This window comes from Xyrauchen texanus, chromosome 15 (genome assembly GCF_025860055.1).
Source record: "Xyrauchen texanus isolate HMW12.3.18 chromosome 15, RBS_HiC_50CHRs, whole genome shotgun sequence".
Taxonomy (NCBI): Eukaryota; Metazoa; Chordata; class Actinopteri; order Cypriniformes; family Catostomidae; genus Xyrauchen; species Xyrauchen texanus.
The window spans coordinates 16,933,607-17,077,785 of NC_068290.1; the positions used below are offsets into that span (position 1 = coordinate 16,933,607).

Consider the following 144,179-nt stretch of genomic DNA (forward strand, 5'->3'; position numbering starts at 1 on the left):
ATGAGTAATGGGGGGCCTGTGCCCCAGTAGACCTTTATGTCTAGCAACTCCCATGCTTGTACCTTAACTTGTTTTAGGACTAGGAAGGTAGCTGTAACCGGTCTATACAGCTGCAAACTTGAGTCAGAAGCATTATCTCAAATATTTTCAGTCTCTCTCCTCTGTCTCAATGCATTGGAAGCCAAACATATTTATCATTACTCTTTTTTTCTTTCTTTCTTTCTTTTTTGAGCTAGTGGTAACAGGAATTGGGTTGCTCTTGGTAATCCAGTCATTTCAGTGAGTAGAAGTGGAAACATTCCACCTCACCCATGTGGCGTGCAGACATCAGTGAGCTCATAATGTCTATGGTCCATGGAAGTGAAGAAGTAAAGACTAATGCCATCTTTCATGACTCAACACCAATTTTGAACAGACTGTGCTGGAGAATCAACAAACATTGGTTTTCATAAGGTCCTTCGTTTAAGGCTGGTTTATGCTTACAAAAACTCTCTGTGTAACTTGTATGCAATGACGTTCTGTCATTTGACATCTGCTTGCTGCTATTGCCAAAAAAGTGTTAATATTTTTGGATAGCTCACCCAAAAATGTAAATTCCCTCATCATTTACTCACCCTCATGTCATCCCAAATGTGTATGACTTTCTTTCATCTGTTGAACACAAAGATTTTAAGAAAAAATATATCAGTTCTGTAGGTCCATGCAATGCAAGTGAATGGTGGCCAGAACTTTTACAATCCAAAAAGCATATAAAGGCAGCATAAAAGTAATCCAGATGACTCTAGTGGTTAAATCCATATCTTCAGAAGTGATATGATAAGTGCGGGGGTGATATTTAAGTCATTTTTTACCATAAATTTCCGCTTTCACTTAAACATTTTCTTCTTTTGTTTTTGGTGATTTGCATTCTTTGTGCATATCACTGCATATGACTTAATGATATTGAACTGTTTCTCACCCACTCCTACCATATAGCTTCTGAAGACAATTTTTTAACTACTGGAGTAATTTGTGTTCTGTAGAAGTAAGAAAGCCATACACATCTGTGATGGCCTGAGGGTGAGTAAATGATGAAAGAACTATCCCTTTAAGTGTTAAATCTATGGCACTGTCCAGTACTAGAAATGTGAAAATACAAAAGTGAGTTCTGAGAGAAGAGTTCTCAATTATTTTTGATTGATAATCCTCTAGTGGTGCAGTGGTAGCTCAGCGGTTAAGGCTCTGGGTTACTGACCAGAAGGACAGGAGTTCAAGCCCCAAACACCGCCAAAACACCACTGTTGGGCCCTTGAGCAAGGCCCTTGACCCTATCTGCTCCAGGGGTGCTGTATCATGGCTGACCCTGCACTCTGACCCCAGATTAGCTGGAATATGTGAAAAAAAGTATTTCACTGTATATATGCAAAAATGTATGTATAATGTGTGTAATAATAATAAATAAATAAATACAATTAATAAATAATAGCAATAATAAAGGCTTTCTAATGCAGAGATGTGGTCGATACACTTCTCTTCCTCAGTACTTATTTTCCAGTACAAATATTGAAACATTCTTAAAACAAGATACATTTACTTGAAAAGCAAAATGTCATAAGATATTTTGTCTTGTTTGCAGGGAAATCTAACAAAATGTAGTAATGTTCATGCTTATAATAAGAAAAAATATTTTTGCCAATAAGATAACAAAAATCTGTATATTTTTTTCTTAATCCATTGGCAAACACTCTTTTCTTGTTATAAGCATAGACCCCAATACATTTCATTTGATTTCTCTGATTATTTCTCTGTTATGCCATGCTGCTTCTCAAGTCATTTGTTTTAAGAATGTTTTGAAATTTTTCCTTGAAAATAAGACAAAATACCCAGTAAGAAAATTATTTTTGGCACATGGAGCTGTCGGATTTATCCAATCATTGTAGGGGTTTTTCAATGGAGTTTGACTTAATTTCACCATCTGCTCTAATCTTTTTTTGACCATCTCCACCATTCCCCATTAGGAATGTTCCTCTTTGTGTCAGAATTAGTTGTCTGGTAATCAAAGTAAAATTCCCCTTGAAAGAAATGCAAATAACAAAGAGCCTCCACTTAGTAATGATTTACACATGATGTTTATAGTTATCCTGCGATTTAGATTTTCTATTAAAGTTCGTGAAAAGAAGAAATGGAAAATAACTGTTACATAAGTCTAGGTTTAGTGCGTGGCCACACAGTAAAGTAGTTATTCTCGATGTCTAAACTGCTTTATAGCTCCAGGATTAAAACTCTGTCCACACTTTAGTTACTTAGTATTTTAATGCTTATTGCTCAACCCTGATTTCCTTTTAAAAGTCATGGACTGTTTAGGAATATACATGGAGACTTGCAATTTTAGTCTGATTTAGTTTGACACTGGCCTCTGTCTGTGTTTTGAGTGGTGTCTCTATGGATATTTAATTAAATAACTTTTCTATGCATAGCTGAAGAACAACAAATGTCTTTTTATTGTAGATGTTCCTGGAACAAAAATGTAGCTTTGTTAGTCGTTATAGGGGTTCACAAAGGGAATTGAGTGTTTCATGGCCTATAAAGTAATCCACAACAAAAACGAGGTGATCATAAACTCTTAACACATGTTCCATCTGCTGCAGACATTGAAGGGTGGAAAATAATGCTGTCTTGGTGGGCATCTGCCATAAGGGGTTCTCTTAGTGCTTTATAAAGTGTTTTTTTTTTTTTTTTTTTTGAGGGAATCTTTGCCATATTTGCCTTTGAGAGTATCAAAGAGCCTCTCATAGTTTGATTTTGCCCATTAAACATGACTTGGCAGTTTCCATCTGTCAAAAAAGTCAGGTGTAAAATTTAATTTTTTCCCCCAGCTGATGGACTTCATCTTTTGCTCAAATGGTAGTTTAATGTTCTACACAATGTTTTAACATCAAGAGTAGGTTGTCATTTAATTGTATTTTTCATTCTTTTTTAATATATATGTTTTGTTTTTGTTGTTAATACTTGTTTTATTTAATATGTCATTGTATCTTGCTTGTTGTTATTTTTAGTAGATTTTTGGTGTTTGTTCATTTGTATTGGTTGTTGAAAACCAATAAACAGTTATTTAAAAAAAAAAAAAGTGATATTATTAGAATATACAATAACTGATTAATAAAGTTCATCTGAATTTTTGCCATTTTACAAAACAAAACTTTTGCAATTTACAATACAATAACCAATCTCTGTTTGGCTTTACTTTAAGCAGCAAAGTCAGTCCTTTTCATTGTCATAATGTGTTCATCACTATGTTTTTCTTGGACAGGGTCTCTGACGGGCACTGTGAAGAGCTACAGTCATATTCCATTTACAAAGATGGTTTCCTACTCTGTATGCAGCAGAGTCAGTGTGCCCAGCAAATCCATTACTGAAGGGTGTGTCTCAAAAAATGGACTCTGTCTCAGTTTATTTGTTTACTTTATGCAAAATTGTGTTCGAATCTCTTGAGTAGGTTCTTTGAGTGTAAGAGATGGTGTGACGAAGACCCGTGCTGTCGTGGCATAGGATATGTCCGAGATTCAGGTGTAACTGGTACGAGACAAATTTAACGCTCAACTTATGCACAGAGTCAGTATTTACCTTATTCTGTTTCAAACTTATTACCATATCTTATGGTTCACTCGAGACATGTGATCTATTCAGAATTAACAAATATAATCCCAGGAATGGAAGTACATAAAAGCTTTTTGCGTTCCTACAGTTTCAAATGTGTCTGACTTTAAATAGTCTGAGTATCCAGGCTTGTGGTGAGAATGACAGTACTAACTGGAGGACACAGGACTGCTCTCCATCCAAAGTGCAGACTGAAGTTTACCCATTTGGCTGGTAAGAAAAGCTGTGTTTGTGCATGTAATCTGAAATTAATGTTAGCGTGTGTGCATATTATGCATTTTCAAACAAAGAAATTCAAACTTTCTCATTTAATTATTTTATCATTCCTATTATGTGAATTGTTAGGGAATGACTTGCAATAATCATAGATTCATTTCTTAAGGATTTTAATGAATCAGGTTTGCATCTGTATCTGTAGTGAACCAATGGACAAAGACTCCCAGTGTGTGTCCACAATTCAGTCTTCGCTCTCCCACAAGGAATGGTAAGAGACATTTAAACATGCTTAAACATGTTCAGTTACCACATAAGAGATTTTGCATAGTTTTACATATACAGTTTTTCATTAAACACAGTGTTAATTACTTCTATAAGAGTGAAGGATAATCACAGTTAGGATTTATAAGCCAATATAGAATATCACATGAAAGGTTATAAGTGTATAATATTTATAATTAGCATTCACAGAAAAAAAAAAAATACATTTTCATGCTCACATTTTTGATCTCATATTGCTTGTTGCCAGACAGCTGACATGAAGAACTGGAAGCAGCTGGATGCCTCCACTGTTCTGGTGGATTTGACTGTGGCTGCTTTTAACATTGTCCACATAAGCATAAGCTTTTATCCAAAGCGACTTACAAAAGAAGAAAACATAAGCAAATCATCTTAAGCAGACAGTGATACCAAAAGTGCCATACTACAAAGTTTCACTAGCATAAGAATAGTATTCAAAACAGATTAAAGTGCAACAAGTTTTAGTGACTGGCTAAGTGCTCTTGGAAAAGATGTGTTTTAAGTTGTTTTATGAAGACAAAGAGTGAGTCAGCTTCACCGATGGAGCTGGGAAGGTTATTCCACCAATGTGGTATGATGAAACTGAAAGTCCGGAAAAGTGTTTTGGTGCTTTTTGTGTTGGTACAACAAGGCGACATTTCATATACAGGCTTCTGATGGGCGTGTAGCTCTGCAGAAATTATTTTAGGTATGCTGGAGCAGACCCAGTGTCTGTTCTGTATGCCAGCATCAGAGCCTTGAATTTGAAACCTGTATCAACCGGCAGCCAGTGGAGAGAGACAAGGAGTGGTGTAACATGCTCTCTCTTTGGTTCATTAAAGACCAGACATGCTGCTGCATTCTGGATCATTTGCAGAGGTCTAATTGCACATGCAGGGAGGCCTGCAATGAGAGAGTTACAGTAGTCCAGTCTAGTTATGACAAGTGACTGAACAAGCAGTTGTGTGGCATGCACAAACTATTGTGTGCACATAGTTTGAGGAGATTTTCAAAATGTTCCCATTTTAGAGAATACGTGCCTTGCTAACGGTAAATGTAGCTATTTGTATACAAATTTGGTCCCCCTTTTTGAATACACTATCAGATTCACTTAAAGAAACTTTAGAGTGTGGTCAAATAAACCCCAATTAAAATTTATATTAATTATTTGGCATGTCAAACACTGATGTGTTATGTAGTATGTGTCCTTTTTTAATATATCTTTTGTTGTTGTTAATACTTGTTGTATTTAATATGTCATTGTATCTTGCTTGGTGTTATTTTTATTAGATTTTTGGTGTATTCATTTGTATTGGTTGTTGAAAACCAATTAACGGTTATTATATAAAAAATAGATATTATTAGAATATACAACAACTGATTAATACATTTGTCAGATTTTTTTTTTTTACAGTACAATAGCTTTAATTAACTTACACTATTTATTTTCATAAGAACATGTATTGTTGTGTAAATGCAGATGTATGTGGTTACTTGTTATCCATGTGTGTTCTTATAACTCTTGTCTCTTGTCTATTGATAACAGAGACAGCCAAGAAATGTGTATCCAGATGCACATACCTGCTTTCCTACAACCAGTGGCCAGTGCTGCTTGCTAATCTAGCTGGCTCAATCAGTGTACATCAGGACTGGTGAGCGTTTCAAACTCCTACTTCAACAAGCATTATTTTTGTGTTTACTCAAACAGGGCAGGATGTTTCTGATCTCGTCTGAAATCTAAGTTGAACTAACTCTGATTCTTACTGCAGGACTTTAACAAATTAGAATGGTCCAGATGGCCATGTTTATTATGAGTTTAGAAACACTTATTTTTGAAGAGAGCATTTCTTTTGTTTCTATTCTAGGCCTACCATGTATATTAATCTTCATTAACATTCTTACCCTTCAAGGACAAGAAAAACACGCATAAAGGCATGTCAGAATTCATCTGAAGATATCTATTGTTGTGTTTTAGGTTTAATGACAACTCTGTCCTCTGTTTATTATCCCTGATCATAGAACTGTCCTCGGAGAGAGTAAAATGAAATCAATAACTGGCTCAGATAGTAAGCGAGTGACCTACTTCCTAGGTGTCCTGTATGCTCGTCCACCAATTGGAGAGCTGCATTTCAGCCCTCCACAGCTAGTTGACTGGACTGGTTCCTGGAATGCCACGTTTTCCTGGTGTGTATATGCCTGTCTGTGTGACTTTGACTGAACGCTTGTGAGGGTAGACATTTTGTTTTATTAAAAAACTTCAGTCTCAAATTGTTTGGTCACCTCACTACAGAGTTAATAAGGTCACTTTTTTTGAAGGCGTATAAGAGTTCTAATTCATTTGATCAAAATTGTTTCAGATCCAGTTGTCTTCAGCCTGGTGACACCACTGAGTCCACCTCTAGTGAAGATTGTCCGTTTCTCAATGTATTTGTTCCTAGTAGTATGGTAAGACCTCATGAAATACCCAAAAGCTCCAAAATATGTAAACACACAGATATTTTCCATAATTCCACACAATACATTTTTTTCTCTCTCACACTTGCCATCTCATGTACTCTTGTCAATATTGCATTCATACACCTGCTGACTGTAGTTTTAATGTAATTATTAACATTAATAATGCCATTTTTTATTGTTTTCTCACAGGGGAAGGATGCATCGGTTCTTGTTTTCTTCCATAACTCTGGATCAGGTCTCTTAGATGGATCTTACCTCACTGCTGTTGGCAACATAATTGTAGTCACAGCCAGTTTCAGAGTGGCTGCGTTCGGATTCCTCAGTACAGATACACACACACACATGCATGCACACTTTTATGCATACATTAACCTCCTAATGTTACTAAATGTTTCTAAATATTCCTGGTCTCAGTTCTCATTACTAAGCCTGGCCAGCCCTAAGAAACAAAAAGCACTATATTTGTATCCTCTATGTTAAATAACATTTAAACCATATTTGAAACTTGCCCTGATCTGACATTTATGAAAAGCACCATTTTTGTGAGAACACACTCCAACTTTTCGGTAAAATATACCTTTATTATATTCAGTAGTTGGCCTATGACTATCTCCATGATTTGTTTTTAATCAGGTGGCTTTAAGAAATGAATTATTCTTTTTTAATGGGGCCTGGATAACTCAGCGAGTATTGACACTGTCTACCACCCCTGGAGTCATGAGTTTGAATCCAGAGTGTGCTGAGTGACTCCAGCCAGGTCTCCTAAGCAACCAAATTGACCCGGTTGCTAGGGAGGGTCGAGTCACTTGGGGTAACCTCCTCGTGGTTGTGATTAGCGGTTCTCGCTCTCAATGTGGCGTGTGGTAAGTTATACTGGGAGTCTATGCGGTGTCATGCACATCGAGCCACGTGATAAGATGAGCGGATTGGCTGTCTCAGAAGCGGAGACAACTGAGACTTGTCTGTGTCTGCCAAATACATAAATGTAAATCAATAATATTTATACAAATCTGAATCAGCTGGCCTTTTTAGTTGGCCTTCAAAGGGCAAATTACATTCCACACATTCTTTTTTGAATTTTGTTCCCTGAAGTGCATTAAATACTTGGTTCTTTTTCTGAATTATATTATTAAGTGTCAGTAGCTCTTAATGTAGTTCAGAAATAGAGTGAGTTGAGCTTACCACATAATCACTAGTGTCAGATATAGTACAGTTCAGACCTGACCGTCACACATGACACACCCCTCTGACCGGCTACTACATACACAGCAGCACAGCAACTCAAACAGACATGGGACACAAAGAGAATTAAGGGAAACTCAATCCTATTTATTACATGTAAATGGTTGAAGACGTGGCTCAGTGGTTAGTGCAAGGCAGATGTTTCGATACATTGAGCCATGGTGCTTATGTAGCCGACAAATGTTTGAGTCCAGCATAATTTCCCAATCCTGTTTTTCCCTCTTACCCCAATCATTAATTTCCTCTCATCTCTACACTGTTTCTATCTATAAAATCATCAAAAAGTAACTCAAAATATGAGTTAACACTCACTGAACACTTTGGAACACCTGTACACCTACTTGCTCATGTGATTATCCAATAAGCCTATCATGTGGCATCATTGCAATGCATAAAATCATGCATATACGGGTCAAGAGCTTCAGTTAATGTTCAAAGTGATGTTCTCAGTGATTTTGACCGTGGCATGAATGTTGGTGGAAGATGTGCTGATCTTGTTGGATTTTCATGCACATCAGTCTCTAGAGTTTACTTAAAATGGTGCCAAAAACAAAAAAAATCCAGTGAGTGGATGTTTTGTGGACAGAAAGTCCTTGTTGATGAGAGAGGTCAACAGAGAATGGGCAGACTGGTTTGAGCAGACAGAAAGGCTACGGTAACTCCGATAACCACTCTGTACAATTGTAGTGCACATAATAGTATCTCAGAATGCACAACACGTCAATCCTTTAAGCGGATGGGCTACAACAGCAGAAGACCACGTTGGGAATCTTATTAGGACCATAGTGTTCCTAATAAAGTGCTCAGTCAGTGTAGGTGACTAAGGAATATGTAAGGAATATTTCGTTCAAGATTTCCTCTCATATTCTTAGTGAAAGAATAAAAAACAAAAATCTCCATATGGAAATTATATATATTTTTTTCGTTATATGGGTAACCAATGCATTGCTATTGATAGTTATTATCAAAATCCAAGGAAAATAATCTTTGTCACACATGCATTTATTACAAGGCCCTTTATTTCTGCAGAGACTTTTCATCATCTGTCCAACAGCACCCAGTTCAATGTTTACCTGTACCACCTCCCTCAGGAAACTGCTCACAACAGGTGCCCTTTTCTACACATAAATTCATACAGCCACAACAATTATAAACCATTATTTATTTGTTACACACCAGTGCTGGACTATAACCATTCATAAGAACACCTATCCAACAAGCACCAATGTACACAATGTTTTTCTTGTCAGAGTTGTTGCCTAGCAGTTAACACATGTGCTCCAACACAATGAGCTGTAGTGCTCATGCAGGCTTGTAAATGTAAAAGTGGCAATAGGCCAGAGAAAATAAAATTGACTGCCTGGGGCCTGACAACTTTCAAAGACGTCAATGTGTTATGATAAGCATCTTATGTTATTTTGAAATGACAAAATCGAAATGTTCTATGAGCATTGCATTAAGAGTTTGAGAGTTGCTTAATGGCTGTTTTCCATGTGACTTTGAAACAGTGTGAATGTTTAAAGAGTGATTTATGTGTAAGGAATGTCTGTGAACAGCAACAGAAGCCTAATTTCTAAACAACATGCATCGTTTTCTTTCAAACACAGTTGCAAAATTGTACAAGGACAAGCTTGATCTATGGCTTGTTTCAACCTTTCCTGGTATTTTTGATGAAGTAGTGCTTTTCATTCTGATGAATAGAGCAGCAGACCATCATAATGCCCTAATCCTACTGCTTGCAGCACAGCAAAAAGTTCAGTTAATCTCTTTCTGTCTATCCCTTCCTCACAGTGTTGATCTGTCAACTCCCATGGATGTGCAATACCTATTTGGAATTCCTCTTGCCCCAGAAATGCGTGACCTCTTCAGCTCCAAAGAAAGAATACTGACCCTGCAGATCATGAATTACATGGCAAACTTCATAAAGTCAGGTTATTGACCTTGAACTGTTTGAGTGCACTGTTGCTTTTGTTTTTTACAGTTTTGTACAGGTACATTTAATTATTTATATTCTCTTCTCATATATTCTCTCCTCGCCAGAGCCGTGTGTAGCAGCGAATGACTCATGGGAAAGGGTTTGGTTTGAAAGTTGGTAGGTACATTGCAAAGAGGATAATGTTCAAAATGTTGATATTAAGGAAACGTGAGAACATTAGTCCTGTAATATAGGCAAAAAAGCATTATTTTCTCACACAACACGTATAAACAAGTTTAGAACTGACCACTTTAGGGCTGAAAAATCTTAATTGTAAACTTGTTGGATTATGTTTCAATGATATGTTATGCACAGTGTTGGGGTAACACGATAAAAGTAACGTGTGTTACGTAATCGGATGATTTTTTCGAGTAACGAGTAATCTAACATAATATTTTTAGTTTTTTAACTATAATATCGGGAGTCACTTTTTAAATAAAGTAACATGTTGCTTTTGTCTCTACTGTCCCTGTATTGCAAGAAATCAGGCATAAAAGTGTGCAAACTTCATGGAGGAGACTTAGTGCATGATTGGCATTGTATTTCTATAGAGTGTGAGGCCAGAGGCTATGTATCAGAAAGAGATAAGTCACTTCTATTTAAATGAATGGGAGGAATTGGAACACCCAACCAAGAAGATCTAGCATCCAACAGTCTATGGATGTAGAAAGAAAGTCTCGCCTTGCAGGTAAAAGAGCCAATCACCTTTTAGATACAGACATCGGCTGTCAATCATCTCACTAACGTGCATGCGCATTCCATGTTTTTAGCGTGATGAGAGGTCAGCAACATTTGGTTGAGTGAAATGCGATTGATTCATGTGTTTAGACACGCTGCGTTAAAAAAAAATCAATAAACTCGTTTAGGCAGAGGGATTATAAAACTAGTCTTCCACTGGTCACAACATGATATACAGGGTGAAATACTCGCTCAATTCACAGCCAAGAATTTGATGAGAAAAACTGAATCTGGATCAGTGACTCCAAGCAACATTCTACATGGTTTGTGTATGCAGAGAAAATGTCTTAGTTTCAAAAAAATTATACATTTTAGTTTTATAATAAACAAGTAGTTTGATTAATTAAACAAACCGTTTTTATGACATTTTGGTAGCATTGTATCAACATGCGCCTTTGAAGTTGTGGGGTCTGTACGCACCGTGGATCAACTCTAAACAAGCGAGCACCGAGATGACTTAAGTGAAAAATATTCATTTATTCATCAGACTTATACCTCTAACATTTTAGTCTGGCATTCCCCACTGAATTTTATCCTGACTTTTGAAAAACATCTTAAGTTGACTCTGACATTGTCAATGATTGTCAATCACATGATGACATGATGCAGATTCAAGTGTTGGACTTTGCTGCTTTAGGTAAGACAGTGGCTATTCTTTATTATTCATATTGCCTGCAATGTTGATGGAAAAAACTAATTATGCATTTTCGTGTTATTGATTCTTTATTATGAATATGACATGAAGACCAACTTTCTAAATATCGGTTTGTTTACTATGTTGTTGTGATATGAGTGTTGTACAGTAGCTAGCATGAACTGTAATGTCTCTTGTATGCAATGTATGGCTTATTTGTATGGAATGCCTAGCAGAAGAGAAAGTGGCTGTGAGAAAAAAGTTATGCAAAAGTAACGTAATGCTTTACTTTCCATAAAAAAATACTTTTTATTGAATTAATTAACTTTTTTAAGGAGTAACGTAATATTCTAACGAGTTACTTTTAAAAGTAACATTACCCATCACTGGTTATGCAATTAACCTGTATCAAAATCAAGGCTATTTAAGCCTTAAATTGTCTTCAAGTAGATCTACATCAAGAAAAATTTGATTTCCAAGGGACGTAATGTGATATTCTGCAAAACACACCCGGACCGTATTAGGCTAATTATGCCTCCGTGAGGTTTAAAGGCTGACTGCAGAGGGCCGTGCGGGAGAGAGAGATCGTTAGCGGACATGTCCGTCATGTGTGTGTTTGTGCTGTCTTAAGTTTATCATTAAACCTATTATTTATATTGAAAAGCCGGTTCTCGCCTCCTCCTTTCCATTGATCCCTTCACACTACATTTTCAAAATTACTTCTCAAGTGAGACAAATTATGGGAAGAATGGAGCATTGACACCACTTTACATTTTGCCCACTTTCTGCTTTCCAATACCCCTCACTCTCATAAATATTTTATCATATTGCCACCCATATCAGTTATATTTGCAGTAATACTAGCATCATAAAATCCTGCACCTCTAATCCTCCCCATTACCTATATAGTCATTCAAATTCAAAGATGTCTTCCTAAAGATGGCGCTTGCTGGCCGTAAAAGCAGAATCCATTGTACCATATGCAAAACTCAGGACGTAAATCTATTATTTTTAATTGTTAGACCTAAGATACAAATGGAAATACACCCTTGCAATCTCCAGAATATTATTTTGTGATTGGTGCATTCTGACAATTATCTTTGAAACATTTTTTTTACATGTGAATAATGAAACTGAGAAACTTTAGTAGTCATTAAAATGAAAATAAAACACCCGTCTGTCGCTCACTTCGACGTTGTGTCAAAGAAGCCACACTAGGGGTCTCTCTTGAGCGCCGAATATGCCTCTGATCTATGAAAAATGTAAAAAAGGCGTTGGCGAACAGAATTTGCATGTCCCGCCCCCGGACATACGGGTATAAAGGTGGGAAAATGCGTCTGTTTCATTCAGAAATTTTCTTCGGAGCCGATGGTCGTGTATGCAGGGAGCTGCGAGTCACAAACCTGTTCCTCTACCTCTGGTCGAATCTGCTGTTGGATCTACGGCGCACATCAGCGGCTTTCTCCTTCTCTGCATGGAAGTGCAGTTTTCCCCTGGGTGCTTCAACAGCGCAAACTTAAAAGTGTAATAAAAGAGTGATTTTCTCGAAAAGAGTATTTTCCTCTTAAAAGAGCAATACACAGCGTCGTTGAACGTCCTTTTCAGGACGCGTCTTTGTAATGATGCCTTTCCACCCCTGTGTAGTTCCTGGATGCGGTAGAGTGCTCTCCGCTTCAGACAGCCACAGGCACTGTCTCGTGTGTCTGGGCTGCAATCACACCAAGGCAGCGTTTGTGGATGGTTCATGTTCTCACTGCAAGAACATGACCATGGCAACGTTGTGGTCGCGGCTTTCCTTTAACTGAAGGAACGGCACTCCAGCCACCCCCGTGTTGCTCCTTCTTCCCACGGGATTGAGGACGACGCGGCTGGCGATGGAGGCGATCCGGGGATGGCAGCGGGTGCGGTTTCGCCGGGTACGTCCCCGCGAACCTTCCACCCCTGGCACGCTCGTTGACTTCCATCCGGGCTCGAGGCATCAGTGGCTCGCCTCACAGCCAGCCTGCCTATACTCTTGAGCCCCCCGAGCTGGATGAGCTCACCGCTGCATCGGAGAGTGGTCCGGCTGGACTCGTCTGGGCTGCTGCCTTCGGGCCAGCATGCCCAGACTGAGGCTGATGCCCAGATGTCCGACATGCTTGCCGGGCTGCAGCCAGTGTGGGGTTGGACTGGAACCCTCCGTCCTCTCCACAGCCGTCACAGCTGGATGATTGGTTCCCTGGGGTCTGCGCTGCGCTCACAGACAAGGCCCTTCATTGCTGTGTCCGGTACATGCTTTGCATACCTACTTGGACTGCACGCAGAGCTTTAGATGCTCTGAGCAGCTCTTTGTCTTCTTCGGTGGACAGCGGAAAGGGAACGCTGTCTCAAAACAGAGGCTATCCCAGGCCATGCCACCCCCGGTCCGAGCACACTAAACAAGGAGTGTTGCGTCCTCATGGGCACTGGCCAGAGGCATCTCCCTGGCAGACATATGCAGAGCAGCGGGTTGCGCAACATCTAGTACCTTTGTGAGATTCTACAATCTCAGGGTAGAGTCAGTCTCGTCCCGTGTTTTCTCAGGTCCGAGCCGGTAGAACTAGGTAACATGCTGACGGATTGACTGGGTGAATTGCTTGCCCCCCGGTCGCCGTGTCTGTAGCAACTCCTCCCTCCGAAGAGGCAGGATCTACCACCGCGCCACTTCCCACAGGTGACCTAAAAGACCATGTGGTGTATTTCGCCACATTACCTCCCCCTCTCTGGGTGGGTGTGGTCTCCGCAGGGTCTTTTCCCGACCACGTCGCTGAGCAGAGCCACTGTTGTGGCCAGACCATTTCCGGCTCCTCAGAATAATCCTGAATGAAACATTTCCCTGCCTTTATACCCTTATATCCGGGGGCTGGACATGCTAATTCTGTTCACCAACTTCTCATTGGCATTTTCTCATAGATCAGAGGTATATTCGGCGCTCAAGAGACCCCTAGTGTCGCTTCTTTGACACAACGTCTCGTTCCCTCATCCGTAACCTAGACGATTTTCTGAAAGTTGGTAGGGACATGTCCCTATCATCCCTACCTAAATCTATGCCAATGCTAACAGTGACGAATGTTCTTGTCTGCTTGGGTTATGTCCCGATTTAACCTCTCCTCTCTCTCATAGCTTCCTGTTCCTCTTAAATGGCATATTAAAAATATTTTTTTCACGAATCTTCTCTTCGGAAAAACCCCAACCGGCCTCTTGCTGTGTCTAGGACATTTTTCAGTTATTTTTTGCAAATGTGGACTCAGTTTATGCCTCATCCTGGAGGATGGGACTTTTAGGAGCTGTCCCTCATCTCAGTAACTGCAAGAATCTCCAGAGCCCTCTGCGTTCATTCTGGTCTCAATACATGCCTGCTCTAATCACTTCCACTGGTTAGTATTACTCAACGCATCCAGACACATTTCTGATGATCTTTGCAGTTGATAGATCAGAGTGATGATTTTATTAAAGCTCAAGCAGGCCCCAAATCTTTATACAAAAATGAAGACGAGAAGAGAACAGATCTGCTAAACAACAGCTTATAATCCCCTAACTAGGGCATGACCAAGGTCACAGAAAACTTGAGAGATGTGCCTGCTAATCTTCAGGCACACACACATATACAGAAACAGTCAAGACATGGTCAGTAAATGAAAATCACATGAAGAAGCTAAAATCTCTCTTTTATACAATTAACAATGATTGAATTAAAATGGAATCGAATGGTTATAGAATAGTTTTAATAGTTTAGTCTTTGACTCAACAATGGTATGAAATTAACCAAAAGGTGGGTACTTTCTGAACAGTGGCAGGTAATTTAGTGCAATCTACGCACAACTCACCACGCGCCCCACCGAGAGCGAACCACATTATAGCGATCATGAGGAGGCTACCCCATGTGACTCTACCCTCCCTAGCAACCGGGCCAATTTGGTTGCTTAGGAGACCTGGCTGGAGTAACTCAGCACACCCTGGGATTTGAACTTGCGAACTACAGGAGTGGTAGCCAGCATCTTTGATTCATCACTGAGCTCACTGAGCTACCCAGGACCCCATATTGTTTTGTTTTTAAAAAAATAATCAATCGTTTGGGTTCAGAAGAACTTTATTTGTCGACTGGAGTCCAGTGGATTATTTTGATGCACCCTAAATATGCATTTTGCATTCACTTGCATTGTTTAAAGGAGGAGGCCTGAAATTAAATCGTAAAAATCTTAAATTCTGTTTTAAGAAAGAAATAAATTTTTGGGTGAACTATTCCTTTAACTATATAACTAATCACAGTTGGTTTTTTGGCCAATACCCACTGTATATGCTTAAAAACATGTACAAAATATTTTGTAAACTTTTGTAACTGTTGTTGCTTACTGTATCAAAACTTGTAAATCTGCAAACCTGAATTTTTGTCTATCTGACTTTACAGCCAAACTTTCTTGAGGGACTTCAGTGGGAGATGCTGGAGATATTCAAACTCCAACACAAGGGCCGATATCACTCCAAGATAACAGATTTCTCACTCCAAGCAAACCTAAATCTGAGAAAGATGCTTACCGTTAGGATCTCATTTCCTTCTGATTTCTATTGCAGAGCCAATATGATATCAATGAACGGCAGTTTGACGTCATTTCTGTAGTTCTGACCGATGTTAATATATTGTAATTATGAATCAGTGTACACTCATAGTAGGATTCAATAACTAAACTGCACTGAAAACACTTTCTGTTTATTCTTCACTGTGCTAAATATTATTTCTTACATGTTAATTAACTTAGCCAAGTATCTTTAGAGCATTGAAATGTATTTCTTAATAATTAAGGTGGTGCTTGAATGCTAAAATGATGGCATCAGAAATGCATGTGTAATAAAGACTAACCAAAATGAAGGGAGAACTTTAGTAATACTAACCATTTCGCTTTTTCTAGTTTCCAGACATTGTTACTGGATTTTGTGCCACTGACTGAGGGCTACTCTGAGATGCTAATTATCACTTTATTCCTGGAGATTATAAGTGTCCTCCTTGTCTAGAGTAGACTATTCTGTTCCAGCTGTCTGGACACTTTCTTAGAATGTGTATTTTGACATTTTTTAATTATTACCATATGAACTATAAAACAAAGTTGCACATTCTGGAATAATGGCTGAAATACTACTGGTTTTCCACTGAAAGTTATTTTAGGTTTTGGCATAGAAGATTAGTAGTTTCTGTTTGGTGCATCAGTTGCAAGCTGCCCTGCTGTCGGTTTCCATTTGTAAACAGTGGAAGCCACGACAGCAACCTAGTACTTACTTCAAGGTTTTAGCAAAACAATAACATCTCATAAAAAAACTTGCAAAATTATGTACATTTACACTTCTAAAAAAATATTGATATTGACACTGATATATAGAGTGATTATATTTCAGTTGGTAGTTCTTTGTATTTTATCAGTGAAATATAATTTCAAAGTAGAAAACAGCAGCAACTTTTTTGTTTACAGCAGTATCTTTTTGTTTAAACACATGTTCATATTCTGGCAGATCTGCAAGAGGAAATGGTCTTATTGGACACAAAATTCTCTGTTCTTGTCCAACTGCTCTTCCCTTGAATTCTTGCCACTCCTTGTTATGGTTTCTGATTACATGTCCAGGGGCGTAGCTATGAGATTGATTGAAGCTTGGCCACCCCTCTGGCCACCCCTGTTGAGCAAAGCACTTTTGACAATACTGACAGACAGACGCCACTCTATGACACAAGCTGTCTGCGCCATTCAGGCTGAACAGCAGCAAACCGCCCACACGGCACATGGCACAAACCACTGTGTGAAGAGGTGTGACGCCATATAGCAATCGTTGCAGTGTATGGGATCAAAATCCAGCCAAATGTATTGAGGTGCCGGATACAAAAATAATAAGTGTAAATCAAAATAATAAGCGTGAATCAAAAAATAACAAGCATGAATCAAAAATATATAAACACATTTCAAATATGCTGCAATTTGTTTTTTAAATAAATCTGGAGACAAGTAAAATGTTAAGTTCCTTGAGTAAACTGATACTGTTTAGAAATGCAATGATTTGTCTCTTGCACAACGCACTTTGACTCCACATATAGTCTTGCAAAGAATCGTGGATTTTGCTTTTTCTTGGTAAATAAAGAGCATTTCCACCTGCCAATGTCCAGAGATGTAATACTAACATTTAGATTTTTCTTTACAAGGAGACATAATATGAAAATAATATGAGTTGAGAATTAATTTAGCATTTGGACACAGAAAATGGCTATTGTTTCTTTTTTTACACACTTCTCTCGATCTTGTTTCAGATAACTTTCCTTATGCTCCTTTAATTTGTAATATTTCTCTTTTTGTAAAGTTAGTCGATAGCTATTTTCTGTTTTTACGGCAAAAATGTGATTAGCCAAACTCTTTGATCATGAAATATGAAAGGTTTGAGAATAATATAGACAGAGTAAGAATAGGGAGACAGTCTACACTATTCATGTATGAAAAACTTGTCCGTTTTGTTTACTGAGAGTCTCATAAGATTTTTTTGTTTGATGACTTTAAGCTTTTTGTCACTTTATGCTGAAATTATCATCCTACTTTTTTCTTATTTTGTATGACATTGGGAATAAATGGATAACTTTAAATTCCTTGTGTACATTAGTGATCTATAAATTCTGTAGAATATTTGGCTGTAAAATTGGCTTTTGGTACAGTATGTCACAGTAGTGAAATGTTTCTGCCACCAATAAAATCACTGGGTCTTACCTGGCCACCCCTGAAAAAGAGTTTTGTCTATGCCCGTGTACACGTCCAAATGTCAAGCACTTATGACAATATGAGTAACGGGGAAAAATGTTTGAATTGAAATAATACATTTCAGGTCTTGACAAATTGCTTTATAAATCGTTTTATCTTCTCAAGGAATACATGACATTTCAGCATGAATGTCTTGGGTCACACATCACTTAAAGTGACACTTGACAGGTCATGCAATAATTATGTCATTGTCAAGACATGTCAATTTCTTACCCATTCAGATGTTTCATCCGAATCATCTCTCCTTTGAAAAGTAAACTGGAATTGGAACTGGAGAGAAACCTCCAGCAAAATAAATAAATAAATAAAACACTGACGTAAGGCAAGAAACAAGTAACACAGACAGAAACATCTGCGAGTGTGGCACTGAACTCATTTGTCTGTGGGGGAAACGAAATTCTGCTGTGGATTGTTACTGTAACAAACAACGTTTCTTGTTTCAATGTATTTCTCTCAGGAATATAGTGATGTGGAGTCTCCTGTCGTGGATTTTTGTGACAGCCAGTTTGCATCAGGTGAGCGGTCTTATATTGTTATGGCGTAATTACGTGTTACTAATTGATCCAGTTGAGGAAGATTTTCACAATAAAACAAAGAGTATTTCTAGACATATAAAGTGGTCATTGTGGCTGCTTCAGTCATTTAAAAACTAAGCGATGACGTTTTTAATCACAGCACGAGACACCAGGAGGTGGTACGTTTTTATGAAATACCGTTTATCCATTGTTTGTCTATGTAAACAAGTGCTAAACTGACGAATTTGACAGTTGCGCCGCGTCCCACTGTTGTTGTTGTTTTTTCGGCGTCTCGTGCAGGAGCGCTGCGTTGATTTTTTTAATGATTTTTATAGAACGTCAACTTTTAAAGACGCGAGACACGTGTTGTGTTCTTTTAGTTGCGTTCAATTCGTTGCGTTGTCTAACATTATAACGCAGGTGCGTTCGGTCTGAACGGCCCCTCAAACTACTCGAAATGTCAATTTGTCATGTGCCAATTTGCCACGACACATACCAAGGCTGCATCCGAAAGCTTACTGCCTTGCTGCCTAATCAGTTAACATTAACACAAGTAATGTTGGCTTAAGTGACAGCTTGAAAGAATGGAAGTCTTAAGTAAACTGGTCTCCGAACAGTTTGAAAAGCTCCTTATTTTCATCCTACCTCCGAAGGCAGCATTTGCCTGTTTTCAGAAGCAGCCATTAACGTACCAAATCCATAACGCCCATTAAATCATTACCTGAAGGGGTTTGATCAATAATGAAATGTGCTTTACTTCAAGGAATATTCCTGGTTCAATAGAACGTAAGCACAATCCACAGGATTTGTAATAATATTGATTACCACAAAAATTTATATATATAAAAAAATGCACTTACAATGGAAGAAAATGGGGCCAAACCGTAAACGTTCAAATACGCACTGTTTCAAAAATATAGCCATAAAACATAAACAATATTCATGTAAACATGATTTTAATGTGATAAAATTGCTTACTAACCTGTATCTTTCTGTGTAAAGATATAGCCAATTTTAAAGCTTTATTGCCATGGCGATGTATTGTCAACAAACCCTATTATGTTTGTACAAATTACAATTTAAACAACTTTACAGCTCAAGTAATACATGTTTTAGCAGAATAATTAATGTAAGTGATTTAATGAAATTAAAAGCTTCACATTTTTGCCTTGAAACTCTCCAAAAATGTTACACTTCCATTGTAAGTGCCAGTAACATCGATATTTAATAATTTAGCACATAAATAACGTTTGTATATGCTGAATATCCCAGTACATGAGACACAAGGTTGTGTTTGCAAATGTTGTATCATACCATGCAATAATTACTATTTGAAATGAATATGAAGGTCATTTCTAATTAAATTTGCTATTAATATCAGCTATTTATTGTTGTATTTTTTTATCTTAATTTACAGTGTGATTGTTTGTTGACATTTTATTAATTATGATAGCATTGCTTTATGAAGCAAAATGCCACGTGTAATACAAATTGCATGGTTCTCTTTTTGTATCTGTCCAAATTAGCTAATGTATTGTATACTGGAGTCAAGTAATCCTGTTACGTTTTCAATGTATATTAAAAATTGATCCAATGCTTTATTTACAATTAAGTTCTTGGTAACCTATTAAAAAAATAAGGACCCAAATTTACTGTAGTTTCAAAGCAAAGCCTATGCTGCCACATTGTGGCTAAAGTTGACATGTATTCTTCATGTTTCTTCCTCTTCTCTCTCACACAGGCCAGTTCCCAAAACTCCACAAACTCTCCTCTTATGACCACAGATTTGGACACTTATAACCGGAATCGATACTGCAAATGGCCCTGTAAGTGCCACAAGAGTGCCCCTGTGTGTCCACCTGGGGTCAGCCTGCTGACAGATGGGTGTGACTGCTGCAAGGCCTGTGCCAAGCAGGTAGGGGAGACCTGTAATGAGAGAGATACCTGTGACTATCATAAAGGACTTTACTGTGACTACACCGCTGACAAGCCGAGATATGAAAAAGGATTGTGTGCTTGTAAGTGACCCCACGTATTCTTGTTCAGTCAGTCAGCCATTCATTAATTCAACTTATTCACCCAAATTAAATCATCAGTTTATTAATGCCTTGTTGTGAAGTCTGCTTTGAATGAAAATGCATTCCATGCAATCTGTTGTGATTAACCGGTCTGATTTAAAGGAGTATTCCAAGTTTAAGACAAGTTTAGCTAAATTGACAGCATTTGTGTCATACTGTTGATTACCACAAAAATGTATTTAGACTTGGCCCTTCTTTTCTTTAAAAAAAAAAAAAAATCAAGGTTACAACGTGTCATGTTCATTGTTGTCCTTTGTTCTTTTGTGTACTTTTATTTTGAAATTCCTGTTCTGTTCCTAGTCTTGTCACATCCTGTTTTCCCTCCATGTTTTGTATCTGGTTCTTATTGGTTCATTGTTTGATTACTTTGATTCAGTTCTTGTTTGTCATTGGTTTTAGTTAATTATCTTGTTATCCTGTTTCAGAGTTCTGTTTGTTGATTGGCCTTGTTACCCTTGTCCTTGTGTATTTAAACCTTGTTTATTCCTCCACTCCCTTGTTGGTCGTTGAATGTTGTTAAGCCTGGTATGTGTTCCCTGCCCGAGTTCTCAGTTTTGTCTCATCGTGTTTAAGTTTCCTGTTTTCCCATTGTGGGTTTTTCCTTTGTGTTTATTTGTTTGTTTGTTCAATAAACAACTTTATTGTTGCTCAACTTCGTCTGCCCGGAGGAGGAGGAGAAGACGGGCTTCCGCCTCCCGGCCCATGCCTGCCCCGGTCTGCGAGCCAGAGCCCACGCCTGCCCCAGTCCGCGAGCCAGAGCCCACGCCTGCCCGGTCCGCGAGCCAGAGCCCACGCCTGCCCCGGTCCACGAGCCAGAGCCCACGCCTGCCCCGGTCCACGAGCCAGAGCCCACGCCTGCCCCGGTCCACGAGCCACAGCCCACGCCTGCCCCGGTCCGCGAGCCACAGCCCACGCCTGCCCCTGTGAGCAAGCCACAGCCCACGCCTGCCCCTGTGAGCGAGCCTGAGCCCTCGTCAGCCACGGTCAGCGAGCCTGAGCCCTCGTCAGCCACGGTCAGCAAGCCTGAGCCCTCGTCAGTCCCGGTCAGCGAGCCAGAGCCAATCAGCCAGTGCCTGTCGCCCCAGAGGTCCCTGAGCCAGCGCCTGTAGCCTCGACCATCCCTGAGCCAGCGCCTGTAGCCTGTAGCCTCGACCGTCCCTGAGCCAGCACCTGTAGCCTCGACCGTCCCGTCCCTGAGCCAGCGCCTGTAGCCTCGACCGTCCCTGAGCCAGCGCCTGTAGCCTCGACCGTCCCTGAGCCAGCGCCTGTAGCCTCGTCCCGTCCCTGAGCCAGCGCCTGTAGCCTCGTCCGTCCCTGAGCCAGCGCCTGTAGCCTCGTCCCGTCCCTGAGCCAGCGCCTGTAGCCTCGACCGTCCCTGAGCCAGCGCCAGTAGCCATGACCGTCCAAGAGCCAGTGCCAGTAGCCATGACCGTCCAAGAGTCAGCGCCTCGCGAGCCTCCCCGGGCTCCTCCTCCCGAGCCTTCCAGAGCTCCGCCTTCCGAGCTTTCCAGAGCTCCGCCTTCCGAGCTTTCCAGAGCTCCGCCTTCCGAGCTTTCCAGAGCTCCGCCTTCCGAGCTTTCCAGAGCTCCGCCTTCCGAGCTTCCTAGAACTCCGCCTTCCGAGCCTTCCAGAGCTCCACCTCTCAAGCCTCTCGAGTCTTTCAGGGCTCCTCCTCTCGAGTCTTTCAGGGCTCCTCCTCTCGAGTCTTTCAGGGCTCCTCCTCTCGAGTCTTTCAGGGCTCCTCCTCTCGAGTCTTTCAGGGCTCCTCCTCTCGAGTCTTTCAGGGCTCCTCCTCTCCAGTTTTTCAGGGCTCCTCCTCTCGAGTCTTCCAGGGCTCCTCCTCCCGAGCCTCCTAGGGCTCCGCCTCTCGAGTCTTCCAGGGCTCCTCCTCCCGAGCCTCCTAGGGCTCCGCCTCTCAAGTCTCTCGAGTCTTCCAGGGCTGCTCCTCCCGAGCCTCCCAGGGCACCGCCTCTCAAGCCTCTCGAGCCCTCCAGGGCTCCGCCTCTCAATCCTCTCGAGCCTTCCAGGGCTCCGCCTCTCGAGCCTCTCGAGCCTTCCAGGGCTCTGCCTCTCGAGCCTCTTGAGCCTTCCAGGGCTCCGCCCCTCGAGCCTCTCGAACCTCCCAGGGCTCCGCCTCTCGAGCCTTCCAGGGCTGCGCCTCTCAAGCCTTCCAGGGCTCCGCCTCTCGAGCCTCCCAGGGCTCCGCCCCTCAAGCCTCTCGAGCCTTCCAGGGCTCCGCCCCTCGAGCCTCTCGAACCTCCCAGGGCTCCGCCCCCCGAGCCTTCCAGGGCTTCACCCCCGAGCCTTCCACGGCTCAGCCTCCCGAGCCTCCTACGGCTCCGCCTCCTGAGCCGCCTTTGGCTCCGCCTCCTGAGCCTCCTACGGCTCCGCCTCCCGAGCCTCCTACTAATTATTTTTTGTGGTAATCAACATTATGCCACAAATGCTATCGATTGAGCTTAACTTGTACTGAACCCAGAATTTTCATTTAAGACAGATCTTATTAACTTTGAATTTAATTAGTATATGTCTAATTTCCAGGCATATACAGTCTGAAACAGTCTAAATTTTGTTTATTTGCAGTTTTTAATAAGATTTAAAGTTCCAGATTTCCAATGTGATCTCTCAGACTTTTTGACCCCACTGTATATTCTGCAGTGTAGTGTAAATATACATTATCACTGTGCTTGGAATCAGAATATTGTGAATGACTTCAGATTGTGCTACTCTGTGTTGCTATAATATAAGGCTTGATTGCATATAAAAGGTTAAAGATTAAAAAGGTTAAGTGTCATTTCATCTATAGTTGAGCTTGGTCTATATAAAAATCACCCATTTCTATATAAAGAGAGTACAAGTGCTATCCGTTCTATGTTTCAGATGTTATGGGAACAGGCTGTGAATATAATGGTGTAATCTACCATAATGGCCAAAGGTTCCAACCCAATTGTAAGTACCGTTGTCTCTGTGTGAATGGAGCGATTGGGTGTGTGCACCTCTGTACTGAGTCTCAGCCACCCCGGGTATGGTGTCAGTCACCAAAGCGAGTGAAAATTCCCGGCCAGTGCTGCGAGAAATGGATCTGCGAAGAGTCCCGTAAACCGCGCAAGACCAACCCAAGACATGCCCCTGAAGAGGGTGAGCAGTGTTATGTAGTGATAAACATCTATACAAAGTCCATAAAAATGTTCTTATTGCACTTGCATTGTTTTCAGTTAGTCATCTTATATTGTTGCCACCATTGTTGTTTGTGTGTATGAACTGAATATTTTCAAACCCCTTTGTCTTTTCAGTGTCTCTTACCACCAATGATATTTCGGATAAAAATTGCATTACTCAGACTACCCCATGGAGTCCCTGTTCAAAGACTTGTGGGAGGGGCATATCCATGCGCATTTCTAATGACAATGATGAATGTGTGATGGAGAAAGAGAGTCGACTGTGTAATCTCCGACCCTGTGAGGTGGACATCACCAAGCACTTTAGAGTAAGAATTAATTCATGCACTCATTCATTTCACCTTCTCACATCATTCTTGCTGGTAGCACTCATCACTTTCTTATCTTACATTAACTTATTTTCACACAGATCAATATTGTATTTATTTGCTTGCTCACTTACTCATTGATTGACTGATTTATCAACCCAGTCTCATGAATATCCGTACATATTTTACAAGTTGTCAATTTTGTATGATTTCGTACAAGTTAGTTCATATAAATTTGTACGACTTTATCACGTGCAAATGCCCGGATGTCTAATGTGGATGTAAGCATGATTTTCGCACACAAAGTGTTAAGTACATGCTTATTAATATTATACCCTTACCCAAACCTAACCGATCAGTAGAGTGTGTAAACATAATAGGAAGCTGTTGTGTGTGACAGAAGCAAGTAATTGTCATGTATTAGATGGAAACAATGTCCAGTGATGTCATTGGCTGTAGTGAAAGTCCTAGGAATTCAAAGTGCAGTTGCACGACATCATGCAAATTAGCCAAATTTAGAATAGTTGAATGAATCTTTAAGATTGAGTGTGTAGGACTGATTGACTGATTAAGTATTGTTAGAAGTTTAAAGTTTAATCTCTAATTCATTGTCATAACTTTGGCTCAGCTGGGTAAAAAATGCCTGAACATCTATCGTGAGCCAAAGTTTCAGAAATTTAACATCTCAGGCTGCATCAGTAAGAAGTCGTATTGGCCAAAGTACTGTGGAGTCTGTACTGATGAGCGCTGCTGCATCCCCTACAAGTCCAAGACCATTGAGGTGGAGTTTGAGTGTCCTAATGGATCTGTCTTTACCTGGAAATACATGTGGATCAACGCCTGCTTCTGCAACCTCTCCTGCAGGAATCCAAATGATATCTTTGCAGATCTGGAGCAATACTATGAGTTCAATGAGATTATTAACTAATACATTAACAAAGAATAAGATAGAGTATCAAAGTGCATCCATGCTCATACTGTGACAGTATAAGTGATTCTTTGCTTTACTTAATTCATATGCTTTATGGTACAGAAAAGACACTGTTACACATAATGAGATCATTTGTAAGAGGAAATGTTTGTTCAAACTGAAGGACATTATGGTACAAGAGGATTTTTTTGGATGTATGAATGAATTCAAGGTATTCAATTTAAAATGTCCTGGGACTTTAAAAATGTCCTATGGCTTTTTTTGCAACAAATCTATGTACAGTAAAGACTATGCAAAGATTCTTTAATGATTCTTTAATCTTTAAAAATTATTTACAGTCTGTCCACATTAAACTACATTTTTGTTACATTATATATATTTTTTGCTTGGATATGCAAAATATGTTACAAATATTTTTATTCGAATGGTATTTATGGCTCTGTCATTTATATTTGTATAAAAAGTATGCTAGAGAAATGACATAGAACTTGTTATTCAGCTACATAATTGCCAAAAAGTTTCAATTGTTGCTGTTCATACATAATTGATGAAATATTGCAATAATTTTATCTTTTTGATAAAAGGCTTATGCTTATATTAATGCTTTTGTTTGCACTTATTTACTGTTAAATGTATTTGCAATTTCTGTGAAAGAGCAGTGGGAATTCATAACACCTCTGTTCAATTAAAAGTTTTCAGTTTGACTTGTTACCAGTATAGCATAGTATATCTACATTTGCACTGTTGCCTCACAGCTAGTTGAGCCGGGACCAGGTTCAAGTCCCGGCTCAACTGGGCCTTTTTTTGTGGAGTTGTTCTTGCCTGTGCTCGTGTGGGTTTCCTCCGGGTGCTTCGGTTTACCCCACAGTTCCAAAAAGACATGCAGGTTAAGTTAACTGGAGACCCTAAATTGCCCTTGTGAGTGAGTGAGTGAGTGAGTGAGTGAGTGAGTGAATGAATGTGTGAATGGTATATCTGTGTGTGTTGCCCTGTGATGGACTGGTAACCTGTCCACAATGTTTCCCTGCCTTCACCTGAGACAGCTGGGAAAGGCTCCAGCTCTACTCGCATAACCCTGCATAGGACAGTTGGCTATAGAAGATGGATGGATGTACTTACAAATGAGGAACATACTGTAGCAAGCAATTTGTCAAGCAAAAGGCAACAATATCTGCAATATCCCACTGCCAAGTACTCAGAGTAGCTGGAGAAATATAGAAACTTCCACAGAAGAAAGACTGAATGACCAGGAAAGATTTTTAATTATTAAACTGTGCAATAAGTTCAATTACTGTGGATTGGTTTAGTGCACATGGAATAGATGTGTTTTAGCTGGTTTTTAAATGTTGAGGTATCAGTAGATTATGTAGAGTTTGGAATCTCATTCTACCACAGAGGAACAGAGAAAATGAATGATCGAGAAATTGACTTTGTGCCTCTTTGCGATGGACCCACCAGGCAGTGCGAGTTGGGACATGGAGTAGGGAATTTAATAAGAGGGTGCTGTTCCATTGGCTGTCCAGAAGGCCAGAGTCAATGCCTTGAAAATGATGTGGGTAGCTACAGTAGGGTAGGGTAGCCAGTGTAGTGAAACCGAGAGGGGAGTGACATGAGCCCTCTTTGGTTGATTGAAGATCAGACCACTGCTGCATTCTGGACCATCTGCAGCAGCTAAATCATGCCAACTGAGAGGCCGGCCAACAGAGCATTACTGTAGTCCAGTCTTGAAATGACCATAGCTTGGCGCAGGAGCTGCACAGCATATTCAGACAGGAAAGGTCTGATTTTTCTGATGTTGTAAAGCCTGCAAGATAGGGCAGTTGATGATACATGGACGGTGAATTTCAGCTAGTCATCAACAACCACTCCCAGGTTCCAGGCTATCCTGGTTAGCTGTAGTGTAGTTGAGCCAAGATGAATAGTGAGAATGTAGTCAACAGATGGGTTGGCAGGGATCACTAGGAGTTGTTTTGGCATGGTTGAGCTGAAGGTAACGTTCATTAATTCAGGCAGGCAGAGATACGAGCTGAAATAGTGGGATCGTCAGGCTGGAATGACAGGTAAAGCTGCGTATCATCTGCATAGCAGTGGTAGGAAAAACCATATACCTTAATGATCAGTCCAAGAAATGTAGTGTAGATCGAGAAGAGGAGGGGTCCAATCACTGTTCCCTGAGGAACACCAATGGTTAGCTGGTGTGACTTGACACCTTTTCTCAAATCAAATCAAATCAAATCACTTTATTGTCACACTACCATGTACACAAGTGCAACAGTAGGTGAAATTCTTGTGTGCAGTTCCGAGCAACATAGCAGTCATGACAGTGACGAGACATATACCAATTACAATAAACAACATACTTACACAACACTATTTACATATCAAATGTACACATACTTACACAACACGATAATTATATACAGTACACACAATATGCAATACAATAAGTAAGGAGTATATGAAATATATATATATATATATATATATATATATATATATATATATATATATATATATATATATGAAGTAGTATATTGAGGAGAATATGTTGACAGTCCAGTGTGAGATTACAGTTGAATAAAGTGCAGTGCTAATTATTGATCCTGATAGATCAAGTGTTCAACAGTCTGATTGCTTGGGGGAAAAAGCTATCATGTAGTCGGCTGGTGCGGGTCCTGATGCTGCGATACCGCCTGCCTGATGGTAGCAGTGAGAACAGCCCATGACTCGGGTGACTGGAGTCTCTGATGATCCTCCGAGCTTTTTTCACACACCGCCTGGTATATATGTCCTGGAGGGAGGGAAGCTCACCTCCGATGATGTTCCTGGCAGTTCGCACCACCCTTTGCAGGGCTTTGCAGTTCTTTGCAGTTGTGCGCAGTGCTATTGCCATACCAGGCGGTGATGCAGCCAGTCAGGATGCTCTCTACAGTGCTGGTGTAGAATCGTGTGAGGATGTGTTGGTTCATTCCAAACTTCCTCAGCCGTCTCAGGAAGAAGAGGCGCTGGTGAGCCTTCTTCACAACGGCCTCAGTGTGGATGGACCATGTGAGTTCTTCAGTGATGTGGACACTGAGGAACTTGAAGCTGCTGACTCTCTCCACCGGTACTCCATTGATGGTGATGGGGCTGTGTTCTCCGTCTTTCTTCCTGAAGTCCACAACAAGCTCCTTGGTTTTACTGACGTTGAGGGAGAGGTTGTGCTCTTGACACCAGCGTGTCAGAGTGTGCACCTCCTCTCTGTAGCCTCTTTCATCATTGTCAGTGATCAGACCTACCACCGTCGTATCGTCAGCAAACTTAATGATGACATTGGAGCTATGTGTTGCCACACAGTCATGTGTGTACAGGGAATACAGGAGTGGGCTGAGAACACAGCCCTGTGGGGCTCCAGTGTTGAGGGTCAGTGATGACGAGGTGTTGCTGCCCATTCTAACCACCTGACGTCTGCCTGACAGGAAATCCAGGATCCAGCTGCACAGCGAGCTGTTTAAGCCCAGAGCCCGGAGTTTCTCATCAAGCTTGGAGGGCACTATGGTGTTGAATGCTGAGCTGTAGTCTACAAACAGCATTCTCACATATGTGTTCCTTTTTCCAGATGGGAGAGAGCAGTGTGTATTGTAGATGCAATGGCATCATCGGTGGAGCGGTTGTTGCGGTAGGCAAACTGCAAAGGGTTCAAAGAGGGGGGCAGAACAGAGCAGATGTGATCTCTGATTAACCTCTCGAAGCATTTGCTGATGATGGGGGTCAGAGCAACAGGATGCCAGTCATTTAAGCAAGTGATTGTGGCTTGCTTTGGTACAGGCACAATGGTTGATGTTTTAAAGCATGTGGGGACTACAGACAGGGAGAGGGACAGATTGAAAATGTCCGTAAAAACACCAGCCAGTTGATTCGCGCGACGCTCTGATGACGCGGCCCGGAATGCCGTCTGGACCCGCAGCTTTACGGATGTTCACCCGTCGGAAGGATCGGGTTACATCCACAACAGAGACGGAGAGTGAATCAGCCTCTGTAGCATCAGCCGCGAGTGCTCTCTCCGCGAGGGTGGTGGTGTAGTCCTCGAAACGAGCATAAAATGTATTAAGTTCGTCCGGGAGAGATGCAGCGGTGTTCATGGCGGAGACTTTATTCCGTTTGTAGTCCGTGATTGTGTTAATTCCCTGCCACATACTTCTGGAGTCAGTGGTGTTGAACTGACCTTCAAGTTTGTGCCTGTACTGGCGTTTGGCTTCACTGATGGTGTTACGGAGGGCATAACTGGCTTGTTTACGCTCCTCCGTGTTAGAAGAATTAAAAGTGGAGGTCCGCGCAGTGAGTGCCGCGCGAACCTCGCCGTTAACCCATGGTTTCTGGTTGGGGTATATCCATATAGTTTTGGTCGGAACAACGTCCTCTACGCACTACCTGATGAAACACGTTACGCTGTCAGCGTAAACCTCGATGTCGTCATCAGAGGCGGACCGGAACATCTCCCAGTCCGCGTGATCAAAACAGTCTTGTAGCGCAGAGTCTGATTGGTCCGACCAGCACTAGATCGTTCTGAGGGTGGGTGCTTCCCGTTTTAGTTTCTGCCTGTAAGCAGGTAGAAGTAGAACGGAAGAATGGTCCGATTTTCCAAATGGGGGGCGGGGGAGGGATTTGTAGCCATCCCGGAAAGGAGAGTAACAATGGTCTAAAACCCGGTCCCCTCATGTGTTGAACTTTATGTGTTGGTGGTATTTTGGAGCGATTGTTTTGAAGTTGGCTTTGTTAAAGTCCCCGGCAACAATGAATGCAGCCTCAGGGTGCGCGGTTTCCTGCTCACTTATACTCCCATACAGTTCCCTGAGTGCCCGGTCTGTGTCGGCTTGTGGGGGGATGTACACAGCTGTGATGATGACCGCTGTGAATTCCCTCGGCAGCCAGAATGGTCGACACAGAAGCATGAGATATTCCAGATCAGGAGAGCAGAAAGACTTGATGAAATGTATGTTCCTCTGATCACACCATGATTTGTTGATCATAAAACACACACCACTACCTCTGCTTTTACCGGAGAGGTCTTTCTCTCTGTCCACTTGGTGCACGGAAAAGCCCGTGATTTCGATGGCCGAGTCTGGAATCTCCGCAGTCAGCCAGGTTTCTGTAAGGCAGATAACACAGCAATCTCTCGTCTCTCGTTGGAAAGAGATCCGCGCTCTCAGCTCGCAGAGCTTGTTGTCCAGAGACTGAACATTTGCCAGTAGTATACTGGGTAGCGGGGGTCGATTTGCACGACGTCTTACTCTGATGAGAACGCCGGCTCGTTTTCCTCTTTTCCTTCTGCGTTTCCGCGGCCGAGCAGCCCAGACAAAGGGCTCCGCCAGCGTGTTTGTAAACAGCGGGTTGGCATTAAGGAATTTGAAGTCCGGTTTTCGATGTGTAATTGTAGAACCAATGTCCAAAAGCGTTTGTCTGTCGTAAACAATAAGGCAGACAACATCCAAGACAAAAAAACAAAGAACTGTAAACAAAACAAACAATAAACCGCAGTGTTGTAACGGAGCTCGCAACGCAGCAGCCATACTCGGCGCCATCTTGAGTCCTTTTGACAATGAAGACAATGAAGGATCTGTCCATGCTTCAAGGCCACCACCATCATCCCCATGCCAAAGAAGTCTTCAGTGTCCTGCCTCAACAACTACCGTCCCGTCGCACTTACACCCATCATCATGAAGTGCTTCGAGAGGCTCGTCATGAGGCAGATTAAGACCCAGCTGCCCCCCTCACTAGACCCACTGCAGTTTGCTTATCGTTCAAACCGTTCAACGGACGATGCCATCACCACAACCCTCCATCTGGCCCTCACCCACCTAGACAATAAGGACTCATACGTTCGAATGCTGTTCATAGATTTCAGCTCAGCATTCAACACAATCATTCCCCAGCACCTGATTGGAAAGCTGAACCTGCTGGGCCTGGACACCTCCCTCTGCAACTGGATCCTGGACTTCCTGACTGGGAGACCTCAGTCAGTCCGGATCGGGAACAGCATCTCCACCACCACCACACTGAGCACTGGGGCCCCCAGGGCTGTGTGCTCAGTCCACTGCTGTTCACTCTGCTGACTCACGACTGTGCAGCAATGCACAGCTGGAATCACATCATCAAGTTCGCCGATGACACGACCGTGGTGGGTCTCATCAGCAAGAACGACGAGTCAGCATACAGAGAGGAGGTGCAGCGGCTGACGAACTGGTGTAGAGCCAACAACCTGTCCCTGAATGTCGACAAAACAAAAGAGATGGTTGTTGACTTTAGGAGAGCACAAGGTGAACACACTCCGCTGAACATCGACGGCTCCTCTGTGGAGATCGTCAAAAGCACCAAATTCCTTGGTGTTCACGTGTCCTGATTTGCACTTTAATTACTGTCACTTTATAACTGTCTGCTACCTCAATAACTGCTATGTGCATAGAATACTATCTCATAGTATGTTATGTTTACATTTTTAGAAACTGTCATCTTTTTGCACTACTGAGTACTGGTCGGCGCTGCACTGTCTATTGTCCTGTTCATTGTCAGAAATTTGTTGTACTGTCCTGTACTTTTTGCACATGTTTGCACGTGCACTTTATATAGGTATATATAGGTTTTTATATAGGTATTTTATTTTGTTGTGTTGTCTCATGTGGTCCTGTGTTGGTCCTTTGTTGTTTTTATGTAGCACCATGGTCCTGGAGGAATGTTGTCTCGTTTTGCTGTGTACTGTACTAACTGTATATGGTTGAAACGACAATAAAAACCACTTGACTTGATAAGGTATGACACAAACAATCCAAGTGCAGTCCCTCTGATGGCCAGGTTCGAGAGAGTGGACAGGGGCATCTGGTTGTTCACTGAGTCGAAAGCAGCAGACAGGTCAAGAAGATTGAAGATAGATGATGTGGTGTTAGCTCTCGCCAGTCGCAGGTTTTCAGTTACTGTTTATTGCCATTTTTGTTCAATGTTGGATGTATTTGAACTATATTATGTTGTATTTTAATATAATGGAGAATTTTACAGCACCACACTCAAGTCGTGGGAGATTTTTCACTATTCAGCTAATAAATTATTTGTAAAAATACAGGCATTTCAAAATTTCAGAGTGATAAACATCATACAACGAGAAATAAAATTTACTCACAGTTTTATTTTATTTATACAATTGTTAGATACACATTCATCTCCAACATTCAAAGACAATTACAGTAGTCTTTTTTAGCGATAAAAGGTCATTAATTGAAACCAGACAGATATTACATCAAATGTTTAGTAGACAACCTCTGTATATTCTTAATAGGCAAATATAAGCAAACTGTCAGAAGTTTAATTGACATAACATGTATTGAAATGATATGCAAATAATTGTAATGTATAAAAAAATCCATGAAAAATTCAGTCATGCTTTCCAATCAACCCCCCTTTTAATATATGTACTTACATACATTCAGATAGCCAAGCTATACACATCATAAAGAACCTTCTATATACATATATAAATGTTTATGTATTTCATAAGCAGTTATTATTGCTAAGTATTGCACATTGTAAGAAATGAAATGTTACCTTAAACACTGGTTCATATATTTTAAACTAGCTCAATGCTTAGTCTATTGGGTATTGGTAACATGTTTACTCTGTAGGTCTGAACCTCTACCATCTCTACTCTAACCCTTGCGATGAACACCCATGATCTTTATAAAGAGACACTGCAGGCAGTGTGTGGTTAAACATTATAGAATTGCATGGGCACCAGCGTTCAGATGGTTCAAATGCTACAGTTTCATGTCCAATTTTAAAACGCCTTATGAGTTCCATTCTGAAATTTGCACAAGGCGTTCAGCAGGACAGCTCAAAGGAAAGTGTTGGACATGAGGAAATGTGCTCACCACTGTTGGATGTGCTCTCCATGGAGACATCTGTGTGGGAATGTCCACGCTGCTCATCTGCTGTGCCACTTCGGCTGCGGTTACGGTCCAGAGACGAGTAATTGGCTGTACGAGAACGAGCCAGACGGGTCATACTGGCAGAGGGCACTGAAAGGAAATAGATAGAAGAGAGATGCTCATTACAAGTTTATAAGGGTGAGACCATCACAAGCTCTCATGTATGCGTATTATGTATTACATGTCTATTGTTTATTATTCATATTTAGATATGAGTTTAAATGTGCATTCATTGTAGTACTATTGATCTACTTATCAAGTGATTTCAACATGTCTGCCCCCAAGCGGTGACCCTCTTCATGTAAAATAAAACAGCTTTTATTTGGCTACTGATATGGTTAGAGTTCTTATCTCATGTGAGTGTACATTATTTGAAAGATTTTTTTAAAAGTACTATTCATTTCTGTACATGTAAAACTGTTTAATTAAGGACTGAGTGCATCTTTAAATAGACACTAAAAAAAACATCATCCTTTATAATTTTATAATAATATTTGCTTAGTGTTGCCCATGCCCTGGATGAAATACTTGAAGGCTTCAATCAGTCTGCCAGGCTGTGAATGAGAGAGCATGTAATGTAAATATAATGCACACAGAAGCATTGTCAACTGAAATGTATGATCTAGACTTGCTTGTAAATTTGGATTTGAATGTGTATTCTAAGAATATACCTGATCAACCTGTGGAAGGCCACCACAGTCAGCCATCTAGAATAAAAGCAAAACATATAGTTAGTCCAATTTTAGAAATGACAACTTCAGTCCCAATTTATTCATGCATTCTCTGGTACATGTTACAGTTTGCCCTCTCTGTTCATGGGTAAAAATGTATTAAGAAATATAAAAGCAGAATGTCTCGTTTCAAGTGAGTTAGGATATTAATCAGAAAAGTAAATGCAATGTGCTTTTGAGTGAATGGAATAGCGATTAGAAGGTCACTTACCTTGAGAAGGGTGGTGATAGTTGGATTCATTCAGGAATTGCTGGCAACCTGCAAGGTAAAATATTCTCCATTATATAACCTAAATACTTTTCATACTGATGGGTATGAGTTCTTTCACACATTCAAAATATTAAATCTTTATTAAATAAATAGCAGTTCTCACCACAGAATCCACAGCTGGAGAACTGTCACCCACTATAAGCAAGGCTGGGCACCTGTCATTAAGATAAACTGTTTAGTGACAGGGACTCCACAGAGAGGCAAACCATTAAAAAGTCTGAGGAACACTCATTGCCCTCAGGTGGAACGTACCTGAGGGTTCGAACATTAACGCTTCCTCCTTGTACGGGTCTCTCGATCTCAAGATTCTGTCGGCTGAGAAATGGAAAACCAAAATCATTAAAAATGGGAATGATATTAAGAAGCCTACAGTAATATTGTGGTAACTTAGCTGGTCAGTTAAATTTAAGGATGTTACACAGTTCTGTTAACAATTCAAACACAGGAACTGAGCAAACTGAGCCAGAATCAAAGGAAAATGTCACCAAAAAAGTGAAAATTGTCTTATAATTTACTAACACTCATGCCATCCCAGATGTGTATGACTTTCTTTCTTCTGCAGGACACAAAAGAATAGAAAGAATATCTCAGCTCTGTAGGGCCACACAATGCAATTGAATGGTGACTACAACTTTGAAGCTCCAAAAAGCAAATTAAAGCAGCATAAAAGTAATCCAAAAGTCAATTGAATCAATGTCTTCTTAAGTGATCAGCGATGGATTACTTTTATGCTGCCTTTATATGCTTTTTGTTAAGTCAAAGTTTTGGTCACCATTTGCTTTAATTGTAAGGACCTACAGAGCTGCTATATTTTTGTAAATCTCTTCGTTTGTGTTCTGCAGAATAAAATCATAAACATCTGGAAAGGCATGAGGGTGAGTAAATGATGACAGAATTGTCATTTTTAGGTGAACCATCCCTTTAAGAAAGCAGATTGGATTGGTGATTACCTTTTGTAGGACTTCACGAATTGTTGCAGGTTGGACTGGTTGATGTTGTTTGTGATGAGATGACGGTAGGTTGTGATCAAGTCATGATTGTTCTGTATCTCCTGCTACAATGTTATGTTATACTTTAGCATCAACCAATCAGAACCTGAAATAACTGCATATGGTTATACATTTCCGATTCATCCTCTAATTCAAATGCACAGAGAAGATCCATAAAGTTCTAAAATACAAATTAACTATGATGGAAAGATTATATATAAAAAACATTGATGAAATCAAATTTTAATAGAAGTAATTAATTGTTACTTACCTTTCCAAATAGGTGTGAAATTACTGTATTAGGGACAGCATGAGTCCAGCTTTTAATCTGTTGAGAACGGTACTCTTTAGTGAGGATTTGTGCACATGGTATAACTTTGAACAAGTACTGTAGATAGCCTCCTAAAAATTAGTTTAATAATACAATGTCTAATCCCATACGAATGCAAATCTATCTGAATTAATTCAGTGCTGTTGTACCTTTTATGCTGCCCAGTCTATGAAGCCCTCTGCCTGTGCACTCATATTGATCAGAACAAGACCTTCAACCAAGTCTGAGTGGTTTAACTTTAAGAGACACATACAGTATATAATAAATTTAATTTTAAATCTGAATGTCAACTGAATTGATGCAATATAGGCTACTGCACATATGCAAGTAAACAATTTAAAAAATATTCAGTTTTTGAATGCAAATTTGTGTGCTACGGAAAACATTCCTATATTAACAAGCAAGCTGATGATAATAATGACACTCCCAGTATCAACATTGCTATGTGCCGAGAATAATCTAGCTGTAATCTACGATTAATAAGAGGCAATTCATAATGCAACAGTGTGGAAAAGGTTAAAAGCTCACTGCAAAGTGGGCAAGGATGCTGGCTCCAGCGCCAACATCCATTCCAATCACACTCTTCAGACTATGAGAGAAAAAAGGCAAGTAATCAAGTACGTATAGATCTACAACACATGTTAGACCAAATTGACTCTGGGTGGGAGTAGATCTCTTAACATTCCATTCTTAACCATAATAATGCTGCTTTAATAACAGTATCAATCATTCAGGAAATGCATTTACCCAAAATGTTTGAGGAGCATCGGGAGGGTCTCTGAGAGCTGTTCCATCGAAGGGTAGGTAAACCTATAATAAACAGATAAACTATGATTTTTGAATGTCTCATAGAACTTAATAACGTTATTAAGGGACATTTGTCTGCAACATGTCAGCCATTTTAATTTGTTTGCATCAGTCACATGTAGACAAACATGGAAGACAAATATTAAAAATGTCCAATCAGAACAGCATAACAAGTTAGGATTGGCTAATGTCCCTCCAGGCATTAGCGAAGTCATAATTTGTCTCAATGCTGCTCTGAAAGGTTGGATTATGGATTTAAGAATGTTGTTGCAGATGGCAGATAATAAATGTGCTCTGCTGCCTTCAAACCCTGCTACTGACATACTGACCTACATTCTGCCAGTCTGGTCACATATATGATGGTGATTAAAGCTGTCTGTAAATATTTCCTATAGCAGATCAGCTCTGATGGCAGAAAGATTTTGAATTTATATTGTGGCTTGAAAACAGGCTGAGGAAATTAAAAAAAAGTTCTTCTGGTGAAAGAAAATGTTGCTGCAACTTTGTAAGCTCAAAAAGTAGACGTCTTGACCACTGAGTAATGCTTAGCTCTTTAACTTTATAAACCTTATAGTTTTAGTTAATCTTACCCCTTTGCCAGCTTTGATTATCTAATTTGGTGGTACGATAACGGCCCTTAACTTACTCTGTGGAGAGAGTGCTGGCACCCTCCTGCTGTCCTGGGGCATCAACATGGCACACAGCAAAGTGTTGCATGATCTCATGCATGTCTTTGTGATTAAAGAGTGACTCAAAACAGGTCTTATCTGCAGAATTACGAACACAACTGTTACTCAGAATTCAGTCCAATAAGGCAGAAAAGTGAGTGTAAAAACTTTGGAACTTTAAAGACAATTGCACAAATACAACAGTTGCTTTAAAAATGGATTTAGTAGTCAGTAGTTAAGTAGTTATTCTCCTTTGTCAGAAAATGTTTACAGATATTTAAAAAAGTCTGCATAAGGGGATATTCTTACGGTTCAGCCCGATGTCGTGGAAAGTCAGGATGGTAGGGCAGTTGGCTTTTGTAACACCCTTCATGGTGCAGTGCACCTTACCAAATTGTGTCTCCACATCATCCTCCTGCAAGAGCATTCTCAGTGGAATAATTACATTTTAGGATATGTGATTAAGAAAATGAATTAAATGATAAATTCACTGTAAAAAGTGTATTTCATGTAACCTAAAAAGAGCTTCATGTGGTTTCCAGAAATCATTTTTGTTAAATGGAAACAAACAAACAAACAAACAAACAAACAAAAGGAGTCTCATAGTTTTATACACCCTACATATTTCTATAAATAAATAAATAAATAAAAACACCTGCTGCTGCAAAATAACAACCCAAATCCATCTATAAGGCCCACAAACAAACATCAGCCATCTCCTATGTCAAGTAAAGTGCCATAAAAAATACCTCTCCATGTAACATCAAAACACCCTTAACATTCAATACAAAAACCAAATGCAAAGATGTGATAAAACAATCATTTGGACACAACAACCTCAGAAGATCAATAAAAGTGTTTTAGTACTCACAGTGATATCAAGCTCAAAGGCAGTGTACTCAGACTCCTCCAGTACCATTGTTATGGTTAACGTGGAAGGTAGGTGTACAAAAAAGATTGTGAGTGTATTTGAAAAGAGTAGATCCTGCTATATCGCTGCCTCAAGCTCCTACTTACAGAAAGTGCACTGAGTTCTGGGTTTTAAATCCACTTGTTTACAGTGTGGTGTAAACATACCACTCCCAGCATGCCTTGCTTGTTGTACAGAAGGACCCTAATTCTTAAAGAATGCAGAGCTCTTCGAATTGGATCAGTAAGTTAATCTGGACCCTGGCATCACTTTTATGAATGAAACATGTGGGTTTTTGGAGTACTGAGACTGCACTTTTGTGGCCACTTTATATCAAATGATAGAGTGTTTTAATGTGTACTCTTCTGGTGGACCTGAGGAACACAAAATACTTTAGTGGTAGTGGGGGTTAGTGATGCCATATACGTAAATGTTACATATGTACATGCTACACTGCACTTTTGTGGCCACTTTACTTTATTTTAATTTTAAAAATGTTATATTGTAATAACAGCTAAATTTAGGTGAAAAATATGAATTATCATTGCAGAATCAAACTGAATACATGAAGTTATACCAACCAAAATATTTTTAGTGTTGGATCAATTAGAAATATCTCCTAAAATGCAAATATTGCAGGTTAAGATTTAGTTTTTTAAACTCATTTGCAAAAAAAATTTAAAATAATAATAATAATTGTTATAATAATAATACAAAAATCATCCAAGGCAAAATCAATCAATAACATCAACTACTAAAAACATTGAGTTCACAATAGGCACTTGTCCTGCTCGAGACATGTTTATCATAAGTAGAGTGGGAACCTTGACCTCATTGTAAATAACCCAAAGTCTGTTCTCAGGGACCATTTTCACAGTGACAGAACAAGCTTATTTAGCAGACTATGCGCTACGTGTTTGTGCAGGTGTAAAGTGGTTCGGGGCAGATGGCATTTCTGTGGTCCAGACGTCATTACTGCTGAGAGTCCTCATTAGTTTCCCTGCTGACCACACGCCAGTGGAATGGAAAGCAGAGAACTGAAATCTTCTTGGAGGATCAGCATGCATCAGCTTTGTGCCACTGTAACACCTGCTGTTATATCTACATATATATATGTTTACTATCACAGGACATCTATTTCTTTGTTGATTACAAAACAATTGATTACTATATTCATACAAATGACTTCTATGTCACATAAAATTTCTGCACAACAATGATGAATCATCAGGATCCCATATGTGTGTAAACATACATACTATACATGTTATTTGTTACTCCAGATGGCACTGTTGTTTCAGTGATTGACTTGATTTACATTTGACATTGCTATGTGATGAAGAAGCAACCAGGAAGTAAACTATAGCAAGCACAACACATGAACTGTATAATATGGCTATTGTCATTAGGGTGTACAACTGAAATTATGTAAGTGGAGCAACCATTTAGACTCAATAAATGCCTGAGAAAATACATATGTGTAGAAATATTTGTTTGACAAACAGTTGCATCTCATAAAATTTCAGTGTTGAAGTAATGAATCCTGTTCTGTGATTCATTGCATTAAATCTTTGATATACTGTATGAAAAATAAAAATAAAACAGAAATATATCAGAATATATTCTATTCATATAATTTCCATTTTGTCTAGAAAATGCTTTGGAAAATGTTACACTATCTGGGCATTTTGTAGATCTATTTGTGATAGATATACAGTACTGTATTACTGTAAGTAATAATGTTTGGTGAAACACCCATGCTTTTAAGGATTAAAGGGATAGTTCACTAAAAAATGAAAATTCTCTCATCATTTACTCATGCCATCCCAGATATGTGTGCCTTTCTGGAAATTAAATTTGTATGACTTTTTTATATCACAAAATAATGCTTTTTGGTATTTTGTTCATTTATTCAGAAAACTTGAATTGTATTTTAACACAAATCATTTCAACATGTGCTGCACATAGTCACTGTTTATGTAGACTTCCCATCTGTTGGTGGACATATGTTAACCAGATCTTTTATTGGGTAATGACCTGCATACATTTGAAACCAGACAGAGGATTTAACCTATATAGGCTGATGGAAAAATAAGTCAATAAACCTCATTACAAATTGTTAATGATGATGATGCATATAGAAATTAGGAAACTAATTTTATAGCCAATTGAAATTAAAAAATTATTAAGTTAATTTTGTACATTATAATGTTGCTACTAAAAAATGTAAACACGTTAATGTATCAGGTATGCTTTAGAACAAATAAATAATTTAAATTCCATTCTAATTCTTTTACACTTTCATTTTCCCTCTCGGTTGCTGTGGGTGACGCTGCGTCTCCATGGTTGCAGGAGAAGGGAATCGCCCACGTACACACTCGCACAGATACACACTAAATCACATGGAGCGAGTCTGACAAATCTGTGAGTATGTAAAAGGAATATTTAAAACTCATCTACTGGTCTAAAACTGTGTTTTAACTTATATTTGTGAAATCAGTGCTCTTGTAATACACGTGCGTATTACTTCTGAAGGCGGGAGCTTTTTTTGTGTAGTTTATGGGCAATTATAGTCAATAAATTGTTAAATAGTTATTGTATGTCATTGGTACTAGTTAAGGGCCGATGTTTTAGGCTATGGGTATGGTTTGCAAACGGCGTGGAAAGTGTATTTGTGTTACGAAATGTGGTCGTATTTTACCGGTGTTTTCAGAACAAAAGCGACTAGGGACTGCTAATGCGCTAGCGCGCTGCTAACATTCTCTGTGTATTTCTGGCATTTATATCACAACACTAGTTATAAAGGTTGTATCTTCATATTTACTTTAATAATTATAGAGTCGAGGAATAATAGGTGTAGCTTAATTGCCCTATTCAGTAACTCAACTCGCTTTGTGTATTGTTGGAAACAGCTGGACGCATAACAGCATCCACCCATAGCATATCGATGGAGAAAGTACAAGAAAAAAAACGTTACATTTGATGTACATCAGTGGTGTTTGGCTGGATTGGACCTTCGTTGATTTGGTCTGTTAAACTTAAACATAGTTGTACATAAAAGCAACAGGTCGTGATTAAGCTTGGTCCATGTGTCTGACCTGTCTGTGTGTGTGTGTGTGTGTGTCTGGTAGCGTGCCTATTTATGGGCGCTGAAGTCTTTAAACATTCGCTGTTGATGCACAGGTGTATTATTTGCATATAAGCAGCTATTCTCATGTCACGTGAACTGCCTGATGATTCAGTTTTGCTTAAGCTGCGGTTGGTGTTCTCAGGAAGAGATGTTCCTAGATAAAAGAGCTATCTTGAAGCTGAATATCTCATGTTCATGTTTCAGTTTTTCTTCACAACTGTACATGTGTTTTAGATTAATGCCTGTGTAAGAAGTAGATATGAAGCTATCTGTTTAGATATAATCGGTGTGAACCATTCGATGAAGTTTTCGAGCTCTGCTCTATTGTATGCGTTTGACTTTGTCATACAAGTAGAGTTTCAGCTGTTTTTGGCATCTGTTGGTTAGTCTGTGATGTTAAATTGCTGTGAAATCTTTTACTTCCAAATTATATTTTTTGCTTTGCAAGTGTTTTCAGTGTGGAAAATGTTTGATTTACGTTCTTCATTTTATGTTAGAACGTTCACTGGAATTCAGTTGCTTAGCAGAACATTTACATGTATTCATTTATCAGCTTTTGTCTATAGAATTTGTATTGATTACCACAAGATTAATTTAGACTCCTCCCTCCTTTTATTGACAAAATAATTATAAAAAGAAGCATAAATTGACATTAGCTGTAAGGATGTTAAATCATCATTTTTACTGTTGTTTTAACATTATGTCATTATGGCAGCAAAGTTGAAATCTTGGATAGAACTAACTTTACCCACTGAGAACCCTAATAATTTGACTACACATTTGATTTGAGTAAACACGTTCCTCAATGGAGTAACTGGCGTGTCCAAAACTTATGTAATTAAGTTCAATTAACTTGGTGTCCATAAAGAATAAACTTAAATATTTAGGTTCAGTTAATTTGATTCAAGTAAACTTAGATTTTCTATTTAAATATTGTTGTTCTACTGTTGGTAATACTTTTAATTGAATTTATTCCATTTTAGATCAAACAATAGTACTGCTTAAATAAAGATCATAACTGATTCTAGGTCAGTCATTAAATAAACTTAATTCTCCAAAGAAATGCCAATATACCTGCACTTTAACGGCACAGACAGAATTAGTCAACAGGGTCCAAGTTGACCAAATATGACACAGATCACCATAATTGTGATATCACAAAGAAAACTATTTGCAACAAAACAGCATAAATAACACTACAAAAGAGCTAAAACCTCTAGAAATTCTTAATTACATCTATTTATATGCCCCATTGACTTACCTTTGACCAAGGAAACATAATTTAATAATTCAAGTGCAACACATTATGGGAATAGCCTAAATTTTGTACTCAAATGTTTGAGTTATTAACACTTAAAAACTTATGTCTATTTTTAAGATACGTTCAATTAACTTAAATATTTAAGTTATGAGCGCTAACCTGATATTTCAAGAAATCCTTAATGAAGACAACTTGATATTTCCAGTAATGACAATTATAGTGTTTACAGTGGAAAAGGTTAGGAAGCGATTTGATCACAAATCATGTGAGCATGCATGTTGCTTACATGGAGAGTATTTCAACATTTATGGACTGGTCCTATTCACTTCAATTACCTCACTGGAACCTAGATTTTGCTTTATTCAAAGAAAAGGAGGGGCAAGTCTAAATGAATGTTTCTGTTAATCAACATTACAAATAACTTGTATTGAAACTGGAATATTCCTTTAAGCAATGTATCTCAAGTCAATACTCCTATCCTTTCCAGAGAACTGTGAAGTTAGTAGGGCTGGGTATCAACAACAATGTCACAATACACATTGCGGAACAGAAATCACAATATAATATGTATCGCAATACATGTTAATTTGGAACTAGGTTTGCAACGGTTTGAGATTTACACGGTATGATAATCATCTCAGAAAATATCATGGTTTCACAGTGTATGGTATTACACAATTATTATTATCAGTTACAATGACCCTTAAAGTTAGTTGAACAAACAATTTTATAATTGAAACTTGAAACCAATTTTTTTAAATTGAAGTATGTGTAAAAAAAAGTCTCCCTTTTGAAAATAAATTGAACAAATAAGAAAGCCAACAGAATTATAATAATAAACCAAAATATAAACATGATAACAAATATTTTTACTTTAACATTATATAACTAAAGCATGCTAGTTTACATGTTAGCATAGCATGTTAAATTAGCTACTAAATGAAAAATAACATCAGCTGTGTGAACTTTTAAAGTAATGTCCTATGATTATTCATAATTATACTGTAGGTACGCAACAGCGCAGCCAGACTGCTCCTGTCTGTACCTTTAACTCAATGGTTCTCAACTGGTTTTGCTTCAGGACAGATTTTACATTGGAAATCAAGTGGCAACCCACCATTGGAAAAAATGTAACCTGTATTTAATGTATCCTGGGTCGCATTTCCTTTGATGTTACATAGATTTGTTCATGTTTTTCCAGTACAAGGACATGCATCGTGACATTTTTGTTGTTGACGTCAAAAACAAAAGCAAAAAGTTTTCTCTCCCCCCTTTTATAAATTGAAGAGCATATTTACTTATATGAGCCCATTCTTATCTCGTTTGTTTCCTAATTTCAAACACAACTCAAACAGAACATAAATATTACACAGGAGGAAAGGCTCCTCGTTACCATGGTTAGGTCAGTGTAGCTATTCTTAAATAATACTAATAATAATAACAACAAATTATAGTATTTATGAAAAAATAAATACTAGCTGAAACACATCATTAAACTTTAACGACAACTGCCACTGTTGATATAAAATGAGGTCTAATAGATTCTACCTTTAGATTATGAAACTATAACATTTTGTCAAAATATGAAAGTTACTTTTACTCATGTAAAATCGTGAAACAATTTGTGAAGGTGATGATGTATAATGAAAAAATAATAATTTGCACAAAGCAGTGTTGCTCTTTTCCTCCTCTGTGCTGTTTGGCATGTCAGGACTGCCTACTGTTTGAGAGGTTCGACTTGACTTCCTCCGTAATGTTTAAACTAGAAAAGTCTTACGAGATGTGCAGAACATGATAGCGAGCTGGTTCCGTTACACTCGTGCAAAAGTGCAAATGAGAATTTTTTAGCTGATTGTGAGATTATCATTAAATCTGCCTCGGCAGTCCTAAGGCTGTCACTTGGGTGGCCGCCGAAATATCTTCAATGGGAGAACCATGGCATTGTTCTTTCCCTGCTGTCCACGACCCAGTCCAAACAGAACTGCAACCCACCAGTTGAGAAACACTGCTTTAACTCACACACACAAACTCACTCATGTCAGATCGCCTCGCTTCTCTCTGACATTTTCTCCGCTGCATGTGTGTGTGTGTGTGTGGCGCAAGTTGACGAGTCTGACAGACAGACGAGGAGGAAAGGAGATGAGCACGTGCAGGTGAGATTCTCCATCCGGTTGCATTTTTTCCTCAATACCGTAGATAAGCAAATGTACATGGTATGATAACCGTCTATTTTCATACCGTGGTATACTGTGAAACCAGTATAATGCTGCAACCCTATTCGGAACTAAATTTCACTTGAGCAAAATTAATAATTCTGTTACAAAAAAGAACATTTATTTTATTGACCCTTTCTTCCTGCTTTTAAAGTGTTTTGTGCTACCTTTACTGTAGTTTAAAATACTCTGGCTCAAAATTAGACCCTATTTTTTAAAGTGTTCAACAATTAAGGCAAAAGCCTCTAGAATTAAACAACTTAACATAAGTCAAACACAACTCACTTCTACACACTATTCTTGTATTATATAATATGAAACTGTAATTAGTAAATTTAGCCCATATTTTAGGCCACATTCATAAACAGTATATAGGGCTATTCACAATCAATGTACAGTAAAAATAGAATTTCTGGATTTATAGGTTCTGTAAGCAATTTCAGCCATTATACTTCAATGAGACTGAGCAGTTTGGATTAGCCATGCCCTCTCTTCCCAAAACTCTGAACTCCAAATATACCTAAATGAGCTATATTGAGAACATAACTAGTTGTAAAAAACAAAATAAAAACAACAACAGCTGCAAAATAGCACCCCCAACTGACAACTGTTTTGAACAACATGGACTAAAAATGCATAAGGACTCAATAATTTGCTGCAATTACAGTACAATACTTATACAATTATTTCATTAATCTCTTTCAGTGAGTAGGAAACATTTTTGCTTACCTTTCCATTAAAAAAATCGCTAAGAGCACCTTTTAAAGTGATTTAAACTCAAAGCACCTCATGAGATGACCTGAGAACATTTGTAGCACTCGCATAAAGGAAAAAAAGTGTTTGCAGGCCACTGACATAGAGAAGAATGAAAAGTCTGTATATGTGCGTTCTGTGAGAAGCACTCACGCTGAGCTCATGAATGACAGAGCACCATTAAACATCTTAACAAACAGTGAATCAGGGGCCTGGGTAGCTCAGTGGTAAAGATGCTAGCTACCACCCCTGGAGTTTGCGAGTGAATCCAGCCAGGTCTCCTAAGCAACCAAATTGTCCCGGTTGCTAGGGAGGCTAGAGTCACAAGGGGAAACCTCCTCGTGATTGCTATAATGTGGTTTGCTCTCGGTGGGGCGCATGGTGAGTTATGCGTAGATTGCACTAAATTACCTGCCACTGTTCAGAAAGTACCCACATTTTGGTTAATTTCATACCATCGTTGAGTCAAAGAATTACATATCGCCAGCTTTATCTTGACATATGTACTGGTATGGAGGTTTGTTATGTTACGTAGTAATTTAATTTAGCAGGATTTGGATATTGTTGAGTCATTGGATTTGTCTTACTCCCAACTGCTATGTTAAGGCAAAATACACATATATTTTAGATTAGGGTATGTTCACATATGTAGTTCAGTTTTCTTGGTTCTCTTGGTCCGAACCAAAAAAGAAAATTATACATTTAGTCCTGGTTCGCTTAGTGTTCACACTGGAATTTGTATCACTGAACCTAAAGCTACAAAACAAAAAGCATAAAAATAAGGTCACAAACTGATTGGACAACTTTTATGATGTATATTTTGTGACGGAACTTGCTGAACATCCATAACAATGCTGGCTGCTGGGCTAAATGCGCTTGTTGGATTTATGTATATATGGTGGTATTTTTACCAGCTGAGGACAAACGAAGGGCTACAAAGAGTCAAAACAGGGCCAGGAATTCCTCCGTTGCACACAAAAATGAAGATATGCTGCAAGGAGATGGCGGTTCCAATGGCTGTAATGAACTGTAATGGCAACATAGCTCCTATGATGAGAAGAACCAGGTATGTTTGAGGTCAGTATTAAAGGCAAATTACTTCCTGTTATTGGTCCATTTAGACGTCTTTGGTCCATGGTCCATATCAGTCAAACCGCACCAGAGTCATTTGGAAGCGGACCAAGACCCACTATTCAGGGGGTTTTGGCCCACTTGTTTGGTGCACACCAAGGTTCGGATGGCAGCATTCTCACTTGTTCAAATGAACCGCACTAACAGAGCAATCGCACAGTTCGTTTTAATCGAACCAAACCTGCCAAGTGTGAACACACCCTTAATTTTACGACCGGTAGCAAGAGTCCCATCCAATTTTTTACATGTTTTGCGTTCACTATCAAAATCCTTGTCTAAACTTTCACAGGACTGCAGACTGCACACATGCCACATACATCACAGCTAGCGTTTAATCTTCACACTGAGTGCTGCGAATGAGACATAAAACCTGCATTTTTCCACAGAAACCCTAACAATCACTTAAAATCCCCATTAGTTGTGTAGTAAAATGTGATTAGAATTTGAAGTGCTTAATTCAGTAGGCTATGAATCTGAAAATAGCTTTTTATGCTGAACACTTATGCTGAAAATAAATGTTTTTAATGATCTAAAAAGGTCACTTATACATTTTCATATATGTAGCATAGTTGTTTGAAGCACTTGTGGAATTTAAATTTGTACATAAATTCTCAAATATATGAACTCAAATTGTATTTGTTTGTATATGGCCATATACCACATTTCAATATTCAATATCAGATTGTAATTATAATTGCAACTGGCCTAATAAATAGTAACGTGGAGGAGACGAGGCAGAGACGTTTACACTGTTACTATGGAGATGATACAAATGGCAGCTGTGCATTTAAATACATGTTGTGACAGCTTCAAGCTTTTCAAGCATTTGTTTTGCCGGTGTCAGACATGAAGGAAAGCAATAAGATTCCCTCAGATTAAATTTTTTTGCGGAACATTTGTGGAAATTGTAAAAAATTGGAAACTACCACAAAAATGTGGAGACTGGTTGAATTTGCAAGAATTCTCATGATCACAAAATCCTGGAGGGACTGACTACTTCTCAGATGATTAAAGGCCAACTTGTGTCATGTGATAGCCTAAACTCAAACTTCCAATGTGCTGCATAATGTCAATACGGGCCCAGCTGCATCATTATTCGCATCTGCAAGAAGTACATGACGATGTAGTGCCGTATCGATATTTTGAACACAGCCCTAGAAATTAGTAGGAAAGGTCAACACATTTAGCTGGTCTGGTATTTAGCTGCAGGTGTTATAAGAATGCTGTTGCCTGTGCTCTCAGTTGAACTTTTTTAATAACCTATGTACACATGAAAACTAACTTTAAACATTTCCTTTGCTGCTGTTTGCCTTGACTCACAAATAAACACTTCTTCATTTCGAATTTTAATGTCAGATAATCTTAAAAGTATGTGACTGTGCCTTTTAGTTCAAAACTGAGCCATACAGCTCCCCTGTCATAGCTAACAGGCTTGTTTATTATGTTATTATGTTGATGATTTGCTTGCATTGCCTCTAACAGTTCATGTTTGGAAACAAGCGTTGCATTGTATTCATTACTCACATTGTGTTTGTCATATTTGTAACCACTGACACAACACAACCTCTGCTGCCGTGAAATGCCATAGGTGCAGGCCAGAAGGGTAAGCCCACCTCTAATCAGTAAGGCAGGAAGGGTTTAGGCAGGGATGGGTTTCCTCTTTCCTGCCGTGCACTCCACACTGCAGGTAACCAACCCACCCTGCAGTCCCCAAATCCACTGTTTGGAATGGAATGTTGGGAGAGATCCTCATGGCTCTGTACACTGAAGTTTAACCAATGACGTTAGCTGCCACCATGGGGCAAGGCGTGGCTTCACCACAGCAAGTGAGATACTCCCTCTTTATTAGGAAAAAGTGAGCAAAGCTGGAAGATCAGTAAGAAAAGTGTAGGGGTGTGAATGTGTTCTTTGATTTCATTATTTTTGTTTGGTTACATTTCCCTGTATTTTACCACCTCTGCCTCTCTAGTCTATTTTCCATTCCAATACAGATTTGTTTTTATTAGAGGGTTATCTCTCTGTTATTTGTTCAAAAACGCAGCGAGTCTAATCAAAGTAAGCGCCTTCATTCGAGGAAAATCAGCCCCAAGGGGATATGACATTTACCCAGCATGCAGTGATCTGAAGCCTGCTGCTGGGAATTCCTCCCTGAGAACAAAGTCATGCAGGGCCCAGAGTCTAAGAAACCTGTTGCTTACTGCTACATAATAGTCGTTTTTTCAAAGTAGAAATAAGCCTTAAGGCCCTCCCACTGCATTTCTCCTGTCAATCAGAGTGGCCTCATCTGACATTACCAATGCCTGGCAGTTCCTGGCTGCCGGCTAGCTACATACAGAGGCAAAAAAGGGGAAGAAAGTTGTGAAGGTTTCTAAAGTGCACTGTTGCCAAATAAAGGGTTATGCTGTTTTTCCCAGTGGAGCAGCTCTCCCAGATCCCTTAAACTGGCATTTAAGGTCACTAATTGAATGCAGAAAGCACAGTACAATCATGGTCTGTGGCATATGCATACACAGGCAGTAAGAACATTATTTTAAGAGAACCTTTTACTATAGTGTAAATAAGATTCTGGCCCATTTGAACTCTTGATCTCCTAGTTCTAAGAGCATGTCGGGCAGCGTCTGCACCATCCTCATTTCAGATGTAAAGGACTTTTTAAAAGATATTATTTCAGAAAGAAGAAATTTTAGAAGTAGGTCACACTCATGGGAAACAAAGCTTGTAATTGGACAGTTACATAGCTGCAAAGGAGGTCAGAGCAGATGCCAGCAGTTTGGTTTCTCGTGATTGCAGAGTTTTTAAGAGTTTGCTGAGAAACAATAGGACTGAGTCCCTCATGGATTGCTGACAGGGTAAGTATTTTATGTGTTTATATTTAAGAATGACATTGGGTTTAGCTGCCGATATATTTGTCATGCTTGATCTTTGCTCTTTTACAAGTAGTAGTAGAATGTGCTGTTGCCTCTGAAAGCAATTATCTTCCTTCTCGGTGTCATTGGTAAAAAAAACTAAATAATTTATGTTAAAAGAAGAATTATCTTTTGTTTTGTTAGATTTCCATGTGTAGTTTTTTGATTGCATGACACATGTTTTGTGTGTTATAAATGCATTTGTGATCTCTCTTGCTTGAACACTCTTTTTCATTTCTGCCCACAAATTTTCTTTCGGCTTGAGCTAAGGGATTTGTGATGGCAACTCCAAAACCTTGACTTTGTTGTCCTTAAGCCATTTTGCCACAACTTTGGAGGTATGCTTGGGGTAATTGACCCATTTGCGATGAGCTTTAACTTCCTGGTTGGTGTCTTGAGATGTTGCTTCAATATATCCACATAATTTTCCTTCCTCATGATGCCATGATGTGAAGTGCACCAGTCCCTCCTGCAGCAAAGCACCTCTAGAACATCATGCTGCCACCCCCACACTTCACGGCTGGGATGGTGCTCTTCGGCTTGCAAACCCCACCCTTTTTCCTCCAAACATAACGATGGTCATAATGGCCAAACAGTTACATTTTTGTTTTATCAGACAAGAGCAAATTTCTCCAAAAAGTAAGATCTTTGTCCCCAACTGTAGTCTGGCTTTTTTATGCCGGCTTTGGAGCAGTGTCTCCTTCCTTGCTGAGAAGCCTTTCAGGTTATTTTGATGTAGGACTTATTTTACTGTGGATATGGATACTTGTCCTGTTTATTCCAGTATCTTCACAAGGTCCTTTGCTGTTGTTCTGGGATTGAGTTGCACTTTTCACACCAAACTATGGTCATCTTTAGGAGACAGAATGCGTCTCCTTTCTGAGTGGTATGATTGCTGCATGGTTCCATGATGTTTATACTTGTGTTCTATTGTTTGCACAGATGAATGTGGTACCTTTAGGCATTTGGAAATTTCTCCCAAGGATGAACCAGTCTTGTGGAGGCCACAATTTTTTTTTCTGAGGTCTTGACTGATTTATTTAGATTTTCTCATTATGCCAAGCAAAGAGGCACTGAGTTTGAAGGTAGGCCTTAAAATACATCCACAGGTACACCTCCAATTGACTCCAATTAGCCTATCAGAATGTAATTGACTTATTGCCTAAAGGCTTGAAATAATTTTTATTAATTTTCCAAGCTGATTAAAGGCACAGTTAACCTAGTGTATGCTAACTTCTGACCCACTTGAATTGAGATATACATATGATAACATTGGCCGACCGATACATTTTTATTCTTATTTTATTATATAAAATGTTTTTATCATGTCCAGCATTTCAATAACAAAGCCAGTTGTAAGTGCAAACTCTGAAAGCGGTGTTCCACAGTGCTGTCATAGATGCTTCAATGAGGTGTGAGAGTCTGAAACTGAGCCTGTTTCTCTTGTGGATACTGTTCCAGTTGCTGCCGGCACGCTGTATGAGTCTGTTTGTAGCCTGCTTAGCATTGCTTATTCCCCTACACTCATCATTTTATCCTTTGCCATTTTACCACGTACTTTGTTTTTTTTCCACTTGTATGCATGTATATTACCGTGCGCACGATTTTCTTTTCTTTTTCCCCACTAGTCTAAATCTAAAATTTCGACTGCGTGCATTCATTTTTTCTGTGTTTTACGCAGAATATTGCATCAATCTCAAACATCTGATCAAGAACCAACACAACAACAGAAAACTATTGCGGATTCACATCGATCTCAAAACCTCACTGCTGAAAAACATCCATAACAACAACAAAAACAAACAATTACGGTAAGTCATTGTTGCTTCCTGCATTGCATGCCACATGTTTACTATAGCTTCTTCCATTAGCAGTGAGGGATTTACATGTGATAAATGTAAGGAATTAGTCAGGCTGATGGAGAAGGTTAATGAGTTAGAGGCATGCATCTGAACGCTAGTGGAGGCCAGTGAGAAAGACAAGCCTGTAGATACTGTTTAGGATGCAGGTGGAACAGCGAGCAACAAACACATTTTGGTTCCGGCTGTAGAGCCCCCGCAGCAGGGCATTTTGATGACATCTCGCTGGCATACTCGCTCAGCAAAGCGACACCACACTCCTGTTCCTATTAGGGTTTCCAGTCGATTCTCCCCACTCAGTGATGCATCCACTGAGAATCATGTTGAAAGATACCTGGTTATAGGAGATTCTATTGTAAGGAACGTGGAAGACTCCAGCCACTATTGTTAAATGCATTTTGGGGGCTTGGGTGTTTGACATCAGACCAAATTTACAAGTGCTGGCTAATGCTAAAGGTAGATTTTCTAAAAATTGGATTCATGTTATTCACTAATGATGTCCGGCTTCACCAGTTAGAGATCACTAGAGAAAATGTTAAAGAGGTGTGTGAACTTGGAAAAACAACACTGTAATATGCTCTAGCATCTTCTGTTCTCATTGTGGTGATGTGGTTTATAGTAGATTAGTGTCACTGAATGGCTGGATTTCTGAGTGGTGTCCGGAGAATAGCATAGGATTTATAGACAATTGGAAGAGTTTTTGGGGTAGACCTGATCTGCTAGAGAGAGACTGACTCATCCCATCAGGTAAGGTGCTGCTCTCCTCTCTAGTAATTTGGCCCATAGTCTTAATAGTGATAGTGTTTGACTACCTGGGGCCCAGGGGCCGGTTGCACCAGCTATACTTATGTTACAACTTAGCCTTGTTGTCGTGTAAATGGGCAGTAAGTCACAATTTACGCATGACTAAATATTTGAGCTTTGCACCATTAAACTTGGGTAGGACGTAACACTATGTATAAGCTAAATATTTATGGAAGCCTCTGTCCAGGAGTACTGGATGGAATAAAAAAGCAGACTGATAATTTATGACATCAATGAGCTCATGTTTTGCATGACAGGCTTCAGTCCTTTTGACATATATGATGGTGTTGGCATTTACACTCGTTTACATTTATGAGAGAGAGGGAAAAAAAAACATATGTTTAAGTGGCTCTTTAGCATGAAACGATTCTAACGGTGCAGTTTTTAGGGTGCGTCACTCAGTGTCAAGTTTCAAAACATTCAAAATATATAGGATATTAAAATGAATAAATTTATATTTTTTCAGCCTTTTGTATTAGTATTTATCACCCCTTATTTATTTTAGATACAGTTCCTATATATTGTTATTTACACTGGACAGATATACTATTTATTAAATCTACTTTTATTACATATCGTATTTTATATTTCTTACACTGAAATGTTCAATTGATCAAATTAAAGTCATGACATCTTATTGTGATTTATTAATCATGAAATTCTGCAGTCTTCGTTTGGAAGTGATGCGCACTTTGAATTAATGTATAAATCCGACCGTTCATCCATATTGAGAATCATTCACTACATATTGTATCAGATGACAGAGCAGAGCATTAATCTACTGTGAACCATGCAGCACATGTAAACTATATATTTATATAATTAAATCATAGCATGTGTGCTTTAATCTCAACTCAGCTTTATTTATATAGCAATTAAAACAACAGAGTTGACCAAAGTGCTTCACAGTAATAACATTTAAAAATGACCACACAAAATACAAACACTCCAAAACTGTGCCCTACATTTCATGTAGTAAAGTGATGAGATTTCAGATGTGATTTAAAGTCTCCGTGTTGCAAAATGTTTAATCGCAAAGTGAAGCTTCCGGCAAAAAATACACATCATAATAAAAGCACGTTTCAAAATATAAACTAGAGCACTATAATTTACATTTATGCATTTATGCTTTTATCCAAAACGACATACAGAGCCCTTATTACAGGGACAATCCCCCCGGAGCAACCTGGAGTTAAGTGCCTTGCTCAAGGTTTAGGATATTGTGACAGAAATATATAACAACTGTATAGTAAATTGTAATATTCACTGTAATGATAATAATAATTATAATAATAAAGAAATATATCACAAGCAAGATTGCTGTTGAATAAAACTTTGGCAAAAAAAATGCAATGACATGTTGAAAAGTTGTTTTCACTTGTTAAAAGTTTTAAGAATTAATTGATTAGACATCATTTACAACACCAAACTAAAACATGTAGTTCTGGATAATAATAATAATAATAATAATAATAATGACGAATAGGAAAACAGGATTTGGTAAAGAATAAAACAGATTTCAGCAGGACACTACTTAAAAACAATTCAGCAATGCATCCTTGATTGAGAAACACTTGTAGGAAAAGTGCATTGTTTTCATTTGTTATTTACATTGAAATGTAACTTTTTAAATAGGCTAAATGGGTGTGTTCGGTTTGCACATTTATGCTATGGTACTGAAATTGGTATTGAGAACTGTGAAATTTCACAGGTATCGGTACTGACTACTGAAATTTTGATGCCGTCACAACACTTAATTCAGACAAAACATTATTTAATTACATGAATGATTATTTAATTACAATTAATTATTGGACCAAAAACCTCTAAAAATAAGCCGCTAAAATATAATTTGACTCTCGTTTTGGGCTGCACGATTATAGCAAAAATCATAATTGTCGATTAGTGCCCTTGATATTGTAATTGCGATTATTAATGTTGATTAAATATTAAATGACTGTGACGTCAAAGTAAGCAATGGTGGATATGAGCTGCTTTCCAGTTTCTTATGAGCATTATATTGTATTTTATATTGTAATTATATTTGTTAATGTTAGGCCAAATAAAAATAATTTTAAATGGATATCTATGGTATAAAATAAATAAATTATTGCTAAATGACTTGTTAAACTATTAGTTCACATACAGCAAATAATATGGCATATTTAATATTCAAACTTATTAACAGCAGATTTAAATTGACCAAGTTACTGCGTTCAGTAAGAGACAGGTGAGCATTCATCCCGTTAGATCTTCAAAGGTGATCTTGTTCATGTAAGATCATCGTTAGATCATTTTTGGCCTCAGTTGTTGCACTTTGGAAATTAAAAACAGTAATTTGCGATCAGAGTTTGTGCGATACGTGAAAATGTGAAATCTACCAATACCAGCTGCGTGACAAATGGGTCTTATAAGAGCAGATGCAATAACAATGATGGTGACTCCTGAAATATGCTACTCATGCCATATTATTTATGTTGTCTACACCTCCAAAACACACTTAGAACAGTAAAGCTGAATTACTTTATTGCTATTTTGTACAAATCACATTCACATTAGCCTACTTATTAACATGACAAAACAAAACTGTAATTACATTTTTAATAAATTTCATATGTTTGTAGAACAGCATTTTTCCACCACAGAAATATTGCTAAGTTACGACACATGCTCTCTGTTGCTGATGCCGAAAAACAAATTAATGTGTTCATGACCTAAAGACTAGATTATTGTAATGCATTACTGGGAGGATGTCCTGCAAATTCAATAAATAAACTTCAATTGATTCAAAATGCAGCAGCCAGAGTGTTAACGAGAACCAAGAAATATGATCATATTAGCCCCATTTTATCATCGTTACATTGGCTACCTGTTAAATTTCGTATTAATTCAAAGATTCTGTTAACTACATACAAAGCTTTGAATGGTCTAGCTCCACAAGACTTAAGTGACCTTCTACCACGCTATATTCATCACGTTCATTATGATCGCAAAAGTCTGGCCTTTTAATAGTTCCTAGAATATCAGAATCCACAAAAGGAATTAGATCCTCTCCCTATTTGCTCCTAAACTATGGAATCGACTCCTTAACAATTTTTGAGAGGCAGACACACTCACTTAGTTTAAGTCTAGACTAAAGACTCATCTATTTAGCCAGGCATACACCTAATTTATCCTTCAACTCACAATTAGCCTGCTTTAGTTAGGTCTACCTGAACCAGAAACATTTATAATTTATCAAGATCTATAACTTTACAAAAACGTATGGCATCTACGCTAATATTATTCAATTTGTTTTCTGGGATTCATATCACGCGGTTACCAGAGCTGTAAAGATCCAGCTTCGTTCCTGCTTGGTGTTGGATTCCACTGCTATGTGCCTCTGAGTGATGATGACTAAATGCAGCCGGTGCCAGCCAGACATCACTTCAGACATATACCACTGCCTGATTCTTGGAGTTAGGATAAATCTCACAGAAATTACCTGCCGGTTAAACTGCGATGCACCTCTCTGATCTCTGCCTGCATCACTTCGGTCTATTGATGGACTACACTCTTAAAATGGAATACATAGACTATCAATTAATTGCCAGTAAAAGCCTTCATCAGCCAACTAACAGGACAATGAATCTATGTGAACTTCTTCAGTTAATCCAGGATAGACTTCAAAGACATTATTCATTAATCTTACAGTTCATACAAAATGTTTGTTTAAACACTGGCCCTTAACAGTTACTTAGTTTAATCATTTTAAACCATGACTTGCACTGCACTCAAATAACTAATACTGGCATTATTTTCATGCTGTCTAGCAAGAGGGCAACTGGGCCCCACAGTGAGTCTGGTTTCTCCCAAGGTCATTTTTCTCCATTAACCAACATCTTATGGAGTTTAGTGTTCCTTGCCACAGTTGCCTTCAGCTTGCTCACTGGGGTTAAAAATACAGTTATTATTTAATTATTTAATTTTATGCATAATTTATAATAATATTTAATCAAACTACACAATGATGACTCTTAAGACTTTATAGATATTACAGTTTCATTTTCTGTTAATGCATGATTTTCTGTAAAACTGCTTTGAAATGATGTGTGTTGTGAAATACAAATAAAAAAGGCTTGACTTAAAACTTCAACGTAACGCCTACTGTTATGATTGGCTAAATCGTACAGCCCCTCGAATAGCAACATTTTTGAAACGCAATCAGAAGAGAATGAACCAGCTCAATGACATTATAAAATTAAATCCCAGGGTTTACACATAATGCACATCCAACATATTGCATCCGAATATTAAACTCAAAGTCTCCAGCACAACTCTTAACACTCACTCCCTGTCTACACCAGACGTGAGAGTTGCGTCAAAAGCAATAGAACCCCCAACAACACAATTAAACAATTTTGAAAGTTTGTGTCGATGCGTCCAATGTAGAGAGCCTCTAGCCATTGCATTGTGTTGCATCAATGGATGCGCCTGGTTTAAACGGTGTCAGCACCATAAACTATCACACAGTCATGATATTTGAAATGTTCATGTGTTTTAACTGCCCCATCCTTCAATAAAAGTTCCTTTGCAAAGTTTGAATCGTATTATGACTGGTATGATATGAGCAGAACATATAATCCACTCTAAATTATGCTGAAGACACATCCACATCCATTATCATTCCATCTTGTTTTCATACACCAGCAACTAAATATAGCGCAGATGGGCGAACTTGTATTTTAAAAGAGTCCCGAGATATGTATCAAGCGGTCAAAGATGTCTGTCTGTGCATTTTTATGTAGAAAAACATTTAAATCCAGACAGGCACATGATGGTGCCCTGTGTAAGTCCACTTTGGATGAATCTCCCATGACAGGGCCCATCTCTCTCCTCTTCACCTGTGTGACTGACTGAGCATCAGTGTGCAATGATGGAAAATAGGCATTGCATATGCAGATGTATTTGGTCCTTGTGACATCACAAGTTTCACGAATTCCAAACTAGCCTTTTTTGCAGCTTGGTTTAAATAAATGCTCTTTCTATTAAGGAGGAAGTTTTCAGTTCTGAAACTTACAGTATGTTTTTATAGTACTATGTCATCTTATATGTCAAAAGCTCAAGGAAAATTTGATTCCTCATGTCATGACCCCTTTAATGAGATTTCATTATAATTCTCCTGCTGATTCTTAGCTGACTGATGATGTGCTGTAGGCCTCTTTGCAGTAAAAGTGCTCAGGGGGTCTGTGTGTGGCTGCATGTGTTGGGAAAGTAGAGGGCAGAAGGAGAGTGCCGAACAGGGTCATAGTGGCAAGACAACAAATTACTAAAACGAGAAAGCAGAAACTGTAGAGAGAGCAAGCTGGTTTCCATAATCTCTCTGCATGGGGATTCCCTGTGGCCAGAGTCAAAAGACACAATAAGGGGAAATGCTTCCTGTGGAGATCCCATGGAGTTCTGCTACTGCTGTGTCTTTCTGTTATGGGAATTTATCTATGCAAGCATCATTTGCATTCATCCTAGTGAAGGGCTTGCAACCCTGTCACAAAAACAAACAGTGGTCCTCAGGGCCATTGGAAAGCCCCTGAGCTCCTAAATAAATTATAGTTATGATATCTTTGGGGATTTTGAAATGATGCAATGTCATCAGCAACATACCCCAGAAGAGAATGCTCTTTGCTGTTCTATTTCTCATGCAGTTGAGTTGACACAGGGACATGCATGTAAGGCATTTTAGACATTTAATTGGAGTAAACACAAAGTGCAGAGTATTTCTGCATCCAAACTGTTTAGATACTGTATAAATCAGTTTGAAATCTAAACAAATATCTGACTACATACCAACAGCTGTGGCCAAAAATGGCTGACCTGGAATCATGTGTGACCGCTGCTATTGGCAGTGTTTATACTGGTCCATCCATAGTGTTTGTATGCACGTAGACCTGTCATGTGAATGAGTGTGTGAGTCTTGGGATGTTTTTAGATTTCAAAATGCTGTGATCTTTTCCATTGCTAGGTGAACAAGACATTGTTTAAATCCTATTCCTGTGGTTTAAGTGCAGCATGTCCTGATAACAACTTTGCCATATTCTAGTTCCTGACCTTTCGCTGTGTTATCTTGTTCCTCATCCATTGGCTGCAGACATGAGACTCTCTCAGGCGGGTCTGGTGATTTTCACACTGGTCTGGAGTAATGAATGATGGTGTGAAATGTTTCAGTGCAGCTGAGTGGCAGTAGACAGATGGGGCTGTCACAAGACTCTTGCTCTCTGAAGGAGATGGACCTGAAGAAGTAGGACATGTTCTTAAAGGCACACCCAAAGGGCCGCATTAAGACCCATCTGGAAGATAAAGTTATTTTCTATCAACCTTGGGAGAATGCATGAGAATGTCTATTGACTGTCCAGAGACATACAGTGATTGACAGGTCTCCGGGAATTGTTTTTTAGTGCTGTTCAGCTTGATAGGAGGCTGGAAGATTGTATCTTGATGGGAAATGGCTATTGCAACTTTCAATTTAAGTAGATGTGGGGAGATAATAACAGTTATTTGTTTGGTTTTCATATAAAGGGAGATTGATGTGAATGTTTTTTTGCTACCATATGGGTGTTCTCTTTTTTCCTTCAAAAGCTTTACGGCAAAAAACTGTTATGGGTCAAACCGGGCTGTATGCTTAATTTCTTATATGCTCTGTTGCTAGTGAACTAAATTTGCATTTGCACAAATTAAAATGGATAAGCACACTTGTTCTTTTATTATTTACTACTAAAATGTAATACAACTGCTAATAGCCTACTACAATTTTGATATTATTTGGATATAATCACAATATCATATTTTAATGATTTGATAAAATAATTAGTATTAATCACGATGTTGCTACACCCCTTGAATTTCTTTGACTAGACATTTGCCCCCACCACCACAGAATATGTAGGCTATTTCCTGTTATGTAATTAATAAAACAATAATACTTTGATTTTTAATAATTTTATTGTCATGTTAATTTAATGGTTTAAAAGTAGACTACTGAAAAACTCACTGATATCATCAATCACTAATCAGAATAGCCTATTAGAATACGTCCTTTAATGTCTCTAAATCTCAGAAACATGCTGAATTAGGAGTTTAAATCACAAGTTTAATCACAATACAATCTTACGCTAAAATAAAATAGCACTTTGGCTGAACAGGTTTCAGTCATGGACAGTGTTTCCACGTGACTGAAACAAGTTCTCTTAACAAAACGGAATAAATTTAACCCAATAAAACGGACCATGTAAAACTAACTTGAATGGTGTTCGTTTAATATGAATTAATGGTTTTCATTTAACTTGAATCAGTTATGATCTCCTTAGTTATGTTAAGCCTTTTGCTTGTTTAGCCTACATGTTTATACCATGTTAGATAAAGTGGATTAGATCAAGTTACTAGAACTAGGTATAATGCCAGTTATAAATGTCAATTCTATTTCCTCATTCTTTAGTGACTGTCAAACAAGACAAACAGAGGCAGCACGCAGTATAAAATTAATCCATTTATTGGAAAAAAGTTCTGAAGTCAGTTGTACATACCACATTCAAATCTTAAGGGAATATAGGTTAAATGCAAGTTAAGAAGCATTAATATGCTTTGTATTAACTTACATTGCATCCGGTAAGTATTCATAGCGCTTCACTTTTTCCACATTTTGTTATGTTACAGCCTTATTCCAAAATTGATTAAATTCATTATTTTCCTCAAAATTCTACAAACAATACCCCATAATGACAACATGAAAGAAGTTTGTTTTGAAATCTTTGCAAATTTATTAAAAAAAAAAAAAAAAATCACATGCAAGTATTCACAGCCTTTGCGCAATACTTTGTTGAAGCACCTTTGGCACCAATTACAGCCCCAAGTCTTTTCGTGTATGATGCTACAAGCTTGGCACACCTATTTTTGGGCAGTTTCTCACATTCTTCTTTGCAGGACCTCTCAAGCTCCATCAGGTTGGATGAGGAGCATTAATTTTGGCACAGCCATTTTCAGATCTCTCCAGAGATGTTCAATCGGGTTCAGGTCTGGGCTCTGGCTGGGCCACTCAAGGACATTCACAGAGTTTTCCCATAGCCACTACATTGTTATCTTTGCTGTGTGCTTAGGGTCGTTATCCTGTTGGAAGATGAACCTTCGTCTGAGGTGCAGAGCGCTCTGGAGCAGGTTTTCATCAAGGATGTCTCTGTACATTTCTGCATTCATCTTGCCTTCTATCATGACTAATCTCCCAGATCCTGCCACTGAAAAACATCCCCACAGCATGATGCTGCCACCTCCATGCTTCACAGTAGAGATGGTATTGGCCAGGTGATGAGCGGTGCCTGGTTTCCTCCAGACATGACACTTGCCATTCAGGCCAAAGAGTTCAATCTTTGTTTCATCCGAGAATTTTGTTTCTCATGGTCTGAGAGTCCTTCAGGTGCCTTTTGGCAAACTCCAGACGGGCTGTCATGTGCCTTTTACTGAGGAGTGGCTTCCGTCTATACACTCTACCATACAGGCCTGATTGGTGGAGTGCTGCAGAGATGGTTGTTCTTCTGGAAGGTTCTCCTCTCTCCACAGAGAAATGCTGGAGCTCTGTTAGAGTGACCATCGGGTTCTTGGTCACCTCCCTGACTAAGGCCCTTCTCCCCGATTGCTCAGTTTGGCTGGGCGGCCAGCTCTAGGAAGAGTCCTGGTGGTTCCAAACTTCTTCCATTTATGGATGATGGAGGCCACTGTGCTCATTCGGACCTTCAATGCTGCAGACATTTTTCTGTACCCTTCCCCAGATCTGTGCCTTGATACAATCCTGTCTCGGAGGTCTACAGACAATTCCTTGGACTTCATTCCTTGGGCTTGGTTTGTGCTCTGACATGCACTGTTAACTGTGGGACCTTATATAGACAGGTGTGTGCCTTTCCAAATCATGTCCAATCAACTGAATTTACCACAGGTTGCCTCCAATCAAGTTGTAGAAACATCTCAGGGATGATCAGTGGAAACAGGATGCACCTGAGCTCAATTTTGAGTGTCATGGCAAAGGCTGTGAATACTTATGTACATGTGATTTGTTTTTGTTTTTTATTTTTAATAAATTTGCAAAGATTTCAAACAAACTTCTTTCACGTTGTCATTATGGGGTATTGATTGTAGAATTTTGAGGAAAATAAGGAATTTAATCAATTTTGGAATAACAAAATGTGGAAAAAATGAAGCACTGTGAATGCTTTACGGATGCACTGTATTGTTTTAAGCCATGTTAATTCAATAATTGAACTATATAATTTTATTAAAAATGTTTTGGAACTGCCTTGTTGTTTTTTTTTTTTTTTTAAAGTTTCCTTAAATGTGAACATTTTGCAACTTAAACCTTAAAAAAAAGTAAACTGCATGTTGAAAACATATTTAATATAAAATGACAAGGTACAGTTACTGACAAAATATGAGGCACAAAAATAAACAACAGCGACAGGATAAATTGTCTAAGCTGCATTAGTGTTGCATATCCTTCAACGTTAAAACCTTATAAAGCGACCTGTCTTTAAAACTCTTGGGTAACTCAGATCCAGTTCATAAATCAGTCCAAACACAAAACTAAATTTGAAAAGCCTGAGCAGGTGGGTGATGACTTCACTTTCAAGAACAATTACATTTCTGACCAGACTGTAGTGAATTGCAGCATCTGTGAGTTCTCTGGCCGCTGTGAACAGGGCAACTGGTGAATAACCAACATTTGGCTCTTCTGAATCTTCAGCCCTGAAATGCAGAAATAGAATGAAGTGGCAAAATGAAGGAACAATTTATTTAAATCTGTTCAAAATACACACCTACATAAATGAATAGTTTACACAAAATAATATAATTATTTACTCACTTGAAAAACATTTGTAACTTTTTGTTGTTGTTGTTGTTGTTTTTATAAATCATCTTCTTTAAAAGGATAGTTCCCCACAAAATGAAAATTATCTCATCATTTATTCACCCCATGCCATCCCAGATGTTTATAACTTACTTTCTTCTACAGAACACAAATTAAGATTTTAGAAAAATATCTTTGGGGCTTCAAAGTTCTGACACCAATTCACTTTCATTGTATGGCCTTACAGAGCTGAAATACTCTTAGAAATATTTGTTTGTGATCTGCAGATGGAAGTATAACACATCTGGGATGGCATGAGGGTAAGTAAATAATGAACAAATATATTTTTGGGTGAGTTATTCCTTCAAGTTTCAAAAATGGTTAAAAGATTTAGAAATGTGTGAATAAAGTAATTTACCCCACATGTTTTGAAGAATCTTGAGGCATCTTCTCTCAGCAGTACAGGAAGTGCAAGAAGCACAGTGGTTCGACTTGTGTGGACACTATGTTGATCCTGAAAGTACATTTTTAATGTAGTGTTAAATGTTGAACATTGTGAATTATTTAAAATCCTTCAGTTCCCAACAAAAATTCATAGCTTTTGAAACTTCACAATAGACTGAAGCTTTCCCATCTTAGCCATTTTTGGCTCTTTCCAAGCAGATTTTTGGGGAAAGTCTGCAGAAGTCAGTGGATGGGATTTAAACTGTGTTAATTGAACCTGAAAGAACTGTACATTTAATGGTTGCTAAAAGAATCACACAATTAACCAAACTATTTCTTAAACAACATGCAAGTGATGTGGAATTTGTAGATCATTTAAGAAATTAGAAATGTTGCAATTCTGCTGCTGAGACACATATTCTGTCTGGGCTTATAACATAAACACTCTAACATAACATGTACATATATCATTTACTCACTCTCAAGCCATCCCAGATGTGTATTACTTTTTTCTATATAATAATAAAGGCTAATTTGGAATTTGTAAATAATGAGAGAATTTTCATTTTTGGGTGAACTAATTAATATGACTCCAGTGGTTAAATATATATCTTCTGAAGCGATAGTTTAAAAAAGGACATAGATATTGATCTGTTTTTCACCCACAACCTTCATATTGCTTCTGAAGATATGGATTTAACCACTCAAGTCTTATGGATTATTTTTATGCTGCCTTTTGGGGCTTTTTGGATGTTTAAAATGTTGGTATCCTTTCACTTGAATTGTATGGACCGACAGCTGAGATATTCTCCTAAAAATCTTGCTCAGGAGAAAAAAGTCATACACCTCTGGGATGACATGAGGGTCAATTAATAACAGTGGTTTTATTTTTGAGTGAACTATCCCTTTAAGATTGGGAAAGGCTAAAATATTCTGTGTAAAATCAAGGTCTGTTGAACCACAGAACAATATTAAACAACTAAGACCATAATACCTTTAAGTAACAAATCAAATGAACCTCAGCAAGTTCACCTAAGAGGTTACTACTTCAGTTACCTAAACCAGTAACTTTTTGTGTGTCTCCTTCCAACATAAATTACTGTTAGTGATATTTGTTAACTAAATTGAATATTTGTGTAGTTCCCGTATTACAAAAATAATAATAATAGAAGTTATGATTGAACTTGAGATTACTTACTTTTGAAGACATCAGCGGACATCTTGGAGGAAAAGTGCATGCTCCGAGACAGCATGTGTTTGAACAGAAGTATATTCCTTTTCAAAAGAAAAGTCCTCTAATTAGAAGCTACAGGCATGTAAACCTTAAATACATGCAAACCAATTTTGTTAGTGTACGAGTCAATAAATAAGTAGATATTATGTCCAAATTAAATTCTTGAAAATAAAGGAGTCTCTTCGAGCTCAGTATTTTTATGTTTGTAATGTATCTTTGCTTTGTACATCACAAAACATTTTTAAATGATTCTTTCAATACACAGTTCATTTAGTTTTTTTCAGGCCAAATCCTTTTTAATTGGCATTATATGTTGTATTTTGACAATATAGGACAAAGACAAACAACAGAAAAAAAAAAATAAAAAAAATAATGGTTGTTTGTACTTATTAAAGTTGGCAATCTGATCAAGTTATGACCAAGTTATGATGAGTCATGGAAATCCATTTAAATAAACTATATAAATTATTCGTAAGTCAAATGAACTCCAATGATCCTGCAGTGCTCCCATCAAAACATTAAAATAGTTAAAAAAAACTTGATATAGTAAATGCCAATTTAATTACTCGACATCAAATGTATCTCTTCAAATGGAAACACTACACGACTGCTGCTGACTGTGTCTCAACTGTTTAATTCCTTCTGCCAGTTGCCCTTTTTGAACGTGCTTGATTGAAACAAGCTCTTTCAAAATGAACACATGGAGTTAAGCCATATAGTCACCTATTCAAGTCAGTTTAACATGATGCAATTGTGTTAAATCAAAATTTATTGTTTAAATAAAGTGAACAGCCTCCAAAAATCATTTTTTGAGTGTATATCAATTCTCTCTGAAGTTTGCCAAAGTCTGCCTCAATTTCGATTCAAAGGACTACAATTTAAATTACGATATTATGTGCCTATTTAACACAATCAGTAACATTTATGATCTCACAAATGCAACCAAAACATAATCAGGCATTTTTATTAAGCTCTCTGAAAAGTGCAACTCCAGTATTCACACTGGGATATCCACAACAAAATAAGGTACTTCAGTTGCTGAAAAAAATGATACAAATAAAAGATTATTTGATGACAGCTCATTTGCCTTGTGGAATGAGGTAAACACTACAGTGGAAATGTATCATCTCTACAACAGTTAAGCAAGTCTTTCAATCCAAAATATGCCACCCGGATTGAGGCAAGTCACTACGCCACCACAAGAGACTTAGACTTACAGCACATTAGGAATTGGGCATAGGTGGAAATTGCGGGGGGTCGGGGTCCTATCTGAGGGTTGTCCCCCCCCCTAAAATATCATTTAAATATGTGTATTGTAAATAATATAATGATATATTCTTAAAATAATTGTTTAAGAAATAAAATAATACAAATGCAAACGGGGCAACAACAAAAAACCCTTGGTGTCCCCTTCAAAAATTGCTCTTGAGAATTGTTATGTTTATTGTCCCCCCCAACATTTTGATGAAATTTTCGCCCCTGGAATTGGGCATTCCATATTGGGCAGTAAAAAAAAATCTCATGTAGAATTGAAAGAGCACAATCTCGAAGAAAGCCCTATTAAATCACATATGTGAGCCGCTGCATGAATTATGATATTCATCTCACTATAAGCACTAAATATGCTTCTCATTTGGGAAACAGATGTGCAGAGGGGTAATTGAGTACTTAAGTGGCGCTCTGCTCTATCCGTGCACGCTCGTCAACTTCCCCGTGTGCTCCACTGACAGGATAGTGCAGAACGCAACTGAAGGAGTCAATCACCCCTGCACACATCTGTGTCCCAAATGAGAAGCATATTTAACACTTATAAAGCGAGATGAATATCATATCGCATGCAATGGAAATGCGTATGGACTAGGGGTGTAAGTTATGGTTCTCTGTATAAAAAGATTGAACGGTTCGATACACATGGTTCGTAAGCATTGGCACTGCTGTTCCCCTCAAATGTAATGACGCATCTTGAGCACAAGGTTTGCCTAAGAAAATAAAACTTCAAATAAACGTGCAATGTTACAACCTCCGCTAATGCCCCTGTATGGATCTGTAAATGGATATGCTCCGACTGTGTTACACGTGGGCCAACTTGATGACATCACAGTTCTGCACACCTTGTTTTCACGCGGTGAAAAAAAGCCGCTGATAGAGAAGCCCCCCACGTTATTCATGTCTCCTGTCTCGAAGCATTCTATTTTTGCAGTCTTTTACAAAAGCGATGGTCAAAAACGCTCGACGCAAGTTCTGTATACCGGTAATACATTGACATAAGATAATCAACGCTGACATCACCCAGGGAAAGTATAACTAAAGCGCTCTGGGTTTTCATTGACAAAGTTACGTTTCCCTACTCCATTGATGAAGATTTGGGATTTCAGTGTATGAATACAACACTCAAGCCACGTTACAACACCACTTCTCACATCCATTTTAATAGTACGGTAATGTTATTCCTTCTATAGTGATGTACAGTTTTCAAATGTTGAACATACTGTATGTTGAGTTGAGTATGAAATGCACTTTTAATGTTGTTGCATATAGCTTAATATTAAGTTAATATGTTGATTTAGTTATTAGAGATTACTGTAGTAATATTGTAATGACTGAAATAACCATGACTTCTGTCACTATGGTTATCTTAGCAGAAATCATGGTTTTGATACAATTAACCATGGTTTTACAAATGTAATACTGTAGTTTCCATATAGTATGATTTTACTATATATTGTAACTTTTTGGGGTTACTATGGTTTTACTACAAATACCATAGTAAAACTATGGTTAATGTAAAGCCATGATTTTTATTAAGAGTAAACCTGTAGAAGTGTACCAAATAGAGTATTCTTACTTTGTATTTGGCATTAATGTATATTTTTTCTGAACATAGCAAATACCGAACCATACGAAAACCATTACCCTATAAACGTGATACATACCGAACCCTGAGATATTTGAAAATTTACACCCCTAGAACGGACATGGCTGGCATAAGAGTGTCAAAGTAAAGGTGCATCTTAAAAACAATTACATACTAGATATTTACACAATTGAATCAATGACATTGCATCGCTGGTTATTTGATCAATGCATCGATCCAGATCGATGGAACATTACACCTCTATGCTGACTCCAGTGTTTCTGATTAAAAAGTATTGTTTTAACTTGTATTCTGGAAATCAAACTAATATGCTCACAGATTTTTAAGGCAAATAAAGGTAAATATCTTTGAGGACAAACAGTGATATCTTGCATTTTTACTGATCACATCAGTTTCTGTCTGTCTCTTTTTTTGGGCACAGACTAAAACAAGATTCTTAAGCTGTATAGAAGGAACATTACTGCGTTCCTGACGACATCATTCTGCTAAAGTTCGAGCACTCAAGGTTTGGTAATAGCAAAGCACATATCAAACTTCTACATGTTCTTTGTTGCATCACTCCTTGTATGCAGAAATTACACCTATCACATGTGCGAATAGGTTAAAATATTGTCACATATCATTTTTAATCATACAAATATGCAAAATTGTCACTCTGAACAGCCCTAGGACTGAAGGAAGTAAATATTAATTATTGGCCTAAATGTAAATAAAATAAATAAAGGGATTATGTATTATTGGAAAAACCCATATTGACTGGCCACTAATCAGAATATTAGGTGGATGGGTAACAGCCCAGGGTCTTCTGTAAGAGCAACAGAGTTTACATTTAGATCTGGACAATGAAATTTCCAGGCAGTATGCAGTGGCTTCAGGGATTCCATTCCAAATGTTTACATGCTTTGAACTCTTTTAATCCAATGCTGCACTGATGCTGGGTGGAAGGCAACTTCTTTTGTGTACCATGCACTTCTAACTACCATCTCAGACTTAACAAATCTATCACAGATTCTGTGCTGCACTAAGTATAAGATGAGCTGTCACTAAAAGGTTGTTTATTTGGTTTTGACTCATGGCTGGCTTATGGAATGTCACCTGGCCTGCTGTTTGCTTTCAGTCAGAGTATATTTATGACACTTCCCAACCAGTATTTGTCAGATGAGCATGCTAAGGCTAGTATAAACAGCTTTTGTTCTCCAATATATTTCACGTGTCTTTCAGCTGCAGTGGTGAAAAAAAGGCGTGGAGGAATCCTCACAGAAACTCTGCCTTTTGCTTAGCTGTGGTCTGGCAGCTGGAGTTGAGTTTCAATTGACCTGTTTCAGTGATGTCACTTTTTCCCTCAGCTGCCATATTTGTAACCATCAGTGGGAGGAAACAATGGCAGTCAATGGAAAACACCATAAAACTATATCAAGAAAAACCTAAAAAAATGCTTTGATCAATGCCAAGTCCCAGGAAAGGTGTTTGGATGTCTGAGCACTGGACAAATATTGCCAAATTTGACTTTCGTGGACAATTAAATATATTTTATCCACGATTCATCTCCGTTTGCCTTCGGTTCCATTCGTTAACATAATTTAATGCATTAGGTATGTAGTAGTAAATCTTTATTGTCCCTTCCAAGGGCAATTTCTGTTGCGGCATCTGATGTCAAACGCCTACATATAAGCAATGTGTATATATATATATATATATATATATATATATATATATATATATATATATATATATATATATATGTGTGTGTGTGTGTGTATATATATAATATGCCTATCCGGGTAATGACTTCTATATCTATCAGTATAGAGAATAAATAACAGCAGTGAAAGAGTACAGCTATGTGGAGAACCTGTTGAGGAGAAAAGCTCCTGTGAATATTCTCTATTTACTCTCACCCTTTGAGATCTTTTGGTTACGAAATCTAAAATCAAACCTACAAGACTCTTTGGAATGTGGAAATCAGACAACATTCTTTCTGATAAAATATGTGGTTGAATTGTATTAAACACTGAAGAGAAGTCAACAAATAATAAACGGGCGTAAGACTTACCAACGTCTATATGCTTATATATCAAATTTAAAAGAGTAAAAGTGGCATCCTCCACACTCCTATTACTCCTATATGCAAACTGTAGCTGATCTAACCTGTGACTAGTGTAAATCATTATGAAATCCTTAACAATTAACAATGATGTGATAGAGACCGGTATAATATCATTAATTTGTCTAGAAATAGCTTTCATTGGTATAGGAACAATGGTAGCTTTTTCCACCCAGCAGGAACTTTCATGAACAAACACTGAACAATATATTTTTACAGCCTTTATTAATTATAATGTTAGTTAATAAGAGTGCAATTGTTCATTGTTAGTTCATGTTAGTTCATAGTGCATTAACGAATGTCAACTAACACAACTTTTGATTTGAAAAATGTATTAGTATATGTTGTAACTAACATTAAGTTCATTAGTTCGTGTTAAATACAGTAATGTTAACAAAATGGAACCTTTTTGTAAAGTGTTACCATAATTTTACTGTGTGCGGCATAAACATATAACTGCACAATATAACTTGCAAAAGTGTGGTAAAGGGCACTTTTTTAAAAATCGGTATCGGCCGATCTTAGTGTTAAAAAATCGGACTCAAATTTCCTGATCGGTGCACCACTAATTAGAGTGCTTTTTCATTCTTTACAACGTGTTACAATTATTACATAATTTATACAGTCGGGGTGTTATGAATAGCCTCATACTATGTGCATTTCCTGTTTAATTGTATCTGAATCGATAATGTTATAAATATAATTGTCATGTGTACAGATAACTGACATGTCTGAATAAATGAGCAAAGACCCACAGGTGTTTTTATCTGTGGTCTCCCCTTCATCGCTGCTTGACTTTGGCGAAATGAAGCTGTATTGCTTAAAGATAAAACTTTATTGAAAGAAAAATTACATTTTGGTCCTGGTAATTCAAGAGTAGTATCACCTTTTCAAGATTTATAAATAGAAAAAAAAATTGGCAGACTTTTGCCACATCCTACAGTGCCGCGCAATGAGTAAATATGGAATTTTGGTCACAAACATGGCGGCGCGGTCATACATTGACGTCACATGAAACGGGTCAATAGATGGTGGCCAGGGAGCCTCCAGTAACACTGCACGTACAACATCGCTCTTTATCTCGGCCTCTCTCCTTTTCCTCTAAGTTAACCCACCCCCTTCACTCATGCATACACACACATACAGAGAAAGGGAAGCTTATGGAAGGTGACATTCTTTGCAAAACGTAAGCATAAATGTGTGGTCTGGTGATTCCCCGTGGATGATTTTCCTTCAGCACAGTAATTTACTAGACCTCCTCAAAGGCTTTAAGTTCCATGTGTAACAGTCTGGTCCTGCCTGCCTTTGTCTGTCTGATGTCAGCCAAATGTGGGGACCTTGCATAGTTTTCACAGTTCAGCCCAGTTAATCATCTTGCCTCTTCTGATAAAACACTGAAAAAATGTTAATCTCATTTTCTTAACAGGTCTTTGAAAAATGTAAAGAAATTAATGTCTTGCTGCATAGATTTTATTGACCAAGATATAGTCAAACTTTGCCTGGCCCTATTTAGGGCTGCGATGACGCTGAAGAGATTGTTAAATTCGACACACTTGTTCCTGACACATTGGTTCATAGAATTAATATTTTGGACAGTGATACTTGAGGATGTATTCAGCCTCTTTATCTCGGGAGCAATGACCTGTTCCAGAACTTGCTTGGAATGAGCTGATTTGTGTTTGGATGTGTCATGTGACTGGAAATGAGATGATGATCAGTGTTCTTACAGGGATTACAGCACTACTCATATCTCTCTTCTGTTATGAGGGACACCAGGCCCTGCAGGTCAGAAGGGATAAGGATAAAACCTCAGATCTTTTCTGACATCACAGGGATGTTGCTGTAGAAACCAAACAAAGCATGCACACAAAACCTATACAGTCAGCACTATGTTCGTTTTTTATGTCTGAGCTGAGTAACTCAAAGTATTTGTCAAAAGTATGTTTCAACTAACTTCTGGATAGATAAAGGTACCATTGAAGTCCAGTAGATGTCATTGAAGACAAATTCAGTAAAAACTATTTTTATCTTAGTCACATTAGATTGCCACTCAATAACCATGTATGATCTATATGCAGAGTATCTCAGAATTTGATTTGGAGTTCTGAATAATGATTTTGTCAGCATATGTTTGCCTTTGTCCTCTTATGCTGTAATCGAGTTTTACATCCTGCTCTTCCTGTGTTTTTTTCAATGCCATGTGCTAGCATTATTTCTGTTAATGATGACCGCATTGGGCTCTTTTCATGTTGGCACTTAAACACTTCCTTATGTGTTTCTTGGCCTGGTAACAAATTGCACACCACACTAAAAAGGAGAGCAGCACATGGGCCTACCCAACACATGTTTAACATGCAACAGTCCCTGAGTGAAAGAATTTGTCACATTATAGGTTGATCAATTTAAAGGGCTTTCTTATACTAGTTGCTCTCAGAGTTCAGTTTTGTGTTAAAGGAATAGTTCACCCAAAAATGAAAAGATCTCATTATTTACTCACCCTAATGCCATCCCAGATGTGTATGACATTCTTCTGCTGGACACATTTTTTAAGCTCCAAAAAGTACATGAGCGAGAAGCTCGGTGTAAGGCATCTCTTCCATTCACTTGCATTCAAACAGATTCAAACAGCTCTCCTTGTTGACCGTCCCAAGATGGCACCGCAGTTCTGTGTTTTTTGTATTTCACACATCAGTATTTTTGTTTTCACTTGTGTCACACGAGAGGCTGCGTGACCTTGACCCTCGTGAATTTTTGGTTAAAAAAGTTTTCAATCTTGATATATTCCTTACACATAACTAGCATTTAGCTTTAGAAGACATTAATTATTCCACTGGAGTCATATGGATTATTTTATGATGGTTATATGTGCTTTTTGATAACTTAAAAAGTGTTCTGCTGAAGAAATACAGTCATACTGTACACATCTGTGATGGCATGGAGTAAATGATGAAAGAATTTAAATTGTAGTACTATTTCTTTAAGGGGGTTACTACAGAAAACCATTCCCACCTGCCCCTGGAGTGACTTGCTCTAGCATTCAAGTTTGTTTTGGTCGTGGTGACCTTATCTTAGTACAACATAATTTGCACATACTTTTTAAGTTAATAATCATGGGGTTAGATTTCAAGGGAATACACATACTGAAACAATGTATACCTTCAATATACTGTTCTTAAGTTGCTTTGGATAATTTTTTTTACCAAATTCAGAAATGTACATTTTCTGTACAAGCAAACTTTTATATAGCTTTTGAGTTCAAAACTTTCCAAGAAGAATACATACAATACAATTGTTGATATTAAATTAATTTTAGAATTCTGTTTCGGCTGCCCGAGTGTGGTATGTTGGCTGCCCTATCAGTAGACATAAGGTGCTTCCATATTGTGAAATTGATTGCATGTCTTAATTTTTTTAAAAAAACACCTCTGCCCTAGGAACATCTTTGAAGCAACCACTTGTATGCCATATGTCCTTGTTTTCAGTTTGCTAAGAGAAAGAATTTTATTTCTCACTGCAAAGGTCAGCATTTGCATTGTTTAATGATTTTGTCTTCAGAATATCTGAATGTCACAGATTTACACTAGGGATATGCGGAATGACTAATTTCACTGACGTTTAAATAAAGTTTTTGGAGTTGTCTAGTCTAAAAAGTTATCTGCAACGTGCTTGCTTGCATTGTGATTATTGTACATTATATGTAGAACACAACACGCAATCACTGAATCTACATTAGAGAAAACAGGCATATTTATTGAAAACAAATGAATGAATAGTGCAGGACCAATTAGAGCAACCCTAATAGCCTGTTCTTAATGGAATTCACCAAGTAAAAGTTACATAACATATCAAAACAGTCAGGACATTGTTGAAAATATTTAACAGATAAGCCAAATCTATGAGATAGAAAAAATGCACTGAAACGTTGCGTGTATTTCACGACATGCATTAGCCTATGATTTAATATGACTGTTGTTCATTTAAGAATGTTAACCAATAACAGTTACGATGTAAAAAAAATAAATAGCTAGGATGGGAAAAAATAGGCCTATGAGAAATGTATAATAAACCTAATAAATTGTTCTAATCATGGCGTGCACACAGAATAAAATATAGTTTAACCAGTTATGCAGTCGGCACATTGTTTCAGATGTTGTTTTCACATTGTTTCCTTCTTTTTTATCCCCTTTTCTCCAATTTGGAATGCCCAATCCCCACTACTTAATAGGTCCTCGTGGTGGCACGGTTACTCACCTCAATCTGGGTGGTGGAGGACAAGTCTCAGTCGCCTCCACTTCTGAGACTGTCAATCTGAGCTTCTTATCACATGGCTCGTCTTGCATGACACCACGGAAACTCCGCAAGTGGAGGCTCATGCTACTCTCCGCGATCCACACACAATTTACCATGCACCCCATTGAGAGCAAGAACCACTAATCTCGACCACAAGGAGGTTACCCCATGTGACTCTACCCTCCCTAGCAACCAGGCTAATTTGGCTGCTTAGGAGACTTGGCTGAAGCCCCTCAGCACACCCTGGATTCGAATTCACGACTCCAGGGGTGGTAGTCAGCGTCAGTACTTGCTGAGCTACCCAGGCCCCCTCAAATAGCCTTCTTGATCAGCATGTTAAAAAACAAAAATATTCTTTTTGTAGGCAACGTAAAAGCAAAAATATCTGATGAGCAAAATTTAAGTCAACTTGGTTTGGTGAAATACTGGACCTGACTCACCTGAGGCAATTATCCTACACTTGAAAATGCCTGCTCGGCGGGAAAATAACTTGCAAGCATGCACAGATTTAGAGACGACTCAAATGTGAAAACATCCATAATGACTTTCAAGCCAACGTTTCGGAAATCCGCTTCCTGCACCACCACCGACGTGATTTCTATAGCTATTTTGTGAGAGGACATTTTTCAGCATACGCTGCAAGTGAGAGAGGGGAGAAACAGGCATAGCCTGAGGTGAAATTAAAACTTGTATCCATCTTCTCCAGATATCCTCTTTTTAATAATATTTGTATTAATAATTACATTTGAAATGTTTAAAATTAACATGCCAGTAATTTAAGCACAGCCTTTTTAATAATATATAACCAAACGTAAATATGTAAAAATGTTCAACAGTTTAATGTGGAAAAATATTGACTGACTAGTAATTCCAGTGTCGACTAGCAGCATCAGAACCGTTTAGTCAACTAGTCTCTCAAATCCCTAATTTACACCAGGGTTTTTTTTGTTGCTGAAAAGCTATTGTTGTCACAGTCTACAGGTAACCAGCCTTTACATCATCTACAGGTTTCTCATGATGAAGAGGCTTTCAAATCTAGGGTTGAGGCCTGGATCTAACCTTATAAAGTTACATGGTAAAGAAATTAAAGTATGATTAAATATTATCTTACAGCTAATTATTGAATACTATTGTAAAACGTGAGAGTTCTTCTCAGTAGAGACTCATGTTTCAAAACAAGTTCCCAGTTATCTAAAACTCCCTGACCCTCTTCATTTCAGATCTGGCTAAATTTATTAGGTGACAGCTGGCAGAGGTATATTTAGAACACAGGTGGCCATGAGAGCCTCAGTGCCCTGCAGTTCCTCTCCAGTCAACTGCAGAACAAAACTAAGCCCAGTTCTCAATTCTCACCTGTCAAACACTGGTTCTGCCCCACCAAAAGGAAAACACCTGCAGACGTGTTTAATGGACTAACACTTGCTCGTTTAAGTATGCTGGCATTGCTGCCTTAAGTATAAACGAATGAATGTAGGTTACATTTATAGCGCTTTTCTGACACTACACTCAAAGCACTTTACACAGTGAACAGGGGACTCAAGTAGTTGTCATGCCATTCACAAAATTAATGTATCTGAAAATGGATATATATATATATATATACTCAAATCGCTGTACTGTCTAAAAGCAGAGATAAATCAATTAAATAGACATTTTTTAGGGGACTAGACTAGTGACTATGCGGCCAAGGCTTGAACTCGAAAGTGTTTGTTGATGCTTCCATTGTGGCATTTGCTGCCCATTGGCATTAGCGGACCGTGCCAGGGGAGCCCTTACGCAGAGGTTACTTGAGCACAGCTGAGTAGGGCAGAGGGGAACCATTCCACATCACATGATCTTACCTTCAATAAAAGCCAACTTTATTCATCAACTGAAGTTCCAGAAGTTCAGATCATAGTTCCTGCTTAAAGTTAATTCGAATCTTCTAGAGTGTATAGTGTACATTTAATCAAATGGTAATTTAAAATCTCCAGTATATTTCAGAAATTAAGCACTCTGAATTGGCTCAGAGTGATGGAAGACATTTCATTTGAGAAAAGTCTGCTAGAGAAGTTCAAGATTGTTCACTGAGGCTTATCAATACAGATTATATAACACGTCACTTATTACCACTTTTTCTGCAAGTCTCCCCTCATCAGCCCACGGATTTGTTTTAGTATCAGTGTAAACATGTTTGTTTACACATGGAATTGAAACTAATTTCAGCTGTTCAGGAATTGCCCAGAGTGACATTTGTGTGCATCTAGTAAGGTGTCGTTAAAGATTCAATTCAGTTTAGTTTGATTAACCCTTCTAGAAATATGATGATTTATAACTTCATTAAAACAAAACACATTCTCTGCCATAATCAGAGTTCTGGCCTAGCTGAATCATGTGTTATGTGTTCTTTGTTCGATCACTTGGATCACTTTTTGAAGCCAAGCCAGGACTTCTTGGAAAACATTACAGTGTTCCTATTGTGTAAACCTGTTTAAAAACATGCCTTGTTGATCAGTTATTCTGGTTAATTCAGCAACAGTCTAATGAGAGCTGGATGCATGCTACTGCTTTTACTGCAGAGAGCTCAGACGTAGGCCTATTTTGCCAGCCTTTTTCATCTTCATTTTTTTAAACTTGTCCTTAGCTTTACAAACCGATACATTTTGTTTTAATGAAGTTAAATGTCTTACATTAAGATGGCACAACAATTTGCCTACCAGGCAAAATAAACAACTGAGAGTACCAACAGTCCAAATTAGTGTACATTCATAGGTCAGAGTGTCTATATTTATCTTAGAGGCAACAGAGCACCTGAAAACATACTGCACTATTGGCCCAAGTAGCCTATCCCACCTTCCAGATTTATGTAAAAGGATTAAGCTCAAGACATGCTAAGCCCTCAACGAGAATAGCAGGGCAACCAAAGGGGTGGCAGTCCATGTTGAATCTGTTTTCTCATCTGTGTAAGTGTTGTAGTGTAACACGAGTTATGTGCTTTATGTATCGGAATGATAATCTCAAAGGGATGCAAAATGCTCAACTTTCAGCTAAAGTCACCTTTTTTAAAGCTATTTTACCCAAATTGTTTGGCAACATTTTCCTTATTAAAATCACTTGAAAGGGTTACTTTAAGCTTAAACACTTAAAAAAGCTTTAAATACAACAAACATATTATCTGAAAATATGCATCTAGAACACCTGCTATGACTTTTTCACCTCTCATAAGTTTGCATCCCTGTGATATAAAGAAGATAGTCCCAATTATATAATTCTTCAAACTCTACTTGCAAATAAAAGTTATGTTGTCGATCAGCCATACATTTCTGTAGCACTGGTGTCTTTCAAAAATACCCTTTTTCCAACTGGTATTAAGATGCGTCTCGGGTGATCATGTGGGCAGGTGAGACACATCGCTGTTTACACCTGGTCACTTAATTGCATCTCCTGTGACCACTTGTGTTCGGATTTGGATGGGAGGGTCTCTGTTTCATGATGACATTAGCGATGGGAAGTCTGATTCTTTTCCTCAAACTATTTATTTTGGACATTTCAATTAACTGGTTCAAAAACCTAGTCACCAGTTATTTTACGCCATCGCATAATGACGTCACTGTACATAATGCTAATACCCCGGCATCGTAAAATACACACTCATAAACATTAAATAAAACCACATGTAAATGCATATTGCTGATTATTAGCCTACATTTTATTCCACTGATTTCTAATAATATGGTTGTTTATTGCCATCAGTGTTTCATTCAGTGATCTGCATCTTGAATACGTTTTCTACATTAAAGTTTTGCCCTAAAGCACCCAATACTAACACTGCTATACAAATGCGGATGTTCTATGTGTCTAAAGCATTTAAAGTGAATAAACTACTATTAATCAACTCACCCTTTTTACAAAAACCATGATCCAGCTCATAAAAACTTCAAATAAATTCTGCATGCACAATTCTCGATAGTAAAATTCATTTACATCTCTCGACTGAAAAGTTTCACCCCCTCATTCAAGTCATCAGTTCAACCATGCTCATCACCAGCTCACTCATCAGTTCTCAGTATTTCGTACATGTCCGAAAGAGGCTATTCTCAATTCAGTGTTCTGGTGACTCGTTAACTGCTGTGATGGACTCGGCATACTATTTCCTCGAGAGCTGCTTTCCCCCAGTCAGTGTACTTACTTGAACTGTTGCGACCATATCATCGTCATACCTTGATAAAACGTTATTCCAATCAAGTCATAAACATATTTCCAGTATGCTTTATTTGTTATACTTTCTGCTGTTCAGCAAAAAACATCAGAAACATACAGTGTATTCTGAAATATTCAGACCCTACATTTCACATTTTATGTTGCAGGCTTATACTAAAATGCTTCAAATGATATTTTTTCACATCAGTCTACACTCCATACCCCATGATGACAAAGCAAAAAACAGATTTTTGATAACTTTGCAAATTTATTAAAAAATAAAAAAATGAAATACCACATTGACTTAATTGGAAAAATTAAGGGGTCTGAATTGTTTCTGAATGCACTGTACATTTTGCCCCCTTAATCACATGGCACACGCAAGCTCAGTATCAGCAGCTCATCGGTTCTCAGTATGTTGGACACCTCCGAAAGAGGCAATTCTCAGTTCAGTGTGCTTTTCACTCGAGAACTACTGCAACTGACTCCTTGTACTATTGACTCAAGAATGATTACGACCAGAGCGTTCAGTCCGAATTATGAACTAGTTGGAGCGGTTCATTGCAAAGAAGAGTTAGGAAAAGCAGATATCACCAGTTCTAGGATCATATTACTCCCGATTATCGGCTGATTTCTAGTCGGTGTGTCAGGAATGTCAGAAAAGCAGGTTAAGGTTATGGATCAGTGTTGACACAAGATGCAAACTATTTCAAACAATTAAAGTTTGATTAACAAATAATGATTTGGTGAACTGGTACAATTAGGTCATCACTAGATGACATACATTAATCACTATGTCAGTATGTTACTGCATTATAATAAAGCGCAACAATGTCCGAAAAGACAAAAAAAAAAAAAAAAAGCATGAAAAATCGCTGCACTGTTTCTCCCAGATGCAGTTGAAATTTAATCTAAGCACAAACGCAACATGTCAAGCAGAAATATCTGTTATTTTAGTGGATTACCTGTATCAAAAGAGCTTCAGGTGTTTGTGCTTGTTATCTGTGTTGATATCAGACACACTAGAGAAGATCAGTGAAGCTCTAGTCATTGTGTATTTATCCACTTTTTTAAATTTTCCGATCGGATGGTTATTTCCTTTTAAAGCCGCTTGTAATCTTTAAACTCTTTAGCGCAGTGGTTTATTGACACGTATGGTCACGTGCGTTTTTTTTACCACATTTGTATGTTTTTTGTGATCCAATCACAAAACTTTTTAGACCCGGTTTAGACCTGTATTTAGGTCAGACTACATGTGAATGGATCGCCCGAAACACATTTTAATACCAGGTGGAAACGGGGTCAAAGTGTAAAGTCCACCTTCTATCAAAAGTGAACATAGCTCTTAAGCTAAAAAATGGCAAAAAAAAACATGGGTGTGCTATATTCCATGTCTTCTGAAGCTTTATGATAGATTTGTGTAAGGAACGTTTACGTTTTAGTTTTTTGCGTTCATGTTACTTTACATTATTAAATGTGTGCTGATGTGATAAACTGTATACATGCCATGGGCTCATCTAGAGATGTATTATGAATTTGGATTCAATTTTAACGTAGAAAAAGTCCGCTTTTTATATAATTGTATCAATATGATGTAAATCCTTACTCCTGGTTCATTTGAGAAAGCAGTTGACTGACTCTGAAGGCCAACACTTTGATTAATAGACCTTTCTGTTTACACAACCCAAGGCATTGCATGTTGAGTCAACAGATGCCACAAGTTTATCAGGAGTTATATGTAGGCAACATTCCATTAATATGCTTTCTTGCTAAGTCATGTTGGATAAAATTATATTTAAATTATTTTCAGGGCCTAATGTGGAAGCAGATAAGCTTTAAATTGCTCGCAGTAGCCTTGTAACAACTTTTTTTTACAGGAGAAGTTTCTTAACATTCTTGTTTTAGTGAGGAATGACGTGTATGTAAAACGTCAACATGCCTTTGAAAAAACATACCAGGCATGTGGTGCGTATGTGGTGATACCTATAGCTTCATTGGTCGTGCTATTTTTAATGTTAGATTGGAGAGAGCGAGAAACGAAGAGGAAGGGAGGTGGGGGTGGGCATGTCTCCTAAGAGCATTATGAGTGCGTTTGTCTGTGACATTACCGGAGAGTGCTGTCACTGTCATATGGCAAGCCAAGGCAGCCTCGACTGATTTAGAGCAGAGACTGTTATTACGGATCGCAACTGTTCAGCCTCAGCTATTCCCACCGGAGTCCCGAGCGGAACACAGCCTATCGCCGAGGTAAGGGGGACGGCTCTCACGAGTCACGGGGCGAGATCATCCAGAACCGCGCTCGTTCCGCCCGATTTTCTCACGCGTCTTATTGGAGAAACGGCGTTTAACTGAGGTCGCTTGGAGTATTACTTCACTTTCTCTCCCTCCGTCTTGAACTCACCGCTGTGTGTATGCGTTCATGGAACCGGTGAATTTTCTTCTGTTTAAACGTCTCTTTGTTTGAGAAGTTGGCACAGGTGAGCCCTACTTTCCCCTCAGGTCACGCGCCTCTGTCAATGTCTCTTTAGAGAGCGTGAGTCGGAGCTAGTTTTCTGTCGTCGTACCTGTTGCTCATTTTTAATTGCGACTCCAAGGAATTTGTTTCAGGCTCTGCTTATGGAATGAAGTTTGTTGGATGTTAGTCTTGTTGAATTGCTTAAGATGTTCTGATTTAGGAAGGTATTTGTATTATTTATATATTTGGTCGTTTTTGAAACCCTGGACTGAAATAAAATTATTATACGCTTAACTATTGTTTACTACTAACTTATCTATGTCTGCATTAGTCATCTTTCTGTCATTAGCCATGTAATTTATTGCTTGAAAAAATTGTTTTTAACTCCACAAGGTACCAAAGTAAATTGAGTTTATTACAGAATGAGCATGTAAACGTGTTTGTGTCTATTTTTTTATTTTGTTGATTGTTTGTCTCTCTTGTTCTCTTATTTAACAGCTTTCTCCAACAACCTCTTGTTCGTTAATGGAGTTCCGTCAGGGCAGTGGTGATTACTGCCAAGCTCAACATCGCAACGCTTAATCCCGGGTGGATATGCTCAGATCCGCCCCTGAATGTCCAGAGAAACACCTTCACTGCCCTTCTCTTGCTGGTCTTTTTGACTGACCAACTCGCTGTGCACCAAATGGGTTAACTGGCATCGCTGCACCTGGCATTTGGCTACCGGACACTGTTCCACTAGTCTAGTTGCCACTCAAAGTAGAAAGAGGCATTGGAAGAGGAAGATTCTTGTGGCCTACAAAATCCCATGCAGCTTAAATTTTTCATGTACTGATTAATAGAGATATATATATATACTTTTATCAGAGGATCCTGCTAATTCCTGATCTCCTTCACTGTGAAAGTGCATCTGCTGTAGCACTGCTCTGTAGACCAGAGTAGTGCTGTACTGTAAGTGGACTGTTGAGGATCCTCACCCGGATTGGGTGTTTCGTTTTTTATAAAGTGCAGAGACACCAGCATGGTCAGGATGAACCGTCCGGCTCCTGTTGAGGTCTGCTACAAAAACATGCGATTCCTGATCACACACAACCCCACCAATGCAACATTAAGCAGCTTTATAGAGGTGAGAGGCTATTCAAATTCGCAGACACAATACCAGACCCCTATTAAAGAGGTGTATGACAATTGCAAAAACATTCCAGACATCTTGCTCTAGACGAGTCTGTAATTACTGTCAAGTGAAACTTGTGCAATTGGTTCACGTAAATGGAAGGAAAGTCATCAAATTCATAATTTACCATCTACTCATTTGTCCCTTGGTAAAACAAACTTCACAGAACTTACTCAATGTCATATTTCAGGATTTGAAGAAATACGGAGCAACAACAGTGGTCCGTGTATGTGAAATCACCTATGATAAGACACCACTGGAGAAGGATGGAATTACCGTCATGGTAAGATATATTCTCTTTCCTAGTCAGACTGTAAATAAATATTCATATGTACAAAGTATCTCTCAAATTACCTTCTCATGTGCAGTTTTTACTTTATTTTTATTTATTTTTTCTGATCACAGACAGGTGCTACACTGCCTAGCCAAATCTTTAAAAAAAATTTAAATCCCAGTTTGGATTTAAATAAGCAGATACTTAAGAGCCTATGATTGGATCATTATTGCAGTGATTAATATGTTTCAGCTGGCAACAATTATTCATCCAGCAAATATACATTTTAATCTGACCACAATTATCCTATGTTATGCGCTTTCTCCCAAAGACAGAGGTGAAGTGCAAATTTTTTTTACAGCAATTGCTCTGCTGACATCCTTCAAATATTCGATTATGCATTATGTCATGTATACTTGGACAGACAGATGAATACTGTAGCTCGACTATGTAAACCTGCTGTTGCTCGATTATAACTTGGTATGTAAATGTACTGAATGTAGTACCTGCATTTAAACAGTGACCTTTAGTCATTTTCTTGACTTGTGTGTCCATCTGCACACAAACACTCACTCTGAATGTAATGATCCTGGAAACGACCGCAGTCATGCCACTCCATGACACCCGTCCTTTAATTAAAACCCCTGCTATACTGCAGTGATGGTTCTGTAATCATGAAGGTTGATTGATTCCTGAAAGCAAGTGAAGCTACTACTTAGATTTGTACAACAATGGCTCATCTAAGATGAGTTTTGTCAGCACTGGCCACAAACACAAAATCATTCAATGCTTATCTAATCGTGGAACACAAGTGCTTAGCCTCATAGTCATGACTCATTGGATATGATGGTAAATGGATTGGGAGGAGGTTGCTTATGCTCTGGTCCTCTGAAGAGATCTCAGGGCTTGACCTGAAGGCATGTGTGTTTGAGAATACAATCCTATAACTCCCTGCTTTTTGCCAAACATTTGAGCTTTCTTTGCTTTCACGTCACCTTTTTCTTGCTTGAGTCCAACATCCATATGTGTTTTCAGTTTAGCTCACCAACATTTCCCCGTTACCATGGAAGCTGGAGGGGAGCTTGATCTTTCTCCCTTTGTACTTTTTATTAAGACTTCTCCCTAATTCCCTTTAATTCTATTCATCCTCTCATTGAATTATATTAAATATGCATGGTTTGTTTTATTGAAGTTTTCCCTGGCTAAGAATTCCAGAAATATTGATGTCTAAGCATCTTAGATTGACCTGAGGTGATTCTAGATTCATTCAGCATGCTGGTGCATCCCAGGTTTTACTTTTAGAAACAGTAGGAAGAAGTGCATGAGAAGCATGCAGCATAACAGACACACAGTTATGTAAATCAACTTTCTCCTCAGTGCCATTAGAAGAACACTCTGTTGAAGAGAAACACTTTATATAGACGCCAGAAGAGAGAGCCTGTTTGAAACATTGCTGTTATGTGTTTATGCCCAGCTGGACGAGATTTAATGCTTTAGTCTGATAACAACCTCCATGGCTCTTCATCAAGGTAACACAGAGCTGGTTACAAACATTGCTTTTATATGTTAGTGCTCAGCTAGACAAGATACAGTTCCTTTGTTTAGTTTGCAAATAACTGCCATAGTTGTTCCTCTAAAAGAGCTATTTTATAAAGCTCTTTGGAGTCTACTTAAATAGGGTAATTGTTTACAGATAAAGTGTGTCGTTTTTGTACTTCAATTCCATTATTTAGGCAAATATGTAGTCCTGCCCCAAACTCACACCATTGGTTGAGCTACAATTTGACAAGTCAGACCACAAGCGGAGAAATATTTTAAAACACCATAGTGTTTACTCTCAGGGAAGTTAACATTTGAATGGATTATTTTTAGTTTTTTTTATCCACTTCAAGCTGGAGCAGGAGAAAACATTGAAAAATTACACACTTTACCCTGATACTAAGTTGACCTTCATTTGCTCTACCCCATCTCTCTCTCTCTCTCTCTCTCTCTCTCTCTCTCTCTCTCTCTCTCTCTCTTGCTCACTCGCTCACTCACTAATGCTCTTTCTCTCTTTACTATGATGTTTTTTGTGATTGAACCTCCTGAAACCTGAGCATGACTGATGTGTGCATTTTCAATTTTTATTTTTGATTTGTAACTTTTGTGTCCACATAATAAAAAATGTAGAGCAAATAGTTTCCCTGAAAATGTATGGCAGCATATGTGGACAATGGACACCGGTAGTAAGTTTTAAATTTAGAAAATTTAGTAAAATTATTAAATAATACCAAGCTATATAACGTTTTGTTTTTTGTTTATTCAAATTGTTTATTATGTTTCCAGGAGTGTTGGTTTTTCATGTTTTTGAGATGTTGCATACATCAGAACTTAGCATTATTAATTCTGATTCAAAGTAATGGCCAGCATCATCCAATCACTGCTAACCATGCAAAAATAAAATGATACATTATAAATTCCAAATATACTGTATATACTGATTACCATTGCCCCATATCTGCCAAACATGTTGAGTTGTCCAAGCATCATCTGCAGCCTGAAACTGAACTTTTGGTCAGATTTTAGGAGTGAATGCACTTAGCTGCATAGAGAGCTATAGGATGCTCACTTGCTTTATTGCTCCCTATTTAGTAAATGACTTGGCCTCCAATTCCAGGGCATTTACCACAATTAGGCCCACACTGCTGGTTCTGGAGTCAGTGTACCCTGCCAAGAGTACAGATACTCCTATCTTGGAATGGACTCCTGGAATTAATAGCCTACTGTTGACATACCAGACAAGGAGGGGCCTCTTAGTGGATTAAAATGTTATTTTTAAACTTGGAGATTCTCATGGACTGTCCTCATAAAAAATGGTCTCTAAATGTCCCCTTTTCAGAGAACACCAGTAATGCAAATCACTGTGGTCTCTTCATTGATGTATTTAGGTCCAGCACATTTGTGTTTAAAACGTGTCATTCAGATTCAGTCTTCCATGAAAAGCTGCCTTTGAGGCGGAAAGGCTTTAATATCTGCATGTGAGTCTGATTGGGCCCAGACTGTATGCGTTTGTTCTTCCGTACTGAAGTTCTGATATGCTGAAGCATTTATCATATCCCAAAAGATTTATCTAAAGCATAAAGTGTAAGAGCGCATGTGATTGCTGAGAAGCTCCAACTATTGTTCAAGTCAATCAAAAATTTAGAAATGTAATTAATATATGTTAAACTTTGACATTTATTAAAGAGCTTGTTGAACTTGACATTTTTGTGTCTGTTTGCTCTGTTCCTTTATTAAATGACATTTCTGATGATTCAGCTCTTGCACATGGTGCTGAGATGGAACTGTTTTTGAAAAAACTTAGTGAACTGGCAAAAGTGACAGGACCAGCGGACTTGCCATGTTTGCTGTTGCATTACTTGTGAAATTCACACAGGAATCATCAAAGGGTTTCGAAGGCTGCTGTGAATCTGAGAAAGAGCAAAGATGCTGTTTAATGCTGTCATGTACAGCACCACCTGCTGGTGATGATAGGAATGATTCTTCTCTTCATTAATGTTTTGTTTTTACCTTCTGTTCTTGTCTTTCTTTTTCCTCTCCTTTCTTTTCCCCTCTCTGATTCCTTTTCAATACTGACACGCAGTAATCCATATTTAAAAACACCCTTTGTTCACAGATCTCATACTACTGTTTCTCTCACCCAGGACTGGCCATTTGATGACGGTGCAGCTCCTCCTACGAAGATTGTGGATGACTGGCTCAGTCTGCTGAAGAATAAGTTTCGTGAGGATCGAGGCTGCTGTGTGGCTGTGCACTGTGTGGCTGGACTGGGTCGGTGAGTGGTAGGAAATCAGTTATACATCACACAACTCCAAAATATAAAGAATTGCATATCTCTAATTGGACTGAAAGTAGTACTGGTTATTGATACAGATTTCCTGATTTGATTTTTTTTATTTCTATAAGATTTGATTCTGTTCTAAATAATTTACGTATATTTAAGTTATAACCTCCTGAGACCCAGCATGACTGATGTGTGCATTTTCTATTTCCCTTTTTGATTTGTAACTAATAGCGCCTAATAAACATGTAATAAATACATTCTTGAGCAAATAGTTTTCCTAAAAGTTTGTCCACATATGGGGACAGCAGGAGTAAGTTGTGAAATTTTAAATAAGACGAAGCTATAGAAAGTCAGATTTTTTAAATCAAATTGTTTATTATGTTTCCAGGAGTTTGGTTGTTTTTGAGACATTACAGACATTACATCAGATATTAGAATAATTAATTGTAATTCAAAGTAATGGCTAGCATCATCCAATCACTGCCAACCATGTTTACAATAAAATGATACCTTATAAATTCTGCATCTATGTACTGATTACCATTGCCCCATGTCTGCCAAGCATGTTGAGTAATTCAAACATCATCTGCAGCATGAAACTGAACTTTTGGTCTGATTTTAGGAGTGAATGCACTCAGATGCATAGAGCGCTATTGGCTGATCCCTTGCTCCTTTTTTAGTAAATGCCTTAACCTCTAGTGTGCTGTATGTCTGCACTGGTCTCAGAACAGTTTGAAATACACCTTATTTTCATCATGTAAAACCTCTGAAAGCAGTATTTTTCAGCTTTTGGTCAACCCATTGATTCTCACTGTGATAATGCACTGTGAATATAGGAATGCATTTACTAATGTTCATGAATAGAAACAAATTGTACAGTGATAACAAATGAAAATAACAAAATGTAAATTAAAATGAAGAGAAGTGACCCACAGATGTGTTCATGTTGAAAGTTATTCAAAATAACTAACATGTTTTTTCAACTTTTGATGGAATGATGTCCCAAAATCCATGCACGTGGACATCATGTTTATCAGCACGTGAAAAATGTATGCATTTTTTTAAAGCGGCATATCAAATGAAACTAGAGACGCTACTCTTTACACCAAAACAGGTTTCTACGAAAACACTTCCAGAGGCACTTTTGTTGGCTCAGCACCTGCAGAAGCGTCACGTGGCTCAATGTGCCAAAAGTTTATCCCTTAAACGACAGTCTAGAGTCTTGTAAACTGTATTCAGTCGGTTTAAATTATGTGTTACGTATAGCGAAGCCAAAATACAACGTTCACGCATGTGAACACGGGATCACACTAGGATAATGTCCATTTTGCTTACATATAAAATAAATTTTCTCTCAATTAATGCTGTAAATTATACAGGGAACCTTTTAACTTTGTTCACTTTTAAAACTTACATTTAAAAAAGTAACATCAGGGCCCAAACTATGCAGTCAAATTTGTGTATATTTTTACATAATTCTGCAGACACAGATTGCAAGCAGGTCTAATTGCTAATTTTCAGCCTGGTGTAAGGGCATTGGGGTTTAGGTATTTAGAACGTGTAGACCAGAGTATATAAGTTGAGCATCAGCAGTTTCCACTCCCCAAGATCTGCAATCACTCCGCTTTAAATCCACTATGGGTTTCAATTTCCTGCGCTTTGCTCGCTCCCATCTCACTTAAGAGAGAATCCCTGCTCAAATTTTGCTCCAAACCATAATTTGCACCCAGATACAGCTCCATTTTAACATGCAGTGAATTCTTGCTGACATGGGTGGTAATATGTCTTATGCTCATGATGAAGAGATCTTGGAGCATTATAGAACAAAGACGCTCCGTGCTCCAAGCAGAATCACGCAATAATACTTCCTGCTCTACTTCCACATTGCACCACTCTCATACTCTTTTATAGACTTTAAAATGCTTATCTGACATCTCTTGCTCATGGTGGTCAAACTTTGTTGGTGAGCTTCATACTCTTTCTCAAACATATCAAGCCTATTAAACAGGTTTCCCCAGGATTTGTTGCTTTCTGTCACAATCAGAATGCAATCAAGGATTGTGTGTGCAAAATCTCTGCCAGAGCTTTAAACTGGCTTGTGTTAGTGCAGTGTTTGAGATTTACTATTTACATTTGTTAATTTGTTAATAATAATTTTTTTGCATTACCACAAATACCTTCTGGCGACAGTTCTCAGTCTTGGCCTGTGTCCTCTCCCGGCCAAACTCATTCTCCCTGCCTGACCACTCTGTGCCAAAACTTATTGTCCACTTAGACGCACAATATTAATCCAAGTTTATTAATCGAGACACAAAGGTTGATGTCCAAAGATGGAAATGGTATAAGCAGTTCTCTAAAATGCTCCACTGTGTTCCTTATATCTCTTCTCAGCTGAGGAGCCTGGTGTAGTCACTGTGTTGACCTCTTATCTTGCCAGATGTCAAAACACACACAGACCTTAATTAAGCTGTGGCGCTTAAAGCATCAAGCCAGTCGGTCAAAATGCAGGAGTGGTGGTAGGCTAATGGCACTGCGGTTATCCCTGCCTGCATCCCCCCCACTTTGACCTCCGACCCTTTCGCCAAAAAGTTAAGCACCAGCCTCTCTGACGTAGGCTGCCGTTCTTGTGGGAGCCCTCTGCAGTTTTAGACAGCGAGCCAATGTTTGCTTTACTAGGCCCAGTTTGCTTTGTTACGCATTGGAAAGGGACACACTCAGTGGAGACTTCAAAGCTCCTTGTATCCTTAGCGCAGCTGGTAAAAATAGATAAAGGTCCCTAAGAGGGAGTGATATCACTCTTCAATTAAAAATGTATTTTATTCTAGTAATTTTGACATTAGCGTATCATGATATTAGTTTAATAAAAACATTTATATATATATATGGCCTAACTGTTCTGGTTTTAAAATATAAAGGATTTTCAGGACTGCATTATTATGACAAAAAATATTTGATTGTAATTAATTTCTCTTGATAATTGTAATTGCTATTTAATTTGATTTATATAATTTACATTAAATCCTTGTATATGTGGGCCAGATGTGTGCCATATTCATGTAGGCTACACATCCAAAATAAGTTCAAAAATGTGTCCCTGAATTACATTATGGACAGTCTTGATTTACTGATGTGCACAACAACAATAAACAGTGATCTTCACATTGATCCTCTTAACAACATAAAAAAAATCTAATTGTGAATAAATGATACACAATGAGCAACACACATGTCTGTGATTGGTTACTATGGTTACTTAACAACTGCACACAAAAAAACACGTCAACAGAAAAGTTTAATGCAGCATGAGTAGACTTGAATGGAATGCAGTAATTTACACTTCCTGATTAGTTATTTGTGGCAGCTGTATTTGAAATTTTTTTATTTTGCTGTAATTGTGCTGCCTGGTTATCGCTTGACCCCTATATTTGTAAAAGCCTCCTGTGTAATACAATAATGTGTCTTACCTTTCACAAAAACCTAAACTACTTCAACTGAAAACTTGTTGTCACATGCACTAGGTAGAAACCCTTTTCCAAGAAATGCCTGTTGCTTTTCTTGGGCTTCACACACAAGCTGTTTGAGCAGTTGAGGTTTCCTGGTTGTAAATGCTGTGTGTATGTTGCAGTGCTCCAGTCCTGGTGGCTCTGGCGCTTATAGAGAGTGGGATGAAATATGAGGATGCCATTCAGTTCATCAGACAGTGAGTATACATTACAGCAAACAATACATCTCCGACACCTTTCAGTAAACGATACAACACCTAGTCATAAAAGCATGCAAAATCATAGTAAATGATGCAGGACTAGAGCATAATGAAGAATTATTCAGTACTAACACAATGCCAAAATGATGCAGTGCTAATTTATCACAGTGATTTTGCAGCATTAACATGTTGTAATTAAGTAATTGTGCAACACAAATTATTCAGATTACAAATGATGTGCATGATACAAATGAATTAGGACTTGTAGTATAGCAAAATGGATTTTAAAGGTATATTCAGTGTCCAATTCAAGTTAAGCTCATTTGAAAGCATTTGCGGCATATTGTTGATGACACAGAAAATAATTTAGACTCATCCCTCCTTTTCTTTAAAATAAAAGCAAAAATCGAGGTTACAGTGAGGCACTTACAATGGGACCAATTTGTGGAGGGTTTTGGAGGCAGTAATGTGAATCTTATAATTTTATAAAAGCAATTGCATTAATTCTTCTGTTAAAACTCAAAGTATTATTTGAGCTGTAAAGTTGTTTAAATCATAATTTACAGTCACTTTTACAGGGGATTGGCCCCATTCACTTCTATGGTAAGTGCCTCAATGGAACCCAGATTTGTTCAAAGAAAAGGAAGGGCAAGTCAAAATAAATTTTTGTGGTAATCAGCATTATGCCACAAATGCTGTCAATTGAGTGTTACTTGTATTGAACTCGGAATATTTCTATAAACATCTTATATTGGTCTTTAGTTGTTTTTTGCCTGTATTTTGCCATGGAGTTAAAAAACAAGCAAACAAATAAGCATATAGTTTAGCATTAACAAACATAATTTAGTGCTAATGCATTACAGAAATAATAATACAGTAATAACAGATTATAAAAATTGTGCATATATTAATACTTTGTTTACCATATTTGTTAAGATAATTTTCACAGATCAAAATTCTCAGTTTTATGGTTGATGGCTACATGCACATATATTTTCCACAGGAAACGTCGGGGCGCCATCAACAGCAAGCAGCTGACATACCTGGAGAAGTACCGCCCCAAACAGAGACTGCGTTTCAAAGACCCACACAACCACAAAAGCAAGTGCTGCCTCATGTGATCCAGTTTCACCAGCCTGCCTCTGAAGCACCCATTCATTATGGACTAAAATTACCAATCCATCGCATTTGAACTCTTGTTACTTTTCAGGAAGGGAATTTTACCCCCTTTGGTGTATATACGGGACCCCTTCACACAGGGTCTTTACCATCTCAGGGCAGTGAAAGACAAGCCTCTTGAATTTTGTCTTTACACACAAACCCCCATCCTAATTGTTTTCACAAATAAATTGTGAACACCCACACAAACACTAATGCATACTCTTCTACACACTCAAATTTGCAGTCAACACTCTGTACAAACAGCACACAGTCCAAAGATGATCATGGCCAGCCACCTGCTCCTCTGGCATGGTGAACCACAATGAGGTCACAGAACAAAATCACTGTTTAATGTTACCCTCTTTATTTCTTATGAAACCACTTGACTGTCCTGATCTTAATTGTTTAATTAAGGAGTTTCAGAATGCATGTCACTAAAGTGACCAAGCTTTTTTAAGGATGTGAGTGACTGGGTTGGCCTAGCGCTCTTTTTTTACATTGTACCATGAATCTTCTACGGGATTAGAGTTTTGCACCACTGGCTGTTAATTATTAGAACTGGGGGAGTCAGTGAAGTCTAGATTGTCACATAGCACACATTCACATTTTTACTAAGTTTTGACTTGTTTTTGCTGCCTTTGAGGTGTTTTGGGGGTACACAGTGAAGGTCAGATCTCTTTTGTGAACTTGCTCACAGCATTGCTTTGCTCATATAAAAGTCCAGCTAATCTGAAACACTGCAGTGTCCCAGAATGCTAGCAATGAACTGAGAGGAATCCATGCTTAATTTAATAAAACCATAAGAGAGCGTTCTTACACTTCATTCAAAGTAATAATCCAGAATCGCGGCGTTATGGAAAATTGCACAATTTTTATTTATTTGTGCTCACTTGACACTGTGATCACTTGTCACTGTTATATTATGGAGACTATAGAATTTCAGAATCAATGCAATTTCAGAGTAAAAGGATGGTTCACCCAAATAAGAACATTCTGTCATTATTTACTCAACCTTATGTTGTTGCAAATTATAATGACTTTATTTTATCCGTGGAGCACAAAAGGAGATGTTAGGCAGTATGTTAGTCCCACTTTCATTGCATCTTACAACAAAAGTTAATGGTGACTGAGGTTGTCATTCTGCTTAACATCTCTTTTTGTGTGCCACAGAAGAAAATCATACAGGTTTGGAGCAAGTTGAGTGAATGATTACAGAATTTTCATTTTTGGGTGAACTATCCCCTTAAACTATTTTTCTTCATAATGAGAAATGGCATCACATGATCTCTGCCTAACCAATGGTCCTGTAGACACCATTGAAGGAATGTCTAATTGTTCTGCAAATCAGATTGCGCAATTAAGCAAATATTAAAGAAATGTCCAATAAAGGTGTATCTCTGCATAATTCTAGAAAACATATAGAAGAAAGATTACATTTGACAAATACAGTATATATGTTTACCCTTCAATATTCCTCTACAAAAGTAAAGGCAGGAGACTAGCCATATCTAATTTTAAAGGAACAGAATTAGCTCACTCCAGTTGAGATCTGAATGTTCGGATGGGGGATCAGGTTGTTACATTTGCACCTCTAACTTTGCTAACTAGACAGATTTTGTATTCTTGAGGAAGTAATGTCACTCACGAGACAGAGTTTCACAGACAAGCTTTTTGCTGTGTAGGAGAGATATATTTAAATCTAAAGTGGTTCTTCAGTTAAAAGTAAATGAAGCTGCCATATGTTGCACATATATAAGGGCTTTTTCCACCAATATATACAGATCCGTAATGAAGGATGAGCAGGTCAGTGAGGCTTTACATTCAAACTGTATCTCATGTTTATCTTGCCCTCATTCACTCAGGATCCTGAAAATATCATCTTAATCATTCACTTACAAGTCTGAACCTAGCCCATTTTTCTCCCCTAATATTCAGTCAGAGCTCCATCAGTTTCAATTAGCGAGTTCTCAGAGCTGAACTCATTACCCTCACCTTGGGTGACATAGTAGTATCTATCTTAAAATGTGTGTGGGAGGTAGAGATAATCTGATTTGGGTATGACACAATGAACAAGCATTCGTTGTTTCCCTGATCATATCTATCTGTACTTTTTCATATGAATATGATTGATAAAATGAGCTTTAATACGACAACACAGAAAGTTAAAAATGTTGTATATATGTCTCTTATTTTGTAAAAATTGGTTCAGTTGTTAAATCTGAAATCTGGATTTGTAAAAATAAAGGAAATCAATTCATTTCATCAAAGTGTTTTGCTCTGTACCGCACAGTGCCTTCTCACTGGACAGGATCAATGTAAACCACACACACCACTTAATGGTCATTCTGGTTTTCATCATCTCTACCTGATTTTGAGTGTACAGTGATGTAAAAAAAGTATTTGTCCCCTTCCTGATTTCTTCTATTTTTGTGCGCTTTTCATACTAAATTGTTTTAGATCTTCAAACGAGATATAACATATATCTTCAAATTGAAGCAAAACATTTTTATTACCTATATCACCCATATGAAAATGAACTGCCCCCTTAAACTTAATTGCTGGTTGTGCCACATTTAGCAGCAACAACTGCAACCAAATGCTTTCGATAACTGTTTTTCACAACACGGTGGTGGAATTTTGGTCCACTCTTCTTTGCAGAAATGCTTTAGTTCAGCCACATTGGAGTTTTTTCAAGCATGAGCTGCCCATGTAAGGTCCTGACACGGCATCTCAATCGGGTTCAAGTCAGGACTTTGACTAGGCCACTCCAAATCTTTAATTTTGCTTTATTTGAGCCATTCAGGGGTGAATTTACTCTTATGCTTTGGATCATTGTCTTGCTGCATAATCCAGTTGAGTTTGAGCTTCAGCTCATGGACTGATAGCTAGATTTCTCCTTTAGGATTTTCTGGTAGAGAGCAGAATTCATGTTTCCCTAAATTATTGCAAGTCGCCCTGGCCCTGAAGCAGCAAAGCATCCCCACACATCACACTACCACCACCATGCTTGACTGTAGGTATGATGTTCTTTTTGTGGAATTCTGTGTTTGATTTACAGCATATGTAACGGGACACCTGTCTTCCAAATAGTTCCACTTTCAACTAATCAATCCACAGAACATTCTCACAAGATCATGAACAGTGACCTTTATTGACGTGAAAGAGGCCTGTGTTTCCTTGGATGTTGTCCTTGGCTTTTATGTGACTTCCTGTATGAGTTATCACTGTGCTTTTGGAAGGTCAGCCACTTCTGGGAATGTTCACTACTGTGCAAAGTTTTTTCCTTATCATTTCTGGCATTTCTTACCTTGGCATAGTGTGCTATGGGCTGAGATCTTTCGGACAACTTTATGCTGCTGTAAAAGTTCTATTTAGGTGTTGATTTGATTGAACAGGGCTGACAGTAATCAGACCTGGGTGTGTCTAGTCCAACTGAACCCCATTATGAATGCAGTTTCATAGATTTGGGGATTTAGTAACTAAGGGGGCAAATACTTTTTCACACATGCCCAGATGGTATTGGATAACTTTTTGCTTCAGTAAATAACGTTATCGTTTAAAAACTGTATTTTGTGTTTACTCAGTTTGCATTTGTTTTATGTTAGATTTTGTTTGAATTATCAAAACAATTTAGAATGAGATATACAATCCACCAGGGGCGGAGCCAGGAGTTTTTCAAAAGGGTGACCAGGCAGGGGCAAGTGATCAGTCTGTGGTGGCACAGCTGTGGGGGCGGTGCGGGGAGTACAATGATTCCTTTGGACGGAGAAGTTTGGCGAACTTGGTGTGCACACATGTTAAGTTTATACAGTTGTACAGAGATGATTTCCCCTCTAAAGAACAAAATTGTGCCAAAAAAAATGACTAAAACAGCAATTGCGAGTGGAGTGTCCAATGGGGTGGCCAGGCTTCGGTCCATGGCCACTGGCCACCCCATAGCTCTGCCACTGCAATCTACATAAACAGAAGAAATCAGGATGGGCGCAAATACTTTTTTACAACACTCCATTTTCTGTCAAATCTGTTGCTGGTCTAAACAGAACTACTACAAAAGACATTTAAGATTTACACCTTTAACTCTTAAATCCATGGGGATTCTGCAATTCGGGTCTTTAGAGATCTGGGCCCATATTCACAAAGATTTTTATCTTACCATTAGGAGTTCTCCAAAGAGTTCCTAGCTTGGAGATTTGAAAGCTTAAAACTTATTAACAAAACTGCTAAGAGCAAGTTTTACTAATGAAAACTTATGAGTAAGGCGGATTTGTCCTCATTGATATGAATGACATCACGTTTTATTAGCGCGTTCTTTTAAATCGCCCACAGTTATTTGTAGACAGGGAACCTCTATTTGTCAGCAAAGACAGACAATGATATGTATGTATGAATCTTGGCACTGTAGTCCTGGAATATGCCTGTGCCGTCAGGGTAGAAAATATCCATTCATGGGATAACCTGGTCATTCAGTACATTCAAGTAGTCAGCTGACTTCATTTTATTGATGCATAATGTTTCTGAGACTAGACCTGACCAAATGAAGCAACCTCATAACTCTGCCTCCAGAGGCTTGTACAGTGGGCTCTATGCATGAAGGGTGCATCGCTTCATGCGCTTCCTTTCTTACCCTGACACACCCACTGCTTTGGAATAGGGTAAATCTGGAATCATCAGACCACATCACCTTATTCCATTACTCCACAGTACAATCTTTATGCTACCTAGCAAATTGAAATCTTTTTTTTCAGATTAGCCACACTAACAAGTGACTTAATTGTGGCCACACATATGTTTAGTCCCAATCCTGTAAGTTCAAATTACTTTGTACTTTTGCTTCATTGGTCTTACTTTCACTATTAAACATGGCCGTGAGTTCTACTGTCGATTTTTTATGATGGAACACAAAGCGTTTTAAAGATCTCTGATCACGATTTTTCGAGATTTTTTCCGATCACATTTCTTCAGCGAAGCTGATGGTTCACCAAGCTTGCATCCCGTCAACAGCATCAAAACACTGGGTAGCCCCACAATTCCCTGTGGATGCCCCCTTTCTTCTCTGCAGTGAGTGCACATCCACAGGAAAAAATACGCTAGGAATTGTCGGACAATGTGCGTTTTGGAGAGGGCAGATATAGTTTGAAAAATTATTCTGCTGATGAATGACAAAAATTACAAATTCATCCACAAAAAATCACCCTATTTATTTATGCGATAAAATGCATTTAGAAAATAGAATTTTCATTTCACGTCAACTTCACCGTGAATACGGGCCAAGAGGTATGCCTTTAAGTGTTAATGTTAAAAAAGGTCTACAATGCATGATTGACACTACCATTCTGAATACTGAATACATTCTTTTGATTGCATGTGAACAAACAAACTGGTCTTACACAAGCTTTTACCTGGTATTTTCATTGATTTTCACAATGTTGTTGTGGAAGAATAACTGAAGATATGGTATGTGTTGTAATTCTTGCAGCTGGTAATGTATTTTAGTTAAAATATTTCCTGCTGTGTGCGCAACAATTTCTGAGAATTGTAGTACATTGTTTCTTATTAAGGACATTTGGCTCCATCAGTGTTGTTTTTTTAAGGCAACAAGTTTTTTTTTTTTTTTGTTTCTCCACCTATAAAGCAAACTCAAATGCTTCCAGCATTATACTTTGACATAAAAGTTATGATTAGTATATATATACACACACACACACACACACACACACCACACACACACACACACACACACATGTTGTGTTTCCATGTTTTATGGGGACTTTCCATAGACATAATGGTTTTTATACTGTACAAACTTTATATTCTATCCCCTAATCCTAACATAACCCCTAAACCTAACCCTCACAGAAAACTTTCTGCATTTTTACATTTTCAAAAAACATAATTTAGTATGATTTATAAGCTGTTTTCCTTATGGGGACCGACAAAATGTCCCCACAAGGTCAAAAATTTCGGGTTTTACTATCCTTATGGGGACATTTGGTCCCCACAAAGTGATAAATACACGCTCACACACACACACACACACACACACACACACACATATATATATATATATATATATATATATATATATAAATGACTTATGGTGCTGTAAGTGATTTTGTCATGGAAGAGAAGAAGAGATATCTCACATGTCTCTGTGACATTAATAGACTCTGTAAACGGCAAGAAAAAAGGTGTTCGCAGGCCATGGTCTCTGACGCTTTCTGCCTGTCAGTAATTTAGCATGTTTTGATAGTGTTGTAGTTGCAGTGAATTATTGAATCTTAATGCCAGTTTTATGCCAGGTTGTTCATAACAGCTGTCAGTTCAGGGCACTATTTTGACACTGTTGTTTTTGACTACTGCTTCTGCTCAATGTCGGTCTCAGTAAAGCTAATTTGGTACAGTATATTTGGAGTGCTGGGTTTTGGAAAGAGGGGGCATGGCTAATCCAAAGGCTCAGTTTGTGGAAATTCTAGAACAGCTAAAATCACTTATAGAACCTTTAAATTTGTATCTGTTTCACACCTACACCCATCATATTGCATTGTACGGTCCTATTGAACTGAGATATTCTTCTGAAAATCTTTGCTTGTTTTCAGCAGAAGAAAGTCATAAACACCTGGGTGAGTAAATGATGAGAGAATTATAATTTTTTTGGTGAAGTATCCCTTTAAGACACTACATAGGTAGGCTACAGCAAATGAAATAAAAATGATTGAACGTAATAGTTGAAAATAGACTACTAGAACATGGGTATTTAAACGCACAGACATTTCTCTGTCTTTTCATCTTTGTATGTGCCTATGCTTCCAGAATCAAGATGCTAAATAGCCATGGTAAAAAATAAAATACATTGCGGAAGCATTCATAAACAAATAGGTCTATGGGACTACACGCTTACACGCATATCAAGAATGTGGGGGGGGGCATAATTCAGAAACCGGTCTCTCCGTCTGTGAATGTGTCACTTTCTCTCTTTTTGACTGCGTCTCAAGCCCTAATACGTTGCCTAATTAGACAGCATAGTTAGGCATCACTTACGCGTTTCAGGCGTCCCTTTAGAGCAGCTCACTGGGTTTTGAAACGCAGCCTCTCTCCAGTGCAGTATCCGCCATATTGTTTATCAGGAGACGCCGAGAGGTAATGTAGTGTGCATACACAACCTACTGACACCTGTATTCCTAAATGAACTGATGTTGAACGATTTTTAAAGATATGGACAGGGACGTAAGACACTATGATACTAACGTCTAGTCTTTGTATGACTATAAACCGTGTAATTTGTTGATTGCATAGTTAGTGCGTGTTATTGCTACACGCTAACCACAAAATTCGCTCCGCTTATGTTATTTAAACCATTTTGCCCCCAGGTCCGATTTAAAGCAAATATTAACTTCTTATATAGGTTACTAGTTTTATGAGTATAGTCTTGTGCTTTTATTTGTATATATATTTCTCTTAATCCTTTGTGTTAATGCAGCTTACGGCGTTAGCTTTGATGTAGCGTGTCGCGCCACGTTCAGCTAGCAGCATTTAAGAGATAAAACATTGCAACCTGTTTCTTTCGACTTATGTATTGTGTTATTTGTGATTTTTAAATATGTTTTATGTTCGCTAAACCTATTTTGGAGTGTAAATTTTGTTAAATGTCTCGTGAAATGGTCTAGAAAATGGTTAGGCGTGGCAAACGACAGTTAGCGGTTACCTGGCTAACTGGCAACTTTTTAAAGAAGATAATTAGATTCTGAGAAATGTATTAATCATACAGTTAATTGGACGGTTTGTAATTCTATAGTAACGTAGATAATATACAGGTAAATGGTGAAATACGTACAAGTGAGTGTGTGTGGATCAGGCTAAATAGCAAGATATTATATGTCATATTTACTAGCTCCAGTTTATAGTCTACTAGCCTTGTTATAATTTAACGTAGTCCATGTTTTCCTGTCCCTACTTTTAATTAACCTTTGCATTTGTCATTCATATTATTCTAATAGATAGTAATTTATTCAGGAAGATCACACAACTTGCCACAAATAGCAATTTGATAGTCTAAAGACTATATGGCTGTACAGCACCTTGGTTGGTTATTAATAGACATTGGTCCATAAATCAGTACTTTGTTACTCATGGTAATTTTGCAGGCTCAAAGTGGTGTTATTTAGAGTTTACAACAACCTAATGTTTTTCGTTATCTACAGGGCCACGAGGAATGACGTTTAGGATTTCTGTGTCTCCTGATTAAGTTCCTGGATGTCCTCTTTCACTAGTACAAAAATCAGGTAGGCTGTTCATGTGGCAGTGCTTAAATGTAGTGAATCTAAAATTAAGGAACTTGTGGTGACTGTCAGCTGTTATCTTACCAAATTTTTTATTGCAGCCTATGCTCCACCATAAAGTCATCACATACTGCCTTCATCAGCCCCAGCTGTAATTTGCTGCTTGGAGGAGCCCTCCAAGGTAATCTCCAACCTATATTCACTGATCAGCCGCAACATTAAAACCACCTGCCAAAAAAAGTACCAACCCGCATCTCAGAATAGTATTCTGACATGCTATTCTTCTCACCACAATTGTACTGAGTGGTTATCTGAGTTACTGTAGAACAGTGTTTCTCAACTGGTGGGTCTTAACCCAAAAGTTGGTCGCAGGTCTATTAGGGGTGGGTCGTGGACAGCTTGGAAAAAACAATGCCATGGTTCTCCCATTGAAGATATTTCGGCGGACGCCCAAGTGATAGCCTATTTTGGACTGCCAAGGCAGATTTAATGGTAATCTTGCAATCAGCTAAAGGCTTCTCATCTGCACTTGCGCACAAGTGTAACGGAACCAGCACGCGATCATGATTTGCTCTTCTCTCTGGCACGTGCATGGTACAACCAGGCTTCCCTTGATATTGTGGAGCGCAAACCTCAAAACCGATGTGACCGATTTCAGTTCTAGTGAGACTTCTAGTTTAAATCGCTACAGAGGAAGTCAAACCTCTCAAACAGTAGGCAGTCCTGACATGCCAAACAGCACTGAGGAAAAGAGCAACACTGTGCTTTTGCGCTAATTTTTTAAAAATTTTACATCACCTTTACAAAATTGTTTCATGATTTTACATGAGTAGAAGTAACTGTTATATTTTGACAAAATATAAGTTTCATATGTAATAACTTTAAAGGTAGAATCTATTAGACCTCATTTTATATCAACAGTGGCAGTTGTAGTTAAAGTTTCAAGCTGTATTTCAGCTAGTATTTTTTTCATAAATACTATAATTTGTTATTATTATTACTGTTATTTAAGACGAGCTACTCTGACATATCCATGGTAACGAGGAGTCTTTCCTCCTGTGTAATATTTATGTTCTGTTTGAATTATGTTTGAAATTAGGCAACTGTCGGGATAATAATGGGCTCATATAAGTAAATATGCTCTTCAATTTTTAAAAGGGGGGAGAGGAAACCTCCTGTCGCTTTTGTTGTTGACATATACAACAAAAATAATGTCACTTGATGCATGTCCTTGTACTTGAAAACTATGAACAAAACTATGCAACATAAATGGAACCGCTCACTGGAAGTTTTTGTTTTTGGCACCATTCTGAGTAAACTCTAGAGCAGGGGTGACAAACCCTGCTCCTGGAGAGCTACCTTCCTGCAGAGTTTAGATCCAACCCTAATCAAACACACCTGAACCAGCTTATCAAGGTCTTGAGGATAACTTGAAAATGACAGGCAGGTGTTTTCACATACAACAGTCTCTAGAATTTACTCCAAATGGTGCCAAAAATGAAAAACATCCAGTGAGCGGTGGTTCTGTGAATGGAAATGTCTTGTTGAGAGAGGTCAACAGAGCATGGCCAGATTGGTTTTAACTGACAAAGTCTGTGGTAACTCAGAAAACTGCTCTGTATAGTTGTGGTGAGAAGAATAGCTTCTCAGAATGCTATCCTGTAACTCACAGTTCAAAGCCAAGACAAATGTGGTCCAACTGACTGTCCCATCTCAAGTTACCTTGTATGGTGATCCCCTGGACTTGACTGTGTCACAGACTTTTAATATGTTCTGATCAAATAAGAGAGTCAGCCAGGCTGGTGACATGTAAAACTTCTCAGTTCTGAAATCGAGTTTCATTTTATGGTCCTCTACCCAAGTGTCATGGCCCTTCAGGGTTTGTTGGAGGGTACATGGTAGTTGGGGCATAGTCTGGACCAGAGTCATATCTTCCAAACATTTTCAGTGATTTAACATCAAATATGTAAATCAGTTAATAAAATAGGGCAGCCTTTCTCAAAGTGGGTGCCGCGGCACACTGGGGTGCCCCCTGACTGTGTCAGGGGTGCCGCCAAAACATTACGTAGGCTAAAAAAAAAAAAAAAATCTGACATTTCATATATAATATACTTGAATTTACATAAATACATTCTTCTTCTTTTTAAACATATGAACGTATTAATAAAATTGTAAATTCATTTTAGATACAGTGAGGAAAATAAGTATTTGAACACCCTGCTATTTTGCAAGTTCTCCCACTTGGAAATCATGGAGGGGTCTGAAATTGTCATCGTAGGTGCATGTCCACTGTGAGAGACATAATCTAAAAAAAAAATCCAGAAATCACAATGTATGATTTTTTAACTATTTATTTGTATGATACAGCTGCAAATAAGTATTTGAACACCTGTCTATCAGCTAGAATTCTGACCCTCAAAGACCTGTTAGTCTGCCTTTAAAATGTCCACCTCCACTCCATTTATTATCCTAAATTAGATGCACCTGTTTGAGGTTGTTAGCTGCATAAAGACACCTGTCCACCCCATACAATCAGTAAGAATCCAACTACTAACATGGCCAAGACCAAAGAGCTGTCCAAAGACACTAGAGACAAAATTGTACACCTCCACAAGGCTGGAAAGGGCTACTGGGAAATTGCCAAGCAGCTTGGTGAAAAAAGGTCCACTGTTGGAGCAATCATTAGAAAATGGAAGAAGCTAAACATGACTGTCAATCTCCCTCGGACTGGGGCTCCATGCAAGATCTCACCTCGTGGGGTCTCAATGATCCTAAGAAACGTGAGAAATCAGCCCAGAACTACACAGGAGGAGCTGGTCAATGACCTGAAAAGAGCTGGGACCACCGTTTCCAAGGTTACTGTTGGTAATACACTAAGACGTCATGGTTTGAAATCATGCATGGCATGGAAGGTTCCCCAGCTTAAACCAGCACATGTCAAGGCCCGTCTTAAGTTTGCCAATGACCATTTGGATGATCCAGAGGAGTCATGGGAGAAAGTCATGTGGTCAGATGAGACCAAATAGAACTTTTGGTCATAATTCCACTAACCGTGTTTGGAGGAAGAAGAATGATGAGTACCATCCCAAGAACACCATCCCTACTGTGAAGCATGGGGGTGGTAGCATCATGCTTTGGGGGTGTTTTTCTGCACATGGGACAGGGCTGACTGCACTGTATTAAGGAGAGGATGACCGGGGCCATGTATTGCGAGATTTTGGGGAACAACCTCCTTCCCTCAGTTAGAGCATTGAAGATGGGTCGAGGCTGGGTCTTCCAACATGACAATGACCCGAAGCACACAGCCAGGATAACCAAGGAGTGGCTCTGTAAGAAGCATATCAAGGTTCTGGCGTGGCCTAGCCAGTCTCCAGACCTAAACCCAATAGAGAATCTTTGGAGGGAGCTCAAACTCCGTGTTTCTCAGTGACAGCCCAGAAACCTGACTGATCTAGAGAAGATCTGTGTGGAGGAGTGGGCCAAAAGCCCTCCTGCAGTGTGTGCAAACCTGGTGAAAAACTACAGGAAACATTTGACCTCTGTAATTGCAAACAAAGGCTACTGTACCAAATATTAACATTGATTTTCTCAGGTGTTCAAATACTTATTTGCTGCTGTCTCATACAAATAAATAGTTAAAAAATCATACATTGTGATTTCTGGATTTTTTTTTTTTAGATTATGTCTCTCACAGTGGACATGCACCTACGATGACAATTTCAGACCCCTCCATGATTTCTAAGTGGGAGAACTTGCAAAATAGCAGGGTGTTCAAATACTTATTTTCCTCACTGTAAATATATATATATATATATAAAATTAACCATAAAAATCCGTCTCACAAGACCGAAGCAAGACACACACACAACTTGACGCAAGTGACGCAACCCATAGCAACGCGTTATAGCAACAACACCTCACAGGGCGGCTGTGTGCGTCGCACAGGCTCATTGATTGTGGTCACCCCCACCCCCGGCTTGTGTGAGCGCGTATCAGCGCACATGTAGATCTTTCTCCCTCTCTCGTTGTGGATTATTGTTTGTGTGTGTGGGTGTATGTGTATGTGGGTGTGTGTGCATGCGCATGGCACGGATGAAAACAAGCACTATATGGAAAAACATTCCTGCTTATCTCTGGTGCATTTTTTAACATGCATCTTTTTCTTATCGTTTTGTATATTTTTTTTTTCATGCCTGCCCCTTTTTATTTTATTTTAACTGCATCCTGCACTTCATTTTAGTTCTCCTGGTCTGGATTTGTTGTTGGGTTCTTGTATTGGGCGGTCCACCTCTTACGGTTTTATGGCATTTGTGTCTCTGGTTAATTATTTTGTGAATTACTTTGCAAACCTGTGTTTTTAAAGGTGCTATAAAGTTGTTATTATTATTGTTATTTACAGTTCGTATTATGCTCTGTTCATTACTGTTCTGTCTAAATAAACAGGACATTTGCATTTACATTTGGGTTATGCAGTGTTTTTAAATTATATTTTACACTGGGGTGCCTTGAGATTTTATGCACTTTTGAAAGGTGCCCTGACTGAAAAAAGTTTGAGAAAGGCTGAAATAGGGATATATAATTTCATGTTACAGCTTTAAAAACTTGTGAAAGACGTGAAAAATAATGTTTTCAATATCAAAATATTTCTAAATACTTAAAATACGTCTCTTTTTGGTCAACTTTAGTTTTGGCAAATTTTTAATTTACACAATTGTTTTTTATATTATAAAAATATATATTTTTATTATATATTATTATGCAATTGGAAAATATTTCTGTCCTAATTTTTTAACTTTCACATGCTCATTGATAAATGAGAGAAATGCCCACGAGCCCTTATATTTCATGAGGTAAAACCTTTGAGATTTTGTTTCATCATTTTATCTCTCATCAGAAATGGAATAAGCGTGTGTCTTCTGCGTAACTGCATGTGATTAACACTGCATGTATGAACATGCACATATGAACCAGAAACATTTGCCATTACACAATTGTTTAAAGTGAAGCTGAAGTGCTTTGTTCACTATCAAAGTTTATTTTTATTTTCGCGGGAGTTGGGCACTCACATCAGAGCATGTGAAGTGCTTCACATGCTCTTCCGGACAGGAGCTGATCTGGTTATTGTCTGTGGTGTGGCTCAATGATGCTCAGTTGAACTAAATGACTCACCAATGTGCTGTTGATGGCATTTATATATTTCCTTAAAATTACATTATTTGGGATTAAGACATCATTGGATTTATAAAATTATTCTAGTCTAAGGTTGTTTTTTTTTTTTATATATATATATATATACACTGTTTAGAGCTATTCTATGTGTAGAATATTTTACTGTATTATTTTAAGGTGTTCGCTTTGCCACACACACCTTCCTGTGATCATTTTAATCTTTCAGGATTATATTGTCTTTTCAGGTGTTTCAGGGAATACTGTGTGTAGAATATGTCTGGCCCTGTCCCGAGTCGCGCTCGAGTTTACCCTGATGTAAACACACAGCGATCCAGAGAGTACTGGGACTACGAATCCCACGTGGTAGACTGGGGGTATGTTCTTTTGAATTTTAATCACCTGAAAATATAATGCTTTCAGTGTGTTAATGAGTGCTAGTTTAAATTCACAGAATATATAAAAAAAATGTGTTTCCTCCAGAAATCAAGATGACTATCAGTTAGTGCGAAAGCTCGGCCGGGGAAAATACAGTGAAGTGTTTGAAGCCATAAACATCACAAACAATGAGAAAGTAGTTGTCAAAATGCTCAAGGTATCATGTTGTCTTTCACTAAACTGCTGTTTGTTAAAAGTAAAAATTGTTTTGAAAAAAAAGTGCTTTTTCATTAGTTCTTTTCTTGCTTGTTTAGCCAGTGAAAAAGAAGAAAATTAAACGAGAAATAAAAATTCTGGAGAACTTAAGAGGAGGCCCAAACATCATATCACTTTTAGACATCGTAAAGGATCCTGTGGTGGGTTTATTCAAATGATTTGTGAGTTTACCTTTCATTGTTTTGACCTTAGGTAAGACAGAGTCACTCTTCTTTTAACTGTGACTCATTTTATAACGGCATGCAGGTTTTATTTTCTTGAAGACTGGTGTTGATGCAATGACACAGGAAAATGTGAGGGTATGTTTGTGTGCCCTTGATTTGAAAATCCATTCTGCCTTGTTTTCCATTCCACAGTCACGAACGCCAGCTCTGGTTTTTGAGCATGTTAACAATACAGACTTCAAGGTAAAGAGTTTTTTCTTTTTGTTTTTTTAATAGGATTTATTTGTATTTAATTTATTGAATGTACTGTTTCTTTCTGCCTCTTTTCACAGCAACTGTATCAAACATTATCAGACTATGACATCCGCTTCTACATGTATGAAATTCTGAAGGTGAGACAATTTCCTAATGTACAAAAGGTTTTTGTTGAGCTTTCCATTATTACAGTCCATGTTAATTCTGGGTAGCAAAAGCAATATCATGGAGCATAAAAACCAACCAATATCTGCTAATTCTGCAAAAGCAAAATGGTGTAATTTTTGCTCAACTTCAGAAAAAATATGCTGCTGCTGTGGAAACTTTCCACAGTCATGTACTACACTCAAACTGCACTGATGTTTGGTTTAATAATTAGCTCTGCTGTATTCCTCCCCAGGCTCTGGACTACTGCCACAGTATGGGAATAATGCACAGAGACGTAAAACCACACAATGTCATGATCGACAATGAGCACAGAAAGGTATTTAAGCCTCGGCCATGTTAAGAATGTTCCCTACCTTATGAGCACAACTTGTTTCCTTTGTTATATCGGTTGTAAACTAATTTCTGGTTTGAGATCCTGTTGAATTCTTCTGGATTTGTGAAGTGAGTGATATCTATTTTCCTTTTGAAGCTTCGTCTGATTGATTGGGGTTTGGCAGAGTTTTACCACCCAAACCAGGAGTACAATGTACGGGTGGCATCCCGTTATTTTAAAGGCCCTGAACTCCTTGTGGATTACCAGGTACATTTGTAGTTATTTTGAGTTAAAATTTTACAATGTTATTGGAAAACATTTAAATATTCAATTGACATTTCATGGTTTATTAAAAAAAACATTTAAAATTTGTTGGCATTTTAGATGTACGACTACAGTCTGGATATGTGGAGTCTTGGATGCATGCTAGCAAGTATGATCTTCAGGAAGGAACCGTTTTTCCATGGACATGACAACTATGACCAGGTCTACTATCTCTTTTTTTTCTTCTGAATACAGAAGCAAACTGCAGTAATTTTCAGTTATTCTCATTTTAACTTCTGAAGTCATGGATATACTATGCAGATTGGTAAAAATATTTTTCTGCTTTAATTTAGCATGCTGGTCATAAAGAATTTACAGTTGTTCATTGCACTGATTATGTTGTTTCTTTTATAGCTGGTTCGGATTGCAAAGGTTCTGGGTACAGAGGACCTGTATGATTACATTGACAAATACAACATTGAGCTGGACCCACGCTTTAATGACATTTTGGGCAGGTATGAATTGAGTATAATGTTGATGTTGATCAGGACAGATGGTTGTTGCTTTTTTCCAGGTTGATTAAAATTATTATTCTGTGTATTATCAGTTATTTTCATAGCAGTATTAAAGGTGCTGTAAGCGATTTCAGCCATTCTACTTCCACGAGACTGGACGGACACCGACACAAACACTTAAAGGAATCATGTATTTCTTTTAATGACTGCAGTCAATATAAGAACTGTACATTTGAAGTAAACATCTGAACTTTTCTTTTTATGACAATTATCCACAAAGTGTGCAGCTTTTGTCACTGCAATGTATCTTTCTGGAAGAACATTTCCTGAGCCTCTTGATGTGGAAAGACAGAAATGTCTGGCCCAACTATCTGTTTGTATCTATCGATCGTATGTATTTATTTATTTATTTACTTACCAAGATCAGTATTGTACAGCCAGGGGGAGTATTTCCCCTCTGACTGCCAAGTCATCTGGTGGTGACTGGACTTTTGCTGCTTGTCAGGGGCAGGACTTGCAGCACTCCAAAATAGTCGATTCCTCGACTCTGAATAGCCCTAGAGTTGGGGTCGACTCCAGCACAGGAATCGACTGTGTTGACTCAAATCACTCACTTGTGAGTGTCTAATCCCTATATATATATATATATATATATATATATATATATATATATATATATATATATATGTATATATATATATATATATATATATATATATATATATATATATATATATATATATATATGATATTTTGCAGTAAAGTTGAGCAGATTGTATATTTTTGACATTTTGAAGAAAACCTTGAATCGAACACCCCTATTCTCACCTGTGTGTGAGCGCACGTGTGTGTGTGTGCGTGCGCGCTCTCATCATGGCGGAACTCTGCCGTGTGCGGTGCAGAGGAGAATTGTAAACGCGCGACCATGTAGAGACAAATGACATGCCGTCGTGTAAATAAGATAAATAACTTAAGGGCTATTTAGTTTGTTTAATAGAAGAACACTGTATAGACCTGTTCTATAGGAAAGGTAACCTTAAATGACTTCTGTTGTGATCTGGCGCTATATAGAAAATAAAATTAACTTGACCTTCAAGGGGGCGCGTGGGGTGCCGTTGGGGGGGGGGGTTCCCCCAAATATAATGGCAGGGGGAAATGCTGTCATGACTTTTGTTAATATCTTTCAGGGATTACATTTCCATGAAAAAATAGCTTGCAGCACTGATAAATATTTAACTTAATTGGAACAGTTACTTGTAAGTTGATTTTAATATGCATGAATGTTTAACATCCATCTTGCTTGCTTAACCAGACACTCCAGGAAGAGATGGGAGCGGTTTGTGCACAGTGACAATCAGCATCTGGTCAGTACAGAGGCTCTGGATTTTCTGGACAAGCTGCTACATTACGACCACCAGGAACGATTGACGGCCCGTGAGGCCATGGACCACCCTTACTTCTGTGAGTTTTCTGCCAACTCATTTTGATCAACACTCACAAAACTGCTAATATTGTTATATGCATGCTTCAGTCAGTGATGCCTTTTTTCCAATTTTGCTAATTTGTCAAGTTAAATTATTTTGTTCATTTTCTCATTCAGTCAATAACAGATTTTATTACCAACATCCAGTTTTAAATCATGTATTGCTTGCAGTAAATAGCTATTTACAGATCCTGAATAAGGGCTTTAAATATGATACACTTAAAGCTTTCAAATCTGTTAGGTTTCAAATGATGACAGGTTATAACTGAATGTTCAGTGATGATGGGTGTTCTGCCATATGATAATCTCTATGATATGAGAATTGAAAATGATTGGCAATACTGATGAGAATAGTACAGAGAGCTTCTGAGAAAAAGTTCAATATGGTTCTTGGCTCTAGTAAAGCCGACAGGATTTTAAGACTAAGTTTCTATGTAACCGTTAAACTGGCTTAGAGAGTTGAAATAAAGGGTGCTGGGGGAAAAAAAAAAATCTCATGTCTGTTTTGTCATGTTTTTGTTGAGATGAGAAGGGTCTTATTTATTTTGTTTGTGTATTTGTGTAGACCCCATAGTTAAAGACCAGGGCAGAGGAGCGCCAGCTTCAGGAATTGCTGCCAGTTCCACACCAGTCAGCTCTTCTAGCTTGATGGCAGGTAAATGGTTTCTCCTTCTCCCTAGTTCTTTACCCCTCTATACAACACTTTCATAAACGGTTCATAAATTAATCTAAGGGTTAAAAATGCCTGGAGAAGTAGGGCTAGGCATCGCAATCTATCTCGCAATATGATACACATTACAATTGAATGCATTGATTCATCCCAATATCATAACTGTATTAGGTGTGGGTATTGATACAGAATTGATACGGAGTGCCGTCATACACAACCTATTTGAAACCTCTCTACAATAACGGCAATATTCTAATATTGGCTATGGTGTTTGAGCCCCAACTGTTTTTGGGGCGGAACTGACCGCTCGTTTCGGCGCGAACTATATTCAGCTATAAAATGGGTGCACACACCATTCCCTCAGAATTTCTTCCTTCAAGACAGCGATTACCTCTTGTCTCGAAGCCCTCTATCTTCGCCGTCGATTCGCACCAGTCAGCGGACGGCATCTTCACAGCAGAGAAGAATCTCCACTCCCCTGCAGTGCTCTGGCGAACATCACTCTGCATCCTCAGTGTCCTGATTCTCCGCAGCACGTCGGCAGGTGTAGAGTACCCTTTTTAAGCAAATACTTGTGTTATAAATATAAGTTATATAAATCTATATTTATATATCTAGAAGAGCCACTTACGTGTTCGCATCTTTCAAGATGTCGTTCCGTAAGTGTTCCTTGTGCGAGAGAGACATCCCGCCGTCAGACAAGCATTAGAGCTGCGTTTTCTGTCCACGCAGAGTCGGCTCTCATGGAGACAGATTGTCCTCACTGTGAAGACATGAGTCTCAAGTCGCTTCGATCACGAATCGCCCTCGTTCTGAGGGACGATTCAGCCTCTTGCGCCCTCCCACCAGCCTCTTCTGTGATTCCCGAGGGGGCACGGTGGGGCCACGAGGTCGGATGAACTTGAGGTGGATTTCGTGCCGGTACACGCCCCACGAGCCCCTCAATCTCCACGAAGCTCATATTTCACCATACGCTATGTGCGAGACGAGCTCCGGCCCTCTGAAGGAGCGTGGATCTCGTTTGGTGGATCTGACGCTGGGTGTGATAAGGATGATAATGACGATGTCATGTCTCTCGCTGCATCAGGCGACTGGTCAATCTCAGCGCGCGCTCGCAGTGACTACGTTCTCTCGAACGTGGCCAATGGGGAAAAGAATGGCTATGCTCAACTACCACTTGTGGAGGAGGCGGTAGCAGCACATCTCTGCCCAATGAGTAGCAGGGCATTGAAATTACGCCCCATTCATCCTTCTAAGCCGTGTAGGCAGACGTCCACACTGGTGGGGAAAGCCTACTCAGCGGCAGCCAGGACAAGCTGGATCAGCACTCCATGCAATGGCAGTGCTTCAGGTATTCAAAGCGAAGCTCCTCAGACAAATGGACGAGCAATGCTTTGATCCGGAGACTTTTAAAGAGCTTCGGGCCGCTACAGACTTGGCGCTGCGTGCCACGAAAGTCACTGCGCAGGCCATCGGGAAGTCCATGGGTAACCTGGTTGTTCTGGAAAGGCATGTATGGCTGACACTCACGGAGATGAGTGACAGAGAAGACATCTCTATTGGCTTCCCCAGTGTCTCCGGCCGGCCTCTTTGGCGGCGCAGTGAGTACGTTTGCTGAGCGCTACGTCACGACTCAGCAGTAGTCACAAGCCATAAGGCACTTTATACCCAAATGGAGCATACCGCAGACGGCTCGCCCCCGCTCTGTCTCAAGCCAGCGCCCGGCTAAAAGACCCATGCCCACTAACTCGGTGCCTGCACCGGCCCCCGCCGAGCCACCAGTGAAGCCGCGTAAGCCTTGTTCCAAACGGAAGCAGCCGTATCAGCGCCCACCTCGCGCCGATGGGTGGAACTCCCCCACGCAGCGGAAGCGCTCCTGACGGGCGCAACGCTTTGAAGAGGAAAATGGAGCCCGTCGTTCCCACCGGTGCTCCGAAGAAGGCTCTATTGGAGACACAGAACACTGTTCCCCACCTCCCCACTGCTGTTCGTCAGGAGAGGAATATTGCTGTTCACAATGTTTTAAAATTTGTTATTTCTGTGTCTCATGCAATAAAAAATGCAATAAAGAATACAGCACTCGTTGCAAATGCACGAGATGCTAATACATTCTCAAAACAGAGCCCTTTTCCTCTTCAAAGCGCACACATTATGCACAACCGCTTCCCTGTGGCAAGCGACGCCTTATCATACATTGAGCAAACCAAAGTGCCCTCTGTCCCAGTACGCGTGGCGAGCCCTAACGGGCGTTTCAGAATGGGTGCAAAAAACGATCGGACATGGCTATACGATCCAATTTACTGGCCGGCCACCCCGTTTCAGCGGCGTTCTCTCTTCCACGGTTTCATCCAAAGTTTCATCTTCCACGGTTTCATCCACACGGCAGTGTTACGAGCCGAAATACACAATCTAATCGTGAAAAACGTGATGGAGATTGTGCCAAATTGTCAAGCACAAAAAGGGTTTTACAGCCGTTATTTTCTTGTCCCAAAGAGAGACGGCGGACTTCGGCTAATCCTGGATCGGGGACATTTAAATCGCGCACTTATAAAAAGCAGCCATTCAAAATGATTACTCAAACAAATTCTATCGCATATACGCCCACACAATTGGTTTGCGTCGTACTTCCATATCCAAATTGTACAACACCACAGGATGTTTTTGAGATTCACGTTCGAGGGAACAGCGTATCAATTCAAAGTCCTGCCCTTCGGACTGTCTCTGGCTCCTCGCACGAAGTGCATCGATGCGGTGCTCGCCCCTCTGAGACTGAGCAGCGTACGCATATTGAACTACCTCAACAATTGGCTGTTACTAGCACAATCAGAGGCTCTGTTATGCCAACACAGAGACTGACTGCTTCAGCATCTAAACAGCTTGGGCCTCAATGTAAACTGGGCGAAAAGAACGCTCTCTCCCAGCCGAAATATCTCCTTTTTGGGAGTCCGCCTCGACTCCACGAGCGAGCGCGTTCAGGCCATTCTACAGTGTCTGTCTCAGTTCAAACTGGGGAGATCACATCATCTGAAGCTGTTTCAGAAAGCATTGCGATTTATGGCGGCAGCATCGGCCATCATCCCATTAGGTCTCTTACACGAGACCACTTCAGTGCTGGCTGAAGCGCCATGTGCCACAACATGCTTGGCCCCAAGGGAGCATGCGTCTCACTATATTCCGCCGCTGTATAGCTGCATTGGTACAATGGACAGCTCCTGCATTTTACCAGCGAGGTGTGGCGCTGGGCCAAATTATCGGGTGGAAAGTGGTGACAACAGATGCTTCCAACACAGGTTGGGGGGGCGGTGTGCGATGGGCGCCCGACTTTCAGCACCTGGACAGGTCCGAGGAGGGCGTGGCATATCAACCGCCTAGAACTGTCGGCTGTAATTAAAGCCTTGAAGGCTTTTCAGTCAGAAATAGCGAACTTTCATTTCCTGGTTCGCTCAGACAACATGTCAGTTGTGGCATATATAAAGCGCCAAGGTGGAGTTCATTCACCTCCACTGCTGAGACTGACACGGCACCTCCTCCTATGGAGCGAGCGTCATCCCCTCTCCCTGCGAGCAACATATGTCCCAGGCTGCCTGAATTACAGCACGGACCTGCTGTCACGCCAAGGGGTGATACCAGGCGATTGGAGACTTCATCCTCAGACGGTGTTGAGGATTTGGGAAATATTCGGTAAAGCAGAAATCGACCTATTTGCCTCAGTGGAGAATGCCCACTGTCCCCTTTGGTATTCGAAGTCCCAAGCCCCATTGGGAAACGGATGCAATGGCACACAAATGGCCGGCGAAACGCAAATACGCGTTTCCTCCGCTATGCCTAATCCACTCTCATATACAAAGTCCGGGAGGACAAGGAAATGGTTCTATTAGTTGCGCCGAGATGGCCCAACCAGCCATGGTTTCCGGAAATGATAGAGATGCTGTACAGCCCACCATGGGAAATACCGCTGAGGGGGGATCTCCTCTCTCAGGCGCACGGCACAATCTGGATCCCCAGCCCCAGCTGTAGAACCTGCATGTGTGGCCACTGAACGGGGTGCACTACATGCGCCAGAACTGACGCGTTGCGTCATAAACCCCATTTTACAAGCCAGAGCACCATCCACAAGACGCCTTTATGCAATAAAATGGAAGGTTTTCTCTGACTGGTGTCTCACCACAGTCAATTGCCCCATACATGAAATTCTAATATTTCTTCAAGAGCGATTAGACGCAGGACTCACCCCGTCAATGCTCAAAGTGTATTTGGCAACTATAGCTGTGTATCACGCACATGAAGCCGGCGCCTCTGTAGGCAAGCATGATTTAATCATAAAGTTCCTAAAAGGAGCAAGAAGATTAAACCCGCCTTGGCCAGCTACAATCCCGACTTGGGACCTAACTTTAGTCCTAAAAGCTCTCGCAGGGCCCCCTTTCGAGCCTTTGGACTCTGTTGAATTGCGCATGCTTTCCATTAAGACCACACTACTGCTGGCTCTGGCCTCAGTAAAACGGGTCGGTGACCTACTTGCGTTATCAGTCGACAATTCTTGTCTGGAGTTTGGCCCCGGCCTTTCAAGAGCCACTGTCAAACCCAGGAAAGGCTATGTACCCAAGGTTCTGACCACACCCTTCAAAGCGCAAGTGGTTCACCTCCAGGCATTCTTCCCTCCCCCATTTAATTCGGATGAGGAACAATCATTGCATTTGTTATGCCCTGTGCGGGCGCTACATACATACGTTGAGCATACTTGCCAGTTCAGACTGTCTGATCAGCTCTTTATATGCTATGGAGGACGCACAAAAGGAATGTCCATCTCCAAGCAAAGATTTTCTCACTGGATTGTCGATGCAATTACACTGGCTTACGAATCGCAGGGTCAGACTTGCCCAATTGGTGTTGAAGCACACTCAAATAGAGGCATGGCCTCATGGGCATGGACGAATGGTGTGTCCTTACAAGACATATGTTTTGCAGCAGGATGGTCCTCACAAAACACGTTCGCAAGGTTTTACAACCTAGACATAATGTCTCTTTCTTCAAGTCCTCTCGGTTTAGAGCACTTGCTATTCATTGGCCGTATGTGTGTATATATATATATATATATATATATATATATATATATATATAAGAGAGCCAGAGAGAGATCTATTTACTTATGCCCCCTTTTAAGTACGGGCTCAGCATCATTTACACAACCGCCTGCATTCAGGCTGTTATAATTCCATAAGTCACAAGCACTTGATTATAAATAAACTCCCTTCCTGGACGGGTTCATAAGGAGTAATTCATACTATATGCTGTAGCTCATATATTCATTAGGAGTGCTCTCCTCCTGGCCATCATGAGGATCACTCACTGCGGCATACTCATGTCGGTCGTCGTCCCATAAGACTGCACCGCCATGTTTCCTCTTTAGGAAATTGTCATGTAGTGCAGCGTTATGGGATTCTGTTCCCCATAAACGCAATGTCAAGTGGACTGAAGTCATAAGGGAACGTCTCTGTTACATACGTAACCTCGGTTCCCTGAGACGAAGGGAATGAGACATTGCAAACGCTAGCCGCACCACAAAACTCGAGTTCTTGAGGCACGAGCAATGTGCTCCTTGTTCTCAGTCAGAAATTCTGAGGAAATGGTGTGTGCACCTGTTTTACAGTGGTCCGTTTGCGCCGAAACGAGTGGTCAGTTTCGCGCCAAAAACAATTGGGGCTCCAACACCATAGCCAATATTACAATATTGGCGTTATTGTAGAGAGGTTTCAAATAGGTTGTGTATGAAGGCACTCCCCATATGAATTAGTAACGCAATGTCTCGTTCCCTGCGTCTCAGGGAACTGAGGTTACGTACGTAACCGAGACGTTACATGTAAGCTTTTGAAATGTTTTGACTACTCAATGTATTCCATCAACAGATGTATTGAAATTGCATGTATATTTTTGTTACATCTTTGTTTACATAGTTTCTACTAATCGTTAGTATTTGTATTAATATGTAACACGTGCTGATTAGGTACTGTCTCTTTAAGACTACCAGCATGAGCCAGTGGGCTCATATTAATGGGTGAGGATGTGTTTCTTTAGTGCATCCGGGTATGTTAGCTAAGAATTAAATGTTTCTTTTTTTTTATCAACAACTGACTAATTAACAGAAGGGAACATTTATGTTCAATATGGAATGAACATAAATGCACATAAATCAATACAAATATCGATAAAACAATGTATTGTACAATAAATTATAGTGGTATCAATATATGATTGTATTGGCCCAGCCCTATGAATGTCTTTGACCAAAACAGATTTGCAAGCTTCAACAGTGTGACCTATTCTTTCCATTCTAATAAATCTTAATCTAAAATGCTAAGCCTTAACATGTTGACTATTTTCATCTTGCAGGCATCACCTCAATGACTCCGAGCATACAGCCTAACATCGCCAACATGAGCGCTGGCTCGCCTGTCATTCCTGCCCCAAACACAATGGCCACACAAGTGCCCACTGCCGCTGGAGCCCAGCCCTGAGCACCAACTGCCCCTACCTTCCCCCTTCTCTTTCTCACGACCCTTTATCTCTATCTTTCATCCCTCTATCTGTCTTTCTCTTAAGTGGGGCTACTTGTGAATTGTTGGGGGAGGGGTGGGGCGATTGATTTAATTTGTCGTTATTTTTATGTGTTAAATAACAAAGAACTAATGTTAAGTTACCGTTTTATTTTTTTTCTTCTCAGTTGTGTTTAGGGATTTATGGACTCAAGAAACCCATGTTTTTCACCTGTCTCTGTGAGTTAGAAAAGCATATGGGTGTGAGCTTCTCACCGTAACTGTTTAGAAACCCACAAATGTCCACCTGAAAAAGGATAATAAAACAAATTTTATATGTCCCTCTAGCATTCTTGTGCTTGAAACAATCTCATTGACTGACTTATTTTTAATTGTGTGTGATTTTGGAAGGCAGGGATTTTTAGAAAGGGTTTTGGTTTAGTTATACCCATTATTTTAGTCCCTGCTTTAAGTATTTTTACAATTTGAGTCTTGTTCACAAAACCTGGTGTTGTATATATTGAACTTTTCAGAGTAAATATGCTGATAGAGTCTGTTGTCCTTGTATTTTGATGAATATAAATAGGACAAGAGAAGGCTCATTCTATGTCTGTAGTTTCTCTAGGAGGCTTGCTGGGTCTGAGAGCTGATGGGCATAGCATTTGTGTAGTGTCATAATTTTCCCCATCATGCTGTGTTTCAGATCTGCATTTGGACTGGAGGACAGATTCAATCAAAACTACAGTTACATTTCTGAAGATTCGTGTTCAGTCATTGTGTAATACTTAACAATAATGAAATCTTTTGTTTCAGTTCAGCTGTGCTGGTTTTTTGTGTAGGGCAGGTTAATTGGATTTGGTCCCAAATCTTGTTAAACTCTCACTAGTTGCTGTTTGAGAATTTGTACCAATTGCTGAGTAACAATCAATAACATGCCAATTTTTGTTACTTTCGTGTGTGTGTGTGTGTGTGTGTGTGTGCGTGCGCGCGCGTGCGTGCAAGCACACGCGCATGTATGAGTGGAGTTTTAAGTTTCAGACTTACAAAGTTTTTTTTTTTTTGAGAGTAGACTGTTTATTGAAATACACTTCTCATTCTACCGCACAATTAAATCCGTTAAACCAGTGAAATATCAGTTTAGCATTGCATGTTGTGTTTTACTGTGGTTTGCCTTTGGTTGGCTTATGGAAGAATGAACAAAACATTATATGGACCGTTTCTGTGACTCCCGAAGCATCTGTCTAGGAAAAACAGAATCTTTTAGTACCTTAATTGTTTAAATGTTTCTTATTGTTCTTTTTTTTTTTGGAATTGTCTATTAGTGAAATATCAGATGTTAAAGACTAGCTCTGTAGTGGAGGCTGAACTTATGTTTGTCCTCGGCCTGTGTTAGTGTGAAAAATCTAAATATCATAGTGTTGTAAATACATTCATTCGTGGTTTGCCATATATAATTTTTGCAGTCAAAGATATATATATATATATATATATAATTTTATTTTATAAATAATTTAAGAGAAAATATGTTTAAGGAAAAAGACCATGCCACTTTCTTTATTAAGCTGTACGTTTAATGTATTAAAGTGAATGGTATGTTTGTAGTCAGGTGGAAGAAAACAGAGGCTACCTCAGTCACATTTATATGGAATTCAATAAAGGAAAACAACTGTTGCCTCTTGTTGAAAGCTAGGTTTTAGTTTGGTCTAGAGGTGAGACTCAATTAATTCAACAAAGATTTGACCTTATCCCTTATTTTTACCAAGGTAAACGTATTAGTTTAGAATGATTTTACAGTAGAAGCTGTAAATGTATATTAACTTTTGCATTTTGCCTTAAACTGGTTAAAGGGGTAGTTCATCCAAAAATTTAAAATCTCATTTACTCACCCTTATTAGATTAGATTCAATTTTATTGTCATTGTGCAGAGTACAAAGACAATGAAATGCAGTTTGCATCCAACCAGAAGTGCAAAAAAAAAAAAAAAAAGCAGAAAGATGCAATGTGATATTCAAGTGTAGACATGTGGTGCAAAGTCAGGACAAGAAATATATTGCAGTGTTATAAGAGCAGAATAAATATGTCTATGTAATATGAACAACATGTACAGATATGTGAAATGTAGTAGCAGAGGCATTAATAGTAAGAATAATATAGATATATGCAGTGTATTTAATTATGCCATCCAATATGTGCAAGCCTTTCCTCTGCAGAACACAAAGAATTTTTAGAAGAAAATCTCAGCTCTGTAGGTCCATACAAATCAATTGAATGTTGCCCAGAACTTTAAAGATCCAAAAAGCACATAAAGGCATAAAAGTAATCCACATGACTTCAGTTAAATCCATGTCTTCGAAAGTGAAATGACAGGTGGGTGAGAAACAGATCAATATTTAAGTCCTTAAATGAAATCTACACTCACGTTCTTCTTTTGTTTTTGCCTATATGCATTTTTCATGTATATTGCCACCTACTGGGCAGAGGGTAGGTTTTATAGTTGAAATAAATATTGATTGTTTCTAACACCTTTCATATCACTTATGAAGATATTGATTTAACCACTGAAGTCATATGGATTACTTTTTGTTTCCTATATGTGATTTTTGGACCGTCAAAGTTCCGGCCACCCTTCACTTGTATTGTATGGTCCTTCACAGCAGAAATATTCTTCTAAAAAACTTTGTTCAGCAGAAGAAAAAGTCATACACATCTGGGATGGCATGAGGGTGAATAAATTATGAGAGAATTGTCAGTTTTGGGTTAACGTAAACGTAGTAAATCTTTGTTTTTTTTGTTCTGATTATTTAAAATTGGTTTATTTCAAATTTGTGCAACATAAATAGCTAGAACGTTTAGGTCTGTTACATTTTATATTCCATTTCAGACGTTTTTCTTTAAAAAAAAAAAAAAAAATTGTGCCGAATTTCCTTCTGTCTTGTTAGAAGCACAGGATTAATTGTTTTGTTGATGCACGGTTTGCTCGTTTGTGGCGTAGCAGATTTTAGACCTTCTTTAAAGCCTTTTCTGCCATCTAGTGGTCAAATGAGAGAATACCCATGCTTAAGTTATTTTTTTTCGGTTTATTTCATTCTAAGAGATTAAAAAACAAAGTAAAGAATCATTAATCTTGGTTTGGACGCCTACCCAACAAATGAGGGTTGTAACTGAAGTTATTAAAATATTTTGTAGTGTTAAAAAACAAGAAATGCTTTATCACCCTGATCACACCATTCCAAATAGACAGCTTATTTGCCATTGATGGACATAGGAGATCAATTCTAATATAATTTTTTCCTCCAATTTTATTTTAAGTAAAAACATGTGAAGTTCAGTCTTTAATTCAAATGATTGGATGAGAAAATATCTCTAGGTTGTGCATTCAAATAGCCTTAATTTGCAAGCTTTGTAGAAGTGCTGTGAATGTCCTGTGTCTAACTAGTCTAATGGTTTCTTGGTTCTTAACAATGACACAAACAAGATCCTTCACTATATCTCTTTGAAGGGAAGGAAATGCCATGGGGTAAATGCAGCCATGCATTCCCTCATTATTATAAAACACATCTGCCAATCAAAGCGGAACAGGTCTTTGTTTGCAACAGAATCGTGTAATTTGACAATCTTTTTTCCAACTAGGTGATCAAATCAAAGATTTTAAACATTTTAAAAAAAAATGTTTTTCCTTTTCTCCCCTGCTGGAAAACAGTAACATCTAAATGTGCTTGATCTTCTTCATTGTGCTAATGTTTTAATAACTTCAAAATCAGCTCATTTCCAACCAACCTCTCCTTTTTAGAAACGTTCTTGCCTGAAAACCCCCTCCATCAATCAAAACTGAATATAATAAACTGTATCTGTCATTAAAGGTTCAAGATATTTGTCTATTTTAATAAAATAGACAAATTTTATTAAAATAGAATATAGTGATCCCCCCCATATAGTGATCCCCCCATATAGTGATCCTCTACCTGGTCATCTGTGACACTATTGCCCAGTTCACTTCCCGTATACAGATCAGTGATCTGCTATAAAGCTACAAATGACACATGAGCACTCCAGAAGGACATCACCTCACAATATGAAGCCGTAAGTAGTCCACCTACTCTCTTCATTTTTATTTATTTTTCCCTGGAAATGTTTTGCCACCATTTTCCACAGTGACTTAATAATCAGTGTTAGCAATGCTCAAATATTTAGGGCTTGTTTTATGATTGATGTTAAATTAATTATATTTTACTACTATAACCTATGTTAAGCAAAATAAGATGTAATCGACTTGCAGGCCATCAGGGAAACCAAGATCATGCATGGACTGATTTAATATCGAAGAATGTGTGTTTACTTGAGATTTGATTTAAGTATTGCTGATATTCGATTAAACATCCTGTGTCTCTTTTGTTCTCTTCCTGCAGAATGTAAAGCCCCAGAAATAGTTGCAACTCAGGTGATCATTAAAGTAAAATACATCTGGAAGTGTTTATATATACTGTAAATATAATTTTTTTTATTTATTCATGTTTGTGTTTTTTCTACAGACAGCAGATTAGCTGAAAAAACAGAAGAGCCTGTTAGATGATTAAAGACTGAAATTGGGTGCTTGGGTAGCTCAGCGAGTAAAGACGCTGGCTTCCACCCCTGGAGTCATGAGTTTGAATACAGGGCATGCTCAGTGACTGAAGCCAAGTCTCCTAAGCAACCAAATTGGCCCGGTTGCTAAGGAGGGTAGTCACATGTGGTAACCTCCTCATGATCGCTATAATGTGGTTCTCGCTCTCGGTGGGGCATGTGGTAAGTTGTGCATGGATGCCACGGAGAATAGCGTGAAGCCTCCACACGCACTATGCCTCAATGGTAATGTGCTCAACAAGCCATATGCATGTGTGTGTGTGTGTGTGTATATATATATATATATATATATATATATATATATATATACATACACACTCACCTAAAGGATTATTAGGAACACCTGTTCAATTTCTCATTAATGCAATTATCTAATCAACCAATCACATGGCAGTTGCTTCAATGCATTTAGGGGTGTGGTCCTGGTCAAGACAATCTCCTGAACTCCAAACTGAATGTCAGAATGGGAAAGAAAGGTGATTTAAGCACTTTTGAGTGTGGCATGGTTGTTGGTGCCAGACGGGCCGGTCTGAGTATTTCACAATCTGCTCAGTTACTGGGATTTTCACGCACAACCATTTCTAGGGTTTACAAAGAATGGTGTGAAAAGGGAAAAACATCCAGTATGCGGCAGTCCTGTGGGCTGAAAATGCCTTGTTGATGCTAGAGGTCAGTGGAGAATGGGCCGACTGATTCAAGCTGATAGAAGAGCAACTTTGCCTGAAATAACCACTCGTTACAACCGAGGTATGCAGCAAAGCATTTGTGAAGTCACAACACGCACAACCTTGAGGCGGATGGGCTACAACAGCAGAAGACCCCACCGGGTACCACTCATCGCCACTACAAATAGGAAAAAGAGGCTACAATTTGCAAGAGCTCACCAAAATTGGACAGTTGAAGACTGGAAAAATGTTGCCTGGTCTGATGAGTCTCGATTTCTGTTGAGACATTCAGATGGTAGAGTCAGAATTTGGCGTAAACAGAATGAGAACATGGATCCATCATGCCTTGTTACCACTGTGCAGGCTGGTGGTGGTGGTGTAATGGTGTGGGGGATGTTTTCTTGGCACACTTTAGGCCCCTTAGTGCCAATTGGGCATCGTTTAAATGCCACGGCCTACCTGAGCATTGTTTCTGACCATGTCCATCCCTTTATGGCCACCATGTACCCATCCTCTGATGGCTACTTCCAGCAGGATAATGCACCATGTCACAAAGCTCGAATCATTTCAAATTGGTTTCTTGAACATGACAATGAGTTCACTGTACTAAAATGGCCCCCACAGTCACCAGATCTCAACCCAATAGAGCATCTTTGGGATGTGGTGGAACGGGAGCTTCGTGCCCTGGATGTGCATCCCACAAATCTCCATCAACTGCAAGACGCTATCCTATCAATATGGGCCAACATTTCTAAAGAATGCTTTCAGCACCTTGTTGAATCAATGCCACGTAGAATTAAGGCAGTTCAGAAGGCGAAAGGGGTCAAACACAGTATTAGTATGGTGTTCCTAATAATCCTTTAGGTGAGTGTATGTATATATATATATAGTATATATATATATATATATATATATATATATATATATATATATATATATATATATATATCTATATATGTATATGTGTGTGTATATATATATATATATATATATAATCACATATTTTTGTTTGCTGAACATATACATCATCTAATCTCTGCTGAGATCAAAATTCAGAAATTGCACCGAAACATCTGTTGAACATCCCATGGAAGAGAACAACAGACTGGATTGGTGTGTGGATGGGTGAATGGGACACAGTGTAAAGTACTTTGGTAACCTCTAAGTTAAAAAAAAGCCCCATATAAGTGCAGACCATTTACCATTTTACCATTTGGATGATCATATGGGGGCAGTGGTGGCTCAGTGGTTGAGGCTCAGGGTTACTAACCAGAAGGTCGGGGGTTCAAGCCCCAGCACCACCAAGATGCCACTGTTGTGTCCTTGAGCAAGGCACTTAACTCCAGGTTGCTCCGGGGGGATTGTCCCTGTAATAATTGCACTGTAAGTCGCTTTGGATAAAAGCGTCTGCCAAATGCATAAATGTAAATGTAAATGATCATAATGTGGAACAGGAGCTCAAAAAGGACACAATGAGCTATCAGAACCAGCTGAGGAGAGTTTGTCCCAGAAGGAGAGTGAGACTGTCCAACATTCCCAAAGGACAAATGGATTTAGATAGTCCAGAAAGAATGAACAGTGAGCTTTTGGATAAAGAAACAGCGATGAGAGGCTGGAAGGACATGTGGTAGTTACTCTGTAGAGATTTGACTTGATTTTTTTTAGCAGTCTGTCTGTTTGATTTTTGAGTTTGTCAGCATGATTTTGATATATGTGTGATTTAATATCTTGTATTTGTTTGTTATAGAGTTGCATGAATAAAATAAACCGAGTTTTGTGATTTTTTTTGGGACTTGTGATCATTATTTTCATTCTAAATAAAAGGCTGTGTAATCGTGTTGGGAATTGACCCTTAAATGCATGAGCATTTCACCAAACACACTTACATATTCACGTCTATCTATCAAAAATGTATCTACAAAATGCCCAGATAGTGTAAAATCAATCAAAAGTCAATTGGAAAATTAAATAAATTGATTTATTCAAATTAAATGTACTTTTATAAATGTTTCATTTTCAACAGCTTCCCCCAGCGGCCGAAGTTGGAATTATTGTTGCCATTTTAACAGCTTATGTTACGGGATCGGAGTGAAAACTGAGCTAAAAATCAAGTACGTTTGTGGAATATTGTTCCAGCAAGATTGTTTTGTTGATTAAATTGTGAGTGATTGGAATGCAAACTTTCTGATTTTCTTATTGATTTGTCACAAGTTCATAATCTTTAATATGCTTATACATATAATGTGCTTTATGGAAGTGCTCAAGCTCCTTGATCCCCCTGGAATATCTGATTAAATCAAGGATTAAATCAAGGATGGCGGTGTTCTGGATCAAATGGGGGTCATGTTAAGTAGTGATGTTGCCTTTTCAGCAGATTCATTTAATATGAATTGCCAAGGAGCAAAGAAAAGACGTTTGGCACATAATAAAAAATTTTGGTATCATTATTAAACCGAGTTTTTCACCAATGTCTGTTCTAATGAATTTGACACAGTTTAAGAGTGATTTTAACATGGTTTCTCAAGGTAACATGGTGGCCTATGTTAACGTGGGACATTGGTTTGAATGGGAACTGGTGATTATGCTTGTCAGAGCCGTTGCATTTTGAATTATTTTATTTGCAACACTAAAGCATCATATGATAATATGTGTCAATAACAAAGTTAATCACTCAACAGCTTTTGGGCCAGTTGCCATGTAAAATCCCGGGCCGATTTCTCTTCCCAGTCCAGCCCTGAATGGGACACTAGTCCAATGGAAAGTCTCACTGGCAGTAAACATAATGACCTGGGCTCAAATATTGATCACCAAGGACAAATTTGTAGCTTTGCTTCAGATTATGATGTATTTTATTGAAAACGATTTTGAAAATCACTTACACAGGCAATTTATTATATTGCTTTAAATAAATAAATCAAAATTGCAACTGAATCTGACAGCCAGTAATTACAGAATACTCTACTGAATTTTGGGAGAAAAAAAAAAGTGAACTACATCCTCTAAAGTTTACAGGCTTTTTAAAATTGTCAAAAAAATTTAAGATTGTAAATATTAAGTTTTCTTAACAATCAAAATTATGTTTCTGAAGAACTTTCTCGTGCGTTCTCAGAGTACCATTTATTCTTACCCATTGGTCAATTTGGCCTTCGAGCTTGCTTTCCACCAAAATATTTCCCTTTTCTTAAAGATCATCTTTTGGCAGTAAACATACGACATTGTCATGCGCAGAACCTATGAAAAGTAAAAGATGCTATTATAACAATTTAAATAAAAATCCAGATACTCACAGGGAATTGAACCCATGTCTGTATACGTAGTTAGCAAACACACTACCCCTAGACCAACAGACCTTCTATATAAATAGCAGCAATTGTTTTATGAACTTTATCAAGCTATTGATTTAGATTTTTATAAATATAAGTAATTTAAGAGTATAGGCCTGTTGTTGACACATCAGACTATGATGTTTTAGCATTGCAAATAAAAGACTTCCACATGTGATTTACTGCTCTGACAAGTGTACTTACCAGTTCCCATTCAAACCAATGTCCCACATTAACATGGCCAACCATGTTACTCTATGAAACCATGTTAAAATCGCTCTAAAACTGTGCCAAATTTATTGGAACAGACATCGATCATACAAAACGGGCTAATAATGATACCAACATTCATTTATTTACATTTGTTTCCCTTCTTGAACCTATATGGTTTTAAACACAGTCCCCCATGTGCAGTCAATACTAATGTCCCAATTATTCCACTTAAATCATTTGTGTTCCATTAAAAAAACAAAAAAACATATTTTAAAAGGTTCAAATGGCTTTAGGGCAGAGGTCAGCAATGGTTCTTTTCCTGCTAAGTCCCAAGTTGCATAGAACAGCTAGTTGTGAGTCTGTCATTGATTTAACACAGTTAAATAATGAAATCTCTCAGTACGCAGCTTTAGACAGACAAATAGAGTGCATTTATCAGTTATGACAAGACAGCTCGCAGCTCTGGAAACGCAATGGTGATGAGTGTGTCTAATATTTCGTCCAGATCCACCTTTCCTATCTGTTTATCAGACAGATCCCCCTCTCTTCCATTTATCATATATATCTCATCCCTACGGGTGCTTATTTGTCCTCCGATGTTGATTTTGGTAGTAGGATCAACTCTGCAATGGGCTCCTGGTACTGTTGGCTCGATGGTGTCCTGTTAGGGTCATATATCATGCAGTCTCTCCACTATGGCATGCTCCATCAACTCTACCAGGCCTCGGAGAGTCTTTTTCAGACTTGTAATCATGACAGAGATGTCAGCATGTCTAAGGAGATATACTGGAGATTCTCACTTAAAGTGATTGTGAAATTACAGGTCTGCACACAGTTGCATAACAAGTCTATCGATCTCTGCACAATGAAATTGGAGGTTTATGAAGATACATTCACACTGAAAGACCATCAAACCACAACAAATCCCCTGAATGAAAGAAATTGATTATTTGAAACAAAACTTCCTATAAAACCGTTATGAAAAGCATCAGATTGGTCCTTGAAACAGCCTTTCAATTCTTGCTGACCTTGAACTGATGGCATTCAACCAGTTTCAGGAGTCATACTTTATGTTGTCATCTAGTTCGGATTTATGGCGATCATTCCCACATGTGGAAGGTGACAAGGGGCAACTGTTCGGACACCGCAAAACTATGCTTCCTATCGGTTTAACATAAGCCAAAGAATGAACTTGAGAAGATTTTACAATGATGTAAATCTGTCAGTCTTTGACCTTAAGACTTTCATCTCTGGTTACAGAGATGCAAAGATAATTATTCCAACCTTCTTACAATGTGTCTGAATTTCCATACTTTTAGAGTATGTAGTACATCTTGACCTACATTGCGACCAATGATGAAGTACGTTCTTTAGGCATGCAGGTGTATATCTGACTTGTTGCCATTGTCTTTTGACCCATTTGATCTTTGACCTATGATGTAATAACAACAACTGCAAAAATAATATACACTGATGTTTGTAATCAAATAAAATGTAATAATGAGAAACAACTTTCTTGGGTATAACACTTGTTTTATCTGCCAGTTTTAGTTTGAACGAAATAGGTCATCTGGGTGTTGTTCACCTTCTGTATCGTGATAAATTGTGAGTTTTTGGAATTCCTACTCATTTGACACTACTTTTTGCTTGCTGTGTGTAGCAAGGAAGCACAAATATTCAGACGCGGAGAGAGATTCCACCTTGTGCAGACACATTTCCTAAAAGCATCACCTTCCAATACCATTAAACTGTTCAGGACAAGGATGTTGAATCATTACTCATCTTGTGTGCATTAAACATCGAGACATTTAACATCTCTAGAAAGATCTATCACTAGAATAATGCCTCGGGGGAAACCCAGTGCAGTTCCAATGTCTTATATGTGTCTGTATGCATGGATATTTTATATTTTAAGCTGTATATGTAGAACAGCAGAAGATTCACAACTAGTCAATCACTTTATCTCCCAAAAATAGCTTTAAAAATGACATATGCAGATTTCTATTTATAGCATAGTTCTTTTTGTCATGGTGTCCTAGAACACCAACCATGTTGCTCAAAATTCTTTAGATTCCTCATTTATGGAGGTTCTGTCATGGGACTTGAGCCATATAAAACCAAATGCACCATCAGCATATAACTTCTCACTAACTAGTTTCTGGCCATGTCGGAATATACAAAGTAGACTGAACGCTGTCTTTGTGTGTGTGTTTTGGTGGTTTAATGTTGAATATTTCAACCTCAAAACCAGTTAGAGAGTTTTTGGTTCATATTTCAGTTTAACTGACAAAATTGGAAAATTGTGGAGACCTGTTTAAATTCTTCTCAGCCACAGCTCACCATTTTTTCCATTTAACCAAAATCAGTCAAATCAGTTGTTTTATCGTGGTTGCTGTTGTCTGCTCTGTTCGCTCTCTCTTTTTCTCTGTCTTTTTGTACTTTTTTCATGACCATAGCAAAATCATTTATGTTTTAGATTTTTAAGATTGCCTGTTTCCTCATTTATAATGAACTTTGGCATTTTGGTTAGTCACATGACATGTTGTCCCATGGACAATTTTGCATACTTCCAGAAGTCCTGCTCCTGCTATTTCTGTAACTGCTGATCTCCTGGGATTTTCCCATGCAACAGTCTCTAGAGTGTATAGAGAATGGTGCAAAAAAACAAAAACAACCAGTGAGCAGCAGTTGTGTGGACAAAAACGCCTTGTTAATGAGAGAGGTCAATGAGAGAGGAGAATGGCCATACTGGTTCGAGCTGACAGAAAGGCTATGGTAACTCAAATATTCCCTCTGTACTATTGTAGTGTGCAGAACAGCATCTCAGAATGCCCAACACGTCGAACCTTGAGGCGGATGGGCTACAACAGCAGAAAACCACACTGGGTTCCACTTCTGTCAGCCAAGAACATAAAAACTGAGTCTGCGGTGGGCCTACCATTTGTGTATCCAGATTTGTCAGACCAGATAATGTTTTCCAAATCGTCTACTGTCCAGTTTTGGTGAGCATGTGCCCATTGCAGCCTCAGTTTCCTGCTCTGAGCTGACAGTAGTGGTACCTGTTGGGACCCGGAGGAGTCTTCTGCTGCTGTAGCCCATCCACATCAATGTTTGATGTGTTGTGTGTTCTGAAATGCTTTTCTGCATAGCACTGCTGCAACGCATGTTAATTTGGGTTACTGTCACCTTCCTGTCAGTTTGGACTAGTCTGGCCTCTGACCTCTGTCATTAACAAGCCATTTTTGCCCACAGAATTGGTGCTCACTGGATGTTTTTTGTTTTTTGCACCATTCTCTTTACACTCTAGAGACAGCTGCTTGTGAAAATCCCAGGAGATCAGCAGTTACAGAAATACTCAAACCAGCTCATCTGGCACCAACAATCATGCCATGGTCTAAATCACTGAGATCACATTTTTTCACCATTCTGGTGGTTTATGTGAACATTAGCTGAAGCTCCAGACCCATATCTGCTTGATTTTATAGATTACTCTGCTGCCACACAATTGGCCGGTTAGATAATCGCAGGAATATGTAGACGCACAGGTATACCTAATAAAGATGCCGGTGAGTGTATATATTCATAATGTATCAAAAAGAGCTTAATGATAGAAGTAATAGTCAGGGTTCAATACAAGTTAATCTCAGTTGACAGCATTTGTGGCATAATGTTGATTACAATAACAAATTATTGTGACTCGTCCCTCAATTTCTTTAAAAAAACATTAAAATGGAGGTTACAGTGAGACAATTGAATTGAATGGGGTCAAATGTTTTTAGGGTTTAAAGGCAGAAATGTGAAGAACTAAAATCATGTTAACTTGTTTTGTTTATGTCTTGTGGCTTTTGGAACAGTGAGTATTTTAAAATGTGCAGAATTTGTACTTTTTGTATGCCACAAATGCTTTTGATTGAGCTTAACTTGTATTGAACTCAGAATATCACTTTAAGCTACAATCACATTTTCTTATATTTCATGTAAATAGTAAATGTGTGTACATTACCTCAGGATCTATTGGATGATCCCAGAGTCTGCTTGATACACTTTAGCTTTTCATTGGAAAGCTGGTTACTGCACATATTGAGGAAAGTTTCATGTTCTGAATTTATATACATGAAGATATCAGCCAGTTGGCTCTGCTTACAAAACCAATGGGTGACTGACCACATTTGACAGATATATTAAGCACTATAGATACTACATCAAAAGCTATTTTTCTCAGCTGAATTTTCAAAAAACCCAGTAAGAATAATGAGACTCTGATGAAACATGAAACACTATAAAGAAAGACTTGATGGTGACAGAGCTGATGGCTTTATTGGTAATCCAATATAGTCACAAGTACATTGTTGCAACCATATCTTGAGTTTGTATGAATAACCGAAGCTTTGTTTGAGGTCTTGTCCCATGACTGCTGATAGCTGACCATCTGCCAATGAGTCTGTTTTTTCTCAAATGGCTGAAATCTTCCAGCTCTGTGTCCAAAACCCCTGTGGCCCCCAATGCAATTTGTCCTCAGACCCAATGCCGAACTGCACACCAGATCAGCCGTGTGAGTGAACCTGTGTGTATGCTCACCATGGAGAGCAGTTTCCGTCTAAGTGGAGTGAGAGGCAACATGTGTGACCGCTCCATGTCTGGCTGCAGCCTCTGCGGAAGGAAGTGGGGATTTATTCTGCAATGGCTTTTCCAGAACAGTGAATGGGCAGGAGATGCAGAGGAAGAAAGTGGAGAGGGAAGATGGGAAAGAGGAAAACTGTAACAGTGGAGAGGAACGAGTCTGGTTTTTGTTGGAGACTAATTTTATCCCACACTCAGTTTCAGCCTCCACACAAGAGCACATCATTTGGGGACTGTCACAACAAAAACTGTGATTTCCAGATATTTCATTATGGTATAATGTGTGTTTGTGTCTGTGGTGGCAGTGTGGCGTGTAGTGGGTCTGTATGCTTTTGAATGTATGGCAAGAAATAACTCCCAGAATCCCTCTCCAGTAAAATAGCGGCAGTAGTTGTTCTAATGGGGAAGCTATTGTGAAGTGTAGCATGTACAAATAAAGAAGACGTAAAATGCCACGCAGGAATCTGTGCAAGGACTCAACTGAATCAGTGAATTGTTTATTTCATCTGTTTTAAATAAATGAACTCACTAAACTGATTCACTAAAATTAATCTGGCTCCTAGGTGCTTCATAGGAATCAGTAGATATTTTAGGTGATATTATTATATTATTTCTTCAGTTCGCTCAGATGTAAAGCTGCACATGCTTTTTGCATTGCGAAAAAACAGTGTTGTTGTGTTTTGTTGCGGAATACTACTGTATGCTACTTTTTGGGAAAAGTCACTTTGTTTTGTAAATGGAATTGTATTTAAGGTATATTTATAAGGCAGATAAATATTTGGATGTCTACTTGATTTTCATACCCTACATCTGGACTCTGCACATTTGATGTATGGTAACACAGGGATTGTGCTCCACTGAACACTGTTGAGTTCAATTCTGCTTTATTGGAATTATTATTTCCAAATGAAATGGCCAAACCACTGAAATCAAGTCAATGTGGCAGTAATACGAAAACTTTGTTAGATAAATGTAGAAAAATGATGGAGAATCAGGCTCATAGCTATGCTCTTTTGCTGCATGAGTACAACATTTTGACACATTTGGAGAAAGAGCTTTCTTATAAATTGTTTTTCAAAGAAGGCTTTCACTTAGTTATGACCTCACTTATTCTCTTAATGGTGTATCTGTGCTGAGAATGCATCTAAAGCAAAGGACTAAATAGATGCATCTTAGCCAAGAACTAAAAGTTATGTCCATGAAACCAGCCCTTAGGTGGTGTGTGTGATTTTTTATGTTCCCAGCTGAATATGCAGAGACAACTATAAGTAAGAATTTATTTTTTTTTCACTGACAAATTGTTTACTGACGAGCCACAACAGTGTGGCTCTGTGGTGCTTCTAAATCATTACTTTGTTTATTTAGCATCCCGTCCAGGCCAGCGAAGCTACATTGCCTCAACTAAAGCCCAAATTATACTTCAGTCAGATGAGAATGCTAGGCGTCTGTGCACAGGACACGTGATGCCAATTTCTTCATAAGCGGAGTGCTCTAGCACTGATGTTTTAGACTTTGAAAAATACTCCAGTGAGCGACAGTTCTTTGGATGGATATACCTTGATGATGAGAATGGCCAGACTGGTTCGAGCTACAGAAAGGCTACAGTAACTCAGATAACCACTCTGTACAATTGTAGTGAGCAGAATAGCATCTCAGAATGCACAACACGTCGAACCTTGAGGCAGATGGTCTACAACAGCAGAAGACCATGTCTGGCACTTTATTAGAACCGTAGTGTTCTTGCGCCAAACATGCGGCAACTGCCTGTGAATGTCCACACAGTCAAATGAACCATACTTTGAAAGGCTAGCATTCAACTGTTTTTACAGCCATTATTTTTGCAATTCCATTTGGTGATGTCAGTGACACAGAAATCACACACATTATCTTAAAAGACCTCTCTACCGATATAAGCATTATTGAGTAAGTGAACATCTACAATTTACACTAAACATTCTTTCTCTTTAAGTTTACTCGTTCTGAAGAATAGTTAGACTAAAATGCATACACTGCCCTTTATTTATTTTGAAACCAGGAAAAACAGGAGTGGTTGTACAGGTAGGGTGGTGGGTGACACCCTGCAAATGATGCTGTTGCTCTTTGTAGGACATTTGATTAAATACGGCAAAGACTTGGTGACCCACATATCTGAAATAAGAGATTTTCATTTTTCTTTAATACTCGTGTTTAATTTCATGATTGGTTAAAGCTGCTTAATGTCCAACAGATGGTCCCCTCTGCAAACCCAATATTCCATTGCAGGCTGATGGCAATAAAAGGAGGGATTTTCACAGTTCCGCAGGCACCCCTTGCATTTCCACTCTCCCAGGGGCACAGAGAGAGTGAGCAAAACCGCAATGTTATACTTTGTTTTTATTAAAGCTCTTGATTGACAGCAAAGGAAGATTTTTCCAGTTTTAAACTCTAGGCCCATTTGCATAGGACAAAATACACCAAGTCTTGACTCGGAGCTACTGGGATATGAATATACCACCTCTCTCTCTCTTTCTTTCCCTATCTCATTCTCTCTCTTTGTCTCTCTAACTTTGCTACACCCATGGTGTGAGCCACAGAGAGCTGACAGATTGGCCTCTAGGATCTCAAGGCTTCTTTTACAATCTAAACTTGTTAACTCACATTAACAGTTTAGGATTTGGATAGGATATATGGAGAGAGGGAGGCAGTAACTCTCTTGGGTTAAGAAGAGAGGAAGGTAAAGAAAGAGTGAGAGGCCTTGAGATACATCAAAGCTGGGGTCTTGAGAACACATGTATGGGGATAAAAGTGTGTGTATGCATTAGGAATGCTGTTAAACAGATGAGAACTTATTCTCCTAAGGCCAGACAAATGAGAGAGGAGCAGCTGCAAACTGTAACTCCTTATTCCTCATTGGCCTTCATCTTCCCTGTCATCTTCCTCACTCTGATATCAGTGGTCTTCAGATCAAGACTATGATTCAAATTAAAACCTGAAAGATAGTTACTTAAAGTATCCCAGATGCTTGATGTACTGGATTATCTTTACTCATTTTACCTGAGATTTCACCAACTTAATTCAACAAAACAGGACCAATTTAGGAGCTCAGATGAGTATGAAAGATTATGGAAAGGCTTGTAAAGCAGACTGAAAGTTGAAATCATCATCAATGTAATTGTCAAGATGATAATCGTCATAAATGTACAACAATTAAAATTTCTGATAAAAACATAGAAAACTTCACTCAAACTCTGATTATACATCACAATCAGTTTGACAAAATCAGTTTGATTACCCATTAAATGGTTTCCATTCTGATAAATCAGCTGTGTTGCTTTGAGCTCTGTATTCTGGTTACTTGTTATTTTATTCTTCGCTTTTGAGACTAAATTTGAAAACTGGATAAAGTATTTCTTAATTTAACTGATTTAAAAGATACTGATTTAAAAGCTTTTTATTTTTCTCAAATGGGTGAAAAATAATATTTAAAAATCTGATTATGGATTTTTGTTAACATTTTTAATCCATGAAAAGGCATTTCAACATTGGTCTCTATGGAGGTATGCAATGCCAGCATGCTAAAGGCAGTAATTTTGAGAGAACCTGACTATTGTTTGCTCCTGATTAATAGCCCCCACACAGTAGTTGTACATTTCTTCAACACCACAGCCGAGTATAAAAGCTTAGTATAAAAAACAACCACAGCCGCATAAACATTAGAGCAGATTCTGCTGAATTCTTCTGTGGTTTCGCTATAAACGTCTATCAGTTTACAGCAGATTTTAAAGGTTGCATAAGATATTAAACATTTTCTAGAGGTAAATGAAAGAAGCAATAATAATAATAATAATATATATATATATATATATATATATATATATATATATATATATATATATATATATATATATAGTTCTATATAAAGAAAATTATTAAACAACTTTTGGCTCATCAGGAAGGAGTTAAAAATGTATATTGCAGTTGATAACAGGTCATTTACAATTTTTTTAAATCAAGATTTTAGGTTAAAATGTACATGAATGTTTAAGGGACATTTTGAACTGATCACAGAGTTTTTAATAAACTTAATTTAATTTAAGTTTTTTAACCAATTTGAAATTGTCATGCAGTGTCACAAATTATTTTTTAATAAGTACAAATATTCCATGTAATCTCAGTTAATATGGTCATAAAATCAGGATGTGTAATTATTAGAAAAATGCTGTTACACAATACCTTTAGATGATGTTCAACATGTCATACTGTAGGACTCACATTCTTCCCAAATGGGAGTTTAACATTAAAGGGATAGTTCACCCCAAAATGAAAACGTTCTCATCATTTATTCACCCTCATGCCATCACAGATGTGTATGACTTTCTTTCTTCTGCTGAACACAAATTAAGATGTTTAGATGAATACTGCAGGGATGTACACGGTGCGAGTTCTGACACTGCGGCGGTCGTGAGCCCCTGCACATGTTACGAGTCAGTTTATCTGAAAATTGTACAAGTACAATCGTACTCGACACGACTTTACGACATGGCAAATTCCAGAGCAATCGCATACATTTTCAGACTATTTATCATTATAAGACATAAAGCCAAAGGAGGGGATTCCTTGTAGCTTGCAATTTAGAAATAAAAAGAAGACTGGCATGACCGGGGCTGCATTAACTGAAAACTCATCTGCGGATTAAACATAAACATTTAAACAAATGATAATTATGACAAATGCTGTACAACATTTGACAGATTCAGATTTCGAAGGGAGGCTTTGTGATTTCATGATTGCATGCATCAATCATAGTGTCAGTGTGACTCTATGTCAAAATATACATGATTGATAAGAAAGTGCAGAAAATTTGTGCACCGATTCTGTCAGTTATACTTGGATTTAATTGAAGCGTAAATATGACGTTTAGTGCAGAATTTATGATGCAGTTATTTTAGTGGAGTAGGCTACCTGCATTATTCAGCTTTAGATGCAGGCTACATCCTTCTCATCTGTGTCACTGCTTGCATGTTGATAGCAGACATTCTGAAGAAGATCCATGAGGTCTTCTTGTCCATGTGAACGCGATTTAAAGCCATACACAGCATACTTTAACAATCTTGTTTTAGCACAGCGGCTGATTGACAGATAGAAAATCCAACCTAGAAGTCCTTGGTTTCACTAGACACGCTTCAGGTAGATCGCCAGATTGGCTCATTCAACCGCACACACCACACAAATTCAAGCTGACTGCGCTCAACTTTTTTCCGAAATGTTTTTACATTATCGTGAGCTGCTCATAAGCCGCACGGCACTGCTCATAATTCCTCTCACATGATGCAAGCCACAACCACACAAGCACAAACAATTTCCACGCGATCTCTCCCAACTGGAAAGAATTGGTTGGAAGCTCACACGAAAGCTGAAACATCAATATCTTCAGAAGTGATGAGATAGGTGTGGACGAAAATCAGATCAATATTTAAGTCCATTTTTACTATTTAAGTCCTCCCTGCTCAGTAGGTGGCGATATGAATGAAGAATGCAAATCGCCAAAAACAAAAGAAGAAGACTGTGAAAGTTAAAGTAGGGATTGATAGTACTGAAGGACTTAAATATTGTTCTGTTATATGGATTAATTTTATGCTGCTTTTATATGCTTTTTGGACTTTCAAATTTTGGTACCTATTCACTTGTATTGTGATGACCTATAGAGCTGAGATATTCTTAGAAAACAAATTTGTTCAGAAAAACGTTTGTGTTCAGCAGAAGAAAGAAAGTCATACACATCTGGAATGTCACGAGGGTAAATGATGAGAATTTTCATTTTTGGGTGAACTATCCATTTATCATATGTTTAACACACACACACACACACACACACACACACACACACACACACTATATATATATATATATATATATATATATATATATATATATATATATATATATATATATTTTTTTACAGCATATTAAATATTCAATTTGGCATTTGTATATATCCCCATGTCTGTAACATTATAAAAATGTGGCAGCTTAAACATACAAACAGTAATATTCAAGTACAAAATTAAGAGCTCCTTTAAAAAACAGAAAGAAATAAAGCTTGCTTGCCACATTAGTCATGCCCTATTCTTTTCTGCATTAAGAGAGGACAAATTAGCAGGCCATTTACAACAATAGCAGCTCAATTTTAGCTTCCCCAGCAGGAAAAAATTAGCTGAGAGCAGGTGTAAGTGGACAGGATCGTGTCTTCTGACCATAAGTATGGATTCTTTACCAGAAGCCTGAGATATGGACAGATTCACACTTTCACAGAACACAAGACAGACAGTAGAATTGAAACACAAAACATCTTCATGAACTTCAAATCTATTTTAAAGTGTTTTTTTTTGTTGCTCCACTAGCGTTCCTGAACACCCCAGCCCACACCAATGATGATATGTTGCTATGTCGGGCTGTTTGGAATACTCAAACAAACAGAATAATGTTTTAAAAGTGCCACAGTGTCTACACTTTTAATGGAAATCAGGTAATAAATTAATGAAAACTTGTTAATTTCAGCTTTAAATCCCAACCGGACAAAGTATCTTACACATATAAAGAAGTTGCACTGGATCATTTGAATCTCACTGGCTTTTCAGTTTTAGCCATTTAGAACCTTATAAAACTATGAACACATTACTAAGGAATGGCATGAGGATGTTCATACAATTTCCCTATTCAGCACGCAGGTGTTGCTGGTTAGCATATTTAGGGCATGTATATTTTTCCACTTAGAGTTCCAGGGAGGAGAGCATTTTTCGAGGATTTGTATTGCTGTTGCTTTGGATGAAATAAATCAGATCAGTTTTAGGTCATCCAATTTTGGTAAATTCCTGCTGCTGTAGGGCCTATCCGTCGTAGATGGAATGTTTCTCATAATTTTCTGATGTCTGAAATAATTAACATTACTAGTCCTACTTCTTTCTGTGGCAATGCATGTTTAGCACAGAGTAGGATTAAGGACATTTAATGTACAGTTTATGTTACAGTACAGGCTTATATGGCAATCTCAAACACTGCAGATTTCAAATGTAATGACACTGTCTCAAAAGTTAAAGCTAAAAAGTTTTTATTTAAAACTAAATTTTTGTCACAATCCTTTCTCCTATTCGGTCTTCACACAACCCCAGCCAAAAATAATGTAATCACCACTTCATAGCAAATAAACAAATCACAGATATGACACAAACATTTTTTTGTTTAATAGCTGGACATTCTAAAACTCCTTTAAGAAGGAAATCCAACATGGAGTGTGACAAACGAAGTTGGTTGTTCCCTGACAGCTGTGTCTCAAATTTGGTGCAAGTATAAACAAAATGGTTTATAAAGGTTTTAAAAGGAAACACTAGCATTAACACCTATAAAGAAGAAAACAATGCAGAGGGCTAAAGGGAAGCAATCATGGAGTGTGGATGATTGGATGAAATTGATATTCAGTGATGAATCACAAATCTGCACTGGCCAAGGTGATGCAGCTGGAAATTTGTCTGGTGTCGTTCTAATGAAATATATAAATATGACTGCCCGAAGAAAACAATCTAATTTCCTCAGTCATTTATGATATGGGTTGCATGCCAGGGGAGATGGCAGTCATTACCTAAAGAGTCAATGCACTGGTGTACATTTAAATTTTGGACACTTTTCTCCAGGGCTGGGCTGGGAAGCAACTAGCCCAAAATTTGTTGAGCGGGAGGGGGATATGGGGTTGAGCCAAAAGTTGTTGTTGGGGAGGGGTTGTTCGCGGTCCTTTTCTGCATATCGCTGCACCATTTTGTGGTCCGTTCTGCATAACACGGCGGGTCATTTTAGCTTATCGCAGACAACCCACCAGCCCGCTCGGTTCTCACGATAGCTAGTCCACCCCTGGAATGCCAGATTACCAGTCTAGCCCTACTTTTCTCATTCCATCAATAGAAAATAGGTTTAGTAATGATGAAGTCATTTTTCAGGATGATAAGGCATCTTGCCACAGAACAAAGAGTGTTAAAGCTTTACTTCAGGAAAGATATATCAACTCAATGACATGGCCAGGAAACAGTCCGGATCTCAATCTGATTGAAAATGTATGGTGGAAATTGAAACAATTAGTCCATGACAAGGCTCCACCCTGCAAAGCTGATCTGTCAACCAAGAAAGTTGGAACCAGCTTGATAGAGAATATTGTTTTTCATTAGTGAAGCCCATGCCTCAAAGAATTCAGGCCATCATAAAAGCCATAAAAGCAACAAAGTACTAAATGTGATTTTTTTAATTTTTATTTTTATAATTCCGTAATTTTTTCGTCAACACTGAGTGATTTCATATTTTTTTCCTCTAATTAATCTGGAACAAAATATGCCATGAATTAAAAATTATGTATTTACATTTTTTTGAAGGGTATTTCATGAAGCCGATTGTTCAGCTATTAAACAAAAATAGTTTTGTGTCATATCTGTGATTTGTTTATTTGCTACAAAGTAAAAAGCAGGGTTAACATCCTCTAAGTGTGGTGATTCAATAGTTTGTGCCAGGGGTTGTAATTAGAGACCATTTTCTTTATCAATATTATCAATTAGCGAAAAAGTCATTTGTAGGTTGATTTCCCCAAACGTGTAAACACTGCAGCTCTGTGGTGCTTTCAAAATAGTGCTCTTTTTGATTCAGAACAACCAATCAACCAATATTGTGAGTTTAGGGTGGGAATATCTGTTTTCATGACATCTAAGATGTCTCCTTTAGTTTTAAACATTGCCCACAAACATCTACTCAGTTTACTCACATAAAATATATTCATGCTATATAGCCAGAGGAGAACTGGCTGTCCAGCTGAGCTTAGTTCATTTGGCTTGCTAAATGGAGGCCTAAAGGCAATCATTTTTAAGGCACGATTTTCAGTTTCTTTATTAATTGAAACTGCGCAAAATGAGGACATTAAGAAATTTCAGTATTTTCTCTTACAGCATAATTTTCTGTGAAGCTGATTTGAAAGGATGTGTTGTGAAAAGTGCTATACAAATAAAAATGACTTGACTTTTTATGCCATTCAACTTCCAGTCCCTTAACCTTAGTTAAACTATGAATATTGGACACATTTTCAAGTAGAAAATGTTTTTAGCCCATTCTCCTGCCATGATAACAAGTCCCTACAGTGTCATCTCCAGCCACAGGGGATGATAAAGTGCTGTTGATGTTGGATAAAAGAAGCAGATGGAGAGGGAAGGAGTGAGTTAAATGATCTGAGAGCACTAGATCGGTCACAGTTCACAGACTATATATTGAGCGAAATACGGCTGAGCTGAATGGTGGGATCCACTGAGTGTGGGAAACTTGAGTTTACTGAGATGAAACATAGAGAATAATGCTGAAGGATTCTGAGAAATGTAGTCGTGGCATGGTGTCAATCAGCATTGCAGACATTTACTCACAAAAATACATTTAGATAATTCAATTTATAGGATAAGATGTCATGAAGCATTCTCATATAAGCAAATATGTGAAATAGAAGAGAGAAAAAGAGTTGAGCATATGTTGCACTGGATTTTCTGTATATAAAAAGTATATAGTATACAGAGGGGAGACTGGTGCTAGTTGTCACATGAGGAAGTTGTCACAAGGGATGCAGTAACTATGTTTTGAGTCGAATGTCCAATTGCACAAATTCAAGATTTCTTATGTGGTTCTGTGTATTGGTTTCAAATGTATATTTCAAAACTGCCATAAATTTGTATTATTTTTGTGAATTCTATACTTCAGGGCCTGATTAACCATATGAGCAACTGGGAATGTGTCCAGGGGCACCAAATCCAGAAGGGCACCATGCAACAGCATTGTTTAAATTGTCTTGGGTCTGTTTTTATATTAATGGGTATTAAAGTTTTTCAATATCAATATTTAGGTATAAATTAGTGCCACCCCTGATTAAAGCTTGGCCACCCTTCTGGCCACCCCTGTTATGAAAAGCACTTTTGACAACACTGACAGAGAGGTGACTTTTTTTTTCGCCACTCTATGACACAAACAGTCTGCGCCATTCAGACTGAACTACTGCAAACCACCCACACGTCACATGACACCCCTAACCCTAACCCTCTGTGTGTAGAGGTGTGACGTCATATAACGACCGTTGCCGTGTATGGGATAAAAATCCTACCAAATGTATTGCAGTCACGGATACAAAAATAATAAGCATGAATCAAAATAATAAGCATGAATCAAAATAATAAGCGTGAATTAAAAAAATAAATAAGCGCAGATAAAAAAATAACAAGCATGAATCAAAAATGTATAAACACATTTATAATATGCTGCAAAAAAAGAGCGAAGTAAAATGTTAAGTTCCTTGAGTAAACTGATATTGTTTAGAAATGCAATGATTTGTCTCTTGCACAACGCACTTTGTCTCCACATATAGTCTTGCAAAGACTCGTGATTTTTTCTTTTTCTTGGTAAATAAAGAGCATTTTCACCTGCCAATGTCCAGAGATGTAATACTAACATTTAGATTTTTCTTTACAAGGAGACGTAATATGAATATAATATGAGTTGAGAATTAATTTAGCATTTGGACACAGAAAATGGCTATCGTTTCAATGTAGGCTACTGTAGTAGTTTTAACTCAACTTTATTAGGTTTGTCAAACTAAATTTACTCATGTTTAATTTAATTTCTTATGTTGTTCCAACTTAATTAATATTATTAGTCATTAGTCTATGCCTGTGAGCAAATGTAAGGACAATGTCAATTGGATTGCTACTGCTAATAGAGCTAAGCAGCACTCCAATTAAACATCACTTAAAAGGGAAAGTCCATCCTCAACCTAAGCAAATCCGCCAGTATTCACCACAATTGTAACCAAAGCCCAAAATTCTAGCCTAATAAGCACTCTTTTAAAACAGAAGATTAAACATTAACAAATCTCCACGTATATTCATCTGGCTCAAAACTGCATAAAATAACATTTAATTTCAACAGTCAGCTCATCCAGTTTGATGCAAAGCATGATGGGAAATGGAAATCCCATACCGTGATTCATCAAGTCTACAAAAAGTATTCATGTAGTCCAAATTCAATTGGATTAAGTCAATTTTAGTTTTACCAATTTAATCGGATCGAACGCAATGAAGTCAAGTTGTGACAAAATGTTTTTGACTTGTGTTGCTTTAGCTCATTTTAATTAAGTAAACTTAACAAACTGCAAAAATCCTTTTTTGTGTGTGTTTTTGATTAGTGGTATTTGCAGTATTTATATTTATCCTTATAAGTCTTGTCCCTAATAATATTAGAAGCATATGTGGCTGTTCGTATTGTGTGTCTGTGTATTGATGCATTGTAGGATATGTTGGCTGAGTGAAATGACATCTGTTAATTCAACAGGTGTTTATAGCCAATACAATTACAACTAAGGCTGTCAATTCAACTAATTAATTTAGTACAATTAATTAGAATTGATTATACAAATGCAAAATGAATTGCTGTGGACTGTATGCCAGAAATAAGCTTCTGTACATTTATTGACTTCTAAAGCCTTTTTTGTATTGTATATTCAATGCTTAACTCGTCTGCTATAATGATGTGTTTGAATATGCTAGTCCCAGACTGCTTAAGTGTGAATGTGTGTGAGGGATTGTGGTCAGAGGTAAAGTAGAGGACACTGTCTTCTTCCAGATTACATTTACACTGAATTTACAGAACCAGACTTGCTACTGCTCCCCCACCCCATTCATCTTCCAATCTCTCCCCTCACTCTCACTTACACATACTTCTCAGTCCATTGATTCCCTCAGACTCAAGATGTAACCTTGAATTATGCATAATTTGGTGTACTCATAAATTACTATTGTTTTATCAATGTTTAATTGACATAAATAAATATCATAATAATAACAATCCAGTTCAATTTCAGACAAATCTTTAGCATTATGATTGCTTGCAGTGTAGGAATGTGTTCTGATATCAGAAATGTATTTGTTTTTTGACATTATCAACATAAAGTGGCCCCAAAAAGTAATTTGACACACACAAAAAAAAAAAAAAAACAATACATGTAGCACCTATTTTAAAGAAAGATAAAACAAGCACACACAAAACATTTTACAAAAGTAAGCTTTTATGTTTCAAACTGTATTATATATGAAATTATATATTATAAAACAGTATATACAGTTTATATATAGTAACCACTTTCACACATGAAACATGGTAAATTGCTGTAAAATTGTTGGATTGCCTTTAGTAAATGTACCACCTCTGCTATTCACAAATGCCATTGCTTTACTTCTTTCCGTTTTGTTTCCATTCACACGTCAGTACCAAAATGTCATTAATCTCAAATGTAGTTAGTTATTTTATCAGTCGACAAATGTCTTCATCCGCTCGAATGAAGAGAAGCAATTTTAGACTGGATTACACTAAACCCAATCTAAAAATACGAGATATCGCACACTTACCGACTACGTAAATGGCTACAGTGAAAGACTGACACACTAAACGACTGACGACCACTCCAGCTGTCAAGTTGATTCAATCACAAACTCACGTGGTAACACACACCCCCATTCTAGGAGACGCATGACAGATGTAAACAAACATGGATGTACAGAAGCGCTGCGGCTGATGTTGCTTCCTCTCTGTTCTCAGTCTCAAAAGAAACGGGACTTGCGCATTTGGGTGTGGTCTTGGGTTTATAGACGGAGACTTTTGGAGTTGGAGGTGAGTGGCGTTAAATGTTTAGTTCAAATCTGAGTGCTTTTTCGCCATCTCCATTTCTTCGAGGTCCGTTGCTGTGGCCGCGTGCTGTCAATTTCCATTGGCTGCTCAATATATGACTTCAGAAGTGAGTCATGGAGCATCATACACTATGAGATTTTCTCAATAGTTGGCTCAGTAATATTACATATGTTTTATATCTTCCAACTAAATGGAATAATTGCACTATTTGTCCAATTTTAAGACATTTGTTTTATTCCAGAGTGACAGAATCATCTCCATCTTAATCCAGCACACCCTAACCTTTCAAACCATTAATCTTATGACTCATCACTTCAAAACTGAACTATTCAGGTAATGTTACAACATCTCATTCAGGGAAATAAATTCACCAGTAATTCCGAAGTTAATTTTCTGGAAAAGGCTGTACAAAAGGCTGTACATTCACTCAGCTAGAACTCCTGTGTAAATTTGAGGGGGACTGACTTCCTCCAAAAATTAGTTGACATGCAAAAGTAATGCAAAAATGGCTTAGAAATGTGAGATCTGAGAAAAGCTCTAGCATCATTTGTTTGTGAATGCTAATGCAATGACATTCAGACATTTTTATCTGTAACTTAACTGTCCAAAAATTTTCAAATACTTTTGGGGTCTACTGTATAGAAAAACTTCTATGTAGTGCATTCACAATATATACAGCATTAGGGGTGATAAAGGGTCCATGTTCTTTATGTGAAATGTAGCTGTTGCAACAAGTTCCTCTTTTCGTTCTTATTTGTCTTGTGCTATTTTTATATCTTCCTTCAATATTGTTAGTCAAGGTGTTAGGATTGCCAACTTTCAACTAGCCAAATACGGGACATTCCAGCTCTAATTATGGGAATGTTTCATGTTGGAGATGCTGCGCAACAGTTGTAGAGGTCTACCTAGAGCTTGTTTACATAGGAAAACAATGGAAAAACAGTGTGGACAGATGCAAAATGCGTTTTGTGTGAATGGCCCCCAAAAAACCCCAAAACAAAACACTTTAATATGACAAGGAAGAACCAAATTTCTATCTTTCTTCACTTTAAATGATCTAAGTTTTGCCAAAAGTACGAAGCTGCAATCAATGAAGATAAACAATATTTTTTTGTCAAGCATTTTCTTCCCCATAATTAAGCCTTTTCTGTTTTTAAAGGTCAACAAACCAGTGTTGTGCATTAATCTGACTGCCCATCAGATTCTGGGTTATCAGTTTGTAGCAGCATATGACACTGTACAAATAGTATAAAACATTTTATTGATCTGAATTTTTTTATTGATCTTTTTCCTGGCCGTTCTGCCAAGTGTGGCATCTGTGTAGCGGAGCAACAAATGATTTCTAACAAAACTCATGCGAAAGGTGTGTGTGTTTTAGGTCCATTCTCAGCAATTTGGGTGTGAGACGTTAAAATAAGGGACAAATGGCATCACGTGTGGATTTCATACGGAGCACAGTTTTGTCCCTTTAAATACAGGACAATTCTAATTGATACAGGACAGCTGGCAACTCTACAAGGTGTAGTCTTCTGTCCCTAATACTTTTATACAAAAGTCTATCAGCTCTGTATAAAGCAAAAAATTAAAGAGGTTATGATCAAATTCTTAGCTTCTAAATTTGGAAATGCAGAAAGGCAGTTCAGCTATCCATAATAATGCAATCCATCAGGAAGTTTATATTGTTGTAACTGGATTAAGCTGTTACATTCATGAGCTTATTTACAGAAATTTTACATTTAATGTGCAGTTCATTGAGACATGCTTCTTCTGACAGATGCAATGGGAATACTCCTCGCTTTTCCTCATCAACTTCTTAATGCTCTTTTTCTTTCTCTGTCTTTGTTCTGAAAGAAAAAAACAAAGTGATCAGAGAATGACTAGCTTGTAGGTTAAAGGGTCTTTATACATCATGTACATTCATTCATTTTACAGACACATAAAAACAATTATCTCATTAGATTTATAAACAAATTAAGACACTGATGAGCATTTGAACTCTGACCGTCATTATTAACAGGTCAGATTTATTCAGATGTCTGAACTGTAATTGGTTATATCTAAAAAATAGTGCTCTTTTAGGCAATCTGATCTCCTTGGACTGTAGAGGTCTTGCTATGAAGTCATCTTTGGGTGCAGATCCCCTAATTTTTTCCCACTCTCACAGAGTGCAGAGTGACCCACCTGGTACATATTAATCAGTACTCAATGCTGAATGTGTGCGGTGAGGTGCCACTATAGTGGCATTGAGTCTGGCATGCTGGTTTTTGTGTAATTGACTAGTGCTACAGAAGGTGCATACAATCTGTTCACTCAATAATCCATATCAGTATACAGTACATATAATGACTTTTAGGGATTATAATGGCTCTCTGGCAATACTATGTTAATGTGTGTTTGTGTACATCCTAAGATATACTGTAGCTATAGTATAGGGACAGAAGTGTCCATAAAATTTAGCTAAATCTGACAAAAACTGCCTTGGAGAATATTTGGGGATGTTCTTATTTGGGGGAATTAATAATAAATAAAGCAAATAATGGTTTTATTATTATATATTTTTTTGTTCTAAAAATGCTAAAACATATTTTTTGGTTAGTCTATAGTAATTTTTATTAACTATATCATACAGTTAGCTCATAACATAAAATGCTCTCAGCTGATAAAAAAAAGTATTTAAAAAGTTTGGCTTTAAACATTGAACTTTTAAGTTTAAGCTGATCAGCTCTTATTAATTGGTTGCAGCCGAAAACATTTTGATTAATAAATATATAATCCTCTATAAAACACGGCCACTAGATGAAAGGATGAACTGAGTGTGTTCATTAAACCGTGGTTTTAACGGGTCTGTACAGGATTAGTCTCTGTAATGATGATTGTGTTGAAGGAAGGCTTTGGTGGAACTCAGGACATACGTGAACTGCACAGGAAGGCGTTCAGGTTGTCATGGGAATAGAACAGATGTTTCTAGTGGACTGCACACACACAGTAGACACATAACAGCTTGTGCACAATGTGTTCATGTCATCTTGTTAATACTCTTGCACATTTCAGAATAATTCTGTTTGTAAGTGTACCTCTCTTATGTCATTCATACATCGTTATGAGAGTTTTGTCTAGACCCAAATGAATACTTTGTTTTCACCACAGAGGTTCATGTAAACACTTTCAATTAGATTGTGGTAGAGGTTAATTAATGTGGTCACAGTCAAACCAAGCTTTCAGAATTTTGCCAACTTTCAGTGCCAGAATGATCTGTATTTATGATCTGATGACATCAAGAAATGATGCTAATGTAAGCTCAAAAGGCTATGCATAAATATGCATTCAGAACTTTTCATTGTTTCAGACACTATAATATTATGGTAAATGACACTGCAACTCAAACATAAACTTTGACTAAAAGAAAGGTCAGAATTACATGAATGAATAACAACGCTCTGACCTGTCAGTTAATTACAATTTGTTATGAACTGTAATAACATTGTAATAAACAAGTAATAGCATGTTGCAACAGTAACTGTTGATTGAAGAGACAGAGAAAAACATAAATGATATAACACTGTAAATCTGTAAAAATTACAGTGAAAAGCTGGCAGCTGTGGCTGCCAAAACTTTACCATAAATAATATAGTGAAAATCTATTGCACTGTAAAAGAGAATTTGTTCATTCAACTTAACCTTTTCATGAGTAGGGTCTAAATTCATCTGCAGTGCCCCCTGAAGTGAGTTATTTTGTGCACGTGACAATGCACAGCCGGTAGAGGCGGGCAGAGTGTAGATGAGGATTTTTTTATTATTTTATTTCATTTTTGATTTCTTGTCATAAAAGAAGTACTGTTTATAATATAGTAAACATGTGAACAAATTGGTTATGTCTGCTGTACTGTTTTTATTTTATTTATTTCGTTTTTATAGCTGTAAAAAACAAATGAACAAATAATATAAGTAGTCCGGTTTGTCTATGCATTGTATGACATCTCAGACATGTGTGTGTGTGTGTGTGTGTGTGTGTGTGTGACAAGTGCTAATGTAAACAGACTTGGTTGTGTGCATGAATAATTGCGCTCAACTTAAGAGTTTTTTCGAGACAACTAAATAAACCATTGACAAAACTGTTATTTTTTTACTTATAATCTGGATTTAAAAGGTTTTGTTCAAATAACTTTAATATTGTGACAAACAAGGCTACCCAGCAGGGACATGCACAGACATTTTGGGGGGCAGGGGCTCAAGTGGAAAAAAAGGGCACTTCTAATAATTATTTAATGTAAA

At 38.3% G+C, this 144,179-nt stretch overlaps 5 protein-coding genes across 7 annotated transcripts in view; 3 read left to right on the plus strand and 2 right to left on the minus strand.

Moving 5' to 3' along the window:
* Window positions 1-18,287: 18,287 nt before the first annotated feature.
* On the plus strand, window positions 18,288-25,517 carry LOC127655522 (CCN family member 4-like). Its single transcript, XM_052143399.1, has 5 exons — window positions 18,288-18,495; window positions 20,237-20,513; window positions 23,454-23,711; window positions 23,867-24,060; window positions 24,689-25,517. Exons 1-5 carry the CDS (start codon window positions 18,448-18,450, stop codon window positions 24,986-24,988), a joined length of 1,077 nt encoding a protein of 358 aa, XP_051999359.1. The 5' UTR covers window positions 18,288-18,447; the 3' UTR covers window positions 24,989-25,517.
* A 6,744-nt stretch (window positions 25,518-32,261) lies between these two features.
* On the minus strand, window positions 32,262-37,753 carry ndrg1b (N-myc downstream regulated 1b). Its single transcript, XM_052143400.1, is given in 14 exon segments — window positions 32,262-33,033; window positions 33,446-33,497; window positions 33,615-33,650; window positions 33,886-33,933; window positions 34,049-34,100; window positions 34,198-34,260; window positions 34,896-34,999; window positions 35,206-35,262; window positions 35,415-35,501; window positions 35,794-35,854; window positions 36,013-36,075; window positions 36,719-36,839; window positions 37,050-37,155; window positions 37,612-37,753. Coding segments are annotated over 14 exon segments (1,095 nt in total). The 5' UTR covers window positions 37,660-37,753; the 3' UTR covers window positions 32,262-32,836.
* A 2,303-nt stretch (window positions 37,754-40,056) lies between these two features.
* Window positions 40,057-91,538, plus strand: LOC127655524 (protein tyrosine phosphatase type IVA 3). Of its 3 annotated transcripts, XM_052143403.1 has the most exons (7): window positions 40,057-40,074; window positions 50,726-50,855; window positions 79,649-80,276; window positions 80,515-80,607; window positions 84,282-84,412; window positions 88,047-88,121; window positions 89,128-91,538. In XM_052143403.1, exons 3-7 carry the CDS (start codon window positions 80,172-80,174, stop codon window positions 89,243-89,245), a joined length of 522 nt encoding a protein of 173 aa, XP_051999363.1. In that variant the 5' UTR covers window positions 40,057-40,074; window positions 50,726-50,855; window positions 79,649-80,171; the 3' UTR covers window positions 89,246-91,538. The 3 variants fall into 3 exon arrangements, with proteins under 3 accessions (XP_051999363.1, XP_051999361.1, XP_051999362.1); XM_052143401.1 differs by lacking the exons at window positions 40,057-40,074; window positions 50,726-50,855 and adding an exon at window positions 78,719-78,942; XM_052143402.1 differs by lacking the exons at window positions 40,057-40,074; window positions 50,726-50,855 and adding an exon at window positions 78,951-79,172.
* Window positions 91,539-96,345: 4,807 nt separating this feature from the next.
* On the plus strand, window positions 96,346-115,413 carry LOC127655521 (casein kinase II subunit alpha-like). The gene is made up of 15 exons (XM_052143398.1): window positions 96,346-96,422; window positions 97,484-97,564; window positions 97,663-97,742; window positions 102,976-103,104; window positions 103,211-103,322; window positions 103,420-103,521; window positions 103,738-103,788; window positions 103,878-103,937; window positions 104,201-104,284; window positions 104,438-104,548; window positions 104,666-104,767; window positions 104,960-105,060; window positions 106,373-106,521; window positions 107,109-107,198; window positions 113,601-115,413. The coding sequence occupies exons 4-15, from the start codon at window positions 103,004-103,006 to the stop codon at window positions 113,723-113,725; spliced, it is 1,188 nt and encodes a 395-aa protein (XP_051999358.1). The 5' UTR covers window positions 96,346-96,422; window positions 97,484-97,564; window positions 97,663-97,742; window positions 102,976-103,003; the 3' UTR covers window positions 113,726-115,413.
* Window positions 115,414-141,650: 26,237 nt separating this feature from the next.
* The window catches only part of LOC127656472 (basic helix-loop-helix transcription factor scleraxis-like), a 5,635-nt gene continuing 3,106 nt past the window's right edge, over window positions 141,651-144,179 (minus strand). Inside the window, exon 2 of the mRNA XM_052144815.1 lies at window positions 141,651-141,751. Within this exon, the coding sequence (XP_052000775.1) occupies window positions 141,713-141,751 (39 nt within the window). The 3' untranslated portion in view covers window positions 141,651-141,712. The remainder of the gene's footprint in view (window positions 141,752-144,179) is intronic.

What these genes read in the sequence shown, in the direction of transcription:
- LOC127655521 (XM_052143398.1), top strand. Translation starts at nt 103,004, where the DNA reads ATGTCTGGCCCTGTCCCGAGTCGCGCTCGAGTTTACCCTGATGTAAAC. An exon ending in TTTAATGACATTTTGGGCAG is followed by an intron (nt 105,061 to 106,372) that starts GTATGAATTGAG and finishes TTGCTTAACCAG; the next exon opens with ACACTCCAGGAAGAGATGGG. An exon ending in CATGGACCACCCTTACTTCT is followed by an intron (nt 106,522 to 107,108) that starts GTGAGTTTTCTG and finishes GTATTTGTGTAG; the next exon opens with ACCCCATAGTTAAAGACCAG.
- LOC127655522 (XM_052143399.1), top strand. Translation starts at nt 18,448, where the DNA reads ATGTGGAGTCTCCTGTCGTGGATTTTTGTGACAGCCAGTTTGCATCAG. An exon ending in TGAAAAAGGATTGTGTGCTT is followed by an intron (nt 20,514 to 23,453) that starts GTAAGTGACCCC and finishes TCTATGTTTCAG; the next exon opens with ATGTTATGGGAACAGGCTGT. An exon ending in AAGACATGCCCCTGAAGAGG is followed by an intron (nt 23,712 to 23,866) that starts GTGAGCAGTGTT and finishes TTGTCTTTTCAG; the next exon opens with TGTCTCTTACCACCAATGAT.
- LOC127655524 (XM_052143403.1), top strand. Translation starts at nt 80,172, where the DNA reads ATGGTCAGGATGAACCGTCCGGCTCCTGTTGAGGTCTGCTACAAAAAC. An exon ending in AGGATGGAATTACCGTCATG is followed by an intron (nt 80,608 to 84,281) that starts GTAAGATATATT and finishes TCTCTCACCCAG; the next exon opens with GACTGGCCATTTGATGACGG. An exon ending in GCCATTCAGTTCATCAGACA is followed by an intron (nt 88,122 to 89,127) that starts GTGAGTATACAT and finishes TATTTTCCACAG; the next exon opens with GAAACGTCGGGGCGCCATCA.